Source organism: Podarcis pityusensis (genome assembly GCF_964106645.2).
Source record: "Podarcis pityusensis genome assembly, chromosome: 2".
NCBI lineage: Eukaryota > Metazoa > Chordata > Lepidosauria > Squamata > Lacertidae > Podarcis > Podarcis pityusensis.
The window spans coordinates 109,432,515-109,547,811 of NC_138029.1; the positions used below are offsets into that span (position 1 = coordinate 109,432,515).

The window sequence follows — 115,297 nt, forward strand, 5'->3', positions numbered from 1 at the left end:
CTTCAACACCTGTGCCTCCCACTTGATTGTGGTGTCGCTGTTTTATGGGGCGGCCATTTTCAGTTACCTTCAACCCCCGGTCCAACTATTCTTGTGACTAGGCAATATGGTTTCCCTTTTCTATACATATGTTGTCACCACGCTTAATGCATTAATCTATATCCTGAGGTACAATGGGCTTGCCCCGTTCTTTCCAGGCACATGCCCTTGTTTTAAAACTTTGTGTTTTAGTGCCCCCCCCCCATTTTGCTCCAGTGCATTCACCACAGAAAAAAACTCTTTAAAGTGAAAGGTCATTCAGGCGCAGATTTAAAGCATGGACCATGTCTGGAAAGTGTGGAGGAAAGCTAAAAGTGGATAAGCTCAAAGCGGTTCCTGGCAACTGATATTTAGAGCCTGAATACCATGTTTATTGTAATGTCTACATTCACCTTCAGAGTTCAGGTGCATTCATTTTAAGGTTGAATGGTAACTGCTGGCGCCTATTAGGTACGTTCTCCTTCATCCCTAGCAGTTACATTTGGAGGTGTGCATTGAGAACTAATATCCTTTTTAAAAAGATAAAGATAAAAAAGACTGCCATTAATACGACCGTTGGGTTGATGGGAATAAAATGGAGGATAAAATGTCCTTCCTACAGATCTACTGTAAGGCCAAAGATGGGAGGGGAAGGAAGGTGGGAAAAACAGTGTCAAACTGGTTCTGCAGGATGGAAGTCACCCCCACCAAAGTAGCAATAATGCCACATGGCTGGTTCACTTGACAGAATGACAATCAGCAGCCGTAAAATGCATTAAACAGAAAAGTAGTGTGTTGGTATGGTGTGTGTGTGTGTGTGTGTGTGGGTGTGTGTGTGTGTAGAACTGGCAGACAGCTAAGCCAAAAGATCTTGGATTGGAAAGTCAAATTAAGGGCCCCTGCAGCTGTCCTTTTTAACACACATTCATAGCTCTTTGTGCTCAGGATGCTTTTGGGGTGGTCACATACAATCCAACAACAACAACAATTTTATATGTACCCTGCCCATCTGGCTGGGTTGCCCAAACCATGCTGATTGCACCTGCAGAATTTGGGGGGCAGGGCAGTCACACTGCTGCATTTCCATTCATTGCAAACTTCCTGTTGAAATATTCTATACCACAAATGTTTGTTGTAAGGGGTTTCTCCCACATCTGTTATGCTATAGCCCCAGCAGTTATGTGGTAACACTGAGGAAGCATCACAGAACAACCTGAAGCAAATTTTTTATGCTACTACTAATCAGTGCTTTTTTCCTCGGGGGGCGCAGGGGTACGCATACTCCTAAACATTTTGTGAATCTAAGTTTGGCCTCATTGAGGGGCAGTATTTCAATATGAGTAGGAAATTGAGAGCACCCCTAAACAGTTTTTTAGGAGGGAAAAAGCACTGCCACTAATACACAATGATGGTGTCAAAAACATGTTGCAGAATATCACTGACAGGGCCTTGAATAGCAGTACATCACCACAAGGGGGGGTGAACTGTGTCGTATGCATAGCAAGGAAACAAAACCCAAGTGGGAGAAAAACCAAATGTAGATCAATTCCTAGTGAATTTTGTGGCTGTATGATGATGTGAACCCAGATCCCCCCCTTGGACTAAAACTAGTTCTCTAAATGTGACACCAACACGAGGCGTCCAAAGAGCGTATTGGAGTACTCAGAAATATCAATATGCAATGAAATAAATTTATCCGACCAACAGTTTCCATATAGCTAGTTGATTCAAAGACTTTTGCTCCCTAAGGAGTTAAGTAGTATTTTTCTTTCCAGGTCTTCCCTCATGCAAGTCACAGACTCCAAATGACATTGAGCAAGTGAGGAGGAGGAGAGTCCTTTGAGGCTTCTTTGCTCATGGCTGCAGCGTAAAATTTTCCCCTAATTATTGAGTCTGAGTTCTGTTCCATCTGCGGCTCCATGATGGTTCTTCAGGGAGCTGCTGAAGATGCGGCTGGGGAGGATAGCAACTTGCTCCACCACCTCCCCGCTGGATAACATCATAAAATCTGACAGTAATTTGGTTTAAATGTTGTTGTTTTTTTAAAAAAATACTAGATTACCTTTGGCCCTCCAGATGTTGGTGAACTACAACTCCCATCATCCCAGTATTTGGCCATGCTTGCTGGGGCTGAACAGAATTGTGCTTCAGCAACATCTGGAGGGCTGAATGTTAAGTCATGTAAACATGAGAAGGTTGTTTTGTACACATGGTTCCTGGTTCATATTCATACTGCATAGATTCAGAAGCAGATTGGGGATGGGACATGACTTTTTAAATGGTATCAATGCAATCTATCATGAACAAAAAGCTAAAATTATTGTAAAATAATGTGGTACCGGAGGAAATTAGAATTGAGAAGGGAACCAGGCAAGGGTGCCCACTTTCCCCTCTCCTGTTTATTTCGGTCCTAGAGGTCTTGCTAAGTATGATTAGAAAAGATGAACAAATTAAAGGTATTAAAGTAGAATCCAAACAATATAAATTAAAAGCCTTTGTTGACAATTTAGTACTGACATTACAGGATCCAGACTCCAGTGCAGTGAAAGCACTGGAGTTGATACAGGAATTCGGGCAGGTAGCGGGATTTAAGTTAAATAAGAGTAAAACCAAAGTATTAGAGAAAAATCTGGATAATGATGAAATAAAACTATTACAAGAAAAGACGGGCTTAGATTTTGTGAAAAAAGTCAAGTATTTGGGTGTGAATCTGTCTCGGAAAAACTTGAACTTATATAAAGAGAACTATGAGAAACTATGGAATGAAATTAAGAGAGACCTAGAGATATGGTCAAATTTAAAACTGTTATTAATGGGCCAGATTCCAGTGGTTAAGATGAATGTATTGCCAAAGGTGTTTTTTTTGTTTTGTTTCAAGCCCTCCCAATCATAGACAATGTGAAATGCTTTAAAGAATGGCAGAAAGCTTTATCTAGATTTATCTGGCAGGGGGGAAAACCCAGAATTAAATATAAATTACTTAGGGATTCTAAAGAAAGAGGGGGATTCTCCCTGCCAGATTTGAAAATCTATTTTGAGGCAGCTGCTTTTTGCTGGATTAAAGAATGGATACAACTAGAAGACACTGATGTTTTAGATTTAGAGGGATTCGATAATTTGTTTGGATGGCATGCATATCTATGGTATGATAAAGTAAAGGCCCATAATGCTTTCAAAAATCATGTAATTAGGAAATCTCTGTACAACGTATGGATAAAATATAATGATCTCTTAGAAAGGAAGACACCCAGATGGCTTTCACCAATGGAGGCGAAGGCCCAGAAAAAGTTAAATATAGATATCAAGTGGTTGAGGTATTAAGCTTTATTGTTGGAAGTAGCTGGAGTAGCTGGATGGAGGTGGGGGTCACTGAAAATGGCCATCCCATAAAAGAGTGACACCACAATCAAATGCAAGCAATCCAACATAAAAAAGAAGCTCTGGTTGCCATATAAGTGATCAGTGACGTTTTATTTATTTTTATTAAAATATAACCACAGAGCCTCTGCATGGAGTTGGGAGACATTGGTCTTAAGTTCTCTTCGTCAGTCTTCTTAGAGCTTTGTGTACCTCTTTGTTCCTCAGGGTATAGATTAGGGGATTGAGCATGGTGACAACAAATGTATAGAAAAGGGAAACCATCTTGCCCTGATCGCGGGAGTAGTTGGACGCGGGCTGGACGTAGCTGAAGATGGCCGTCCCATAAAAGAGCGACACCACGATCAAGTGGGAAGCACAGGTGTTGAAGGCCTTCTGCCTGCTCTCTGCTGAGCGGATTCTCAACACAGCAACCACAATATAGCTATAAGAGACCATAATGAGGCCTAGTGGTACTATAAGGAACACTGCGCTAAAAGCAACAAGCAAAGCCTCGTTGAAGGAGGTGTCAACACAGGCCAGTTTGATTAAGGCTGGCACCTCACAGAAAAAATGGTCTATTCGGTTCTCTCCACACCGTGGAAGCTGAACAGTCATCACTGTGTGCACTAGTGAATTGCTGAAGCCAAAAAGCCAGGCGATGGCAGCCATTTTGAAACATAAAGAGTGGCTCATAATGGTAGTGTAGCGCAGTGGATGGCAGACTGCAGCATATCTGTCATAGGCCATGACAGCCAAAAGGACGCATTCTGTAGAGCCCAGAGCAAGGGAGATGTGCAATTCAGCCACACAGCCACCATAGGAGATAGACTTCTTTTTCTTCCAGAAGCTCACCAGCATCTGTGGTCCGAGGCTGGTGGTGAAGCAAAGATCAAGGAAGGAGAGGTTGCTGAGGAATAAATACATAGGGGTGTGGAGATGGGGGTCCAGTCGTGACACCACAATGATGGTTGTGTTTCCCAACAGGGTCATCATGTAGCAGGTCAGGATAATGGCAAAGAGGAACATCTCCAAGCGTGGGCGGTCAGCCACTCCCAGTAAGATGAATTCTCCTTGGTAGCTCTGATTACCTTCTTCCCACAATCCTTCCCTGTACATTATCTAGAAAAGGAAGAAACAAAAATAGGAAAATACCTACTCAAAATGGAGCTGGAATAAACAGTTGACACAAAAGCAATAGTGGCATCTTGGTATGGTTGAGATCACCCATGTACCATGTGTACAATGAGAAAACCTTCTAATTTTTACATGGCTTAATGCAGGGATGGGAAACCCTCCTGATGTTCCTGAACTACAACCCTCTTCGGCCCTGGAAGCATCGCCAAAAGCATGGGATGCTGGGAGTTGTAGTTCAGCTATGTCTGGAGGGCCAAGGGTAATCTGATATTCAAGATTAAAAGGAGTTAAACCAGGTTACAATCAGAAGATTAGGGTGCTCTGATTTAGCACTTAAGTGTGGACTTTCCGGGGGAAGTAGCAGGGCCCTAGAAAGCATGGGACAAGTGGGAAATCACTTGGACCCATGCTTTCTACACACGGGACAAGCAGAAGGGTGGATGGGCATACATTCTTGCTCCAGGTTATTCTAGCACAGGGAAAGCCAACATTGGACTTCAGCTCCCAGAAAGCATGGGAAATGATCAGGAATGTTGGGACGCATAGTGCTAATGGAAGAGAATACGTAACTGATCTTGGATTTTAAGATTGCTCTGCTTTTTTTATTGTATGGTTTTTATTCAGAGCAGTGGGAAACCACTCTGGTATTTTTATGAGTACAGTGGTATCTCGGGTTTCAGACACTTCGGGTTACAGACGCTTCAGCTTACAGACTCCGCTAACCCAGAAATAGTACCTCGGGTTAAGAACTTTGCTTCAGGATGAGAACAGAAATCGTGCAGTGGTGGCGCAGCAGCAGCTGGAGGCCCCATTAGCTAAAGTGGTACCTCAGGTTAAGAACAGTTTCAGGTTAAGAACGGACCTCCAGAACGAATTAAGTTCTTAACCCGAGGTACCACTGTAGTGGCATATCAGTATTTTCAAATAAATATTTAAATGTGCTCTAGATGGTGCTACCTTTAGAACATACCAGAAGAGTTTAGTTCATACAAAATACAGTGGCTTCTGACAGGAACCCACAAACTGGGAGTTAGCCAATTCCTGTTTTAAAAACGGAAAATGTTGTTTGACTCTGAACAAGACATGTAAGGGTTGAGATGCTTAATGAAAACGATAATATTTTGTAGTGATATAAAGAAGGCAAATTAGAGTTGAAAATAATTAGATTGAAATAAAGTACTAGCTACCATATGCTTATATGTAAACCAGTGGTCAGCCACACTTCAAATACTGTGTACTATTCTGGTGGTCAAATCTCAGAAAAATGTAGACTTGCGGTTAAAAATACGTAAATACAATGAGTACACAATAAAATGATCCAGGGTTGGAGACCTCGCTTATAAGGAAGATTTGTTTAGAGAAACTTAACAAAGGTTGAATAACCTAATTATATCAGCTGCAAAGCAAATACAAGTAAAAGAAACACAAAAGCTGCTCCCCCCCCCCCAGTATTTAAAAGAAGAATCAATTTAAGGAGGGAGTAGGAATCCGCGATAAAGATGCTTAATCTGTTTCCCAACTTTAGCTTGAAATATCCTTCCCATACGCTTTCCCCATATACATTTCCAAGCACATGTCTCAAAGCTGTGAAGGAGAGAAACTTTAGGACAAGACAAGAAAATTACTCACCAGCATATTGTTGAAAGTGCCATGTCCCATGAACTGAAAAAGGTGATTCAGTATTTTATCTCTATTCTCTTCATTTCACATCCTTCCATCCTATAATTTATGGTTCCTTTCTTTCTCATATGACACTCCTCACACTACCTCACTAGGGAGTGTCATTTTAGGGTTGAAACTTAGTTTTTGCCAATTTATTCAGTGAGGGGTATTTTTGAGTGTGAGGAATTCAAATCTGCTATTATTTTTGTGACTAGACAACGTTTAGTTTGGTATGTTCACATTTGATGAAGAAGCACATAAACTGCTTTTGGAAAACCAAATAATTCTAATTTTATCATATAAAATATATAACTGCAACTACTTGGCAATCAATTTGAATGATATCTATGCAATCTTACACTCATTTTACTTACCAAGCAAAACAAAATTGTATTAATTTAACCAAAATATCTTTTGAATTTCCAAGTCATAGTAAAACATTTTAGCCACCCTTATTTTTGGATTTAGCTCACCTCTGAATCAGTGAGAAGTAAATTAATTCTGAAAAATGTGTATCCAATATTTTATCTCTTTTCTTCTCTTCATTTCTCTTCCATCCATCCTATAATTTGTGGTCCCTTTCTCAAGATGACACTCCTCACACTACCTCAGAAGGGCGTGTCATTTGAGGGTTGAAACTTAATTATTGCAAGGTATTCTTGAGTGTGAGGAATTCAAATCTGCTATTATTTTTGTGACTGAACAACATTTAGTTTGGTAAGTCGACGTTTGATGAAGAAGCACATAAACTACTTTTGGAAAACCAAATAAGTTTAATATTATCATATAAAATAAATAACTGTAAGCACTTGGCAATCAATTTTAATGATATCTATGCAATTTTACACCCATTTTACTTATCAAGTAAAACGAAATTGTATTACTTTAAACAAAATATCTTTTGAATTCCTGTCATGTTAGAACTTTTAGCACCCTTCATTTCTGGAATTAGCTCACCCCTGACTCTTGGTCTGCTGTGACGGTGTGTGTTGAAGGAGCAGGTGGCTCCACCTTGGGCCAAGGAAACTCTCACAGAGCTCACACTGGATACAGCTCTGTAGTCCAGGTCATCAAGAGGGTAGTGTGGAAAATACCAGGGGTAGCCTGGGCCATCATGAAATTGCCTTATAGCCAATAAGAGCATTAGTCCAGCTATCTCAGTATTACACAGTATTCTCCATGCTTGAGTTGCCGGGTTTTGTTGGACTACTACTCCCATCACCCCTCAGACACCTTAGCCAATGGTGATGGACGATGGGAGTTGTAGTCCAACAGGCAGGGGTGGTGTGGTAGGAAAGGGAAGGCTGCTTCAGAATAAACCTCACACACCCCTGACTATTAATCATGTCAATTGATGGCAGTTGTCATTCAATCCACCTGTCAGGAACAACGCCAGAGAAGGTTGCTTTATACCTTCCTGTTCTATAGTCGAAGCAGGTAGAGAATGAAATCAAATAAGAAGAAATGTTTTTGAGAAAGCAGAGAGAAAGAGCCGTGTGTATGTGTATCTGAAGGGAGAGGGTCAAGGGGGAAAGGGCAGGAGGAGACTGAAAAAGAAAGAAATTCAGATTCTCTTACAACTGGAGGCATCTCCGTAAGGATCAGTGTAAATGATGGTGGGAAAAGAGAAATGCTCCCTGCAACTCTTACTCTGGTCGGCTTGCCTAATTTGGTCCAGCGCCTTGGCTCTTCTGCCTCAGCATTGTTTCCCATACTATCTGTTGGTACCGGCACATCTACATGGCCATAGTAAGATGATCTCTCTGTCTCTAAAGGGGCCTTCAAGAGTCAGGATAAATGATTTTATGATGTTATCCAGGAGGATGGGAGAGGTGGAGGAAATTGCTCTCTCTCCCCTTCTTCAGCAGCTCTCTGAGAAACCATCATGAAGCCCCATAAGGGCCAGAACTCAGACTCAGTAATTAAGGGAAAACTACATGTTACCCTTCAGTCATGAGCAAAGAAGCCCCAAAGGACCTGGCTCCTCTTCCCTTGCACAGCGTCCTCTGGAGGCTGTGACTTGCACCAGGGAAGGGATGAATGCACCATCTCCTTAGGGGGCAAAACTCTTTGAATTAACTACCTTTGCAGAACCTTTCAAAGTTGTTAGGAGAAATTTATTTCATTACATATGGATATTTTCTGGGTATTCCAATTAGCTGTTAGGAGACCTCATGAGGTGTCACATTTAGAGGACTGGATTTAGTTCGAAGGGAGATCAAACTATGGGCATGGAGCCCATAGGCTGGTGACTACTCTGCCTATTTGGTAATCCGGCACTGAGGACTGTGGACCCTCTGCTTTTCAAATGGACTCTTACTTTAAATTTTTAATATCTCTATGGCAGCTTTTGTTGTGTGAATGGTGCCATGGATCCCCTGGGGTCCAAAGTCCACCGATCAGGAGCACTGATTTACAGCATTTTCACCTCACCTTTCTATAAAAATAATGTCATTATTACATTACAATGTTACAACACTGAAATATTCCAAACACCAATAAAACATCTGTAAAATAATCATTAAAAACAAATGAACAGAAGCAACACTGCAAGTCACCATAGAATGAAGGACAATTCATTATTATTAGAGTTGGCAGCCATTCTGTTCCTAATTTGAATCTTTCATTATTAGGCAGAGTGTTGACCATAAAGATTAACGTGTTGCCAAGAATGTTATTTCTGTCTCAATCGATTCCAATGATCGGCAGAATGGATTGTTTTTGGGCATCACAAAAAGATATTTCTAAACATATTTAGCAAGGGAAAAAACCGAGGATAAAATATAAAAATTAATAGATGCAAAAGAAAGAGGAGGTTTTTCCCTGCTGGATCTGAGATTATATTATGAAGCACCCTGTCTTTTTTGGTTGAAGGAATGGATGATGTTAGAGAATTCAAGTATTTTAAGACTTAGAAAGTCATGATAATATTTTTAGCTGGCACACTTATTTATGGTACAAAAAGGTGAATGTTCATAAAGGATTTACAAACCATATAATTAGGAAAAAATTGTATAGAGTGTTGGATAGTTACAAGTATTTACTAGAAGTAAGAACACCATTATGGCTTTCACAGCTGGAAGCTATAGCAGTAAAGAAAAAGAACATGACAGAAGGGTGGACAACTTATAGAAATTTATAAAAACAAGAGGGAGGAGAGTATAAATTAAAAGAATTTAAAGAATTATCTGGGAAATTAACAACATAGTTACAATATCAACATTTGAATGAAGTGTTTAATAAAGTTTGGATATGAGGCTTTGGGGAACAAATATCACAACTGGCGAGAGACCTGCTGGAATGTAATGTAAAAGTGTTGTCTAAAATGTATAAAATATTATTGGAATGGGAGACAAAGGATGAGCAAATAAAATCTTCAGTGATACACTGGGCAATAGATATCAGTCATAATATAGATATGGAAGCATGGGAACGATTGTGGAATTTGAATGTAAAATCTACAGCGTGTTATGGTTTAAGAGAAAATTATATGAAAATGATATATCGTTGGTATCTAACACCAAGAAAATTGGCAAAATCTAAATCTAACAAATGTTGGAAACATAAAGAGAAAGAAGGTTCTTTTTATCATATGTGGTGGTCTTGTAGTAAGGTTAAAGCTTACTGGAAAATGATATATAATGAATTGAAAATGATGTTCAAAATAACATTTACAAAAAAATTTTTATAAAAAATTATTTTGGGAATTATAGGGACACAACTACCAAAATTGTATATAAATTAATTTATGTATGCTACTACAGCAGCAAGAATGTTACTTGCGCCAAAATGGAAAGAAGTAGAAGTCCTAGTAAAGGAAGAATGGACACAAAAACTTATGAAATATGCAGAAATTGCGAAACTTACTGGAAAAATAAGAAATCAAGATAACAAACTCTTTATAAAAGAATGGAAATGGTTTATTGAATAATTACAGACAAATTGTAAACAGATAAAAACATTAGCAGGATTATTGTAATAATCTGCAGTTTTATAAGACTATATGTTCACAGTAGATAATTAAATGAGCAAATTAAATGAATTTGGAAATGCAGAAATGAAAAAAATTAAGGAACCGCAGAAAGAGGGGGAAGGAAGTCAAATTTTGAAATGTTAAATGCATTGTAAAATTAATGAAATGTATCAATTTGAAAAGTATAAATAAAAAACTTTTTTTAAACAAGTGGGCAGCCATTCGACTCAAGTTGTTGATTTCCTCATTATTTTTCCAAGAGCTTTGTGCATGTCTTTTCTTAAGTTGTGGGTAAACATATCAGACGACACAGCGATTCTTCAAACAGCTCTTGTTTATTCACAGGCCAGAACAGAACTGGGCTGAAGGGCTCAGTCAGCCTGCTTATATAGAGCTCAACTACAAAGCAACAGTAACAACTTTCTGTAACTATCCAATCACTGAACTATCCTTATTTGCATATGCGGACCTGAGTGAAAACTATCTACAGTATCCCCCTGCTGGCCCAGGGTGAGAACTTCAGTACATAAGATCTTTGTTGCTCAGAGTGTAGATCAGTGGATTGAGGGTAGTGGTACCAAATGTATAAAAGAGCGACATCATCTTGCCAGGCTCCCTGGAGTAGCTGGATGGAGGCTGGACGTAACTGCAAATGGCTGACCCGTAAAAGAGCGACACCACAATCAAGTGGGAAGCACAGGTGCTGAAGGCCTTCTGCCTGCCTTTGGCTACGCGGATCCTTAACACAGCAGCTGTTATGTAGCTGTAAGAGGTTATAATGACATTCAGTGGTAACAGAAGATAAACCACACTGGAAGAAAGGAGCTCAGTCTCATTGAATGTGGTGTCAACACAAGCCAATTTGATTAAGGCTGGTGCCTATTCGGTTATGTCCACACTGTGGAAGCTGAACAGTCAACACTGTCAAAATAAAAAAAATCCTTCCAGTAGCACCTTTAAGACCAACTAAGTTAGTTCTTGGTATGAGCTTTCGTGTGCAAGCACACTTCTTCAGATACACTGAAACAGAAGTTGCCAGATCCTTCTATATAGTGAGAAGGTGGGGAGGGGTATTACTCAGAAGGGTGGTGGGAATGGGAGATTGGCAGATAGCTGAGATGAGCCTGCTGACGACTCTTAACGACTGTAATAGGTCTTACAGGAAAAGGCAAGGGGTGAGAAGGTGAGAAATGGCTTAGTCATGTATAATGGGATAAGAATCCAATGTCTTTGTTCAAACCAGGTCTCTCCATGGTTTTAAGTTTGGTAATGAGTTGCAATTCAGCAGCTTCTCTTTCCAGTCTATTTCTGAAATTCCTTTGTAGTAAAACAGCTACTTTGAGATCTTGTATAGAATGTCCTGGGAGATTGAAGTGTTCTCCTACTGGTTTCTCTGTTTTGTGATTCTTGATGTCAGATTTATGTCCATTTATTCTTTGGCGTAAGGTTTGGCCTGTTTGTCCAATATAGAGAGCTGAAGGACACTGTTGGCATTTGATGCCATACACAATGTTAGATGATGAGCAATTGAATAGTCCCGAGATGGTATGTGTGATGTTGTTGGGGCCAGTAATGGTGTTGTCCGGGTGTATGTGGCAGCAAAGTTGGCATCTGGGTTTATTGCAGGCTCTGGTGCCAGTGTCCGTGTTAAGTCTGGTTGTAGTATTATTGTGGGTTAGGAGTTGTTTAAGATTGGGTGGCTGTCTGTAGGCAATGAAAGGTCTTCCTCCCAGAGCTTGAGAAAGAGAACTGTCATTGTCCAGGAGAGGTTGTAGATCTCTGATGATGCGTTGTACTGTTTTAACTTGGGAGCTGTATGTGATGACTAGAGGTGTTCTGTTATTTTCTTTTTTGGGTCTGTCTTGCAGCAAGTTCTCTCTGGGTATAAGTCTGGCTCTGTTGATCTGTTGTCTAACTTCATCTGCTGGGTATTTTAGTTCTGAAAAGGTTTGCTGTAGATCTCTTAGGTGAGAGTCTCTGTCTGTAGAATTGGAACAGATGCGGCTGTAACGTAGTGCCTGGCTATATACAATGGACTGTTTGGTATGTTTGGGATGGTAGCTAGAGGCATGTAGATATGTTTGTCGGTCAGTTGGTTTACGGAACACTGTCTGCACTAGTGAATTACTGAAGCCACAAAGCCAGGCAAAGGCAGCCATTTTGAAACATACAGAGCGGCTCATAATGGTGGTGTAACGCAGTGGGTGGCAGACGGCAGCATATCGGTCATAGGCCATGACAGGCAAAAGAACACATTCTGTGGAGCCCAGAGCAAGGGAGATGTACAACTCAGCCACACAGCCACCATAGGAGATGGACTTGTTTTTCTTCCAGAAGCTCACCAGCAGTAGCTGTCTTATTACAAAAGAATTTCAGAAATAGACTGGAAAGAGAAGTTGCTGAATTGCAACTTATTACCAAACTTAAAACCATGGAGAGACCTGGTCTGAATAGAGACATTGGATTCTTATCTCATTATACATTACAAAGCTATTTTTAGCCATCTCACCCCTTGCTTTTTCCTGTAAGACCATTGCAGTCATTAACAGTCGTCAACAGGTTTACCACACCTATCAGCCAATCACCCATTCCCACCACCCTTCTGAGTAATACCCCTCCCCACCCTCTCACTATATATGAGGGTCTGGTGTCTTTGGTTTCAGTGTATCTGAAGAAGTGTGCATGCACACGAAAGCTCGTACCAATAACTAACTTAGTTGGTCTCTAAGGTGCTACTGGAAGGAATTTTTTCATTTTGTTTCAATGAAGGAAAGGTTAATTAAGCCTTGGGAGGAGGGAGGAAGCAGCAACCCTTGTTATACACCCGCCGCCTACACGCTCCTCTTCTGTTATGTACTGAGCTGAATCCTAGAACAATAGGATCCAGAATGCAGAAGTCTGATTGGTCCACAGAAGCCACCCAATCCAGCTCCAGGTGGAAGTGAATTAGCGACCTGATTAGCCTGCAGGAGCAGCCAATCAGGCTCCTGGATGAAGTGAATCCACAACCTGATTGGCATACAGGAGCAGCCCGGAATTAGCCAATCACGCGGGGCCCATTGTGTAAATAATGTATATATAGCTAGACGTTTTGGAGAAAGTTTCATTCATTGCTACTACGAGCTGAATAAAGAGCATGAAATTCACACTCGACTCCGAGTATATTTCATCTTCCTTATAGATTTAAAGCTTCTGCCGCTGTTGCGATACAGCTAGCACAAGAGAAAGGGAAAAGAACCCCTGTTTTGTCCCATGCAAGAGTAAAGGCTGGGAGGTAGGGGAGGCAAAAGGTGGCGGACGCCAAAAGGCTCGGTAACCAAACGCCAAACAAAAGTAAAAATAAAATAAAATAAGGGGGGGGGGAGTTTCATTCATTGCTACTACTATGAGCTAAATAAAGAGCATGAAATTCCCACATGACTCCGAGTATATTTCACACACCATACATTTAAACCACTATAATACCACAGCGGATGGCACTGTGGTTTATACAACAGAGCCTACGGCTTGCAGATCAGAAGGTTGGTGGTTAGAATCCCCACAACAGGGTGAGCTCCCGTTGCTTGGTCCCTGCTCCTGCCAACCTAGCAGTTTGAAAGCACGTCAAAGTGCAAGTAGATAAATAGACACTGCTCCAGTGGGAAGGTAAACAGTGTTTCCGTGCCCTGCTCTTGTTTGCCAGAAGTGGCTTAGTTATGCTGGCCACATGACCTGGAAGCTGTACACCAGCTCCCTTGGCCAATAAAGCCCGATGAGAGTCACAACCCCAGAGTCGTCCGTGACTGGACCTAACAGTCAGGGGTCCCTTTACCTTTAATACCACTTTAAACAGCCCTGGCTTCCCCAAAGAATGCTGGGCGCTGTAGTTTAAGTAGGGTTGCCATATTTCAACACCCCCCCTTTTTTGCCAAATCTTTTAAAAAAATGAAAATCACCAAAATCTACACTACCAACATGGGCTGCCGCAAATCAGATCCACTTTCCCCTTCCCAAAAGCAGCAGCTCAAAGCACCTTATGAACTATGAAAACAAGCATTAAAAATAACAGAAAACATTGTTGTTGTTGTTGTTGTTGTTGTTATTGTTATTATTATTAATAATAATTTTATTTCTACCCTGCCCATCTGGCTGGATTGCCACCAGTAGGCGCCAAACCAAAAAGCAGCATCAAGGAAGAAGAACATAAAGGGTCCAAACGAAGAATCAATAAACTAACAGTTAATAACTTTGCCGAACATGCAACACAAGATTCACAACTTGGGCACAATTATAGCAGTTTGAAGTACTTCTGCAAATGATGAAATAACTCTGATGAAAGTTGCCTTCCCTGAGGATGTCATGTGAGTGACAGTTGGCCTTTGGGACTGCATGTCTTAATAGGGAGCCTGCCTCTAATTGTTCAGCTTGAAGTTTGATTCCCTGAGGCTCCGTGATGTGCAGGAAACTTCCTTGCATTGTCCATTAGATTCTGGAGACGCAGCAACAACAGCCCCTTCTTCAGTAAGATCCCCATAAAGCCAGCTCCCTTCCCCTCCAATGCCCTGCAAGAAGGAGGCTTAAGCTGTGGGAGGTCTCTAGGTACATGTAGTTGGGGTGCAATTCTCAGCCAGAATAGCAACGATGCTGGGGTGAAGTAGACAAGTTGTGGGGAGAGGGAAGATCCAGCTTCTCCCTTTTATTTAATCTTTGAGGCTCTACAGCTATCTTTCCAACCTTTCTGATAGTCTATATTCCTATCTGTTTCCATTCTCCTGATCTTACTCTCTCCCTTTCCCACCACAAACACACACACAAAGAGTGGACGCTTCCTCCCATCTAACTTCTAACTGCATTCAACTCCTTTCTCTCACCTCTATTTTCTATCACAAGTAAACACATCAACATTTAATTCATTATAGTCTATAATCCTTGGACTCTTTCTTGGGAACATAGCATTTCCTTTCTTCACATTCCACATCTATCATCCATCTGCCTGCCTGCCTGCCTCTTTGTACCTCTCCACACCTGTCTGCTTCTCTTTGCTCGACTTTCTCCTTCCATGCTGCCAGCCTCTCCCTCAAGCCAACTTCTGCCACAGCCTGTGATCTCTGGCCATAGCTTCCGGACCATAAAAGCCTAGCCAGAGTGCATCTGTTGATGGGAACGAAGTCCCAAGACAAGCTGACAGCTCTGGTCTCCTACAAGTAGCAGGACAAATTCCAGAGCAACGGATTCATCCCTGGAATAGAAGCAAAAGTTGTATCCTTAGTCCTCACATGAGAAAAGAAGTGGAAGAAGGGAAGACAATTGTTACGAAGACAGAAGTGAGGTTAGGAAGGGGCCGACCCAGCAAAAGAAGAAAAACTTTGTACTAGAGTACCAATATACGTGAGATGAAAAGGAGATCTGAGATTAAGTGGCGTTTAGTTTATGTCTTTCGATCTATGGGAAGCAGCCTTTTCCTTCATGCAGAGGTGAGTACTGTAATTTGCTTTATTTACTTCTGCCGGAAGTTTCCAGTCCTTGTGGTTTTGCAAAATTTTGTGCCAACAGCCCTTTGCATCTGCCTCCCCAGAAACACTCTTTAATGCATATTTGTTCTGATTTGCCTTCTTGGTGCTCTCTGGGCGGTCATACCCAACCCCACTTTTAATACAGTTTGCGCCTGCAGAAGCTTTCGGATGGTCATACTATTTCCAAGCAGTGCACAACCTGAAATATGCTGCTGAAATCCTGTAACTTTTTATACTACAACTGTTCCAGTTTATTTTTGTCCTGCTGCATCTGTACAGCAATAACACACTAACATTGGGGAAGCATCGCAGAACTGAGGGCTCGTCGACACTTCCGCTTGTCCGTTGCCTAGAAAGAGCAGTTTTCCCCAGGAGAGAGCAGCGGAGCAAGAGGAAGTGTGGACAAGCCCTAAAGCAGGATAAATCCATTGCTAATTCACTGTTGGGGGGACGCGGGTGGCACTGTGGGTTAAACCACAGAGCCTAGGACTTGCTGATCAGAAGGTTGGCGGTTCAAATCCCCATGACAGGGTGAGCTCCCGTATCTCGGTCCCTGCTCCTGCCAACCTAGCAGTTCCAAAGCACGTCAAAATGCAAGTAGATAAATAGGTACCGCTCCTGCAGGAAGGTAAACGGTGTTTCCGTGCGCTGCTCTGGTTTGCCAGCAGTGGCTTAGTCATGCTGGCCACATGACCCAGAAGCTGTACGCCGGCTCCCTAGGCCAATAAAGCGAGATGAGCGCCGCAACCCCAGTCGGTCACGACTGGACCTAATGGTCAGGGGTCCCTTTAATTCACTGTTAATGTGTCAATAACATGTTGCAGAAGACACATGCAATAACATACGCATCTAGAAGTGTCCTCTGTTGGTTTTTCTTTCTGAGCACCCCCACCCCACAACTTCCTTATACATTCCTTGTTTGAAGTTGCTCTATCCCTTGACTGTATTGTTTCCAGTTGTCTTTTTCTGCACCTCTTTCAGTTCTACAGAACTGTGGGAGAGTCGGAAACCAAAGCAAAGCACAGTTTTCAGTATTTATTATTATTGTTGTTCGTTGAATTTGTATACTGCCCTTCCTCCAAAGATCCCAGGGCAGTTCACAACATAAGAACACAAAATGAGAATACAAAATGCACAAGAAACCAAAAACACCTACAAAAAAGTCCATGGGTTGAAAACATGGCATATTAATCCATGTCATATTAAATCACTTTGAGATGTTTTATAGGAAGTGATTCGCTAATTAAATCATCATTATCACCATGCTCCTTTATTTTCAGTCCCTTTCCTAATAATTACTGGCACTGAATTGTTTTGTCTCTCTCTTTTTATTCATTACAGCACACTGATATAATAAGTGAGCTTTCTGATATGGCCCCAGGATGTATTGGGAAAACCTTGGGAGCCCACAGCCCCATGCAGACAGCGTTAGCATGTTTCTGAAATTCAGACTTCTTTGCCCTGGTTTGCATCACTTTAGCCTTATGTTGAATTTCACTTGCTCTATTGTTGCCTGTTTAGACAATTTTGGTTTTGGAGCTCTTCAGAATCTGAGATTTTACTATGATGAATAGTTTACTGCCATTATTAGAAAACCTGACTAGTTCAAGTTGCACCCTTGACTTGCTTATGAATCTTTTAAGTAAAACCAGTGTCACACACACATTCTATTTTACATTTTAGAATATTCATTTAAACAATTTTAAAATGTCAATGACATCCCTTCTTCTCTTCCCATGGTTTATTTTACATAACATAAATTCCTGCATATTTTACATAAACTAAACCATTCATTATTCCATTACTACATCCATCAAAACTTATTTACACTGTTGAATTTATCTTAATACTGCCAACATTTTCAAATGTACACAATTTTCACCCATATATTCAATAAACATTTTCCAATCTTCTTTAAACGTATGTTCCTCTTGTTCTCTTATTCTATATGTTAAGTCCGCAGTTTCAATGCAGAACGTGAGGGGGGAAACCAAACCCCACAGCTTTCTTGCCCCCATAAATTGTCAAATTGTGTTGCAGGCAACTAGGTTCTACTCAGAGTAGAGCCACTGAAATTCATCAGTGGGTCTACTTTGAGTAGCACTAGCAATACAGACAGTTGTCTCCCCTTGATCTCTTGGGTTTTTTTAACCAGTAATATAATCCATAAGAACAGAGGATCTCAAACTGTGGTGTGCGGATCACCAGTGATCCGCAAGCTTCATTCAGGTGCTCTGTGGAGTTGTTTGTATTAAATATGAATATTTATTTAATATGAATACATATTTAATACAAACAACTCCACAGAGCACCTGAATGAAGCTTGCGGATCACGAATATAAATATAATATGAATATGAATATGGTATATGGATATACAAATAGATATTGTATACGGATAATTGTATTTTTATTCTATGGACTGCAATTTGTAACACAACAAAATAGAACGCCAGAAATTAAAACAGTGAAAATGCAATTAAAAATCACACAGCATCTACCACAGCACTTTACAATTGTTACAACAGGAAGAAACATAATTAAGGGGCCACCCATACCTTGGCTTAATGTGGAATGTGAACTGCTTGTGCCTCCTTCAATTCCTCTACATCCATGCATTGTTCTCCGCCTGTTGCTGTCCCACACTTTATCCTCCCTAAATCAATGCAGCTCTCGTACTTGGATTTTCAAAGCAGAGGCAATATCCAGTTTTGAGGGCGGGAAAGTGATGGACAACAGCAGTTGGAGGAGAATGCTCTCAGTAGAGCATGAGACTCAATCTCAGGGTTGTGGGTACATTTATTAAAGATCACAACATAAAGATCAATGCATGTGGTCCCTTTCATGTACCCTCCAGCATTTCTCCAATGAAAATAGGGGCGTCCTATTCAACAACAACAACAACAACAACAACAACAACAACAACAACAACAGTTTTACTATTTATATCCTGCTCCTCTGACTGGGTTGACCAAGCCACTTCCAACATATATAAAAACATAATAAAACATTAAACATTTAAAAAAATTCCCTATATAGGACTGCCTTCAGATGTCTTCTAAAGGTTGACACAATCGCCGCTTGGATCCCTAGTATACTCTAGAGCAGAGTGGTCCAACACATGGCCCTCAAGGCCTTTTTGGGTGGCCCTCAGCACCTTATGCTGCCCACCACCTGCAGCCTTCGCACTGCCTTTCCAAAGCCGGATAAGTGAGTTGCTGGGCTTTGCAAAGGAGGAGCGAGGGCTCTGACAGGGTCTTAGGGTCCCCCTGCCTCCTTCCCAAAGCCCAATTAGTGCTTTTCCAGCTTTAGGAAGAAGGTGGGAAGGTTCTAGGATGCCGTCGGAGCATCGTGCCTCCTTCCCAAAGCCCAGCCCTCGCTTCTCTGGCTTTGGGAAAGCAGCAGGAGGGACCCCCTCAAATCTTGGCCTCGCTCCCCTGCCCTGCATGGCAAGGCAGTGTGCAGCTGGTGGATTCTGTGTTGAAATTCTCTTGCGGCCCACTTGGTATGAAAAGTTGGACTGCCCTGCTCTAGAATTAAGGGTGAGGAAACAAGCTGGGAGATGATTCGAACATGCGTGGAGGAAAGCTCTGCTGAATGAAATTGAACACTAGTGAGGGCTCATAGAATCATTGAATTGCAGAGTTGGACCCACAGGACCATCTATTAAAAACCAATAATTTTAAAAGTTGTGTACCCTTGTTTCTCAATTTGATCCTTTCATATGGTTTTCTGGTCTTTCATGCATTGTGAGTTGCCATTATTTTTATTGATTATAGTTTAGTAAATCTTTATTATACAGTGGTACCTCGGGTTACAAACACCTTGGGTTACAAACACTTCGGGTTACAGACTCCACTTACCCAGTAGTACCACCTCAGGTTAAGAACTTTACCTCAGGATGAAAACACAAATCGCGCACCAGCGGCGCAGCACAAGCGGGAGGCTCCATTAGCTAAAGTGGTACCTCAGGTTAAGAATGGTTTCAGGTTAAGAACGGACTTCTGGAACGAATTAAGTTTGTAACCAGAGGTACCACTGTAATTGTTAAGTGTAAACTGATTAATTATTATTTGCTGATATTTAAGTTTGCTGTTTACTTATTGAATATTGCTTTCTTTGATGTATGTTGTTTATTTTAAAATTACGTTTCTATTATGGCTTCTTTGCATTGGATCAGATCATTATTAGGTGTGCGATCTTTTCTGTCTATTTGGTGGTTTCTTCATCTTGTAAACTGCCTTGTGCATAGCAATATGAAAAGGTGGCATGCAAATTAAAAGTGAAATGGAAATGAAATGAAATCTAATCCAAGCCCCTGCAATGCAGGAATATGCAGCTACCCCATATGGGGATGAAACCCACAACCTTGGCATGGTCAGCACCACACTCTAACCTTCTTTGGCAATCACTCGTAGCCAAGTAAGATTGTCTTCCACAAAAACAGTCTTAACAGTGAGTCTGTAAGTGACTGTGGAAGCCAATTCTAGATCCACACGACCTTCAACTGTGGAGACATAGGTTTCTGGGCGGGAGTTGATCATGGTGAAGGTTTGCCATACAAGCCTTCCTCTTAGCCCTGAGTTCATGCTTCTTCAAAGTCCACGGCGCTTTTGGTAAGGGCTGTTCTCCAACTGGAGTGCTCACAGGCCAGTGTTTCCCAGTTGTCAGTGTTTATACTACATTTTTTAGATTTGCCTTGAGTCTTTAAACCTCTTTTGTTGACCACCAGCATTACGCTTTCCATTTTTAAGTTCAGAATAGAGTAGTTGCTTTGGAAGACAATAATCAGGCATCCGTACAACGAAGTTGATATTGAAGTTGATGTTGATGTTGATGTTGAAGAATCATTGCTTCAACACTGGTGATCTTTGCTTCTTCCAGTACACTGATATTAGTTCACCTGTCTTCCTAAGTGATGTGTAAGATTTTTCAGAGAGGTTTTTGAGGAGTTTTGAACTTTTGAGAAGTTGGAGATGGCGTTTGTAAGTGGTCCATGTTTCACAAGCATACAGTAAGGTTGGTAGTACAATAGCTTTGTAAACAAACTAAGTCATCAAGCCTACCTAGAGGCACTGAAGGCTGCCTCCAGTGCATCCCCAGCACAGCTTTTCCGGGTATGGAGATGACAGCAGCCCACTAAGTATAACTTGGACCAAAACTTTAGAGGCCAGAGCTCAAGTGCCAGTCCAAGTATGGAAGTCCTATGAGAGGTGGTGGACCCTCCTTCCTTGGTGGTTCTTAAGCAGAGGTTGGATGGCCATCTGTTGTGGATGCTTTAGTTGAGATTCCTGCACTGCAGGGAGTAGGACTAAATGATCCTCAGGGTCCCGCCTGTGGTTTTTGATGGGTCTCCGCCTCGCCGTGGCGGTCCAGACCCTGATTTCCACGGAGCAGATTCCTCCAGATCAGAGGAAATCCGCCATTGCCGGAGGCGCTAACCCGGAAGTATAACTTGGACAAAAACTTTAGAGGCCGGAGCTCAAATGCCAGTCCAAGTATGGAAGTCTTACGAGAGGTGATGGACCCTCCTTCCTTGGTGGTTCTTAAGCAGAGGTTGGATGGCCATCTGTTGTGGATGCTTTAGTTGAGATTCCTGCACTGCAGGGAGTAGGACTAAATGATCCTCAGGGTCCCATCCAACTCTACAGCTCTATGATTCTTGGAGAAAGCACAATCTCCCAGACAAATAACTGTTGCTTCCATTTGCTGGTTGTCTGTGATTCATTAAGGTCTCCTTGATGTTACAGATGATGTACAGGGAAGCATCACGGGAAGAAGGTAACCAAAGCTACCAAGGAGAATTCATCTTACTGGGAGTGGCTGACCGCCCACGCTTGGAGATGCTGCTCTTTGCCATTATCCTGATCTGCTACGTGATGACCCTGTTGGGAAACACGACCATCATTGTGGTGTCACGACTGGACCCCCATCTCCACACCCCCATGTATTTCTTCCTCTGCAACCTCTCCATCCTTGACCTCTGTTACACTACCAGCCTCGGACCCCGGATGCTGGTGAGCTTCTGGAGGAAAAACAAGTCCATCTCCTATGGCGGCTGTGTGGCTGAATTGTACATCTCCCTTGCTTTGGGCTCCACAGAATGTGTCCTTTTGGCTTTTATGGCCTATGACCGATATGCTGCAGTCTGCCATCCGCTGCGCTACACTACCATTATGAACCATTCTTTATGTTTCACAATGGCTGCCATCTCCTGGGTTAGTGGCTTCAGCAATTCACTAGTGCAGACGGTGTTGACATTTAGGATTCCACGATGCGGAGAGAACCGAATAGACCATTTTTTCTGTGAGGTGCCCGCCTTTATCAAATTGGCCTGTGGGGACACCTCACTCAATGAGGCTGTCCTCTTTTTTGCCAGTGTGGCCATCCTTCTGTTACCAGTGGGCCTGATCACCATCTCTTATGCCTACATTGTGGCAGCTGTGTTAAAGATCCGCTCAGCTGAAGGCAGGCAGAAGGCCTTCAACACTTGTGCTTCCCACTTGATCGTGGTGTCGCTGTTTTACGGGTCAGCCATTTTCAGTTACCTCCAGCCCCGATCCGGCTACTCCCGTGACCAGGAAAAGATGGTCTCCCTTTTCTATACATTTGTCACCACCATGCTAAATCCACTAATCTACACCCTGAGGAACAAAGAGGTACACAAAGCTCTTGGAAGGGTAATGAAGAGGAATTAATCCCAATAGCTCCTTACTTTATTCAGCAGCTCAGTCTTATCTTTTAATAATAAAAAAATCTCTCATTAATTATCTGTATGATTCCCCTTCCTGTGGGAATTTGTCGCTTTTCTAGGTCCTATATTAATGAATGTTTCTTTTGTGAATGTTTTACTGCTGTTATGATTACTCTAATCTTATTAATGCTCTAATATAGTTTTAATGAAATTGTTATAGAAAGGTGGGGTGGAGATGTTGAAAATAAATAAATTTTTCTTTCTTTCTGTTCTGGCCCTTGCTTCTTGACAGAGTACTCAAATTCAGATTTCTGTTTCTACCAAAATATTTTATTCACAGATTACTATGATACATAGGCACCACAGCAGACAGGAGATGGTAGTGCTGCAGCAGGACATTCATCTGATATATAGAGCCAGTGTGGTGTAGTGGTTAAGAGTTGTAGACTCATAATCTGGGGAACCGGGTTCGCCTCCCCGCTCCTCCACATGCAGCTGCTGGGTGACCTTGGGCCAGTCACACTTCTCTGAAGTCTCTCAGCCCCACTCACCTCACAGAGTGTTTGTTGTGGGGGAGGAAGGGAAAGGAGAATGTGAGCTGCTTTGAGACTCCTTAAAGGGAGTGAAAGGCGGGATATCAAATCCAAACTCCTCTTCTTCTTCTTCTTCATATCTAGCTCATGTCCCCTTTTCTCTCTCTCCCATAACGCCAGAACTTGTGGACCTCAAACGAAGTTGGCTGCTCATAAAAAGTTGAATAGTTCTTCCCATTTTTTGAAGTAAACTTTTGCTCACCTTCAGTGGTATATTTGACATCGGTAAATAGGATTTTTGTATGTTCATCTTTATTACTGAATTCCTAGCCATCCCCCACCACCTCTGCACTCCTTCACATGAACCGCATTTCCTTCCCTGCCTCCTAGTCGCTTTCTCTCCCCTCCCTTCCTCCCCAAGCAAGGACGGCGAGACTGCGGCTGAGTGAGCGCGCTTCTCTGCTGCGGCGACGTGGATGGCCTAGCTCGCTTCGCCTGTCCCTGCCTGGATGAGACCCCTGCCTGCCTCCCGTGCCATTCCCATTGTGCCTGGCCCCACACCATGATCCTGCTGCAGGAGCCAGCAGCATGAGGGCAGGAGCAGCTTTTCCTGAAAAAGGTCAACAACTTTGGGGTCCCCTCCCCTTAATAAAGGTTGACAACTCTGGGAAAGGGGGGGCACCGGAGGGATCTTTGCACCACAGCACCAGATATGCTTAAGACGGCCCTGTACACAACTCAGGACGTTGTTCTTCTATGTACCACACAGGTGAGTTGGCAACAGGAAGGCAATTGTGAGCATCCTCAGGAGAGGTGACTATCACTGGCATTGTTTATTCATTTACAGAAGCATTCCCAATTATTCTAACTATTATTGTGCCCAATGTGTTTCAAGTTCAGCAGATATGTTTGTTTGTTTTGGCTCTCTTTATGGACTTGCTCTTGGAGGTTGAGTTTTGTTTGGCAGTTGTGCTTTAATGATGAACATACTGTTATGAGTTTTGGAGGAAGCATCAGTCTGGATGATAACCTGGGTCCCTTCCAAAACCTTTGATCATGTATCTGTCAGGTACAATGGGTAAGGAGTAACCTGCCAAACCGGTTCCTTTGTCAAGGTGGTGGCTTTGGCTTGCTAAGTACTATGATTTAGCATATCCAAAGAAGTTGCTCTGTGAGAAGTGTGCTTGCACACGAAAGCTCATACCAAGAACTAACTTAGTTGGTCTTAAAGGTGCTACTGGAAGGATTTTTTTATTTTGATTATAGGAACAAATGAGTTGCTGAAATATACTCGGAGTCGAGTGTGGATTTCATGCTCTTTATTCAGCTCATAGTAGTGAGGAATGAAAGTTCCCCCCAAATATCTGCTTTATATACATTATTTACACAACGGGCCGCAGATGATTGGCTAATTCTGGGATTCTCCTGTAGGCCAATCAGGTTGCGGATTCACTTCCACCTGGAGCTGGATTGGGTGGCTCCTGCGGACCAATCATACTGCTGCATTCTGAATCCTATTGTTCTAGGACCAATCAGACTGCAGCCTTTTGGATCCTATACGGCCTAGGACCCTCGTACCTACGGGACCGCCTCTCCTGGTATGCCCCACAGAGAAACCTACGATCTGCAAATAATAACATCCTCAAGGTCCCAGGCCTCAGAGAGGTTAGGCTGGCCTCAACTAGAGCCAGGGCCTTCTCGGCTGCAGCTCCAATCTGGTGGAATGCTCTGTCACAAGAGACTAGGGCCCTGCGGGACTTGACATCTTTCCGCAGGGCCTGCAAGACAGAGTTGTTCCGCCAGGCCTTTGATCAGGGCGCAGCCTGACTCCCTCCTCTGGCAACCTGCACAGAACTTTGCTTAATTGGTTGCCATCAATTTGATTTAATTAATTTTTATAATGAAATATTTTTAGATTGTGTGATTATTTGATTTTTTGATTATTTGATTGTTGTTAGCCGCCCTGAGCCCGGCTTCGGCTGGGGAGGGCGGGATATAAATAAAATTTATTATTATTATTATTATTATTATTCAACTCAGTACATAACAGTTGCCTTCCTGTTGCCACCTCACCTGTGTGGTACATAGAACAACATCCTGAGTTGTGTACAGGGCCGTTTTAAGCATATCTGGCGCCGTGGTGCAAAGATCCCTCCAGTGCCCCCCCCCCATTTCCCAGAGTTGTAGACCTTTTTTAAGGAAAGGCTGCTCCTGCCCTTGCGCTACTGCCCCGCGCTGCCCATGCGCGACCGGGCTTCAACTCCTGCGGCGGAATCATGGTGTGGGGCTGGGCAGCCAGGCATGATGGGGATGGCATGGGAGGCAGGCAGGGGCCTCCTCTGGGCAGGGACAGGCGAAGTGAGCTGGGCCATCCATGTCGCCACAGCAGAGAAGCACGCTCACTCAGCTGCAGTCTCCCCATCCTTGCTTGGGGAGAAAGGGGGGGGAGTGTGAATGGGAGGGGATTGGGCAGGGGAAGGAAATGTGGTTCGTGTGAAGGAGTGCAGAGGCGGTGGCGGCAACGGGAGGAGGCAGGCTCCGTGCAAGGCGGTGGAGAAGCAGGGGAAGGAGGGAGGGGCGCTGGGGGCAGTAGTTGCAGCGTGTAACCTCGAGTGTGGGGATCTTTCAAGGTAGAGTAGACCGGGGGAGCGGTGGTAGAGTCACGTTTATTATGCACACAGCGGCGTAGCGTGGGTTGTCAGCACCAGGGGCAAGGCAAGTAATTTGCGCCCCCTAACCCGGGGCAAGGCAAGTAATTTGCGCCCCCTAACCCGGGGCAAAGCAAGTAATTTGTGCCCCCTAACCCCTAACCTGCCGCCGCTGCCAGCTTCTTCTTGCTGCTGCCTGGGCTGGTCTGGTGTGGTTCTCTCCCGCGCTCAGCGCTGCGCTGGGCGGCCGCTGCACTGTCCCTCCCCCAGATAGTCCCTCGCTCTCTCTCCGCACCGCACGCCTGGCACCCACCCCCTCCACAGTGAGCGGCGACCCAGCGGCTCGGATCGGATTCGCACAGCCAGCACCGCAGTGAGAGAGAGTGAGTGAGCCAGGTAGGGGCAGAGAGCTGCGAGTGCGAGCGCCCCCCCAGATGTTGCGCCCGGTGCGGCCAGCCCCCCCTGCACCCCCCACGCTACGCCACTGTATGCACAGGGTGCAAGCACACACCACGCAGCCGAGGAGGTGGTGTTTCGCGGAGCTAGCGGAGAGAGCTCCGGACTGCAGGAAAGCATCTGGAGCCTTCCTGCCTCCGATGAGTGCTGGAGGCATGCAGACACCAAGCCCCCGCTCCGACTCGCTTACCTCCGCACTCCCCCCTCCCTGGACTCTCCACCTAGTGCTGTCCACTGTTTGGCGCCCTGGCTCGCTGCGCCACTACACCCAATGGTAAAGACGTCCCTGGTTGTGTAAACTGGAGAGAGAGACATGTTTTGCTCTGTGTGTTGAACTTTGGGGTTCCTCTGGAAACTAAATGAGGAAGCAAGATTTAGTGGTATTAGTGCTGTGAGGTCCTCCATCCTGTGCTCACGTTATATATATGTGTAAATAAAACCATATATTCTAAAGATCCCAGTGTCTGCTGACCTTCAACTGGAGGTCTGGGTAAAGGCAGGAACCACTGGAATCTCTCACCGCTCAAAGACTGTGCATAACATTGCATATATAAGAACATAAGAAGAGTTTTCTGGATCATGGCAACGACCAGTGCAGCATCCTTCTCTCACAGTGGCCATCCAGACAGGTTATTGTTTATCTTTGTGATCCCACCTTCAATGCTGTTTATACCTGCAAATATTTGGGGTAGACATGCTGCTTTGTTTCTGTGCATGTCATATTTCAGTGCACACCATGTAGCTCCTGCTGAAATCTTGTAACTTTTCATACCGTAAACCTTCCAGTTTAATTTCTGTTTTTGTTCTGTGGTGTAGTGGTTAAGAGCGGTGGACTTGTTATCTGGTGAACCAGATTCGCTTCCCAGCTCCTCCACATGCAGCTGCTGGGTGACCTTGCGCTAGTCACACTTCTCTGAAGTCTCTCACGCCCACTCACCTCACAGAGTGTTTGTTGTGGGGGAGGAAGGGAAAGGAGAATGTTAGCCGCTTTGAGACTCCTTAGGGTAGTGATATAGCGGGATATCAATTCCAAACTCTTCTCTTCTACCCCTCTAGATGCCAATACTGCAGTGTCACTGGGGAAACATTCTAAGACATCAAATGTGTGCGGATGCCCGGGTATAAATCCACCACTAATCTGGAATATGTAGTAATGTTTAATCATAACAAATAAATTAAAGAAAGAAGTAAACATCTAACAATTGGGGAAATGTGAAACTTTTTGGATGGCTAGGAATTCAGTAATAAAGATGAACATACACAAATCCTATTTACTGATGTCAAATATACCACTGAAGGTGAGCGAAACTTTACTTCAAAAAATGGGAAGAACTATTCAACTTTTTATGAGCTGGTAAGAAGCCCAGAGTAGCAGCGAAAACACTCCACCAATAGGGGTTTAGCATTTCCTAATGGAAAACGTTTTTAACCATGCTGCAATCTAAAATATTGGTTTACAAATCATAGTGTGTCAAAAATGGAAGAAGATGGCCTACCCTCTGCAGTTAGAGAAAACCCACCCCTTAGTGTACTGTGGCGGTGAAAACCTCTTGACAATAAACAGAAATGCAATCTCTAAAAATATCCATTCAATATAGAGAAAATTTAGGAGCACATCAAGAATGTGAGAGGCTACTGGAACAGGTCAGAGGCCCCTCTAGTCGTCTCACAGATGCCTGCAGAAAACTAGCAAGTACAAGAGCACTCTATCCTCCTGCATCTTCTAGAAACTGGTATTGACAGAGGATGTAGAAAATAGTCATTGTGACTAGTAGCCAATGACAGCTTTTAAAAGAGGGTTGGAGAAAAGCATGGAAGACAAGGCTTTATAGGTTGGTGGCCATCACTGCTTCCTGTGGGAGCAAGCGCCAAAATTTATATATGCGCTTTGAGGAGAAATAATTTCTTTTATCTTTCGACAGTCAGCTTCGTTTGAGGTCCACCAGTTTTGGCGTTATGGGAGAGAGAGAATAGGGGACATGAGCTAGATATCAGATGAATGTTTCAACATCTCCACCCCACCTTTCTGTAACAATTTCAATAAAACAATATTACAGCATCATAAGATTGCAGTAATCATAACAGCAATAAAACATTCACAAAACAAACATTCATTAATATAGGACCTAGAAAAGCAACAGATTCCTACAGGAAGGGGAATCATACAGATAATTAATGAGAGATTTTTTTATTATTAAAAGTTTGGAGCTATTGGGATTCTCTTCATTACCCTTCCAAGAGCTTTGTGTACCTCTTTGTTCCTCAGGGTGTAGATTAGTGGATTTAGCATGGTGGTGACAAATGTATAGAAAAGGGAGGCCATCTTTTCCTGGTCACGGGAGTAGCCGGATCGGGGCTGGAGGTAACTGAAAATGGCTGACCCGTAAAACAGCGACACCACGATCAAGTGGGAAGCACAGGTGTTGAAGGCCTTCTGCCTGCCTTTGGCTGAGCGGATCCGTAACACAGCTGCCACAATGTAGGCATAAGAGATGGTGATCAGGCCCACTGGTAACAGAAGGATGGCCACAGTGCCAAAAAAAAGGACAACCTCATTGAGTGAGGTGTCCCCACAGGCCAATTTGATAAAGGCGGGCACCTCACAGAAAAAATGGTCTATTCGGTTCTCTCCGCATCGTGGAATCCTAAATGTCATCACGGTCTGCACTAGTGAATTGCTGAAGCCACTAACCCAGGAGATGGCAGCCATTGTGAAACATACAGAATGGTTCATAATGGTAGTGTAGCGCAGCGGATGGCAGACTGCAGCATATCGGTCATAGGCCATAAAAGCCAAAAGGACACATTCCGTGGAGCCCAGAGCAAGGAAGATGTAGAGCTGGGCCACACAGGCACCATAACTGATGGTCTTGCTTTTCCTCCAGAAGTTCACCAGCATCAGTGGGGCCGCACTGGTGGTGAAGCAAAGGTCAAGGATGGAGAGGTTGCAGAGGAAGAAATACATGGGGGTGTGGAGATGGGGGTCCAGCCGCGACACCACAATAATGGTCGTGTTTCCCAACAGGGTCATCACGTAGCAGATCAGGATAATGGCAAAGAGCAGCATCTCCAAGCGTGGGCGGTCAGCCACTCCCAGTAAGATGAATTCTCCTTGGTAGCTTTGGTTACCTTCTTCCCGTGATGCTTCCCTGTACATCATCTGTAACATCAAGGAGACCTTAATGAATCACAGACAACCAGCAAATGGAAGCAACAGTTATTTGTCTGGGAGATTGTGCTTTCTCCAAGAATCATAGAGCTGTAGAGTTGGGTGGGACCCTGAGGATCATTTAGTCCTACTCCCTGCAGTGCAGGAATCTCAACTAAAGCATCCACAACAGATGGCCATCCAACCTCTGCTTAAGAACCACCAAGGAAGGAGGGTCCACCACTTCTCATAGGACTTCCATACTTGGACTGGCACTTGAGCTCTGGCCTCTAAAGTTTTGGTCCAAGTTATACTTAGTGGGCTGCTGTCATCTCCATACCCGGAAAAGCTGTGCTGGGGATGCAATGGAGGCAGCCTTCAGTGCCTCTAGGTAGGCTTGATGACTTAGTTTGTTTACAAAGCTATTGTACTACCAACCTTACTGTATGCTTGTGAAACATGGACCACTTACAAACGCCATCTCCAACTTCTCAAAAGTTCAAAACTCCTCAAAAACCTCTCTGAAAAATCTTACACATCACTTAGGAAGACAGGTGAACTAATATCAGTGTACTGGAAGAAGCAAAGATCACCAGTGTTGAAGCAATGATTCTTCAACATCAACATCAACTTCAATATCAACTTCGTTGTTGGATGGGACCCTGAGGATCATTTAGTCCTACTCCCTGCAGTGCAGGAATCTCAACTAAAGCATCCACAACAGATGGCCATCCAACCTCTGCTTAAGAACCACCAAGGAAGGAGGGTCCACCACCTCTCATAGGACTTCCATACTTGGACTGGCATTTGAGCTCCGGCCTCTAAAGTTTTGGTCCAAGTTATACTTCCGCGTTAGCGCCTCCGGCAATGGTGGATTTCCTCTGATCTGGAGTAATCAGCTCCATGGATATCAGGGTCTGGACCAGCATGGCGAGGTGGAGACCCATCAAAAACCACAGGCAGGAGAAGCCTGTGGACGTGGGATTCGGCTGGCACCTTTTGTGCCTCCCCTACTCACGGGGAAACCTGGTTTTGGGGATCCGGAGCGACGTGGGGTGAGCGGCGCGGTGCTTCGAATCGACTGCTTCTTTCATGGAGTGAAGCCGCATTGCTGTTGCTGGAGAGCACTGACTATTTCCTGTGGACAATTGGACTCTAAACAACAACCCTTGAGTAGAACAGAAAATTGGATCTTTAAACTTCTTAATTTGGCATCGAAACGGGAAGGCTTCAAACAGGAAGTCCGCCTTCCTCTTTCGTAAATAGATTGAAAGCAAAGACGTTGCAAGCTAAAGCCTGGAAAGTCTTTTGTAAAGGATTAAATCTCCATCGGTTGAAACTACTAAACCCCCCTTGGAAGCAGGAGAAGAGGGGGGAAATTCTAGATTGTTTAAGCCTGCAGGAGAGAGAGTGAAGAAAGATAAATCACCACCGTTTCGAACCTGGGAACTGGCTGCCAGTAAGATTGACGTTTTGGGAAAGTTCATTGACTGTGAATAAAACGTATGTTGACAGATAGTTAAATAAGATAAATATATTGTTTCCATTGTTTCCTTTTGCATTTAAAAAGGAGAAAAAAAAGTAACTGAAAATCGAAACTAACTCTGTCGCTGGATCTGCGTTTAAAAGGATGGATACAAATAGAAATTGTTTCCCCTAGAGGGAGCTTTTGAAACTGTTGCAGGAGTGGAGCTGGGGAATTTTCCAGCTGCATAGATTAAAGAGCGTGAGAATCAGAGTCTGACCTTGGACAAAAATGTTGACAGAAGAAGCCTTAGTGATTGCATTTTGCAAGACAAGTGCTCTATTGGAACAGCTTCATGAGAAGATGGATGTGAGGATTATTAAAATTGACAATTTGGGACAAAAAATGTCTGAGTCGGGACAAAAAGGGAATACCTATACAGAAATTACTCAGGAATTGACCCAGGAATCTGTTTTGACATGGCAAGCTGTGGAGAAGATGAAGGAGAATGTTGTTGTTGAACCTCAAGTAATTCAAGTGGAGAGAGCCCCGGCCTCGCAGAGGCAATTTGATGAACATAAGCTGTTGCCCTTTATGATCGAATCTAGAGAAAGCCAGACTTGGTGGGATGGAGCCCTGCTTGGATTGGAGAAGGAAAGTTGGATAGATCCCCCTATGCAGGGATGCTCTGGCCTTTGGGAACTGGATTTGGGTCAGGGGGAGAGCGGCGCTCTGAAATATCTTTTGGACTTTAGTTCTGACTATGGAGAATGGGCTGACCTGTCGAGAAGGAATAAAGACATTGTTAGGTTGGAGTTTCCCCGAGATCTACTCCTCAGTGCTAAAGGAAGGAAATTAAGAACAAGATCAGCAGAAGATAAAGTAAAGTGCATGTATAAACATGAAGAAGATCTGCAGAAGGGACATGGAAGAGAGTTAAGAGCCTCGGACAGAAGGTCACCAGGTTGATGGACTATATGGTATTGATAGAAAGGACTGACAGAATCCGAGACCAGGGAGAAGAGACGGTGGAGGAAGATTGGGAAAAAAAAGTTAAAAAAAAATTTATTTAGAGAAATGTTGCAAAATTAATGAGTGTTAGAAAAATGTTGGAATGAAATTATATGGCTTTAGTAGAAATGTTATAAGGAGCTAAGTATAAATAAGTTTTAGGGTTTTAATGGTAAGATAAGGTTAAAATAAATTAAGATAATTAAATGACAGAAAATAGTGAAAGATGGAAAGGATTTGCTGGAATAATTAATAACTAGAACACAAAAAGGGAGGTGTGAGGAGGTCGATGAAACAAGTTAATGAAAGATAAAGATATGGAAATATTGGATCTGTTTTTAACTGTTTTTGATTTTGTTTTTGTTTTGATGTATTGTGTCTTTTGCTTTTTTATATGCATTGTAATGTATTGATTTGTATTGTTTATTTTTTCTCTTTCTTTTTTATTTTTCTCTTTTATTCTTAAACCTTTAATAAATATTATTTAAAAAATAATAATAAAGTTTTGGTCCAAGTTATAGTTAGCGGGCTGCTGTCATCTCCATACGCGTTAAAGCTGTGCTGGGGATGCAATGGAGGCAGTCTTCAGTGCCTCTAGGTAGGCTTGATGACTCAGTTTGTTTACAAAGCTATTGTACTACCAACCTTACTGTAGGCTTGTGAAACATGGACCACTTACAAACGCCATCTCCAACTTCTCAAAAGATTCTCTGAAAAATCTTACACATCACTTAGGAAGACAGGTGAACTAATATCAGTGTACTGGATGAAGCAAAGATCACCAGTGTTGAAGCAATGATTCTTCAACATCAACATCAACTTCGTTGTAAGGATGCCTGATTATTGTCTTCCAAAGCAACTACTCTATTCTGAACTTAAAAATGGAAAGCGTAATGCTGGTGGTCAACAAAAGAGGTTTAAAGACTGTCTCAAGGCAAATCTAAAAAAATGTAGTATAAACACTGACAACTGGGAAACACTGGCCTGTGAGCACTCCAGTTAGAGAACAGTCCTTACCAAAAGTGCCGTGGACTTTGAAGAAGCATGAACTCAGGGCTAAGAGGAAGGCATGTATGGCAAACCTTCACCATGATCAACTCCCGCCCAGAAACCTATGTCTCCACAGCTGAAGGTCATGTGGATCTAGAATTGGCTTCCACAGTCACTTACAGACTCACTGTTAAGACTGTTTTTGTGGAAGACAATCTTACTTGGCTACGAGTGATTGCCAAAGAAGGTTAGAGTGTGGTGCTGACCATGCCAAAGTTGTGGGTTTGATCCCCATATGGGACAGCTGCATATGCCTGCATTGCAGGGGCTTGGATTAGATTTCATTTCTATTTCACTTTTAATTTTAATTTGCATGCCACCTTTCTATATTGCTATGCACAAGGCAGTTTACAAGCTGAAGAAACCACCAAATAGACAGCAAATTTCACACCTAATAATGATCTGACCCAATGCAAAGAAGCCATAATAAAAACGTAACTTTAAAATAAACAACTTGCATCAAATAAAGCAATATTCAATAAGTAAATGGCAAACTTTACTCATTACTCTGCTTTCCCAAAGCCAGAGAAGTGAGGGCTGGGCTTTGGGAAGGAGGCACGATGCTCCGACGGCATCCTAGAACCTTCCCACCTTCTTCCTAAAGCTGGAAAAGCACTAATTGGGCTTTGGGAAGGAGGCAGGGGGACCCCAAGACCCTGTCAGAGCCCTCGCTCCTCCTTTGCAAAGCCCAGCAACTCACTTGTCCGGCTTTGGGAAGGCAGTGCGAAGGCTGCAGGTGGTGGGCAGCATATGGTGCTGAGGGCCGCCCAAAAAGGCCTTGAGGGCCACGTGTTGGACCACTCTGCTCTAGAGTATACTAGGGATCCAAGCGGCGATTGTGTCAACCTTTAGAAGACATCTGAAGGCAGTCCTATATAGGGAAGTTTTTTAAATGTTTAATGTTTTATTATGTTTTTATATATGTTGGAAGTGGCTTGATCAACCCAGTCAGAGGAGCAGGATATTAATAGTAAAACTGTTGTTACGACGCCCCTATTTTCACTGGAGAAATGCTGGAGGGTACATGAAAGGGACCACATGCATTGATCTTTATGTTGTGATCTTTAATAAATGTACCCACAACCCTGAGATTGCATCTCATGCTCTACTGAGAGCATTCTCCTCCAGCTGCTGCTGTCCACCACTTTCCCGCCCTCAAAACTGGATATTGCCTATGCTTTGAAAATCCAAGTACGAGAGCTGCATTGATTTAGGGAGGATATAGTGTGGGACAGCAACAGGTGGAGAACAATGCAAATATGTAGGGGAATTGAAGGAGGCACAAGCAGTTCACATTCCACATTAAACCAAGGTTTGGGTGGACCCTTAATTATGTTTCTGCTTGTTGTAACAAATTGTAAAGTGCTGTAGTAGATGCTGTGTGATTTTTAATTGGATTTTCATTGTTTTAATTTCTGGTGTTCTATTTTGTTGTATTACAAATTGCATTCCGTAGAATAAAAGTACAATTATTCATATACAATATCTATATGTATATCAATATACCATATTCATACTCATTTATATCTATGCAATATTCATATTTAATACGAACAACACCACAGAGCACCTGAATGAAGCTTGCAGATCTCACTGGTGGAGATTCACTGTTCTTATGGATTATGTTACTGGTTAAAAAAACCCAAGAGACCAAGGGGAGACAACTGTCTGTATTGCTATTCCTACTCAAAGTAGACCCACTGATGAATTTCATTGGCTCTACTCTGAGTAGAACTTAGTTGTCTGCAATCCAATTTGACAGTTTGTGGGGGCAAGAAAGCTGTGGGGTTTTGCTTTTCCCCTCACATACGTTTAAATAAGATTGGAAAATGTTTATTGAATATATGGGTGAAAATTGTGTACATTTGAAAATGTTGGCAGTATTAAGATATTAAGTATTAAGGGAAGTCATTTAAAATATCAATGACTTCCCTTAAAATATCAAAGTTGTTTAAATGAATATTCTAAAATATGAAATTGTGTGTGTGTGTGTGTGAGAGAGAGAGAGAGAGAGAGAGAGAGAGAGAGAGAGACTACTTTTACTTAAATGATTCATAAGCAAGTCAAGGGTGCAACTTGAACTAGTCAGGTTTTCTAATAATGACAGTAAACTATTCATCATAGTCTCAGATTCTGAAGAGCTCCGAAACCAAAATTGTCTAAACAGGCAACAGCAGAGCAAGTGAAATTCAGGCTAAGGCTAAAGTGATGCATACCAGGGCAAAAGGGGTCTGAATTTCTCAAACATGTTAACACTGTCTGAATGGGGCTGTGGGCTCCCAAGGTTTTCCCAATACATCCTGGGGCCATATCAGAAAGCTCACTTATTATATCAGTGTGCTGTAATGAATAAAAAGAGAGACAAAACAATTCAGTGCCAGTAATTATTAGGAAAGGGACTGAAAATAAAGGAGCATGGTGATGGTGACGATTTAATTAGTGAATCACTTCCTATAAAACATCTCAAAGTGATTTAATATGACATGGATTAATATGCCAAGCTTTCAACCCGTGGACTTCCTATGGGCTTATTTGGGTTTTGTTATGGCTTTTTAAATGTGTTTTTTTGTGGGTGTTATTGGTTTGTCTTTGGTTTATTATGTACTGGTATTTTGTATTCTCATTTTGTGTTCTTATGTTGTGAACTGCCCCAGGATCTTTGGATGAAGGGCAGTATACAAATTCAACGAACAACAATAGTAATAAATACTGAAAACTGTGTTTTGCTTTGGTTTCCGACTCTCCCACAGTTCTGTAGAACTGAACGAGGTGCAGAAAAAGACAAATGGAAACAATACAGTCAAGGGATAGAGCAACTTCAAACAAGGAATGTATAAGGAAGTTGTGGGGTGGGGGAGCCCAGAAAGAAAAATCAACAGAGGACACTTCTAGAAGGGTGTGTTATTGCATGTGTCTTCTGCAACGTGTTATTGACACAGTAACAGTGATTTAAAGCGTCCCCTGACCATTAGGTCCAGTCGTGACCGACTCTGGGGTTGCGGCGCACATCTCGCTTTATTGGCCGAGGGAGCCGGTGTACAGCTTCTGGGTCATGTGGCCAGCATGACTAAGCCGCTTCTGGCGAACCAGAGCAGCACACGGAAACGCCGTTTACCTTCCCGCTGGAGCGGTACCTATTTATCTACTTGCGCTTTGAACTGCTTTCGAACTGGTAGGTTGGCAGGAGCAGGGACCGAGCAACGGGAGCTCACCCTGTCATGGGGATTTGAACCGCCGACCTTCTGATTGGCAAGTCCTAGGCTCTGTGGTTTAACCCACAGAGCCACCCGCGTCCCCCCAACAGTGAATTAGTAATGGATTTATCCTGCTTTAGGGCTTCTCCACACTTCCTCTTGCTCCGCTGCTTTCTCCTGGGGAAAACTGCTCTTTCTAGGCAACGGACAAGCGGAAGTGTCGATGAGCCCTCAGTTCTGTGATACTTCCCCAACGCTAGTGTGTTATTGCTGTCCACATGCAGCAGGACAAAAGTAAACTGGAAAAGCTGTGGTATAAAAAGTTACAGGGTTTCAGCAGCATGTTACAGGTTGTGCTCTGTTTGGGAATCATATGACCATCTGAAAACTTCTGCAGGCACAAACTGTATTAAAAGTGGGGTTGGGTATGACCGCTCAGAGAGCACCATGAGGGCAAATCAGAACAAATATGCATTAAAGAGTTTTTCTGAGGAGGCAGATGCAAAAGCCTATTGGCACAAAAATTTGCAAAACCACAAGGACTAGAAACTTCCGGCAGGAGTAAATAAAGCAAATTACAGTACTCACCTCTGCATGAAGGAAAAGGCTGCTTCCCATAGATCGAAAGACATAAACTAAACGCCGCTTAATCTCAGATCTCCTTTTCATCTCACGTATATTGGTACAAAGTTTTTTTTCTTTTGCTGGGTCGGCCCCTTCCTAACCTCACTTCTGTCTTCGTAACAATAGCCTTCCCTTCTTCCACTTCTTTTCTTGTGTGATGACTAAGGATACAACTTTTGCTTCTATTCCAGGGATGAATCCGTTGCTCTGGTTTTTGTTCTGCTACTTGTTGGAGACCAGAGCAGTCAGCTTGTCTCGGGGCTTCACTCCCATCAACAGATGCACTCTGGATAGGCTTTTATGGTCCAGAAGCTATGGCCAGAGATCACAGGCTGTGGCAGAAGTTGGCTTGAGGGAGAGGCTGGCAGCATGGAAGGAGAAAGTCGAGCAAAGAGAAGCAGACAGGTGTGGAGAGGTACAAAGAGGCAGGCAGGCAGGCAGGCAGGCAGATGGATGATAGATGTGGAATGTGAAGAAAGGAAATGCTATGTTCCCAGGAAAGAGATTATAGACTATAATGAATTAAATGTCGATGTGTTTACTTGTGATAGAAAATAGAGGTGAGAGAAAGGAGTTGAATGCAGTTAGAAGTTAGATGGGAGGAAGCGTCCACTCTTTGTGTGTGTGTTTGTGGTGGGAAAGGGAGAGAGTAAGATCAGGAGAATGGAAACAGATAGGAATATAGACTATCAGAAAGGTTGGAAAGATAGCTGTAGAGCCTCAAAGATTAAATAAAAGGGAGAAGCTGGATCTTCCCTCTCCCCACAACTCCAGCATCTTTGCTATTCTGGCTGAGAATTGCACCCCAACTACATGTACCTAGAGACCTCCCACAGCTTAAGCCTCCTTCTTGCAGGGCATTGGAGGGGAGGGGAGCTGGCTTTATGGGGATCTTACTGAAGAAGGGGCTGTTGTTGCTGCGTCTCCAGAATCTAATGGACAATGCAAGGAAGTTTCCTGCACATCACGGAGCCTCAGGGAATCAAACTTCAAGATGAACAATTAGAGGCAGGCTCCCTATTAAGACATGCAGTCCCAAAGGCCAGCTGCCACTCGCATGGCATCCTCAGGGAAGGCAACTTTCATCAGAGTTATTTCATCATTTGCAGAAGTACTTCAAACTGCTATAATTGTGCCCAAGTTGTGGAACTTGTGTTGCAAGTTCAGCAAATTTATTAACTGTTAGTTTATTGATTCTTCACTTGGACCCTTTATGTTCTTCTTCCTTGATGCTGCTTTTTGGTTTGGTGACTATTGGTGGCAATCCAGCCAGATGGGCGGGGTAGAAATAAAATAACAACAACAACAACGTTTTCTGTTATTTTTAATGCTTGTTTTCATTGTTCATAAGGTGCTTTGAGCTGCTGCTTTTGGGAAGGGGAAAGTGGATCTGATTTGCTCCTGTGGTCTATACAGTAGATTACTAATTTTTTAAAATCCTGTCTGATTCTGTAGGAAACTGTAGGTCTGTGAGGAGAACAGGGGTCTTCTAATAACTTTCAGCACCATAAACTTAGGGTTGCCATACGTCCAAAATTTCCTGGACACAGTCAGTATTCAGCCCTTGTAAACAGCGTCTGGGCAGAAAATCACTAAAATGTCTTGGAAAATCCGGATGTGCGGCAGCCCACGTTGGTAGTGTAGATTTTGGCGATTTTCATTTTTTTTAAGATTTGGCAAAAAAAGGGGGGTGTTGAAATATGGCAACCCTACGTAAACTACAGCACCCAGCATTCTTTGAGTAAGCCATGGCTGTTTAAAGTGGTATTAAAGGTAAAGGGACTCCTGACTGTTAGGTCCAGTTGCGGACGACTCTGGGGCTGCGGCTCCTGCTGCGCTCCGGAAGCTTCGCGTTGCTTTCGCTGAAGCCATGGAGCCTGCATTCGCTCCATAAGATGCACACACATTTCCCCTTACTTTTTAGGAGGGGAAAAGTGTGTCTTATAGAGTGAAAAATACGGTACTAAAGAACAGTTTACATGGACTTGAATTTGGACTTGGACTTTTAATTTAGAAGTACATCTTGGATTTATACAAAGTTGGACTAACTCTTACTTCCCACCACCTTTGGGAAAAGGAAAGGACAGGACTGAAGAGAAGTATATGCTTTTATATTAATTTTATATGTCGGCTGGATTGGGAATGGTCTTGTTTGATTGATCTGATTTGATCTGGAATTGTTTTGCATTTTCTGTTTTTTAAGGGCCTGGGTGTGGGAACTGTTATTTTTGTATTTTATAGATTTAGTGGGATATCATTTTATGCCTTTTCCTTTGTCTGTTTTTGGATTATTTTATGCTTTTCTTTTGTCTGTTTTTGGTTTACTGCCTTGAGGGATTGCTAGGAGACGGTAGGTTGTTTAAAGGGAAATTAAAATTTCATGGTTCATTCTGGGAGTGGGGAAATATCTACACTTCTGGGCTGAGCCAGGAAATGCAGAGTTCAAAACAAGAGTGCCGAACTGTGGGAAATACTGCTGGCCAAGATATGGTGGGTAAGCAAGATGCAGGAACGGTTACTAGGAAATCTGCTATGGACAAAAGACGTGCAAGTGTGCAAGAGGAGACATTAGAAAAAGTAGGGAAAGCAGAACACACTAATTTCCTTACACAACAGTTTATGGAATTTAGGAAAGAGATGGTTCAGTCAATGAAAAGTTTTACTCAACAAGTGCATATGGATATGGAGAAATCTAACCAATTGTTGACAGAACAAGTGCATAGGAATATGGAAAATTCCAACAAGTTGTTGACAGAACAATTTGGAAAATTAGGCAAAAAGGTCAATAATTTAGAAACTAAAAAGTTGACAAACTGGGGTGGGGGACTAGTGAGGAGTTAGGGCACTTGAAGGAGGAACAAAAAGCAGAAGGTGATTTTGGTAGGAATTTATGCCCCCAATGAGAAAAAAGCAGTGGTTTTTTGTTTTGTTTTTAATGGAAACAGAACTACTTGAATTTGCAGATCAGAAGATGATGTTAATGGGAGATTTAAATGGAGTTTCATCATTAGAAAAAGACAGATCAGCCAGGAAAAAAGAGACAAAAGAAGGGAGATTACCAAAGACTTTTTTTGATTTGGCTCAAATTTTGAACTTGATTGATATATGCAGAACAAGACATTTGTTTGACAAAAAGTTCACTTATTATAGCCAAGTTCATGATAGCAGTTCAAGAACAGACTCTTTATGGATTTCCAAAGAGTTGGAACCTTGAGTTAAAAAAATTGAAATTAACCCCAGGAATTTTTCAGATCATAATTCCTTGAAAATGGAAATACAAAAAGAAAGACATCTTTCATTTAGATGGAGATTGAATGAAGTTTTATTGATGATCAAAATTTTATGGAAAAAGTTAAAAAGGCCTTGAATGATTATTTTGAAATAAACATTCAAGGACAGACAAAATTGCGGATGGTCTGGGATGCATGTAAGGCAGTAATGAGGGAGTTGTTTATACAACAAAATTCATTTAAAAAGAAACTGAAAGAAAAAAGGGAAAAAGATTTTAGTTGAAATTGCAGATAAGGAGAAACAACTGTCAAAGAAAGCAAATAAAGAGTCAGTTAAAGGGGATCAGAATATTACAAACTCAATATTCTATGATAGTTAATGAATAAATTAGTTGGAAAATAAATTAGTTTAGAGATGAAGAAGTGCTTAAGAAGGCCCAAAAAACCTTGAGAGACTATTTTGAGATAAATATGAGCACCAATGTGGAAAAAAGAGTAATCTGGGACGCAAGTAAAGCGGTTATGAGAGGGTTCTTGATACAACAGAATGCATTAAAGAAGAGAATTCAAAATGAGAAGAAGGATAAAATATTGGAGAAAATAAAGGAAAGTGAAAAAAGATTGAGAACAAAACCAAAGTCTCAAGAGATTTTGAGAGAAATAAAGTTATATCAAGTGCAATATATGAAAATGATGAATCAGGAGATAGAATGGAAAATTAAACAAATGAGACAAAAGACATTCGAGTCGGCTAATAAATGTGGGAAACTGTTGGCTTGGCAAATGAAAAAAAGACAAAAATTAAATACAGTTACAAATTTAGAAGTGGAAGGAAGGAATATACAGAACCCAGCTGAGATTAGAAATTGTTTCCAGAGGTACTTTAAACAATTATATACACAAGGGCCACTGAAAGAAACTGATGTAGATCAGTTTTTGAAAACAAACGGATTACAAAAAGTCTCTCAAGAAAATAAATTAATGTTGAATTATAAAATAACTGAACAGGAGATAGAAGGTGCCATTCAAAATATGCAATTGGGTAAATCTCCAGGACCGGATGGACTGACTTCTAGATATTACAGATCCTTGAAAGAATGGCTAGTACAACCCTTGAAAGAGGTCTGTAATGAAATAATGGAGGGGAAAAGGGCACCAGAGTCGTGGAAAGAAGCTTATATTACACTTGTACCGAAAACAGAGACTGAAAAGACGCAGCTTAAGAACTACCGCCCCATATCATTACTTAATGTGGATTACAAAATCTTTGCAGACATTTTGGCTAAGAGACTGAAAAAAGTGTTGATGGAAGGGATTCATAAAGATCAAGCGGGCTTTCTCCCGGGTAGACACTTGTCTGACAATATGAGGAACATAATTGACATTTTGGAGAAACTAGAAGTGAACATAAACACTAAAGCAGTTTTGATATTTGTGGATGCGGAGAAAGCTTTTGACAACATTTCTTGGAGTTTTATGAAGAAGAATCTACAGGGTATGGGGGTAGGCCAAGGCTTTGAAAATGGTATAAGTGCAATTTATTCAGAACAAAAGGCTAAATTAATTGTAAATAATGTGGTGACGGAAGAATTTAAGATAGAAAAAGGGACACGACAAGGTTGCCCAATTTCCCCACTGCTTTTTATTTCGGTCCTGGAGGTTTTGCTGAACATGATTAGAAGGGACCAGTTGGTTAAAGGTATACAGGTCGGAGCCAAACAGTACAAATTGAGAGCATTTGCAGATGACTTAGTACTGACGTTACAGGAGCCAGAATCTAGTACCAAAAGGGTTTTAGAATTGATTCAAGAATTTCGTCAAGTCGCAGGATTCAAATTGAATAAGGTAAAAACTAAGGTTTTAGAGAAAAATTTAACACCAATAGAGAGAGAGAGGTTTCAGAATGAGGCAGGTTTAACAGTGGTTAAGAAAGTTAAATACTTGGGGATCAACTTGACAGCAAAAAATGGGAACTTATTTAAAGATAGCTATGAAAAATGTTGGGCTGAAGTGAAAAAAGATTTAGAAATTTGGTCAAATTTGAAGCTTTCACTGCTGGGCCGTATTGCTGCGGTTAAAATGAATGTATTGCCTAGAATGTTGTTTTTGTTTCAAACATTGCAAATTGTGGACAAAATGGACTGTTTCAAGAGGTGGCAGAGAGATATTTCTAGATTTGTCTGGCAGGGCAAGAAGCCCAGAATAAAATTTAAAATACTAACAGATGCAAAGGAAAGAGGTGGATTTGCCCTGCCAGACCTCAAACTTTATTATGAATCAGCAGCTTTTTGCTGGTTGAAAGAATGGCTGCTTCTTGAAAACACTGACATTTTGGATTTAGAAGGTTTTAACAATGTATTTGGATGGCATGCATATCTGTGGTATGATAAGGTCAAAGCACATAAAGCATTTAAAAATCACATTGTCAGGAAAGCATTGTTCAGTGTTTGGATAAGATATAAGGACTTATTGGAAAATAAAACCCCAAGGTGGCTGTCACCGATGGAAGCGAAAGCCCTGAAAAAGCTCAATATGGAGGTCAAATGGCCGAAATATTGGGAAATTTTGGAACAAGATGGAGATAGATTGAAACTGCAGAGTTTTGAAAAACTAAAAAACAAAGTGCGAGACTGGCTTCATTATTATCAGATAATGGAGGCATACAATTTGGATAAGAAAATCGGCTTCCAGGTGGAAAAATCAAAATTAGAAACAGAATTGTTAGAACCCAAAACTAAGATTTTGTCAAAGATGTATAACTTGCTGTTGAAATGGAATACTCAGGATGAAACGGTGAAATCTGCTATGATTAAATGGGCACAAAATGTTGGACATAATATTATGTTTGCTGACTGGGAACAGTTATGGACCACAGGTGTCAGAGTTGCTTCCAGATCCTAGCTCACAGAGGATCACGCTAGCCAGCGATCATTAAATAAAAGTCTTTATTGAGTTACAGTTTCCATTCTCAAGCTGCTGCGTGCAACCCTACGTCTAATGGTTAGATCGGCGAAGCTCCATCTGAGTCTCCGCCCCTTGTACACCAACTTAATATCCTAGCCTTGCTCCACCTTTTCCGCCTGACTGTTCTTCTCTGGGTCCCTCTGCCCCCCGGGGTCTCTTCCTTCCGGGATTCCTCTGACGCTGACGCTGACCCCCCTGACTCTTCTCCCTCCTTTCGGCGGGCTTTAGGACCTGGCTCCCTTTCCGGGCTGCCTACTGCGCCACTTTCCTGTGCATTTGAACTTGGCGCGCGCGCCCAACCTTCCACCTTCCGTCTGACCGTTTCTTCGCTCCCCGATGGAGGTGTGGCCACTCCTGACTCGTGCCCTCCCCCCTGTTGTGAGCTGCCAGCGCTTGATCCTTGGCGCCCTTCCTCTTCCCTGCTCTCTGGCGGTGACGCTGGTCCCGATTTCCAACTGCTCCCCTCTGAGTCCCCTCTGGCTCTATCTTCCTGGGGTGTCCCCCTAGGCTCCCCCCTTGCCCTGGCCACTGGTGCTCCTTTCTGTGAATCTTCTGATTCACTGGAAAGACTCGGAGATCTCGGGTCGTCGTCATCACTCATCTTTTCTTCTGCCTCCTCCCCCTCGCTCTCTGTTTCCTCCCTTGCCCTTGCCTCTGCTCCTGAACCCCTGACATCCATCCCCCCCTCGAAGCCCCCTCTTCCCCCCTCCCCTCCTTCCGGTGCGGGATCTGGGTGCTGCCGTGTCAGGGGGACGAATGTCGGATACAGTTCGCTTCCCGTGGCGGGCCGCCATCCGAAGTCTTCCGGTTCTTCCTCCCTGCTCTCGTTGACGACGGTCACCTCCGCTTCCATCTCTGTGCCGCCGTGCTCGAAACCCGGGTCGTCCCCGAAAACGTCCATGTCCGTCTCTCCCTCGCTTCCTTCTGGAGACGTTGCTCGTCCTGGACCCTCCAGCCACCTTCTGCGGAACTGCTCCTCTGGTCGATCATCCCACCAATACGAGGGTTCTGAAGCAGATCCCGAGGGTGACCCCTCCGGGGAACGGGCGTCTCGTGTCGGTTCCTCGTCCGAGTCGAACCCCCGGAACGTGCTGGCTGAAAGCGTGGGCGTGAAAAGCCAGTCGTCGAAAAAGTCTGCTGGCATTGGCCTATGTGGGAAGAGGGCATGAAACTCTTCTTTGAGCAGAGGTTCGTCTAAAGCGTAGCCCGGCACCCAGCTGTTGGCACTGGCCGGGGTGCCCTCCTTGGCGAGAAGGTATTCTACCCCCTCTTCCCCCCATCTGGAGTCCAAAATCTCCGTGACTTCGTTGATGCGCTCCTCCTGTGCCACTCCCCCTTGCCCGGTTCTCTCTCGGAGCGGACCCGGTGCCGTTCCTGGTTCCTGAAACCTGTGAGGTGCCTTGTAGGGAGTGAGCACCGATCTGTGGAACACCGGATGCATTCTGGAACCCTCCGGAAGAGCCAGCCTGAAAGCCACCGGGTTGACCTGTTCTTCGACTTGGTAGGGCCCCAGTTGTTTATGCCCTAGTTTCTTCTTCGCCAACGACCTGGCCGGCACTGCGTGGGCTGCTAACCAGACCCAGTCTCCCACATGGATCTCTTCGCCAACCCTTCTGTGTTTGTCCGCTTGTACCTTGTATGCGTGTTTAGCCAGCTCCAGGTGCCGCCGCAGCTGATCGTGGACCTCCTGCAACTCCGACGCGAACGCATCTGCTGTCTGCGGCTCCCCCTCCCCCATTCTTTCCAGTCCCGGGAAGGTTCTAGGGTGCCTCCCGTTGTTGGCGAAGAACGGCGTGACCCCCGTGGACACGTGCTTCATGTTGTTGTAGGCGAACTCGGCGAGAGGCAGGTAATCCACCCACGTCGCAGGCTGTTGATTCGCATAACATCTCAGGTACTGCTGCATGATGGCATTGACCCACTCCGCTTGCCCGTTGGTCTGCGGGTGTCTAGCCGACGCCAGGTTGATCTTGACGTTCAGGAAGCCCATCAGCCTCTGCCAGAAGTTCGAGATGAACTGTCGCCCTCGGTCGGACAGAATAGACTGCGGCAGACCGTGAACCTTGAACACGTGGTCTATGAACAGTTTGGCGGTTTGTTCCGCCGTGGCCACCTTCGCACACGGAATGAAATGTGCCATCTTGGAGAACAAATCCACCACCACCAGCACAGCCGTCTTGCCCCTCGAGCTGGGCAGATCCGTGACAAAGTCCAGGGCCACTCTCTCCCATGGTTCGAACGGAGTTTGCAGCGGTTCCAGCAGTCCGGCCGGCGGTCTGTGCACTGGTTTGGACCTCTGGCAGGTGTCACACCTCGCCACGTAGTCCGCGACTTCCCCTCTCATTCCGGGCCACCAGAAGTCTCTGGCTACTAATTCCACCGTCTTCTCCTTGCCAAAGTGCCCGGCAGCGGGCGCGTCGTGCAGCTGCTGCAGTACCTTGGCGCGAAGTTCGTCTCCCGGCACGTAGATGGCCCCTTTACGGATGAGCAAACCATCTCGCAGCTGGAACTCGTCGGTCGCTGCCGTGCCCCTGTGCACCTCTGCCATCTTTGCTTGCGCGAAGGAGTCATCCTGCAACGCTCGTCGCACCGCATCCAGGTCAACTGTCGCCGCCGCGCACGCCCACACTGTCGGTGCGAAGATGTGCATGGCGGCCGCTGGCGTTGCCTCCTCCAGATACTGTGGCTTACGGGAGAGAGCATCCGCCATGATGTTGGTGTCCCCCGGGACATACTCTATTCGGAAGTCGAAATTCGCAAAGAACTCAGCCCAACGTATCTGCCTCTGGTTCAGGAACTGTGCCGTGCGCCAGTGCTCTAGATTCTTGTGGTCCGTGCAGACCTGCACCGTGTGCTTGGCGCCGATCAGGAAGTGCCTCCACGCTTTGAACGCTGCATGAATGGCCAGCAACTCCCTGTCCCAGATGGTGTAGTTCTGTTCGGACTTGCTGAGCTTCCTTGAGTAAAACGCTCCCGGCCTCCAAACCCCCTGCGGGTCTTTCTGCAGCAGGACTGCTCCCACGGCTCTGTCCGAAGCGTCTGTCTCCACCCTCATCGGCCTGCTGGGGTTGACATGAAGCAGCTGCTCTTCCGACGCGAAGAGACGCTTGAGTGCCTGAAAGGACTGCTCCGCCTGCTCTGTCCAGATGAACTTCTTTTTCTTGGAGCTGAGCGTGTCTGTGATGGCCGCTGTCTGCATCGCAAAGCCTTTGATAAACTTGCGATAGAAGTTCGCGAAGCCGACAAACCGTTGGACCTCCTTCCGGTTGCGTGGGCTTTTCCAATCCAACACTGCTCGGACCTTGGCGCTGTCCATGGCGAGCCCTTTATCAGACAACTTGTAGCCCAGGAAATCCACCTCCGTCACGTCGAATTGGCACTTCTCCAGCTTGGCGTAAAGCCTATGTTGCTGTAGCCTGCTCAGCACTTCCTTGACGTGTCTGTCATGCTCCTGCTGCGATTCCGAAAAGATCAGGATGTCATCCAAGAAACAGACGCACGTCTTGTAGAGGAGCCCCGCCAACACGTGATGCATGAAAGCTTGAAAAACGTGGGAGCCATTTTGCAATCCAAAAGGCATAACTCTATATTCGTAGGTGCCCAGGGGCGTGAACATGGCTGTCTTCCACTCATCTCCTTCCCGCATGCGAATGAGGTTGTATGCCCCTCGCAGGTCCAACTTGGTGAACACTCTGCCCTTCCGTACCTTTGCGAGGAGGTCGTCGATTCGGGGCATGGGGAAGTCCGATGGCTTGGTCACACTGTTCAAGATGCGAAAGTCCACTACAAGTCTTTTTTGGGGCGTGTCCCGCTTCTTAACAAAGAATACCGGACTGCCCCCCGCTGCCTTGGACTCTCGGATGAAACCGCGCTCCAAATTATGATCTATGAACTCTTTGAGTTCCTGCAGTTCGTCCTCAGACATGGAATACAGCTTCCCTTTGGGCAGCGCCGCCCCCGGCAGCAGGTCAATTTTGCAGTCATATGGTCTGTGGGGGGGTAGCCTGTCTGCCTCCTTCTCGCAGAAAACCTCCAAAAATTCTGCGTACTTGTGGGGAACCGCTTGCAGCGTGCCTAGCTGCAGCTGTGACTCCTCTTCCCCTCCTTCCTGCCTGGGCACGATGCAGTGTTCAGCGCAAAAGGAAGAGCCGAAGGTCAGCTGCCTCTGGTACCAAGCCAGCGTCGGGCTGTGCTTGTCCAGCCAACTCATGCCCAATACAATGGGCGTGTCCGATAGTTGAGTGACATTGAAGCTGATGATTTCCCTGTGATTCCCAAGTCGCATCACCATTGGTGGCGTCTGCTTCACCACTTGCCCCCCTAGCAGCTCCCTGCCATCCACCGTGACAACCTGCAGGGGCAGCGCGGCAGGCAGCAACTGTATAGCGTGCCGGTCGACAAAGTCCTGCCCTATAAAGTCCGCATTGCTTCCGGAGTCAATGGTGATTGGCACGTCCATGGTGATTCCATTGGGCAGCTGGAGCGACGCGGTGAGCCTCACTACCGGTTTGGGCGGGAGGGGGTCCATGGGCTGTAAAATCTCTGGGGACTGCTTCACTGACACGTCTGGCTGGGCCCCAGTGCCTCTTCCTCCAACCAGACTCCGTCGTTTCCCTGCTGTGGTTGTCCTTGCTGCGTTGCTGCAGTTACCATTGCTGAGGCTGCAGTGTGCTTGTGGAGCCTCTGGGGACACTCTTTCGCCATATGCTGTGGATCATCACAGATGTAACACTTCCTGTTCCCTCTAGGAGGCTTCGCTTTCACTGCTGCCGGTGCTAGGGCTCTGGCTGCTGACTGAGCCCTTGCACCTCCAACCTCCATAGGTTCCGCTCCTCCTCCTGGCGGAGGCGTGGATTGCGCGCGCGCTGCTTCTCTGGGAAGGAAGGAGGAGCCCCTGGCTGGTTCGCGCCCTCCACGCCCTTCGCCACTGCTCCACGGACGTCCTTCCAGCCGCACCCCCACCGCCAGCGCCCTCTGAACGATCTCCTGCGTGGTCCGGGGTCTCTCCCCTCTCGCAATTTCATCTTTAACCGAGCCGTGCAATCCCTCCCAAAACAGGTCTCTTACAGGAGCCGAATCTCTGTCCCATTCCAGAGCACTGACCAAAGCGAAAAAGCGGGCATGGTACTGCCTTACGCTGGCCCTCCCTTGCTTCAGTCCATGTATCTGCTGCCGAGCAAGATCCACGTCAATGCTTGATAAAAAGCACCCATCCATCGCTTTAATAAAGGCATCCGCATTTGGGAGCGCCGGATCCTTATCTCTCCACAAATTGCGCAGCCATGCTTTAGCATCTCCATGCAAATGGGACATGATGAATCCCACCTTCTCTTGCTCATCTCTAAAGTCTTTGTTCAGCAGTTGCAGTGCACACATTACATCTGCTCTAAAGTTGGGGTACTGTTGCAAATTCCCATCGAAGTGAGAGACCAGACCGCCTGTTCGTCTCCCCAACCCAATCCCCTCCGGTTTGGGTGTCAGTTGCCCTTGCTTCGTAAGCACTTCCAACCTGACCTGGAGATCCCTGTAGGCGGCAGCTGCGTCCTCCTCTCTCTTCCTGGATGCAAGAGCCTCGGCATTCAGTCGCGACACTGCTTCTCTGAGTTCCGCTATCTGCTGTTCGGCCGTCATGTTGTCTGCCGTTCGTGAGCTCGCTAGTAGGCACCCGCTTTCTCTCCTCTCCGCGAGGCTGTAGATGCCCACAATTTACTGAGATGGAGCTTACTGTCAGAGTTGCTTCCAGATCCTAGCTCACAGAGGATCACGCTAGCCAGCGATCATTAAATAAAAGTCTTTATTGAGTTACAGTTTCCATTCTCAAGCTGCTGCGTGCAACCCTACGTCTAATGGTTAGATCGGCGAAGCTCCATCTGAGTCTCCGCCCCTTGTACACCAACTTAATATCCTAGCCTTGCTCCACCTTTTCCGCCTGACTGTTCTTCTCTGGGTCCCTCTGCCCCCCGGGGTCTCTTCCTTCCGGGATTCCTCTGACGCTGACGCTGACCCCCCTGACTCTTCTCCCTCCTTTCGGCGGGCTTTAGGACCTGGCTCCCTTTCCGGGCTGCCTACTGCGCCACTTTCCTGTGCATTTGAACTTGGCGCGCGCGCCCAACCTTCCACCTTCCGTCTGACCGTTTCTTCGCTCCCCGATGGAGGTGTGGCCACTCCTGACTCGTGCCCTCCCCCCTGTTGTGAGCTGCCAGCGCTTGATCCTTGGCGCCCTTCCTCTTCCCTGCTCTCTGGCGGTGACGCTGGTCCCGATTTCCAACTGCTCCCCTCTGAGTCCCCTCTGGCTCTATCTTCCTGGGGTGTCCCCCTAGGCTCCCCCCTTGCCCTGGCCACTGGTGCTCCTTTCTGTGAATCTTCTGATTCACTGGAAAGACTCGGAGATCTCGGGTCGTCGTCATCACTCATCTTTTCTTCTGCCTCCTCCCCCTCGCTCTCTGTTTCCTCCCTTGCCCTTGCCTCTGCTCCTGAACCCCTGACAACAGGTATGAAGTTTACGGCATGTAATGCCCTAAGAGAGAATATTATGAAAATGATATACAGGTGGTACATGACCCTAGTCAAGCTTGCAAAAATCTATCATTTGCCCGATAATAAATGTTGGAAATGTAAAGAAACTGAAGGTACATTCTTTCACCTTTGGTGGACGTGCCCAAGGATTAAGGCTTTCTGGGAAATGATATATAATGAACTGAAAAAGGCATTTAAATATACCTTCCTGAAGAAACCAGGGGCCTTTCTTCTGGGCATTGTCGGCCAATTGGTGTTAAAGAAGGACAGAACTTTTTTTATGTATGCTACAACAGCAGCAAGAATACTAATTGCAAAGTATTGGAAGACACAAGATCTACCCACTTTGGAAGAATGGCAGATGAAGGTGATGGACTATATGGAATTGGCAGAAATGACTGGCAGAATCCGAGACCAGGGGGAAGAGTCGGTGGAAGAAGATTGGAAGAAATTTAAAGACTACTTGCAGAAATACTGTAAAATTAATGAATGTTAGAATGATGTTGGATTGAAGTTAAGTGGTTTCTAGCGGTATAGGTACAAAAGAATATGGAAAAATTGGTTTTTAATATGTAAAAATTTAATGTTATAATATATCAAGATTAAAGATTAGGATTAAAAAGGAGGGAAATGAATTGTTGGATTAACAAATTGAATTGGAATACAAAAGAGGGAGGTATGAGGAGGTCCGGGAAACAAGTAAACGTAAAAGAAGTGAAGAAAAGATGGAATTGTTTTTAACTGTTTTTTCTTTTTTCTACTTTGTATTTTTCCTTTTTATTGTTAATTTTTTTTATTAATGCGATTTTTCTTCTTTTGAAACTTTAATAAATATTATTTTTTTAAAAAAAGGAAAATAAAAAGAATGAAACATAAATACTTTGTTTTGTTTTTTTTTTTTTTGTAAGATTTTTTATTGGTTTTACAGAATAATTTTAAACAATACAAACAAATAAAAAAAGACATACAAACATGTAAAATTTCATAACCTTTTTTTCATGTCCCTCTCTTCTCGGACTCCCCCAAACCTCCCCTTCCTACATCCCAATTTCCAAAATTTATTTCAGCAAATTCTAATTAATTTTATCAAATATATTTTTTCTTATTCTTTTCTTCAACTTAATCTTATGTCACTGTAATCTCCTTTTCTTTCTCTAAACCTCGACATTTTAACATTCCTCAATTTTATAATAGTTCTTAAGGTAAATTTTAAATTTCTTCCAATCTTCTTCCGCCGTCTCTTTCCCCTGCTCACGGATTCTGCCAGTCATCTCAGCCAGTGTCATATAGTCTATTACCTTCATCTGCCACTCTTCCAAGGTGGGTAATTCTTCTGTCTTCCAATACTTTGCGATGAGTATTCTTGCTGCTGTCGTAGCATACATAAAGAAATTTCTATCTTTCTTTGACACCAATTGGCCGACAATGCCCAAGAGAAAGGCCTCTGGTTTCTTAGGAAAAGTACATTTAAGTACCTTTTTCATTTCATTATATATCATTTCCCAGAAAGCCTTAATCTTCGGGCACGTCCACCAAAGATGATAAAAAGTACCTTCCGTTTCTTTACACTTCCAACACTTATTATCAGGCAAATGATAAATTTTTGCTAGCTTGACTGGGGTCATGTACCACCTATAGATCATTTTCATAATATTTTCCTTTAAGGCATTACATGCCGTAAATTTTATACCAGTGTTCCACAACCATTCCCAGTCAGCAAACATAATGTTATGACCAATGTCCTGTGCCCACTTAATCATAGCTGATTTAACTATTTCATCTTGTGTATTCCATTTCAGCAGCAGATTATACATTTTTGACAAATTCTTAGTATTGGATTCTAACAGTTCAATTTCTAATTTTGATTTCTCCACCTGGAATCCAATTTTCCTGTCTTGTTTATGTACCTCCATTATTTGATAATAATGGAGCCAATCTCGAACCTTGGGTTTCAATTTCTCATAGCTCTGTAACTTCTTTTTTTTTTTTTTTTGGCATGAAAGTTTTATTGAAACAGATTACGCTTGGATGTTGCTCTTGGCACTGAAAGCCATGTAATACACAAGGAGACCAATGAATGCTGCCAGTACCTCAGCGGAGACCCACGGTCCGCTCCAGGCACCTCGATGATCCACATTGACCGAAAAGAGGGCTTTGAGCATGCCAACAAATCAGGAAAACTGCTAGCGTGGCAGTTGAAGAAAAGTGAACAAAGAAACTCCATAAACAAAATTAACATAAATGGAAAGATCACAGATAAGATGAAGGAAATAAGAGCAGCATTTGTAAAATATTTTTCAGAATTGTATAGGAAAGGGAAGGAAAAAATTTCCAAAATAGAGGAATATATTAAAAGCAGTAACTTGCAGAAAATAAGAGGAACAAATGGTGATCTTAAACACCCAAATAAGAGCTCAAGAAGTGTTGGAGGCAATAAAGTGGACAAAAAACGGCAAGTCTTCAGGTCCAGATGGATTAACTGCAAAGTATTATAAAAAATTAAGTGAACAATTGGTAAACCCATTGAAAGTTGTTATGAATGAGATTTTAAATACAGGTGAAATCCCAGAAACATGGAAAGAGGCTTATATTACAGTAATCCCAAAACATGATTCAGATTTGCTGCAAATTAAAAATTATAGGCCTATCTCATTGTTAAACAATGATTATAAATTATTTGCAAACATTTTAGCTAGCAAAAAATATTAAATGAGTATGTACATCAAAATCAGGCAGGATTTCTTCCAGGTAGACAAATAAAAGAGAATATAAGAAATATCCTGAATGAAATAGAATATCTGAATGTCAAAAATGAAAAGAAAGCAACAATGATGTTTATAGATGCCGAAAAAGCCTTTGACAATGTTTCTTGGAATTTTATGACAAAATTACTTGAAGAAATTAATTGTGGATCCATATTTTTAAAAGGAATACAAGCAATATATTCAGAACAAAAAGCTAAATTAATTGTAAATCAGGTGATAATGGATGACTGTAAGATACAAAAAGGAACTAGACAAGGATGTCACTGCTGTTATTCATTCTGGTTCTGGAGGTACTTACTAGAAACATAAGAGCAGATAAAGAGATCACTGGGATAATAACTGGGAAAAGTGAGTTTAAATTGAAAGCATATGCTGATGATTTAGTGATTACAGTGGAAGATCCAAAAGTCCATAAAAAAGTAAAATATCTAGGGATATGGCTAACTGCAAAAAATATAAACATTTATAAAGATAATTATGAAAAAGTGTGGCTTGAGATAAAAAGAAATTTAGAAATATGGAGTAGAATGAACCTCTCCCTACTAGGAAAAATTGAAGCGGTAAAAATGAATGTTTTGCCAAATATGTTCTTTCTTTTTCAGACAGTCCCAGTAATGGTGAAAGATGATTGCCTCAAAAGATGGTAGAAGGAAATTTCCAAGTTTATTGGGGGGGGGGGCGCGCAAAAGGCCAAGGATTAAACATAAAATACTTACAGACACAAAAGTAAGAGGCAGTTTTGCCCTCCCAGACCTTAAATTGTATTATGAGGCTGCATGTTTGGTATGGATAAAACTGGAAAAGTAAGAAGCATTGGACTTAGAAGGCCATGATAACAGATTTGGATGGCATGCATACTTATGGTATGGGAAAGGAAAAGTACATAAAGGATTCTACAATCATATAATTAGGAAATCATTAATGAGGGTCTGGGAGATATATAAAGACTTAATAGAACAAAAGTCACCTTGGTGGCTCTCACCAATTGAAGCTTTGCTGCTCAAGCCACTTGGCAAAAAAGGAAAGTGGCTTACATACAGTGATTTATTAAAAGATCAAGAAGGAAAATGGAAACTAAAAGAGTATGAGGAAATAAGCATCATTTTCAGAGTTGGTTACATTACAGGCAATTACATGTGATGTACAAAGAAGACATCAAGAAAGGATTTAGTTACACCACTTCTAGATTTCAAAAGGAAGTCATAGAAGGGAAAGTGAAGTTGCTGAAGGGTGCATATAGTATTCTGTTAGAATGGGAAACAAAAGATGAGGAGGTGAAATTGGTCATGATCAAATGGGCCCAAGATATAGGACATAATATACAATTTGAAGATTGGGAAAAACTGTGGAAAATAGATTTAAAATTTACAGACTGTTCTCTTTTGAAAGAAAACTATATGAAAATGATGTATAGATGGTATATAACACCAGTGCAGATAGCAAAAATGTACAAAACTGGGTCAAACATATGTTGGAAATGTAAAGAAAAGGAAGGAACCTTTTATCATATGTGGTGGGAATGTAGAGAAATTAAAGAAAATTGGGAAATGATATACAATGAATTGAAGAAAATGTTTAAAATGACATTTGTAAAAAAAACCAGAAGCATTTGTTAGGGATTGTAGGACAAGACCTGCCAAGGAAAATAAAGAATTTATTCATGTATGCTACAACAGCGGCAAGAGTCTTGATAGCACAAGGATGGGAGAATGAGGAAACCCCGACAAAGGAACAGTGGCAAGAGAAATTGATGAACTATGCAGAATTGGCTAAACTGACATACAAACTGCGAGATAAGGACAACTGTGACTTTAAAGAAGAATGGGAACTTTTTACAAAGTATTTAAAAAGACAACAAAATGAATTGGACTCCTTGGCAGGTTTTGAATAAATATACACAAATTTATTGATTGATAACATGGTAGATAGATAATATAAGGACTGATATAATTTTATAATATGCAGAGAATAACATGTGTTGAGAAATCAGAGAGAGGCGCTGAGGGAAATCTTGGGGGGGGACGGAGGGTTTGATGGGGAGTGGGGGGAAAAGGGGGAAATAATGAATATTATATGTTTTAATATATTGTTATGTTGAAATTGTTAATTTTTTTTTAAAAAAAGAAATTTAATTTTAAAAACAAAATGTTCAAAAAAATGGTCTTATATTGAAGCAGAGTTTCACTCCTTGCCACCAATCCAGTGAGGAGCTTTTACATTCACCACAATCACTTTTCACACCATCTTTGCAATGGCGGTGAATATGGTAGCTTTGGAAAACTGTATTTTTTCTGTTGACTATTTATTCTCAGTATACGTAAAATAAATAGCTAGCTGAGAGTAAGCCAGTCCGCCACTAAAATCTGGGACACGGTCACTGTATATTTCCTTTTCCAACCCCATCCATTTTCTTTCTGTGTCACGTTTTTCCAAGACTGAGTTTGCCAGGGACAATCTTGTTTTTTAAATTTTTCTTATCGATCTGACAGGTGCTCTGGGATGCATTTTTGGCGGGTGTGTTGAAAGCTGTGAGAAACAAAGCGACAAACAAATAAATAAGCGTTTTTATTGTTTTTGTCATGCATATTTGTGTTTTTTTTTATTGTACACCGCCCCGTGATTCTCGGATGAAGGGCGGCATTGTAATCTAATAAACACACAAGCAAACAAATAAACCCCAGTTCGGAAAATCCCATCTAGTCTGATCCTATGTGCATTTACTGGAAACCAAAGTGCGCTTGTCGAAGAGCCTTTAATCCTAATGCGCGCGATTCCAGCGGCGAAATTCGAAGACCTCCGTGGATGGAGACGCTCTAGGGGTTTCCCTCTGCATCTTTCTTTTTTCACCTCTCTAGACGCACCGGCGCTCTAGGCTCCCGCGCTTGTCTCTCCAGGAAATGAAGTGAGTGTTCCATGCCAGCACGTGCGGAATCAGCTGCCCGTGGAACCAGCCGCTCCATCAAACCCAATAAGAGGACGTGGGAGGGAGCCTGGGGAGAATCGGGCTGCCTGGCGTCTGCCTGATTTGATTTGCAGAGCTCCGGTTCTGTTCCTGTAGGTCTGCTGCTGTAGCCTTAGCAGCTTTAGCGGGGAGTAAGTTCTGACCCAATAGATTTATTTATATACATGGTGATATAAAAGAAGTCAGAAAGGAAACTGCTCATTTTGGGGGTTTGAGGACTTTCTCATCTTATTTATTTATTTAACCGCAAGAATACCCGGGATGGGTTTATCCTAGCTGTAACTCCTTATAAGTTTGCTACAATGGCTTCTTGGAGGAATCCGTTTTCAGTTTGCACGATGTACAGTGGTAACTCGGGTTACATACGCTTCAGGTTACAGACTCCGCTAACTCAGAAATAGTGCTTCAGGTTAAGAACTTTGCTTCAGGATGAGAACAGAAATCGTGCTCCAGCAGCGCGGCGGCAGCAGGAGGCCCCATTAGCTAAAGTGGTGCTTCAGGTTAAGAACAGTTTCAGGTTAAGAATGGACCTCTGGAACGAATTAAGTACTTAACCCGAGGTACCACTGTATGTGATACAGTGAACGATTGTCCAGATAAATGGAGGACGGGACTATATTTAGCTTGGCAGTCACGCAAGGGATACGAGTTACCACAAGCAGCTCCCAAAGCCTTCCTTTCCTAAAGCATTGACATGTGTTTTCACTTGGACTAGCTGATGTTTTCATGACCACGTGTGTGTTTTTCTCCCCGCAGAGTTTCCACTTACTTTGGTCATTATGATACAAGGCAGCTCCTGCTTTGAATCTGAACTCGATTTCTGTCCCGAGTGCGGTACTGTCCTGCCTTTGCCGGGGATTCAGGACAAGGTGACATGCCCCTGTTGCTCTTACTCCATTGATGTGCGAGGTAAGGGCTTTGGTCTCTTCCTGACACATTCTGGGGAAGCCCCAGGCAGACACGTTAGAAATTCCTGAAGGCTGGTGTGGTCATTCAAGAGGTGGGCATAAGTATAATTGTGGGCTCCATCTCTACGCTCACCCAACTTCAGATGTGGAGCTGCTATGTAAATACTTATAACACTTTTAGGAATCTTGTCATTAAAAGAGGAGTAGCAATTATGCACCCCTCTTGAAAAGTTTTGGGGGAGGGGTCACCAGTTTTTCTTCCACAAAATTTTGAGTATTTTGAGGTGCCTGCAACAGATTTTGGAGCCAAAAAGAATGGGGACGCTTTCTGTGCTCTCAGATTGGTGAAAGTGTAGAATGGCCTTGTAAATAAACCCACAACAGTTGCTATCCTGCTATTTTAGGGTTGTTCTTTTTACTTCTCTGCTAAGAGGCTGATAGGCTGCATTTCTGTGCTGACTGTGGATGAAGGATTGCCTTCTCCTCTCCACCACTAGCAGTCTAGCATGGAAACCAAATGAACTGTTGGAAGAGGGGCCAGGTGTGTATGAATTGCTGCACCCCTCCTTCATCAGCCTGTTGTCTTGATGCCAGATATTGAGAACATGAACCCACTCCTTAAGCAGCCAGCATAAGAATGCAGCAGGCTAACACAGGAGGGATGGAGCCACCTGTCCCTCAGCTTCTGCCTTTCTCAGTTGCCTGTATGGAAGTCCGTACACATGCCTGTTTGGATTTCCTTGACACTTGTGGCTGCCAGGTGAGATATTAAATAGAAGGCTGTTGTAAAGAGTATTAGGAGGGACTTTTAAGCTTGCATTTTTGAGTTCTGTTCTCTGTTGTTCCTCATACGTTTGTTCTCTACACAGTTTTTGAGATGCGAATTGTGCATACATCCGTCACATTCAACAGTGCAGATTCCACCTCTTTGAAGACGGAGGATGAAGGAAGCGCGGTCAAGGGACCATTGGTAAGTGGATGGGGAAATGAAAGTAGGTGTTATACTGGAATGATTCATTTGTCTGTAGCAAAGGCATCCCAAGATCCTTGTTCCTTTAACTCAAATGAGGTAGCTCAGAACTGGTGGGGTGGTATGCAAGTTGTTGTCAAGACAGTGTTGCTGTTCCATGCCTGCAGGTACACTTGTTTACAGTGGACTATATAAAAGAGTACAGAATTTATAATTTGACCCTGCCAACATTAAACTTTTAGATGCACACTTTTAAAATATGAATTGAGGAGTGTGTGCACAATTTTCTCTTTGAGTTTTGGATTTTCAGTGTGGAACTTAAACAACAGCAACATACTTTGAATCCTGCCCGTGAAATCTGGCTGACATGGTTCCCACATCAGGAAGAAAATGTTGGGGGCAGAATTGTAATTCCCAGATTTGCAATTTAGGTCCTGAGCATGGAATTTTAGATGTCTTTATATTCTTTTTCTGAAGCGGGTTCTCTGAATGAAATTCCAAATGGGGAAACCCACCTCCCGGTCTGAATGTATCCTATGTTTCTCCTCTCAGATTGACAGGAAGTGTCCCCAGTGCGGGAACGAGGGCATGGCATACCATACGCGGCAGATGAGGTCTGCGGATGAAGGGCAGACGGTCTTCTACACCTGCGTTCGATGCAAGTAAGGATAGGCTACTAACAGCTTGTTCACGCCTCTCTTGGACACTCTGTTCGCTTTGTCCATGCTTTACAAAATGTGTTTGTTTGTCCCTTATTGTATTATTAGCACCATGAGCAACCCCATCCACCCTAACTGATTTGCCAAGAAACATGTGCTACAAACTTTTATTAAGATTGCATCATCCAGCCTGGTTTTGAGACAAAGAACTTGGGTTGCCTTGATGAATAGTCTCCATTGGGACCTAGATAGATGCATCCCTGTTGGTTCTGCTGGGCTTTGCAGTAGGTTTCAACTCTTCTGAGCTGCCTACAAAGGCGAGGAAGTTGCATTTTCCTGTGTCAGAACATTGGTTCATTTAGTTCAGTTTTGCCTACACCAGGTGTAAGGAACCTCCCCCCCCCCATCCGTGGCCATTGACCATGCTTGCTAGGGCTGATGGGAGTTGTAGTTCAGCAATGTATGGAGACGAAAGGTTACCCATGCATGGTCTACATTGACTGGTGGCAGCTGTCCAGTGTTTCAGACAGGATATTTGCAGCCCTACCTGGAGAAGTCAGGGATTGAACCTGGACCTTCTCTCTGAGCTATGGCCCTTCTGATCCAGCAGGTATCACTTTCCATTCAGCACCAGCTGGTCTGCAGTGACTGGCATCAGCTCCCCAGAGTCTTTCCCTACCCTACATAGATGTGCAGTGGGTTGAACCTAAGACCTTATGCATGCAGAACGGTCATTCTTGTCGCCATGCCACTGTCCTTCCCTAGGATGAATGCTGGAGATACCGCTTTATGATGGTTCTCATGTTTCTAGGAGAGTAGGTCTCATAAGATGGTATTGAGGGAAGATCTGCATACCTCCATGGCTGTTGCCTTTTGAGGGCCTGTGAGAATCCATCTCACCCCTGACTTTCCTCAGTACTGTAGCTACATGGACACTACTGGGAGAGGTTGCTCAAGAGTTTTGGAGTGCAAAACTCCAAAACTCAAAACTACAAAACTGCATAACTACATTCTCTTTGTCATCCAGTCACTGTTCTCTGGGAGTTGCTTCCGTTGGCAAGTTCCATTGGGGAATGGCCTTACAAATACAGTGGTACCACGGGGTTAAGAACTTAATTCGTTCTGGAGGTCCGTTCTTAACCTGAAGCAGCACTTTAGCTAATGGGGCCTCCCGCTGCCACCGTGCTGCTGCCGCCGCGCGATTTCTGTTCTCATCCTGAAGCAAAGTTCTTAACCCAAGGTAATATTTCTGGGTTAGCGGAGTCTGTAACCTGAAGCGTCTGTAACCTGAAGTGTATGTAACCTGAGGTACCACTGTACATATGTATTTGTTTTTCACTTCCAGGTTCCAGGAAAAGGAAGATTCTTGATCGGCTTTACCCAAATGTGTGGGGGACACTGTGTCTGAGGAACTTCACTTCTGAGGGTCATTTTTGTCTAGTTACTATGGCCGTGGAGTCCTTTTTGGGTTCCATGGAAACATTCTGTTACTTGAGATGGGGGATTTCGTGCTTAGTGCCTGTAGCTCCCCTTGTAACTCTGCAGAATAAAGCACTTTATGGTTTTCTTTGCATATGCATCCTATTGTTGGTTTGGTGGTCAATGAGGGAGAAGGGGCTGGGTTCTCATGTGGATTATTTCCTGCCTTCTGTACTTTAACTAACTTTTCAGAATACTCTTGGTATTTTATTGGAAACCACCCAGATAGGTGGGGTATAAGAATTAATATTATTATTACTACTACTACTACTACTAAAAATCAAAGTGGTGAAGAGCGGCTTTCCCTCATTGAAAGTTTTCTTCTTGGTTATCATGATTCGCATCAGCAGATTGTTACTGAAAGTGCAGAAGCAATGGGCTGCATCTATCGTCTTTTCAGCAGATCCCCAGCCTTTGTCACACTTCATTGCGACCGAGGAAACAGAAGTCAAGGCAGGGTTCTGAAGATGGAAGTATAAGGCTACACAGCTAGAGGTGGGCTCTGGTCAAAATGGCTCCCGCCAAGTTTAGTGGGAGAACGTAATGTGGATCTAATTTGATATACTCGGTTAGTCTCAAGTTCTACTAAAAGTAGAGCTATTGAAATTAATGGATCTGGTCTAGCCTTGTTAATCAGTTTCAATGAGTCATAGAATCAGAGAATCGAAGAGTTGGAAGGGAACCTGAGTGCCATCTAGTCCAACCTCCTGCAATGCAGGAATCTCAACTAGATCATACATGACAGATGGCCATCCAACCTTTGCTTTAAAATCTCCCAAGGAAGGAGAGCCCACCAGCTCCCTAGGGAGTCTGTTGCACTGTCAACTGTCCACTGAATCTACTCTGAGTAAAAATTAGTTGAATACTACCTACCGGTATATATTTAGCCCCATACCAAAAGTGAACACCTTTGTCTTACGTGATACAATAGGAGGTTTAATGAACTGAAGGATTTCGTCCTCATTCTATGCTCTTCTCGATGGAAACATGCAGATGGGGAGAGATATACCCCTGCTTTAAGTCATTTACATACTGTCTTCTCTTGTATATTATTTACTACAAAGCTTGATATCTAAGCTCTTTAGCCATGAAACATTGGATTACTGGAACGATGTCTGAGCACTGAACCACTGCTCTGTCACAAGTGCACTAATTATTACTGCGTTTGCAATTGTTCAAGATAAAATCAAATTTGGGAAGAGAAGAAATGAGCACTGAACCACTGGCATGTGACCTCTTTATTTACTGTGTTTGCTATTGTTTCAGATAAAACCTATTTGGGAAAGAAACTACTGTTGCCATTTTTATGGACGTTTCTTGTTTATTTACAGATGGTTGCCTTGGTGATATGATGGTGTACACACAGGCAGTAGTCCTTGTAATAGTTTGCAGAATATGGCAGTTTGATGTTTTCTACTTTGATAATGACAAGGTTCTTTGGCTCTTGTGTGCCTTGGAGAGCAGTGGGCGGGGGTTGGCTGAGGCAAGCCACTTAACATCCCTATTGAGAGGTTTATTTGAAATAGCTAAATTGTTGTAGAAATTAAGGTAGGCATTACTAACAGGAGGGATGAGAGAGGTGGGATATCTATTTGAATTCCAAGTCAGCAATTTGCCCAGAGTTGCTTACTGTCTCACAGCTGTTGTTAAAATGAGAATGATGGTGCCCAGCTTCACTATTGAAAAGTAAATGATACCAGTCTTAAGCCTGAGCCATAAATGTAACACATATATTATAAACTAATAAATGAGTAAAAAGCACCCGACCTTTGAGGCAAAACTGAAAGCAGTCACCTAAAAAAATTTAAAAATTGTCCAGTAGCACCTTAAAAGGTAAAGGTACCCCTGCCCATACGGGCCAATCGTGTCCGACTCTAGGGTTGTGCGCCCATCTCACTTAAAGAGGCCGGGGGCCAGTACTGTCCGGAGACACGGTCACGTGGCCAGCGTGACGAAGCTCCTCTGGCGAGCCAGCACCAGCGCAGCACACGGAAACGCCATTTACCTTCCCACTATAAAGCGGTACCTATTTATCTACTTGCACTTAGGGGTGCTTTCGAACTGCTAGGTGGGCAGGAGCTGGGACCGAAAGACGGGAGCTCACCCCGCCGCGGGGATTCGAACCGCCGACGATGCGATCGGCAAGTCCTAGGCACTGAGGTTTTACCCACAGCGCCACCTGCGTCCCTGAGTAGCACCTTAGAGACCAACTAAGTTTGTTCTGGGTAAAAGCTTATACCCAGAACAAACTTAGTTGGTCTCTAAGGTGCTACGGGACAATTTTTAAATTTTATTTCGACTGTGTCAGACCAACATGGCTACCTACCTGAATCTAGTCACCTAAAGATATATTTGACTGATAATATTCTACACACTTGCAGCTGAGTTGCTGCTATCTAATCTTAAATATATTTTTTAAATGGGCCTTTGTACCTTGCCATGAATCTTCCCACTCACCCTTCAAAACAATCTGAAAATGTCCCTTGTGTTGTTTCAGTACCCTACACAAGTCTGGTAGCTTATATTCCCACTGTGCAATTTTAGGAAACAATTCTGGAAGGAGCTGTGGTTTGCTGGTGTTTTGTGAGCAAAAGGTTCAAAAGTAAATCATCCCCAACATGTCTCATTTAGGCTAAGAAAGGCTCCTGCCAGTCATAGACAATACTTAGCTAGACGGACGAACGGTCTGATTCCAGACAAAACAGCTTCTTATGTTCCTAATACACAGCTGTAAGTTCCATTGTGCATAATGTGGCTTATTCCCTTAGAAGTGCGCTTAGACTTGCAGCCTTAGACTCCTCTACCCGCTCTCTTTCACAGCCCCTACCTTTCTTTCTTCGCCCCTGGCACTTCCAGATGTTATGAAGTACCCTAACTTCCCAATGCTGCATTCCAAATGAAGAAGATAGTTTTTCTAGGCTCCTCTCTACCCCCAAGGCTGAAAATTATTTGCATAACATATTTTTTATTTAAAAAACCCACAATAATTTATTGTAGATTGATTTTCCACAAAAAATGTCCTTGAGGCAGCATCTGCAAAGTTTTAAATGCAAGCATTTAAACAAATCCAATTAAAATTCCATAAAACAAAAAATAGTCATGATATCTACAGGAGCTGTTGACACTATGACCGTTTCAATGCAGAAACAAAGGAGACTTATTGTGGCGTGAGCTTCTATGGTCTAGTAAAGATTTTTGAATCCATGGAGGCTTAAACCACGATAATCTTAGGGCTTGGTCATGTACACAGAATGCAAGATGGCAGGATCCCCAAGGCACCAGGTTTTTGGGAGCCATGGAGGAGCACAACATTGGGTGTGAAGTCAAACCACTGGAGAGTTACAGCGCCTGCTGCGGCTGTAGAGAATGATAAGGGAGAGGCCTGTTTTGTTGCAGCTGGGGCAAATGAAGGCTGCAGACAGATGGACTGTGCACTGCTGCAGATGCATCATGGCATTTCTTCTCTCTGCGCTCCTCCCAGCGGTCATTTCTCCTCAGATCACTGCTATGGGTACACAACCTGCCTGTCTCCAGGTGCTGTGGTCCTTCACAAACGGTTCCCACAGGCCAGAGTTGATGTTGTCAGCCTTCATGCCACAACTGCAGACATATCTGTAGCGCAGAGTTGGTTTGCCGATGGGCCTGGTGCCCAAAGCCAGCTCCTCGTGGAGCACACCCTTAGGGATCGTGCCATCTTCCATTCTGTGGACATGGCCGAGACAGGAGTGCGATCATGTTGGGAGTTTGGGAGAGCACATCTTTGCCAGAGACTATGTGATGCCCAAAATCTTCCTGACGCAGCACATGTGGAAGGCGGTGATCCCTAATGCAGCTATTACAGAGATGTCTCCAAAGCGTGCCTGTAGTAATAATAATAATTTATTTATATCCTGCCCATCTGGCTGGGTTTCCCCAGCCACTCTGAGCAGCTTCCAACAGAATATTAAAATACAATAGTCTATTAAACATTAAACGCTTCCCTAAACAGGGCTGCCTTCAGATGTCTTCTAAAAGTCTGGTAGTTGTTTTTCTCTTTGACATCTGGTGGGAGGGCGTTCCACAGGGCGGGCGCCACTACCAAGAAGGCCCTCTGCCTGGTTCCCTGTAACTTGGCTTCTCGCAGCGAGGGAACCGCCAGAAGGCCCTCGGCACTGGACCTCAGCGTCCGGGCAGAACGATGGGGGTGGAGATGCTCCTTCCGGAATACTGGACCGAGGCCCTTTAGGGCTTTAAAGGTCAGCACCAACAATTTGAATTGTGCTCGGAATAATAATAATATATTTACTTATTTATCCCCCACCCATTTGGCTGGGTTTCCCCAGCCACTCTGGACGGCTCCCAACAAAATATGAAAAATAATGCCTGGCAAAAGCGGAGAGCCAATGCCGAATGACTTCTGCGACCATACAAGCGCAAGCAGACTTTGCTGAGCAAAGGGCAGGCCTCTCTCGAAACAACGCGAGCCCCGAGCCTTCTTTTACTACGCGCGCGCCGGTGCCTCCTGTTGGTTTTCTTGGTTTTTTTTTGTTCCTCCTCTTCCTCCTGCCGCGTACGGCGGAAATGACTCTGGGGCCCAGCCGGGGGACCGTTTAACGCGACGGACTCCTGAGCGGAAGTAGGAAGTGGCGGGGCCGGAAGTCGGCTGAGGGAGAGGCTGCTGCACCTGCAGGAGGAGGAGGTGGAGGAAGGGAAAGAACGAAAGAGGGAGAGGAGCTGCGGCGCGTCCGAACAGCTGCCGGCAGGTTCCCCCGAGGCTGCGAAGGCTCCGGGCGAGGTTTGGCTCCGGGCCCCTCCGAATCCCCGTCCCCCCTGCAACTGGCGCCACGGCGGACAGGGCCGCAGGCAGCCGCGCCATGGCGGAGTCCACGACCGCCGTGGGAGCCTCTTCGACGGTCACCGAGACGGAGGTGACGGAGCCGGTGAGGACGGGGAGCCGAGGGAGCGGAGGGGGGGGGAGCGGGTGGGCTGGGAGGGGGGCTGCGTTCGGCGCCATGGCAACCGCGGTGATGGAGGTGGGGGGGAGAGGAGGAGGAGCAGCGCCCCCGGTGTCTGGGTCCGGGTCCCCCTCGGTTGCCGTAGCAACCGCGAATGCCTCTGGAAGGGGGGTGAGGCAGATTCACGGAGGGAGTCAGGTGCATCTGTGGGCGTTCGTCAGAGCCAGAGGTGGGATGCTCCTTTGAGCGTGCGAGGGTGGGGCATCCAAAGGCTTTGCGCTTTCCTTTCATCGTTTTCTCTTGTGGGAAGCAGGACGCTGGACCTCTGGTCTGACCATGCAACAGGGCTCTTTTTTATATATATAGGGATCCGCACCCTGCGCTTATTTCATCGTGCACCAAGGAGCTCCCTGCACCCATTTTATCCTCACGGCCAGCCCTGTCATGTAAAGTACAGCTGGGAGGCCCAAGGTCACGCCGTGAGCTTTGGTCGGAGTGGGGGTTTGAGCCCACATGCTCTTGGTTTGAAGGCTCGTAAGCTACTGCACCATGCCGACTCTCCTGTGCAAAAAGGATGGCTGCTGCTGCTGCAGGTTTGTGTGAGTCAGCCAGCCTGCTTTTTGCAGAAGTGAAGCCTTTGGCAGCCCTTCCGCTGTAATGCATTTGAATACCAGTTGCTGGGTGTCACAGTCAAGGTTTTGTGAGCCAGAGAGAGAGCCTGCACAACTTAACCAGTATTGCACGGTTATGGGCCACATAGAAAATAATAGATTGCCAAACCACTCAGGTCTCCTGGTCCGCCACCATTATCAGTTGTTTTCTCATTCCCATCAGCCTTGCTTGACCCATCTCCTGTGCATTTGCAATGGCAGCAGCATCCAAATATATTCAGTGCAGTTAATAAGCAAAGTGATTTAGGCTGCAAAGGCAACAGCAAATGGATAAGCAGAAGGCGCTTAAGTGGATAAGTGGGGACAGGCTGTAGCTCAGTGGTAGAGCATCTGCTTTGCATGCAGAAGGTCCCAGATTCAATCCCTGGCATGTCCAGATAGGACTGGAGAAATAACCCTGTCTGAAGCCCCAGAGAGCTGCTGCCAGTCAGTGCAGATGGTATTGAGCTGGATAGACCAATGGTCTGACTCGTGATAAGGCAGCTCCCTGTGTTCCAGCTACAGTAAGAAAGAATCAAATATGCTTTTATAGCTTCTTGGTTGTAAGCACTGTGACAGCTTGGTTCAGAGGAAGGCAGCATGGATCGTTAGCAGTACTGAAAGACTGGGAGTTGGAAAAGCATGGTAGCATTCTTCCAAGTACCTGAAGGGCTGTCACACAGAAGATGTCAAAGGCTTCTTCTCTGATTCCCCAGACGGCAGAGCTAGATCTAATGGTTTTGTTACAGATTTTCATTAAACGTTAGGAGAAACAATAGGAGAGCAGTTCAGCAGTGGAGCCAATTGTCTATGTCGTGATGGGTGCTCTCTATCTCAGAAAGTAAACAGCTCTGTATATTCTGTATTAAGCAAGGGGTTGGGCTGGACTGCCTGCAAGGTTTGCTCCAGCTTTAATTCTATGGAACAGTTTAGAAAAGCTAAGTAGGCCGCAATGCAAAGCCCACTGAATCTGCTGGGTATCAGAGTCACTTTTCACAGATTTTGGAAAACAAACCAGCTGTAGAAGGGAAACTGGCAACCTAAGGAGTGGGAATGGAAAGCAAGGAAGGTTCAGAGGGATTAAATAAAACACATTTTAAATTTCAGCACAAAACAAGCAGGTTGATAAACAATTGCATGTCCCACTATGTGTAGATCCTGTGTGGCATTGTGGTCTTCCTCCCCATTGTTTCTAAAATATTCCCAGCTGTTGATGGAATATTTATTGCATGCCCATAATTGCTTAGCTGGTGACCTCCTTCGTCCAGTCTTCTGCCATCTGCCTAGTTCAAGAAGTAGTAGCTCTCTCTCTCTCTTTCCTGACAAGCTCCATCCACTCTGTACTATGGTGCCATCATGCCTCACAACAATGTGAGTGCAGCCACTACAATATCTGTTTCAGCCTACTCTACCTACCTCTATCGGGAAATTTCACAGACTTGTAAAAACAGAACAAAAATGCAGAACCAGTTTATGGGTTTGGTGCAAGTTCTTTTTCCTTCTCACCAGAGCTGAAGTGAGAGCTGCCCATAGGAATCAGTGAAGAAATCCAGGATTTAGCTTACCTGTGATTAGACGTTTGTGTGTTTCTTTACTTCTTGCTGCCCCTCCAAAAGATGGCAGCAAAGACACAGTACAGTGGATTTGCCAATACTGTAAAAGTAATCGATTCATCCTTTAACACTCCTTAATAAAAGCACTGAACTTGATATACGCTGACGATGCAGCATGAGACACAAATTAAGATAGGGAGCATTCCTAACCTTTTCAAAATTCAGAATTATGGCTGATTTTGAAAGTAGTTGGGGATTAGAAATGGATTCTGCAGATCTGACTGGCATTTCCTTTACAGCAAAGTGTCAGTGGTTTCCCTTGCCTTTCACTGGTTTCATGGCAAATTTTACTACTGGTCTTCAGGGTGCTGCAAGACTATTGCTTTTGCTACAACGGACTGGCATGGCTGTGCTTTTGAAAACGGTTACATATAAATATACTGAAAAGTAATGTGCTGCTTTACAGTACTGTACTGCTGCATGTTAAATTGCTGGCTGGCTGGTGCTTTTTACGGTGGTGCAAAGAAAATGCAAATCTGATCCCTAGAACCTGAGTTCATATTACTTATAGCTGCAGTTAAATCTTGGGTTTCTCAATTGATTTCTTTGGGCAGCCTCCCATTTCTGCCCCAGGGGATATTTAAAAATGGCTGGAAACAGTCTGCACAGGCAGAGAGGCATGCCTCTGCAGGCCTTTTTCTTATTTCTGTGGGAAGGCCTGTGACATGAGGATATTGTCATATTGGCTTGATGAGAGGAGGAGGAGGAGCCGCTAAGACTTCAGAATCCTCTGCAATTGTACATGGATTTACTATTGGCAGAGGCCAAGAGTTCCTAGGCAGACACGCTGATGCGGAAAGCGTTCCTGGAGGACTCGAGTTTTTGACAATCAGGTACTCATGTATTGAATGGGGGAATTGCCATACCATTTTCTGTTACGCAATTTTCTCCCTGTTTCTCACCATTACGTTCACAGGAGAATCGCAGCCTCACCATCAAACTGAGGAAACGGAAACCGGCCAAGAAAGTGGAATGGTCAAGTGACACGGTGGACAATGAGCACTTGGGACGCAGATCTTCCAAATGTGAGCCACACTTCCACCTATCTCGGGCTACTTTGAGAGACCGTCTCCTCACTATACAGTGGTACCTCGAGTTACAAATGCCTCAGGTTACAAACGCTTCAGGTTACAAACTCCGCTAACCTGGAAGAGTTACCTCGAGTTGAAAACTTTGCCCCAGGATGAGAACGGAAATTGTGTGTCAGCAGCGCAGCGGCAGCAAGAGGCTTCATTAGCAAAAGCACGCCTCTAGTTAAGAACAGTTTCAGGTTAAGAGTGGACCTCCAGTACGAATTAACCCCAGCTCCCATCATTTCTTATGTCCTTTGGTGTGCACAGCAGCCCAGTGTGGCACGTAAACTTAGTAACCTGGAACAGCCAGGAAGCTGGGTGCCCAATGCTCCCAATCCAATAGGCTCAGCAAGCCAGATGCCGTTTGTGGACCACCTGTTGAGGGATGTATTTGGCTAGTTTAGCCACCATTTTATTATTGTTCCATTTTTATTCCGTACTTTCCCAAAGCATCTAGGACAGTGTATATGGTTCCTCTCTTCTCCCCCCTCCTTCTAAAACCTGGCCACACCCATTTAATTCTTTTATCCTTACAAACAACTTTGTGAGGTGGGTTAGGCTGAGAGACGGTAATTGGCCTGAGACAAAGATTCATGGCCAAGTTCTGATCTGAGCCCAGATTTCCTCGGTCCCTGTCCATCACTCTAAGCTTCACTATTAGCTCTCAACTTTATAGCAATTGTGGTAGTAGAAATGCTTGGGGGGGGGCATTTATTTGTCTGCTGATGTTTGGGAGCAGTTTTGCACAGGGATGACCAGCTGATGGTTCTAGGCAAGATCTGAGGCTGGGGCAACTTTATTCCCTCCCTCCCTTTATTCTAGCTCTCTTTCCAACCCATATCCACTGGCAGCTCTCCCTAATTTTAATCAAGGTGTATAAAGGTTTTCCTACTGGAAAAGGGAAGCAAAAGCTTTAAGAAGCAAAATATGCCATATCTCAATGCACTGACATGTATATATGCATAGATGTTTGTATTTGCTGCCAAGTCTGCAAAGCCCTTTCTGCTAGATGCACCAGCTCTACTATAGCACCTGTCTACTCATGAGCAGTTGCTTTTGATTGGCAAGGCACCCTTGTGGCCCTGACTCTACTGTCTGGAGGGCTTCATGGACCATGAGAAGACCACAGTTCGTCATCCCTGGTCTAGTGTATGGGAATGGCAGTATCAGTTGTGATTTGTGTGTGAGGAGGCCTGTAGACTAGTGCAGATGAGATTTAAAATCCTTGGTATGTTTACTTGCGGGTAAACCCCTGTGTGATTTTGTATCCCGGCCCAGCCACAATAATCTCATCCCACATTAGCCAGCATCCCCTGAAAATGGCTGATTGCTGTCTTCTAATAATATGCTTATTGAATATGAGTCAGCAATAGGCTCGTGGGTGGCCACTTTGAAAACAGGATGCCGGGCTAGAGGGGCCTTTGTTTCATAGGAGCAGGGCTCCTCTTACCTTCCCATGACAGAGCTTGGATTAGAAGTGATAGGCATTGGAGACCAAAGGCTGCTTACGCCCTGCTGGACAGAGATGTTCCTGCTGTGGTTGGCAGCCAGTTGCCAGCAGGAATCCCAGAGGCTCAGCGCTTCTACAGTGGTACCTCTGGTTACGTACTTAATTCGTTCTGGAGGTCCGTTCTTAACCTGAAGCACCACTTTAGCTAATGGGGCCTCCTGCTGCTGCTGCGCCGCCGGAGCACGATTTCTATTCTCATCCTGAAGCAAAGTTCTTAACCCGAGGTACCACTGTATCTAGGTATCTATGAAGGTGGACGTAGAAAGCTTTAAGGCTGCTTGACTCAGCTATAGCCTTCCTTCCTGGGGGGATACCTCCGGCTGCAGTAGGCCTTATGCTAGGAGAGAATCCTTCCTTCCTTCCTCTGTCTTCACATGCGAGGAGTGGAGAAGCCTGACAGTAGGTTTTCTCATCCTTTTGGCCTCTGCTTCTGTGCCTGTCCACTGGCTCCCTGGCCACACCTGAAGGAGAGAGAGTTGAATTGCTCACTCTGACAACGCAGGTTCAACACCTGCAGCCGACATTGCACAGGAGATAAATCTTCTGAGGCTGTCTGAAAGATGTCCACGTGGGTGAATTACTGGTAGATGAGAGGGGCACGTAGCTGGGACTCCTCCCAAAGGATATTGATCATTGGCAGGCTGTTGTCTGATTCTCTCCCCTTCTTCCTCTGCCCCTCTTTTCCTTCCCTCCTTGTGCCCTTCCCTTTACACTCTTCTCCCTAATGCTCTACTACCCTGTAATTGCTGTTTCCTCTCTTCCATCATGATGCACTTTTTCTTTTTCCTCTCTTCCTACATATTCTCTTTATCCCTGTTTCCCCTCCTGCTTAATGTTTCTCCTCCATCCCATTTTCCCACCCTGTCTCTTCTTAAACCCCATCCTTCTTTCCACATCATGATCCTCCACACACTGGATGATGACCCATATTCTTAAACCTTCCCTCCCTCCCTCCCTCCCTCCCTCCCTCCCTCCCTCTCTCTCCCATCTTCCTTACCTTGACGTCTCTCACCATCTTGCTTCTGAACGCTCTCTGTCCCGACGCAGGCTGCTGCATCTACGAGAAGCCGCGGGCGTTTGGCGAGAGCTCCACAGAGAGCGAAGACGAGGATGACGAAGGTTGCGGCAATGCCCACTGCATCCGGGGCCACAAGAAAGGCCAGCACGGGAAGGGGCGGGGCAAAGCGGGAGACCCCAGCCCGTCGGAGAGCAGCCCCCAGAAGTCGGAGCCGCCTGACCAGAACCACGCGGGGGCGATGCAGCACTGAACCCCTCCCTGCCGCGGGGCGGGGGAGGGCAGCCCCAGCTTCCGCCCTAAAGAGGGACTGACGCTGCCCCAACTCAGGGGCAAGGGGGAGGGAGGGGAGGGCCCGCACAATCAGCTACCCGTCCGTCTTGTGCCGGCGCTGGTGCTGCCTCGGTCCCAGGGCGAGGGGAGGGGGAGGGAGGAGAGGGGAGGGCGCGTGCATCCATCTCCCCACCTGCCTTGTGCCAGAGCTGCTACTGTTGTCTATCTGTCCATCCGTGGCTGGTGAGTCCGTCTGGTGACACCCATCCTCACTCCACCCAACGTGGAATGTAGAAAGAGAGAGAGAGAGCCCGCTGGGTTTCTTGGCTGAATTTCTGCCCCCCATGCTTCTTCATTAAATATTTGCATCAGTGATAAACAAGGTGGGAAACGGGTGCTGCTTCAGAAAAGGGCAGCGATGGAGCTGTGCCCGAGCTCCTGTCGGACATGCATGCCCTCTTGCTCCCTGTTCCCAGCTTTGAGCACCCCTCCGTTTTCTGCCTGTACACCTCCTCCCCTTGTCCTTCCCCAGTAATTTCCTTCCCTAATCAGCCCAGTTCTAACCCTCAATGAAGTTCATTCTCACTCTCACCCTGCCCTCTCTGATCCCTGATTGTCCCACCCCCACTTCTCCTCTCCCCCCCCGTACCCCACTCTTGGCCTCCCCACCGCTGCAGGGCCACTGCTTCTGACACACGGCTGCCTCGAGGGTGCAGCTATGGGGTTTCCCCACCATCCTAAACTTTTCCAGGAGCCCTCGGTTCCTCCTCCGCACTGCTACAACAACTGTGAGTGGTTGTCTTCAGTTGTGTCTTTCTAAGAGGGCACCCTTCCCTTCCACGGTTCCTTTTTTTAAAAAAAACCAAAACAAAACCCAACAATGCTTGTTTTTCATTATGTTATGGAACGCTGTGATATATTTTCTTTTAAGTGGGGCTGGGGAGAAAAGGAAGGAAATCAGGGTGGGTGCACCTAACTCGTGAGGTGGTCGGTGGGGGTTCAGAAACTGGTGCTGGAGTTGGGGAAGAGGCGTTGTGGATGTGGAAGGCGGCTGAGAATTATGTGCTGTGGTAGACTCTGGCATCTGCCCAGGGTGCAGGGTTGGTCCTCATTTGGAGAAGGTCCACGACTGAATAAAACAGATCCTGATCAGCTTTCACGGTGAAGTGGAACGTCAGCAGAAGGTGGACTTCATGACCTTGCGTGAAGAATACCAGCCTTCTGTTGACTTTCCATCCTTTGGCTGCAGAATCATACTGAACAAGCTCCCCCCTCCCCTCCTGAAATCTTGCATGACCACAAAGGGATCGTGGCATTGCAATGTGGGACAGGGGCACCTTCCCTTGCATGACTCACAGATCACTCTGTCACTCTCCCTGCCCGTGGTTTCAGGAAAAAAGTCCTGGGCTGAATTTTTCAGTTCTCTGTTTTGTACAGCCTCGAACTCTCTCTGGCCCCTGTGCGCCAATGTCGGCTTGCTTCTAATTAAACGTCGCACTACCCCAGAGAACCACATGGCAAATCATTTCCCACAAGGTTTCGAGCAAGTTAGGGGACCTCTGCCTGGTTTGGAGAAATCAGCAGCACTTCTCCAGCTTCCGATGTCTGAGGCATAGGCCTGTCTGAATTAAAACAGGCACACGTCACACTCTGATCTGAAAAGATTCTCTATCAGGGAGTGAACGCAAGTGGTGCACGGTTGCTCTCAAAGCTTACCCCCTCCATTTCTGCATCAGTCACTCTTTTGAGCAAGAACACATTGCAGAGCAGGAGATGGGAGGTGCAATGGGCTGCTGCCGCCACCTCCTCTCTCAGCAAGTGCTTTGGGTTCAGGGAAGCCTCTTGATGAATTTCTTTTGTGCAGCACGCTTTCATTCCCGTAGCACGGTGTTCAGATTGCCTGATGGGTAAAGTGGGCCTAACCATCCTCTTTTGTGATAGCCTTCCATAGCAGGCACAATTTGGCCCAGATCAAGGGAAAGTCGGGGGTGTGGGGCTTGAGGATTTCATCACTTGGGGTCCTACGTTCCTCCAATAAGTTGAACACAGTTTTGGAGCAACTACGCTAGGGTAAGCCACAGATTTCTGTACACAGGCAGGGTGAGGAACTTCATAGGGGAGTCATGACTCTGGTGTTATTATTGGTCTGTCTTGTTTGGATGAAGGAAATGTGACATGTTTAGCTGGTCCATTTTGGGCACTTCCTCTGTTGGCCTTGGAAGTGCCTATTGGCCACAATACGGGAGGCTGAGCAAGTGGGACCGCTGAGCTTGTAGCCGCACGTAGTTGCTCTACAAATAATAAGCATCCCCATTTACCAAAGAAAGGAAAGAAAAAAGGGGGCCAATGCTCCTTAGTGAAGCTGCTTTCTCTCCTGCCTTGCCCTAGGAAGAAAATTAGATGCAACACCTTAAGAAGGTGCCTCTGGAGTTTAAAACAGAAATGCCTGCAGGTTTGGACAGAAATCTTTGCTTCCTTGGTCACTCCAGTAGCCCTAAGTCCTGTGCTGCTCAACTGGCTTATAAGATACGCACCCATCTCAAATGTATTGCAACCCCAAATGCCAAATTTTGTCAAGCTCATTACAAATGGCATACATTACGCAAGTGTTGTGATTATTTGATACACCAATTAAATTCTGGTTCGTTTAAACACAGTTGCTGTTTAGCAGATGCGCTGAGGGACGAGTCGAGACCTTGCTGCCTCCGGCATGCTGGGGGGGGGGGGGAGAGTTCCTAGCGCGGTAACAAGCAATGGGCCATATGGACAACTGGCAGACAGAGAGGGTGACAAGAGAGGAAACTGAATAATATCGTTCAGCCTAGCCACTTGTAATTCCTCTTACCCAGCCTCAGCAGCCAATGTGTTCACTTTTAAAGCTTATTTCTGCAACACAGAGGACTAGGACCATGCTTTTATTTTAATTTTTTTAAAAATAAAACTAGATCTCACGTCTCTGACGGGTGCCTTTTCATTTTGCAAGCTGCATTATATAAATTCACAGTGAAACAGAGGCAGCCTGTGTTATGGTTTGAAGGCATATGCTGTAACAGTTCTGGTGGTGGTGTTTTCTGCACGGAAAACCAAATTTATTTAATCTGAACCACTTGTATGGTTCACAGTGCTGGGAACTACATGTGTGCTCTCTTGAGTTCCACAGAGGAAATGAGTTCAAGGAATAAAACTTCAAATCACGAATGAGGCAATGCTGTTAAATGAACTGACCACTAGAGGGCAGGTAAAGGTGTTTAAAGTACCTGCTTCTGTTTTATTAGGCCATGCTAATCCTTTAGCTTCCTTCAGTGGTGGTTTGTTAAAACAAGAACCTGAGAAGAACCATGCTGGATCAGGCCCAATGGCCTGTCAAGTCCAGCCCCCTTTACCCAAAGTGGCATGGGGAAGCCCACAAGCAAGATCTGAGCAAAAGGGCCTTCTGCAGTTTCCAGCTACATGCCTCCAACCATGGATGGGTAGTAGCCAACTTGTCACATGGGTCTAAAACACGCATTTCCTAAGGCGATACAAGAGTACCTTATGGGATATATACGAGACCTTCCTAGTCTTTCTTGCTGCATTTGATTTAGAAGGGACAACAGTGCGCCCGCCCACAAACATAAAAGCTGTAGCTTCGTAAAAGAGCTCAGATCTTGCATGAGGAAAGACCTAGGCTTGAGATTAAAAGATCTGAAGGGGCAGGGCTGGTAAAGATGCGATATGGACTTGCTCTTGCTCACCATAATAAAGCCGTTTGATATCTACACCAAAACAATTGCAGAAGGCTTTTGGGGAAAAGGTCTTGAAGGGCATCCTTTTATTCCCTGGTCTGGGGGTGGGTGGTTTATGAACAGATCTGTGCATATCCTGCACTTAGGCTGGGGGGCCCTAGAAATTCTACACCAAGGTCAAATGTGTCTGGTTCCCATATTTTGCAACATTTATTCTGCAGTTACTATTTTGCATAAACACTTGGCTAGTCATATTTTAAGCAGCGCCTCTGGCTTCTGATAGGCACACCCAATTCCAAGTATGTCATAAGGGCTAGAAACATGGTTTAAAATTAGGGTTGTTTCTGAGGAATGTCCTGCTTCCATGTCATATATTCCCCAGGAGCTGTACAAACCAGGAAAGGGAAGTTTCATTCAGAAGAAAGTGTGGTTATATCGTGCCTTAAAAGTAGGCTGCGGTAAAAATGCCCAGCATTCTTCCAGTGTCTACATATGTGTGCTAGGCTGCTGGTAAAGATAATAGGAGCAAGAACATTAAAAAGTGGGAGAGGCAGTAAAAAGGAAAGAAGCAAGCCTTCCGTCCCATCCATTACTTTTCCTGATAGGTTTGTGTGCTGCAAAAAGCTTGGGTAACAGTATTTCCCCCCTGCCTGTCCCTTTTCCATTCACGCTGTCTGCCAGATCTCCCATTGTAGATGAGTTGCATTTTCTCATTCTCTCCCCTATCCCCAATTTGTTACAGGCCCAATTAACGACATCATGGATGGGCAGAAAGTAGACTGGGATCCATCAGTAATCTCTGGTGATTTTCTACAGATCTGCAAGAGTTTCTAGTTTCCAATTGTTTAGCAACAGTGAGAACAAAACTACTTGCCCCCCACACACCTGAATTGGGCTGCTCAAATGAAGAAAGTCAGCTGAGAGTGGACTTTATGGGGAAACACTGTGAGCATAGTTCAATTCTGTCACTGAGAATAAATTCCTAGGCTCAGGATGAGATTCTCACAGGCATCCTCTAAGTCTAACAGTAAGCTCCTTCCATCTTGACTGCTTTAAATCTTAGGGTCCTGAATTCAGGCTGGGCGACATCTGGTTTTCAACACTGATATATCAGCAGCTAAACATTGTGATATACTGATATATCATGATGTCTGAAATAAGGATGTAACTATGTAAAGGCATTGGCTGGCTTCAGGGATTTTCCTGCATGGTGATTTTTGCATAGTGCAAGCGCGCGCACACACACACACACACACACACACACACGTGCTGGGCAAGGTATCAATACATGGTCAGAAATAGGTTTGAAGTCCATATTGTGGTAACAGTTTCATAATATTCAACATGGCTATATATATGTGGAACACCCTCACTTCAAATGTCAAGGAGTTAAAGAATCACACAACTTTTAGAAGACACCTGAAGGCAGCCCTGTAGCGGGAGGTTTTTAATGCTTGATACTTTTATCATGTTTTTAGGTATGCTGTAAGCCACCCAGAGTGGATGAGGAAACACTGCCAGATGGGTGGGGTATAAATAAAATTATTATTATTATTATTATTATTATTATTATTATTATTATTATTAAATCACAATGTGTGGGGGTTCTATGTAAAAAATGGTGATGTGGGAAAAACCGTGAAACCAATCATCACTTCTCTCACAATTCCATCTGCTCCTGCCCTCTATGTAGTTATATCCTTATTGCAGACATTGTGATATATTGTTATATCGTGATATTTAGCTGGTGATATATCACAGTGTTGAAAGCCAGACATCTCTCAGCCCTAACACACATCATGATTGCCAGGTCAAAAATTATGAAACCGATATCACAATTTACACTTCAAACCAGTTTTGGATGATGTATCGATATATCCCCCAGCCCTAGTCCTGATTTAAAAAACAAAGTAGGTTCAACAAGCCTGAAATTGACTCACTCCTGAAGTGTGTGGCCAAAAGGCCGAGGAATCTTTAAACTGCCCTGCTAATGCAAGGTGTGTGTTGCAGTTTTATCTGTCAAAGTTATGCCTGCAGCGCCATCATTAAAAGGCACAGGAGGCTTTGGGGCAGGACGGGGGAGAGGGAAACCTAGTTGTTAGAAATCATTCCTCAATACGCACAAATGATTCTTACGCAAACAAACATCCGTTAAAAGGTATAACCTTGCTTGGCTCCAAACCTGGCTGTATCCCCAACACCACCTGTAAAGGAGGTTGTTTTTCCTCCCTCTGCTGTGGACATGCCAAGGCAGGAGGCTGCGCTAATGTAGGAAGAATCCAGGTGGGGTTTGTGAACGGGGGCCCCAGCCTCTGGGACAAATTCAAGGCTGGGTTTTCAACAGTTCTGACAAGAGAAGGGTGTTTAATTAGCTTGGCAAGAGCTGGCCTGAAGGGGCTTGGAGCGATGCATCATATTTGGACGGGAAATGTATTTTTAGTACGGGAGCTGAGAGATGTCACGTGGTTTCCCACATCCAACAGGGATGAGGAGGGAGGCTCTGCCTTCGCTAATCTCCGGGCAAGTTTATACATTCCACAAAATGCTTAAGCTTTTCCTAGAATGTTACCACTTTAGGATGCAAAGGGTGTGTGTTTGGGGGAGGGAAGAGGCAACTGGTTCGTAGAAAAATAAGTGTCTTAGGTTGGTGGGACCTTGTTTATGACATGTTGCTTCTCTAGCTAGAGAGGTCCCCCTTCCACCAGCAGCTATAATAATAATAATAATAATAATAATAATAATAATAATAATAATAATAAATTATTTATACCCCGCCCTCCCCAGCCAGAGCCGGGCACAGGGCGGCTAACACCAATAAAATCACAGTAAAAACATAATGGGGGGTGGGGGGAACCAATTTAAAATACTGGTTAAAATGCAATTTAAAATGCAGCCTCATTTTAAAAGTAGCCGATAGATCAAGACCATAAAGGGAGGGCAACATAAGGGTCAGACTGAGTCCAAACCAAAGGTCAGGCGGAACAGCTCTGTCTTGCAGGCCCTGCGGAAAGATATCAAGTCCCGCAGGGCCCTAGTCTCTTGTGACAGAGCATTCCACCAAGTCGGGGCCAGTACTGTAAAGGCCCTGGCCCTAGTTGGGACCAATCTAACCACCTTGCGGCCTGGGACCTCCAAAGTGTTGTCATTTGTGGACCTTAAGGTGGGGCATACCAGGAGGCATGAAGTGGCCTACTGATCAGGAATGGGAACCAATGGTGCTCGGACTCCAACTCTCATCTGCCCCAGCCAACATTGTCAGTGGTCAGGAATGATGGGAGTTGTGGTCCAGCAACATCTGCAGGCCCACAGCGTCCTCATCCCTGCTTCAGAAGATAGCCTCTGTTGCCAGTGGACAGGGATGATGGGAGATATTGGCCACCGACATTTGGAGGGATGATGGGAGTTGTAGTTCAACAACATCTGGAGGGCCAAAGGTCTCTCACTCCCACACCAGAACCATCCCTTACACTTAGAATCATAACCCCCTCAGCTAAAACATCAGTGACAGACGGCCACCCAACCTCTGCTTAAAAACCTTCAAGGAAGGAGAGTCCACAACTTCCCAAGGGAGACTGTTCCCCTTATGACTGTCGTGCCACTGTTAAAGACATGAAAATCCTGCTGTAGGGCAGCAAATCAAGACTCTGGGTTTCAAATCTACGAAATTAACCATGAATTTTGCTGCGTATTAGTTCTCCACATTACTGGGGGAAAGGAGAAGAAAATTGCTTATGTGATGTTATGCTAGGCCTTTGGGGAAATTTCCATTGGCTGTTCACTCAAACTTTCCAAGCCAACTCCTCATCAAAGAAAACAACCACAACCACAGATTTCCTTTGGGATAATGCCTTTTTTTTTAATTACTTGCCCGTTGATTTACAGTTAAAAGTCCATTCCACGGAAGGACTCAAATAACTCGAGACACACAAAAATTAAAATAATTATATATAGTACACGAAACAAACACAACGTTATTTGTGGTATAATACATTTTCTTCCTTATCAGCAGTACAATATATTGTGGAAAGGGGAGTGGACTTTGGGGAAATAAGGTATGTACATTGAACTTCAAATTTCTCCCCTCAGATGGTACCTGGGTCAAGTTTAGAAGCTGGTTAGAATCACTGACAGATTTTTTTTAAGCTAGCCAGAAAGATAAATGACCACACAGCACCACCCACTGGTCATTTATGAAATAACTGCATTGGGAACTTCAGATCACTTTAATGCCTTTCAGTAAATACCAGTTCATGTCAAACAATTATTCCTTCTGCCATTTAACACGGTGTCAGCAGTGTGTACTAGACCCTGTAAAGAACAGAGAAACTGGGGAGTTTTGCCTAGAAGGTTTATACTTCCCAGACAAGGCAGACAGGAAATTAGCAGAGGAAGATGGCAGAGATGGATAAACTAAAAGAAAACCAATCGTTCTTCTCCAAGATCTCGTCTTCTCCCACATCAAGTGACACTTGGAGGTACCAGAACTTCTGAAGACTTAGTCAAATGTAGAACCAGTCACTCCTCGCAGATTTAGCCTGTTCTGCTCAGTTATGGGGCAGGGCTTAATCTGAACTAGGGGATGACGGAAGCCTGAAATCTGATTCCAAACTCTAAACCCTAACAAAGTAAAGGGGGTTCTGCCATGTATGGAGCACTTTTCCCGCCCGCCCCACTCACCAAGCCAATGCATCTTGTAGTTTCTGAGACAGCTTGATATCTCTCTCTAGAAAATAACCTAAGCCCTGCAGCACGAGAGTCTCCCTAACTCTTGCAGGTCCATTCGTAAATCCAGAGCTTCATGCTTGGCTGAAATCTCAGTTTCTCCACCACCAGCAGCCCTCCCCAAATTTAGCTGCCCCCATGCCGTAGCCTGAGCCATTTGGAGGTGGCTTGTTTGGCCATCTTGTTGAGGGTCTTCAAATCTTGGGAAGCAGGGATTGCCACTTTGAAGGGCTCCAGGTAGGTTGTTCTGCAGGTTCAGGTGAATATGGGTGTCTGGGAGCATCCAAACCACATTAGCTGTGGAGAGAAAAATGAAGATACACAAACAATAAATATCAAGACTAGGATGGAGGGCAGCGCTTGCATTTCAGGGTCCCAGTTGCTCAGTGGAGGAACCTCAAGGGTGTTTCTGTATGGGAGGTGTCAGACATCTTATTTTTATTTTATTCCATGAAATTTGTAAACCACTTGATTGCAAATAGAATCTCCAAGCGGTTTATAAAAAAGAAAGCAAACATTTAAATTATCAATAAAAAGGAGTTAAAAACAGCCATTTTTTAAAATGCAGAAAATAATTAAAATATAAAATAAGCTAAAAACATATTTAAAATACTTGCTGGCTTCTACATCTGGATAGGCTTGTCTGAACAAAAAATGTTTTTAGCAGGCGCTTCCAGGCACAATTAAGATTGTGATGACATTTAATGGTCCTCAACAGTTCAGAGCCAATATATTAAACGACCGTCTACGTCAGGGAAGAGAAAACAGTGGCATTGATGGACTACAACTCCCATGACTCAGTGGGTTTCTCCAGACTATAGTCATGATGAGGGAAGCCACAGTGTATGATTGGTTGAGAGATCAGGAGCTACTTCTGGCAAGCAAAAACACTTTGTCCTTTGAGCCGGAATTGAACCAGCGACCTAAGGATGGCTTGGACGACAATCTACAGTCCTCCGCTCTACCGGCTGAGCTACCGAAGGAACAAACCTGAAGCTTTGCCTTGTTCTTTTCAACTTTGGATGTGGCTTCCTTTTTAAAAATAGATAGCAATTAGCCTACAGGGCATGGAAGTGGAATTTCAGTGAAAGCTTCCATATATTCCTGGAGAAATCTTGGCACAGAGTCATGACGCTGCTGAGGCAGCAGTGGCAGCTCTGGTACCTGTGTGGATCACAGCATCACCAAAAGATGATGAACTGTGAAATATACTCAGAGTCGCAAAGTGATTTCATGCTCTTTATTCAGCTCATAGTGGTGAGGAGGAATGAATGAAAGTCCCCTCAAAGTATCTGCTTTATATACATTATTTACACAATGGGCTGCACATGATTGGCTAATTCTGGAATTCTACTGTAAGCCAATCAGGTTGTGGATTCACTTATATCTGGAGCATGATTGGGTGGTTCCTGCCAACCAATCATACTGCTGCATTGTTCTAGGACCAATCAGACTGCTGCATTCTGAATCCTATTGTTCTAGGACCAATCAGACTGCTGCAGTTTGGATCCTATTCAACTCAGTACATAACAAACTGAGATGTGGGGAACCCATTGGGGCAGAAATGGGAGTGTTCAGCCCTCCAAATGGTGCTGGGGCTGGTGGGATTTGGAGTTCATGACCCACTGAAAAGCCCCAGGGTTGCCCCCTCATCCTAAAATTTCCCTGGCCTGCAATTTGATACTTAAGCAGCTATCTCCTACAAACATGTTTAGGGCCATCTATAGTACTGTTTGAGGGGCGCGGATGGTGCTGTGGGTTAAACTACAGAGCCTAGGACTTGCTGATCAGAAGGTTGGCGGTTCGAATCCCCGCAACAGGGTGAGCTCCCGTTGCTCGGTCCCTGCTCCTGCCAACCTAGCAGTTCTAAAGCACGTCAAAGTGCAAGTAGATCAATAGGTACCGCTCTGGCGGGAAGGTACACGGCGTTTCCGTGCACTGCCCTGGTTTGCCAGAAGCGGCTTAGTCATGCTGGCCACATGACCCAGGAGCTGTACGCCGGCTCCCTCGGCCAATAAAGCGAGATGAGCGCCGCAACCCCAGAGTCGGCCACGACTGGAGCTAATGGTCAGGGATCCCTTTACCCTTATAGTACTGTTTGAGCCCATGTTTGCAAGGCTGGATTTAGGGTTTGATGAGGCCCTAAGCTACTGAAGATAATGGGGCCCTTTATATGCCCAGCTGTCCTTTGTCAACAACAAATTGTTGCTGTTTTTTGTGTTGAACAAATGCTATATGGTAATTTATGGACCTAATAGGTATCTAAAGCCATTTGCACATAACAAAATATGTATTTTACCAAAGTAATTGTTGAACTGAAATACAATTAAGAAGAAGTATATTAACAGTGAAAGTGATATTTTAGGGAGCAGGCTAGCAGGCGGGGCCCATTACTTACATCATAGGAGCCTACACAACACAAAACACTGTTGCTGTATGTAGGTTTTATTTTATTTGTTTTTTATCTTATATTTTGGAAATGTACATCCAGTTTTTTCCCCTTTAAATTTTTTGGAGGCCCCCAAGAGAGTGGGGCCCTAAGCTATAGCTTGTTTAGGTGATACGTAAATCTGGCACTGTGTGTTTGGCTTGCATAAAGCTGCCAGATTCAATGCCTGGCAAGGTTAGTTTTCAAGTATCTGGAAATCGAGAAGGTGGAGTAGACTCACCATCTGCAGACTTCTCTGATGACTTCCTGGAAAAAAGAGAGAGAAGGTGATATTAGATGGACTTCCGGGGGCGGCGCGAACGGCAATGGCGGTCCTCTTCTGAACGGGAGAGGAGGCTCCGCAGGCAACGGGTCGTCCGCTACGGCGAAGCGGAGACCCACTTCGGAAAACCCCAGGCGGCAAGAGCCTGGGGTCCTGAGGCTCGGTGGGCGCCAAGAGCGACCCTCCAAGTGTAGAAGGAACCCCGTAAGGGGCTCCGGAACACGGAGGGGGGTTGCGGCGCTGTGAGCTGTTTCACAGCCTGAGGAGCGAAGCCGCGCTGCTACTGTCGGTGAGCGCTGATCCCTTTTCCTGCTAAATTACGGATCCGGACGAAAAAGCAACTAATTTGTGAGTAAAAGACTGAATCACTTGAAATTTGAGATTTTAAAAGGGAAACTTGAATTGGCTTGAACTTGGCTGTGAGCGGAGAGACGTGGAAGCAGGAAGTCCGTCTTCCGCAGCCATTGAACTTGGGAAAAAAAGCAATCAGCTGGAGGAGTGGAGGCTGAAAGAAAGAGACTTTAAGTTTTACAGATCTAAGCATCTATTTGAACTTGCATTTTAAAGTAAAGACTTTAAGTTAAAGATTTGGGATTTCTATTTGCACTTGACTTTCCTCCTCTTATTGGATTACAAATTAAAAGGTGAAACCCAGAGTCAGGAGCTGCCTGAGTACTAAGGGAGCTGTCAGTACTGCAGATTTGGATACTGTATATTGGAACTTGAAACAATCTGAGGGTATTGAGACCTTTTAAATTTGAAACATTCTTTTTGAAGATAAATAAGCACTGTCTGCAACAAGGTGACTATTTATAAACTCTGCTAAACATTTGTATTTGAAGGTTCTTGGACATTAAATTAGACTCTGAAAGACAGACTAAGCTCCCTCTAGAGGATTGGATTATAACAGTGATTTTACATACACTTTTTACTTTCGATTCCTTTGCTGTTTGCTTGCTCTGGACCTTTCCATTCCCATGGGAACAACTCAGTGTGACCTTGACTGACAGATAACGTTGGAATGAGTGGCACAAGAAAAAGAGGGAGAGCTAAACAAACAACTCTAACAACTCTAACCTCAGCTTCACAGACACGCAGATCATCTGTGCCTACTTTGCCCTCAGAAGTGGAGGGTGAGGGCGAAGCAGAGCAGTTACAACTGGAAGATATGGCCTCAGGAGCATCTGCTTCTGTACTAGACAAAATTTTTGAAAAATTGGAAGCTTTGGACAAGAAAGCAGATGCGCAATCAGCAAAGATTGATAAAAATACAGAATGTCTAAATAAATTAACCACACAAGTGGCACAGAATGCACAAGCAATTGGACAGCTAACGGAGGCCTCAGCAGAAAATCGGAAATTGACTGAGGACACCAGACAAAGATTTGAAAATTTAGAGCAAGAGGTAAGACCACTCACTAAACAAGTTGGGGAACACCAGATTTATCTCTCGATGATAGAACTGCGAAACCGGGAGAACAACTTAAGGATTAGATCACTACAAGAGGCAGAAGAAGGAAATCTAACTGAGTTTTTGACCAAAGAATTCTCCAAGTTCTGAAACTTGGAAGAAAAGGACTTTAAAATTGTGTCAGCTTTCAGACTTGGAAGATTCATAAAGAAGGAGAGGCCCAGAGACTGTTTGATAACATTGAGATCAAAGGAGGAAAGGGATAAGATTTTGGGACTACACTTTGTAAAATCACTGGAGGTGTTGGATAGAAGAATCGAAATTTATAAAGATATCCCAAGACTACTGCTTGACCTTAGAACCGCCTATTCTGAACTTGTTAAACTATTAAGGAGCAACGCAATCCCATTCAGGTGGGAATTTCCTCAAGGATTATCTTTTACCTTTAGAGGGAGAAAGGCCAAAGTGAGAACACTGGAAGAGAGAGACAAATTCCTGTCTACACACGGAGAGGACCTTCAAAAAAGAATTGAACTACCTTCTGGGCCTGAGGCAACGCCAATACCAACATCAGCATCTGTGGAACCTGAAGACCCTGAGAAGATACCACCCCTTGAAAAATAACCAGATAGTTCAGGATGTCTCTGCAACTGTTGAGCTGGAATATTAATGGTTGTAACATTCCGGAAAAAAGGAAGAAAATATTTCATATATTAAAAAAAGAACAATTGGACATTATTTGTTTACAAGAAACACATGTGACGAGGCTCCACAGAAAAGTGTTAATAAATAAAAGATTGGGCCAGGAATTTGTATCGTCGGACAAAGTTAAGAAGAGAGGCGTGGTGATATATGCAAAAGAGAGCCTGTCACCTAAATTCCTATTTAAAGATGAACATGGAAGAATTTTGGCTATTGAGATACAATATCAAGGAGAGAAACTGCTGATATTAGGAATCTATGCACCCAATGAAGGGAAATCGGAATTCTACAAGAAGTTGCAGGAGACAATGCTGGACTATCTAGACTACAACAACATCATAATGATGGGAGATATGAATGGGGTCGTATCAACTAACATGGACAAGTCACAAAGTCAAAATGTGACAAAAGACGGCAGACTACCTAAAACCTTTTTTGAAATGACTGACAATATGGACTTGATTGATATTTGGAGGACAAAGAACCCACTAGGAAGAGAGGGAACATTCTTTTCTGAAGCCCAACTGACCTGGACAAGAATCGACCAAATATGGATTTCTAGAGGCCTGGCACCTAAGGTCAGAAAAGTGGAAATCTGCCCAAAGACCTGCTCCGACCATAATGCAGTAAAGATGGATATGACACTATTACCAACTGGATCCTTTAGATGGAAGATGAATGACAATTTGTTCAGAGATCAGGAAATTACCAAGAAGGCCCAAAAAGTTTTGAAGGACTATTTTGAGATAAACATGAATAATATGGTGGAAAAAAGAATAATCTGGGACGCAAGCAAAGCTGTAATGAGGGGATTCTTGATACAACAGAATGCAGTGAAGAAAAGAACACAAAATGAGAAAAAAGATAAGATCTTGGATAAAATAAAAGAATTAGAGAAGAAACTAAGAGTGAATCCGAAGTCACAGCCAACTCTGAGAGAAATTAAACTCTATCAAACACAATATTCTAAATTGATAAATCAGGAAATTGAATGGAAGGTTAAATTAATGAAACAAAAAACGTTTGAGTCGGCGAATAAATGTGGAAAACTGCTAGCTTGGCAGTTGAAGAGAAGACAAAGATTAAATACTGTTACAAACTTAGAGGTTGATGGAAAAAACATTCAGAATCCAGTGGACATTAGAAAGTGTTTCCAGAGATACTTCAAAAAACTATACACTCAAGGGCCGCAAGATGATGTTGAGATTAAACAATTTTTGGCAAAAAATGGATTATCTAAATTGTCACAAGAAAATAGGACAATCCTGAATTCTAAAATAACACGACAGGAGATCGAACAAGCTATCCAGAACATGCAACTTGGCAAATCTCCAGGACCAGATGGGCTGACCTCCAAGTACTATAAGACATTGAAAGACTACTTGATACAACCTTTGATGGAGGTCAGCAATGAAATTATGGAGGGGAGGAGGGCACCGGAGTCGTGGAAGGAAGCGTTTATCACATTAATACCAAAGTCGGAAGCTGAAAAGACACAACTTAAGAACTACCGTCCCATCTCTCTCTTAAATGTGGATTACAAAATATTTGCAGACATTTTGGCAAATAGATTTAAAAAAGTTTTAAATGAAGTAATTCATAAGGACCAGGCTGGCTTTCTCCCAGGAAGACATCTGTTTGCTAATACAAGGAACATTATTGACATTTTGGAACTTTTGCAAACAGATATAAATACAAAAGCAGTTTTAATTTTTATAGATGCGGAGAAGGCCTTTGACAATATTTCCTGGAAATTTATGATGGGAAATTTAAAAGAGATGGGAGTGGGACGGGGTTTTGAGAATGGGATTGAGGCGATATATTCAGAACAGAAAGCTAAACTGATAGTTAATAATGTGGTTACGGAAGAGTTTAAAATTGAAAAAGGGACACGACAAGGTTGCCCTATCTCCCCTTTGTTATTTATTTCGGTTCTGGAAGTGCTATTGAACATGATTAGAAGGGATCAGTTGGTGGAAGGAATTCAGGTCGGTCAGAAACAATATAAATTAAAAGCTTTTGCAGATGACCTGGTTTTGACCTTGCAGAAGCCAGAGCCCAGTACGAAAAGAGTATTACAACTGATTAATGACTTTGGTCGGGTGGCTGGATTTAAATTAAATAAACAGAAAACTAAGGTTTTGGGGAAAAACTTGACTAATACAGAGTCAGAACGGTTTCAGAATGAGATGGAACTTAATGTGGTGAAAAAAGTAAAATACCTAGGGGTAAACATAACAACAAAAAATCTAAGTCTATTTAAGGATAATTATGAAAAATGTTGGACAGAAATTAAGAGAGACTTAGATAGTTGGTCAAAATTGAAACTTTCTTTGTTAGGCCGAATTGCTGCTATCAAGATGAATGTATTGCCAAGGATGTTGTTTTTATTTCAAACACTTCAGGTTTTGGACAAAACGGAGTGCTTTCAGAAGTGGCAGAGAGATATTTCCAAGTTTGTCTGGCAGGGCAAAAAGCCCAGAATTAAGTTTAAGATATTAACCGATGCAAAACAAAGAGGGGGCTTTGCCCTGCCAGACTTAAAGTTGTATTATGAAGCCGCAGCGTTTTGCTGGCTAAAAGACTGGCTACTTCTTGAGGACACTGATGTGTTAGATCTGGAAGGGTTTAACAATACCTTTGGATGGCATGCATATTTATGGTATGACAAGGTTAAAGCAAACAAGGCCTTTAAGAACCATATTGTCAGAAAATCATTGTTTAATGTCTGGTCAAAATATAAAGACTTGCTGGAAAATAAAACACCAAGGTGGCTTTCACCTTTGGAAGCCAAGGCCCGAAAAAGACCCAATATGGAGGCCAAATGGCCAAAATATTGGGAAATATTAGAAAAGGATGGAGACAAATGGAAATTGCAGAGTCTAGAGAAAATGAAAGACAAAGTGCGAGACTGGTTACATTACGCTCAGATCAAAGAAGTTTTTAAAAATGATAAGAAATTAGGGTTCCAGGTGGAGAAATCGAAACTAGAAACAGAATTGTTAGAACCAAAGATTAAGGTACTTTCAAGGATGTATAACTTGCTGCTGAAATGGAATACACAAGACGAAACGGTTAAATCGGCTATGATAAGGTGGGCACAGGACATTGGGCATAATATCATGTTTGAGGACTGGGAGAGGCTGTGGAGTTATGGATTGAAATTTACTGCATGTAACGCCCTGAAAGAAAATGTAATGAAAATGATTTATAGATGGTATATGACCCCAGTCAAACTTGCTAAAATTTACCACCTGTCTGATAATAAGTGTTGGAAATGTAAAGAGTGCGAGGGAACGTTCTTCCACCTCTGGTGGACTTGCCCTAAAGTGAAGGCGTTCTGGGAAATGATATATAATGAACTGAAAAAGGTATTTAAATATACCTTCACTAAGAAACCAGAGGCTTTCCTTTTGGGTATTGTCGGCCAAGGGGTGGCAAAGAAGGACCAGACATTTTTTATGTATGCAACAACAGCAGCAAGGATACTTCTCGCAAAACACTGGAAAACTCAAGATCTACCCACACTGGAAGAATGGCAGATACAACTGATAGACTACATGGAACTGGCTGAAATGACTGGCAGAATCCGTGACCTGGGAGAAGAGAGGATTGAGGAGGACTGGAAGAAATTTAAGAACTATTTACAAAAGCATTGTAATTTGAGCGAATGCTGAATAAGATGCTAGACTAAAACAACTGAGCACCACTAAATTTTAGAAGTTTTTCTTTTTAAGAAAATAAGTAAGACTGTGAAAACTTAGCTCCTTTTGAGAATTATATGATTTTGAAATATAGAAGGGATATAAGATTTTAAATAAGATGATAAATTGCTGAAAAAATGTTTCAACGATGAAAATGGGAGCGGGAGATGTGAGGAAGTCCAAAGAAAATGTGAAAATATGTTAAGAATGATGTTACATTGTTTATTATGTCTATTTTTATTGTAAAATTTAATAAATTGCTTTAAAAAAAAAAAAAAGAGAAGGTGATATTAGATGGATAGGTCAAGGTGGTAATCTTGTCTATATCGATGGAGCAGGAGCAAACGGAAAATGTGTTGAGTCAGATTCATATTGATTGGCAGTAGGTTCAGCAAAGCCAGAATTTATTCTATATTGTTTATTTATGATGGTGTTTATATACTGCACTCTCATAAAATACCAGGGCAGTGTACAGCAATATTCAAACTTTTTTTTTTTTTAAAAAAGACCATTAAAAGCCTTACAGATCAATCATGAAAATGACCAGCTACTCAATAAAATTTTAAACAGCTGCATAGGCCCGTCGACATAGAAAACAAAGTAGAATGTTTCTTTGCACAAGCGTGATTTAATTGGAATTCAATGCCAAAAGATATACGGTGATGACCATTGACTTTGATGGCTCGTAAATGGAAGCAGTCACATCCACAGAGGATTATTTATTTATTTGCAATGTTGATAAGGGCCCTGTTGGATCAGGCCAGTGGCTCATCTAGTTGAGCATCTTTTATCACGGCAGCCAACCAGATGCTTATGTGAAGCCCCCAAGGAAGAGACGAGTGCCTCAAAAATCAATTGCTCCTATCTGCGCATTATGCTTATTTATTCCACATTATCCCAGTCAAGGCAGAGCTCTTATGAATGCAAACTAGACGATGCAAGTGTCCAAGATGAAGGTCAGCAGAGGACTTGAAGGCAAGTGTTCCCAAGCCCAGATGAAGACATATCTTCCAGCATCTCACAAGTTAAATCAAGCCAGGCCATGCTTGTGTCACCCCAGTTCTCATGCCAAAGATTGCTGTCTGAATGGTGTCCCCTCCTGAACCAGGTACGCATTTTGTGCTGTATTTGTCCCTCCTGCCGTAGCCTGCTCTCCAGTCTCCGCAGGCAAGAGGTTATTTGGGTTAAAGGAAAATGAAACTGTCCTGCAGCAATAGGGATGGAAGAATCTGTGGTTCTCCAGATGTTATTGTGAGCTCCCATGAGCCTCAGTCAGCACAGCCAGGGGCCAAGGATAATGGGAGTTTAGTCCAAGTGCATCTAGATGTTTACAAGTTCCTCCCTGCAACTCTGGCCTGATGGTAGGGCAGCTCCTGGTTGCTCCTCCAGAATAGTGAAGAAGAAGAAGAAGAAGAAGAAGAAGAAGAAGAAGAAGAAGAAGAGTAGTTTGGATTTGATATCCCACTTTATCACTCCCCTTCAGGAGTCTCAAAGCGGCTAACATTCTCCTTTCCCTTCCTCCCCCACAACAAACACTCTGTGAGGTGAGTGGGGCTGAGAGACTTCAGAGAAGTGTGACTGGCCCAAAGGTCACCCAGCAGCTGCATGTGGAGGAGCGGAGACGCGAACCCGGTTCCCCAGATTACAAGACTACCGCTTTTAACCACTACACCACACTGGCTCTCTAGTGAAGGGGAGCTAAAAGAGATGGGTGGAGAACTAGCAGAAGGAAAAGAACTCTGGCTCCTCCTAATGGTTACTGGTCTCTTGCTATTATTATAATTCCAGGCTTTGCAAGGAAATAAACTATGGTGTTGTGTTTGCTATGTCAGGGTAGCTAGCATGATGTTGCTGGACTCCCATCATCCCTTGCCAGCATGGCCAGTGGTGAGGGATGATGGCAGCTGGGGTTACAACCACATTTGGTGGGTGGGACATTGACTCCTTCCATGTGCTTATTATTTAAAGGGGCAGGCCCACTATTTTGGACAAGCAGCCCCAGATCAAGGTACGAAATGAATTGCTAAATTGAAGGGTGCATGTGCATGTCTGAAAAGCAAGGCAATGAGCTGCGAAAGGACAGGGCTCACAATGACACAGTTTCGACTCCTTAACCGAATTACAAATTTCAGTAAGTGCAATTTTGTCTGTCCCTATGGGGCAGGCATGTTTGCCTAATTTCCCTCCTCTACACAACTAACACTGGTCCACCAGTGTGCCTTATGTGGTCACCCTAGTGAAAAATCTGCAGTTTTCAGGGAGAACGCTGCTATGGGATTCGCTATCCTCCCAAGAACTTGTGTGCTCCTAAAATCTCTCCTTTCCCCAATAACACTTAAGTAGGCTATCCCACCCACAGAAGATCTGTACCTTTAACAGTTGTACAGTTGCCTGAAATTCAACAGACGCAATCATGGTCACCTTTGTGTTGGGAAAAGCTGTGCCTGTTTAATTTCTGCCATGCAGCTGTTAACGATGGTGAGACTGGCTTTGGTGGGGAAAGAGTTGGAGCCCCTTCCATGTACACATTTGGGCACACATGTATAAACACCGACAAGTGGGAAACACTAGCCTGCAAGCGCTCCAATTGGAGAACAGCCTTTACCAAATTTGTCATGGGCTCTGAAGATGCTCGAACTCAGGACAAAAGGGAGAAACGTGCCAAGAGGAAGACATGCTTGGCAAACCCTCACCGTGATCAACTCCCACCTGGAAACCTATGTCCCCACTGTGGAAGGACATGTGGATCCAGAACAGGCCTCCACAGTCACTTACAGACTCACTTTTAAAACCGTGTTCATGGAAGAAGAAGAAGAAGACTCTGTGTGCCACCTGCTCACCTGGGAGTCCACGTGCTGTTCATGCCTGATAATCAGGAGTGGTTGGCTACGACCCAGGCCAAGGCATGGAGCAATATAAACACACCATTGTCTTGGGCTGCCTTACCAAATGGTTGGCCTACGAGTGATTGAGTCATGAGGGAGGGTGGTGTCCTTGAAATCCTTCCCATCAGTTATGTGCCTTGAGCCTCAGTAGTGCCAATTAAAGTTTGCAACCTTCGCTCTGCTCCGCAGCATGCTCCAGCCACTCGATGCACATGAGGTCACCCACAACCACCTCAGCCTCCAGGAATTTATGAGCTGCCTGTGTCTGGGGCAGAGGTGTCAGGCACGAGTTTTCCTCCAGCACCACGGGCTCATCCGTCCACAAGGATGCCATGATAGTCTCCCGTATCTACAGCAGTGTATGAAGCTCCCTTATCCAGAGTTGAATCCTTGGTCCTTCTAGTTCAGTATTGTCTACACTGACTGGAAGAAGCTCTCCAGCCTTTCAGGGAGGCTTCTCTCCCAGCCCTGGAGAAACCAGGGATGGAACCTGGGACCTTCTGGACGCAAAGCAGATAATCAACACCTGAGCCAAAATATAGGAACATAGGAAGTTGCCCTCTACTGAGAACCAGACCCTCCAGCTCAGTATTGTCTACACCAGGGTTTCCCAAAGTTGGTTCTCCAGCTGTTTTTTGGACTACAAATCCCACAATCCCTAGCTAACAGGACCAGTGGAAAGGGATGATGGGAGTTGTAGTCCAAAAACAGCTGGAGGTCCAAGTTTGGGAAACCCTGGTCCACACTCGACCCTGCAGCAAAACAGGGTTCCAGATCAGGATCCTCCCCAGGCTTACCTGGATTGAACCTGGAACCTCCTGTATTCAAAGCAGATGCTCTAACCACTGTGATATGGCTGAGAATTGTAGCTCCGCGAAGGGAATAGGGATCTCCTAACAACTCTCAACACTTTTAACAAGCTGCAGATCCCAGGAGTCTTTGGGGGAAGCCATGACTGTTTAAGGCGGTATGATAGTGCTTTAAATGTGTAGTGCGGATGGAGTTAGAGTGGTTGCAAGAGCAGAATACCTTTCACTCGTACAAGACAAGAGAACTTATTGTGCACATGCACACACCCCAAATCTGCTCTAGAGGTTCCCCCACCCCTCTGGAGAAGATCTGGGTTGGGAGCAGAAGGAGGGGGAGCTCTGTCTAGTTGGATTCAACCAAAACTGATGGGAGCAGCTCAGTGCCCCAGGTGCCAACATGTCAGGCACCTCGAGTGAAAGTAGAAGCATAAGAACCACCAGAAGATGCCACTATTTAGAAATCTCAACCTGCCCAAGTGATTGTGCGAGAGCAAAAGATGGATATGGTGTCAGCAATCCACAACTCACCAGTGCACAGCAGGTGTGTCCTTTTGTGGCATGACTACGTATGCCTTATATTTACATAGTTAAATATAATGACTGTTTTCTCACTGTGTGGCCTGGTTCGCCCCTGTTTCCTGCGATGTGCGCTGCTTGACATTATTAGACGGGAGCATCTTTTCCCAAAAGTACTTATTTGACTAGGTACGTTCTGCCATGCATTAGTGACTCATCCAGCTTTGCCAGCTTCTAATGAGCAACTTTATGGATTCCAGGTGCGATGCTGCTGGCAAAAAGAGATGTCTTGCGTTGGTGCAGCTCGACATGACTGCTCCTTCGCAGATAGCTATCAGGTTTTGCAGCAGAGCCGCCCACCACAGACTACAGGAGCTGCCTTCCAGGTGAAGAGGAAGAAACGGTGGCCTGGAGTTCCTCCATGTCGTCTTCCATTGAGGTTCTGAACTGTTCCCTGCAGCTGTGCCAGATCAGCATCAATGGGCTGATGTTAACAGTGAATGGGTAGTGGAAGAGCTGTAGCTTAGTGGTAGAACCTCTGCCTTGCAAGCACAAGGTCCCTGGTTTGATCCCTGGCATCTCCACTTAGGGCTGGGAGAAAATCTTGGATAGCCATTGAGGACAATAATGCTGAGCTGGACAGCCCAATGGTCAGCGCTATGCATCTGCCTCAAGTTTATCACCGCGGAGTAAAATTTTCACCAGCTCATTTCTGAAGGCCAAGCTGCTTTTAAAGAGCTGATGCGGGTGGCGCTGTGGGTTAAACCACAGAGACTAGAACTTGCTGACCAGAAGGTCGGCGGTTCGAATCCCCGCAACAGGGTGAGCTCCTGTTGCTTGGTCCTTGCTCCTGCCAACCTAGCAGTTCAAAAGCACATCAAAGTGCAAGTAGATAAATAGGTACCGCTCTGGCGGGAAGGTAAATGCCATTTCCATGCGCTGCTCTGGTTCACCAGAAGTGGCTTAGTCATGCTGGCCACATGACCTGGAAGCTGTACGCCGGCTCCCTCGGCCAATAAAGTGAGATGAGTGCCGCAACCCCAGTTGGCCATGACTGGACCTAATGGTCAGGGGTCCTTTACCTTTACCTTTAGGCAAGGTTGTGGTTAGCTCTGTCTCCCGCCCATGATTTTTATGGTACTGGCTGTCCACCCCACTGTATCGCCTGCTGCATATATGTGGCACACCTGAAGTCCTAATTGCCCCAGCAGGTGGGGCAAGCAAGGGGAATGACAAAGTCAGAGAGGGAGGAATGAGCAGAGAAGCATGGCGGAGCCATGGCTGTTACCTTTCCTCCTCCTCCAGCAAGGGATCCAAAGGGCAATGTCCCGTGTCAGAGGTAAGAGGCAGAAAACCTAAACTCCAGGTGTGCCAAACAGCAGAGAAGCGGGAGCAGGGACTAAGCAACAGGCAATTGACCTGAGGCTGCTGTGCCATCCATTGCATCAACACATTTAAAAGCACAGGTCTCCAGGTTGCTGCCAGGATGGTGTAGTGGTTAGAGTGTTGGACTAGGATCCAGGAGACCAGGGTTCAAATCCCCTCTTGGCCACGAAGCTCACAAAGGGTGACTTTGGGCCAATCACTGCCTCTCGGCCTAACCCACCTCACAGGGTTGTTGTGGAGATTAAAGGAGGAGAACCCTGTACGCCAGCTTGAGCTCTTCGGAGAAAAAGGCAGGATATAAGTGTGATAGATAAATAAATAAAAATAAAATAAACCTGTCAACCTTTGATGCCAAGCACCGAACCGATGGCCTCTTGAGCCGCACGCTATAATTATCTGTAATTTTCGACAAGCAATAGTTGAGCTTAATTGGTGGATGTCGTTCGGAGTCATCAGCACACGACAGGTGGCGTTCAGGATGCAGACACAAGTGACAATGTCCCTGCCCTGAGAGCATTGGGTTTGTTTGTGAGGTCAGGGCTGAGACGATGCCAACTTTTCTTTCCCCTGGAACTCTCAGGTGGAGTTTCTGATTGCTTCCCAGTGATGTTTCATACAGCCAAGGACAGGAAGTCTCCCTGCCATTTCCTCATGCCTGGAATACTAGAAGTCTCTGACATGGTGCACTCCTTGCTGTACACATCGTTGCTGCTCTGTGTCCTGGTGCTTGGTCACTGTTCTGCAGAGTGGATTGCATCACCGTGGTGTTGGATCTGGGATCTGGGAGACCAGAGTGCAAATGCCCATTCAGTCGTGAAGCTCACCATTTCTCAGCTTAAAGTACCTCACAGAGTTGTTGGAAGCTGTACAGAGTGGGCTACCCCAACCCAGTCAGATGGGTGGCATATAAGTCATTTATTATTATTATTATTATTATTAGAGGGGAGGGAGCAGAATTTAAAACCTTAACATCCTTTTAACCCTGATGGGTCCAAAGTGAGCATAAGAACACCTCATAGCCAGCATAAGACACTTGTGAATGACACTAATATGGTGTGTCTTGTACTAGAAGCAGGAGTTGCCAATCTATGGGCACATCTGGATTTTTAAGTGAGTGCCATGGGTGCCACACTCTCTGGCCTCTTACAGTAGAACTAATCGGAGTGTCTGAAGCTACATAGAGCTAAAGGAAGAAGTGGAAAAGTGGGTCACTTGTCCAACACCCTCTGTCAGCTCCATGGACTTTACAAGGGAGAAAAAACGAACCGCCCTCATCACCTCCTAAGTTTTGTGGTGACCAGCAGACGACCTCAAGGGCACCACGTTGGCAACCTCAACTAGAGACAGGAAATATGCTGCTCAGGTGGAAGATGATTGTGCCATCTTTTGATCCTTAAGGTAAAGGTAAAGGGACCCCTGACCATTAGGTCCAGTCATGACCGACTCTGGGCTTGCGGTGCTCATCTCGCTTTATTGGCTGAGGGAGCTGGCGTACAGCATGACTAAGCCACTTATGGCGAACCAGAGCAGTGCACGGAAATGCCGTTTACCTTCCCGCCAGAGTGATACCTATTTATCTACTTGCACTTTGACGTGCTTTTGAACTGCTAGGTTGGCAGGAGCTGGGACCGAGCAACGGGAGCTCACCCCGTCCCGGGGATTCGAACCGCCAACCTTCTGATCGGCAAGTCCTAGGCTCTGTAGTTTAACTCACAGCGCCACCCGCATCCCATGTTTATACGGAGCTACAGTTCATCTGCCACAGTTTAAGTCAGAGACTTATTTTAGTTTTAGGATCTGGCTGGAAGGTAGCTTTGTATCTGCATGTTTTGATCATCTGTGAACAGGCACAATCCTGAGCAGGCACTTTTCACTGAAAAATTCAAGCAGTCAGTCTTCCTTCCCAGGGATGTGGCCTCTCCTCATCCAAGAGATCGTAGAGGCTGGGACCTGAGGCACCCTGAGTACTTTTCATGCATTGTGTCCATTGTAAAATGGTTCACCTTCCCACTTCACCAATGGACTTATTGCTCAGGTAGAAGTGCCATCTGTTGTCTAATTCATTACCGAAGTCCCAAATCCCATGTTGATATGGAGCCATTTTCCATCTGCCACAATTTCAGTTACATTTACTTAAATAAATAAAAAATCTGCTCATATATCTGTCTCCTTTGTAATAGGAGAGGCCATTCTACCTGTCATCATATGATGACATCTCTTTCCAAAACCATCCTTTCCCAAGGGCCTGATAATCATTAGGGCTGCGGCATGTTCTCTGGACAGGCTCGACCAGATTGAGAAATTAGCCTTAATCAAAGGGATCCTGATCCCATCAGAATCCTCACCCCTCCTACGGATCTGTCATTTTGCCAGGTGCGTTTCCTGCCTCCTCTCTCCACTTTCTCTCTTCGCTGCTGTGTTCGGTCGCCATTATTAGAATGCTCTTCTGTCCTGCTAGACCCACCATGGCGATGATGAGCCAAATCTCTTGAACAAATGAAGTAGGCTTCTGTTGCCAATGTCAAAGGACACTAGGGAGGGGTCTTGGCTCAGTGCTACAGCATCCCATGGAGACAACCTGGGACTCTCTGCTTGCAGAGCAGGTGCTTTATCATAGAGCTGCTGACAGGTGTGCATGTTTTAGCAGTGATGATCTTTTCTGGTTTGTGTGTCCAATGAGCAGGCTGGCCCAGAGCTGTTGTCCCAGGAAGTGTCAGTCTTGGTGCTTCGCAGCTGTGTAACTACGGCCAGTTAAGGCTCCTAATCCTTCGAAATGGGATGATCATAGGTTGTAAATTAAGGGATGAGCAAGCGGGAGCAGTCACATGGACACCCTGCATTTCAGACCCTTTGTGCTTACACCTACCTCTTGGGCCAGCTTGTTGGCTTAATATTCTGGGGTGACAATTAAAACTGTCTAGGCATGTACACACCAAAGCAAACACCTCTTTGCTTTTATTGAGTGGTTAGTGATATTGCTGCAGGTCTTACAAGGTATGAGCAATACCAATTTAATGCAGTTGGATAAAGCCCTGAGTGACTGGGCCCCTAATATAGTGGTACCTTAGTACTCAAACGCTTTGGTTCTCAAACTCCGAAAACCTGGACGTGTTTTGGTTTTTGAACATTTTTCGGAAGCCGAACATCCAATGCGGCTGTTGGCTATTGTTTCTGGGGCACCTGCACCAATCAGAAGCTGTGCCTTGGCTTTTGAACATTTCGGAAGTCAAATGGACTTCCAGAACTGATTAAGTCTGGCGCTTTTGTTTTTTCTATTTATTTTGTGTTTTTGTTTTTGAGGATTTTTTTGATTAATTTGTTTTTGTGACTGTGTGGAATCCAGTTCAAGCACTGATTCATTGATTGATTATGTGTCTGCAGAAGTGGATAAAAGCCCCCCATCCAAACAGTGACTATCATCAGTGCAGGTAAGAAAATAATAATAATTTTAATTTTTATCATCTACAATACTGTCTTATTTATTTTATAGTACAGTGCATTGATTATTGCTTTCATTTTATGGATCAGTGGTCTCTTTAGATAGTAAAATTCACATTAAATTGCTGTTTTAGGAGTTGTTTTTAAAAGTCTGGAACGGATTAATTCATTTTGCATTACTTTCTATGGGAAAGCGCACCTTGGTTTTGGAATGCTTTGGTTTTGGAATGGACTTCCGGAATGGATTAAGTTTGAGAACCAAGGTACCACTGTACCTGAAGGAGCATCTCCACCTGCCTGGGTGCTGAGATCCAAAGGTGTGTCTGTGCATGCATGCTATGCCTTTAAAACACATTTCCCCCTTCAAAGAAGGGCAGTTCCCTTCCAACTCTACAGCTCCACAGTCACAATGGAAATTATTCAACCCCCCCCCCTTGCACATCAGGTTTATTATCAGAATTTCCAGACTTTCAGCTGTTTGCAATGGGCAAATCAAACAAAAGCAATTGAAATAGCTCAGCACAATGGAAGTTTCATAGTTCCCCCAAATTCAGCTGAAAATGCAACTTAAACTGGTTTCTCCAGGCTCACTGATGTTCAACCCCCTGAATAGAATTGCTCACAACAGCACAAGTACAACAGGTGTTTTCTCACGCACACCTGATGCAACTAATAAAGGGCTCCATTAGTTGTACCAGGTGTGCTTGAGCTGGAACACATAGACTACCTGAATTGGGTAGGGGTTTGCTGAATTTGGCTGCATGTTAGAAATATGGCTAAGTCAGGTGACCCAAAAAAGCGGTTTCTTTCGATCTCACACAGCCCTGAAAAATCACTTTTTTTCATTATTTACGTATGTAACGACAGCAGCTAGGATTCTTTATGCACAGAAATGGAAAGATGAAGAAATTCCCACCAAAGAAGAATGCATCAGCGAAGTGATGGACTACACTGAATCAGCAAAGCTAAGAGCTAAAATAAGAGAATGGAAGCCCTTTCTGGACAATTTAACAAAATATTTTAATATGATAAATTCGCAATCAGGATTTGAACTGTGAGCAACAGAAATAATTAGAGATTATTGTATTATGGTTTTGATATTAAAGAGTGAAGAGAGCAATGAGATAGAATTTAAAAAAGAAACCATGGGAAATGGGATGAGAAGTCGATAAAGCAAAAGAAGAATTTATTATGTATTGGAATTTTATGTGAAATTTGTGGAAATTTAATAAAGTACGGTATATTATTTTAAAAAGGTGCGTTTTTCAGGGCCAGATTGCGTCGCCAGAGTGCACGAGACAGCGGCACCCAAAATGGCCACCGAGATCTCGTGTGAAAAAAGGAGATGTCCCCTTTTTTCCGGGACACGTGGTGGGGATGTTCTTATCCGTGGCTTATTTGAATCCAGGTGTCTTCAGTCCTAGTCAGACACAGAGGAGCCCATTCCTAGGCCAGCGGATCTCATAAACAAGACAGAGCATTGATCCATGTAGCTCAGCCAGTGTCTTCACTAGGGGTGGGCTGCCTTTTGTCTCCGTTGTTGTTGAACTACAACTCCCATCAGCCCCAGCCAGTGTGGTCAATGGTCAGGGATGATGGGAGCTGGAGTCCAACAATGGCCAAGAGTGAAAACTTTTTGACCTCACTTTGCCTGAAAGACTCAAAAAAATATATGCCCTGTTTCAGCAATGTCATCACTCATTGGCATGTGCTGCCATCCGGCTGCCCCACCAGTATTGCTGTGTATCTTGCCTGTCGAGAACAGCAAGGCCACTCTATCTGATCTCCACCTTAGCTATGTAGGAGATGCTGAAGCAACAGAAGGCGAAGGATTTGTGGGATGAGCCCGATAAATTGTGGCTGGTGCAATCCGGGAAGGCAAGGCAGATCAGGCGCATGAAATTTCCACTGCACGAGGTTCTTCCACTAAATTCCAAATTCCGTATTATGCTTTGCCCTATTCTGTTTTGAGTAGGCATTATGTAAGGAAGGCTGGATCTTATCAGATTATCGTCTTGTCGCAGCAGCAAGAAGGCACAAGTTTTAAGACTTCCAGGAGAACGAAAATTCAGCGTTAAAAAACACAAGAGGGATGTTGTAACTCAAATCTGGGCTTGCGAACAGACTAAATTCATTACCGATGGAAATGGATTGGATTACCCTCAGGATAGTGTCTGATAAGAGCAGCAAGCTTTGCATACACACACAAACATAAAACCTTGCTAGGCTCTTATATATGCATATTTGCAAGAAGAGAAGCCACTATTTTAAAAACACCCGTATGACTATCATCCTCATGCAATATGTAATTATTACATAATACATAGTTGTCCATTTTTGCGGCTTTTCTTTCCGTCTTCTGATTCTCCTCTTTGCTTTTTCCTGTAGTATCAAGTTTCTTTCTCTATCTCCTCCTTCCATGAAGATTCTAGTTAAGGTTGCCAACTTCTTTCCCAGCCCACGCACCTCTGCCTTTCATATAGCAGCTTGCTCTGCAGACCTTAGCAAGTGATTATGCATATTTCCATGTCTTAAGAAAGATTCACTGGCTGATATAGGCAGCTCAAGCTGTAGTCGAAAGAGACCATGCCTCTTTCCCAACTGCCCCTGGTTAGTTGGCAGCTGTAATTCGAGTCCAAAATCTGAATCAAATATCTGAGATTCCTGCTCCATTAAGTGTTCACCCTACTCCTTTCTCTTGCAATGCGTTTGGAAATCCCCCTTCCAGAATGGAGGTCACTAGGTTTGCCAACTTTTTTCCTGCCTCTATGAAAGCTATCCCCTTACTTTTTTTGATTTTATTCATTATTTTTCACCACCCCACCCTCATCAGCCCCAGCCAGAACAGCTAATGGTCAGGGAGTTGTAATCCAGCAAAATCTGCATAGCTTCCAATATGAAAATAGGGGTGTCCTAAGTGGGTGGCGCTGTGCAGTGGCGTAGCGTGGGTTGTCAGCACCCGGGGCAAGGCAAGTAATTTGCGCCCCCTAACCCGTGGATTTGCGCCCCCTAACCCGTGGATTTGCACCCCCTAACCCTAACCCCCAGATGTTGCGCCCGGTGCGGCCGGCCCCCCCTGCACCCCCCACGCTACGCCACTGGCGCTGTGGGTTAAACCACAGAGCCTAGGACTTGCCGATCAGAAGGTTGGCGGTTTGAATCCCCATGACGGGGTGAGCTCCCGTTGTTCGGTCCCTGCTCCTGCCAACCTAGCAGTTTGAAAGCACGTCAAAGTGCAAGTAGATAAATAGGTACAGCTCTGGCGGGAAGGTAAACGGTGTTTCCGTGTGCTGCTCTGGTTTGCCAGAAGTCCCTTAGTCATGCTGGCCACATGACCCAGAAGCTGTACGCCGGCTCCCTCGGCCAATAAAGCGAGATGAGCACCACAACCCCAGAGTTGGCCACGACTGTACCTAATGGTCAGGGGTCCCTTTACCTTTAAGGAAAAGCAGGACATTCTGGGATCAAATCAGAAACCGGGACGGCTTCTATCATTCCAGGACTGTCCCTGGAAAATAGGGACAATTGTAGGCTCTGCATCTGAAGGGCAAAAACTTCCCTGTCCCTCCAGATAATACAAAGCGGTTTTGCTCTCCTTCCTCTTTCTATCTGCCGCTCTGAGATCCAGGCTACCTGTAATGCTAATGTCAACGGCATACCAGATGAGCCTGTTTTCCGTTTCGGTTGAGGCATTTTTTGCGCGTGTGTGTGCGCGCATGTTATTTTAAATGTGGAGATCCTGGGGACTGGCTGTCTGACGGTGCAATCCTAGACATGTCTGTTCAGTTCCGCTGAGTTCTGCGGGGCTTCTTTCCGTGCAAGTGGGTATAAGGTTGGAGCCTCAGGCTGGACAAATGCAAGACAATGAGGAACATTTCACTGTTTGGTCAAAGGAACGGAGCCTTGCTCGGATTTTGAGGAGGGTGAGGTTTCGGGATCTGCAGAGATCCTTCTCTCCCCCTGCTCCTTCTGTAAAATGCATCCCCCTTAAAGGTGATATACAAATAATAAGAGTTCTTCATGGGCATCATGCCCTGCTTTGTGTTTATAGAATAACAGAGCTGCAGAGCTGGAAGTCCAGCCCCACGCAGTGCAGGAATCACAGCTCAAGAACCCCTAACCATCCTACCTCTGCTTTAAAACCTCCAGTCCCTAGAGCGTTTCTCCTGGGGAGCCTCCAAACTGACAGGCCTGCCTTCCCACATAACTCGAGTGTTCCTGTTGTCTTGCCATGGCTGCCTAAGTCTGCAGGAGGGAAGGGAAAACCTTGGGTCTCCCAGATAACAAATTGGACCGTTCACCCATCTAGCCCTGACCGCAGTGGCTCACCAGAGTCTCCAACTCTCAGAGTCCTTCCCAGCCTTCCCTGGAGGTGCTGAGAATTACCAGCGTGCAGAGAGCATTCTCTGCCACTAAGCACCGGCCTCTCCCGTAGCTCAGAGGAGACAAATTTGCTCTGCTTGAGAAAATGTACGAACACGGCTGGAGGGGAATTTCCCTAGGGAAACAGCACATGGTGACAGGGTAAGGGAAAAAAGGCCTATCGTATTGATCCATGTGGCTCCCTCACCCTGTGGTTGCTATACACCCAAATTGAAAGAGGTCCAGTGTCAGCTCTTCATCATCTTATCATACCAACGTTTCTCCCATGAAAATAGGGACGTCCTAAGGAAAAGTGGGACATTCCAGGGTCAAATCAGAAACTGGGATGGCTTCTGTAAATCTGGGGCTGTCCCTGGAAAATAGAGACACTTGGAGGTTCTTTCTTATGAAGTCTGCTCCTGATGTTCTAGGCCAGGCTACTGAGGTTCTAGAGCAGGGATGGGTAGCCTGTTGTCCTCCATATGTTGTTGGATTTCAGCTCCCATCAGCCCAAGCCAATGGTCAAAGATGGCAGAAGGACCATGTGTTTCCCCATCCCTCTTCTAGGCAGAGATGTTTTGGACTACAATTTGGACTACAGTTGTAGTCCAAAACTTATTGAAGGCACCAAGCTGGCAAAGGCTGACATACAAGGAGGGGGAAAGGAGGGATATCTCTTGCTGCTGGTTAAGTCTCTGGTTTTCAGTTATTGATGCTCTCCAACTGTAAGAAAACATCCCTGTGCTCTTCAGTATCTACTCTGTTTTCTTGGCTTTAATTGCTGGAGTAACAGTCAGAAATTTAATAGGAACTGTTTTGTGCATCCCAGTGCTGAGGAAAAGCTTCACTGACTGAATTTCTGCCTGTCCTCTTAAAAGCAGAAGTGGACTGCGACTTTCTTTCCACACTCAGTCTTGTGCTGCTCATTGTTTATATTCAGTTAAAGGGAAAGGTTTGAAACGGACCTTATACAGTGGTACCTCAGGTTACATATGCTTCAGGTTACATACGCTTCAGGTTACAGACTCCACTAACCCAGAAATAGTGCTTCAGGTTAAGAACTTTGCTTCAGGATGAGAACAGAAAGTGTGCTCTGGCGGTGTGGCAGTAGTGGGAGGCCCCATTAGCTAAAGTGGTGCTTCAGGTTAAGAACAGACCTCCAGAACGAATTAAGTACTTAACCCGAGGTACCACTGTATAGCAATAGATCTTCCTGGTGAAGGAATTTGTTTAAAAATGTGAAAGAAAGAAAAAACACAGGACCCTGGATTCCTGCAAATTTATCTCAGATTCTGCGACAAAAGCCTTTCCATGAAAGGTGGTAGCTTAATTGGAATTCATGCTTTCTTCATGGAAAGCCCTTCTCCCGAGACCTTTAGGGGCCGGTTGCAGTTGTTCCTTGGGGAAGAAGGGCCAGATGCAAATGCAATAATACCAAACAAATCAATTCAGCGATGAGAGGCACTCTGCACATACTCAGAGACCTTCTATCCTCTTTTTTTGCAATTTCTAGAACTGAGTCCTGACATTGACCCTTGGTGAGCCCCAACTCCCCTTACTCTCGTGTCATACCTTTTCCTCCTGGATGCCGGTTGCAGGAATCCATCCCCCACGGCGCCTCCTGGGCTTGGGTGCGAGGGGCACGTGAGCCGTCTTGGCGTTGAGATGCTGGGTGATCTTGACCTCCACCGCCAGCTTGACGTTGGTCCGCAGGTTCTTCCTCTCGAAAACTGCCTTGCACTGGGGGCAAGAGAGTACCCTGGGGCCCTTCCCAGTGGCGGCCGCCTCTTCCCAGTAGCGGGTAATGCAAGCCCGGCAGTAGCTGTGATCGCAGTCCAAGATCACCGGGTCCTTGAAGTGCCCCCTGCAGGCGGGGCAGATAGCTGCCTTCTGCAGCTGAGCCACGAGCCCTTTGCCTTCCATGCTGCCTGTGTGCGTCTCTGTCGGTCTGTGTGTTCTGTGGTTTGATGCCGCCAGCCAAGTGCTTGGCTCTTTATAGAAGGGGTGGGGCCACCGGGGAGGTCTGGGGCGGAGCACCTCCCAGCTCCAGCTGCAGGTAAACAACTCTTGCACAACCAGCCTCTTCGCTCCGCGGCGAGCTCAGCTTTCTCTGCCAAGATGTGGCAGGAACTGCCTCTAGGATGGAAGACGAGCTCGTTTTTGGCTCTCGGGGAGATTCTGCCGTCTGATAAGCCATAGCTGTTAATGCTGGCGGGGGCAAGGGAGGAGGTGCAGCTGGGGTTTTATCTGCAGTGCTAGGGCTGGGATCCTGATGCCCATCTTTCCTTCAGCTTGGCAGATCTGCCCCAAAGCAGGAATGGATCTCGGGCCAGCCGAAGACATTTTGCTGCCTGAGGCAGAGGACAAGGTGGTGCTCTTCTCCACCGCATCTGGGGGCAAGGGACAGAGGTCAGCAGTGGGGCATCTTCTTTGAATGCAGAAGGTCCTAGGTTCAATTCTCCATAGCAACTCCAAGTAATAATAATAATAATAATAATATATAATAATTTATTATTTATACCCCGCCCATCTGGCTGGGTTTCCCCAGCCACTCTGGGCAGCTTCCAACAGAGCACTAAAATACAATAACCTATTAAACATTAAATGCTTCCCTAAACAAGGCTGCCTTCAGATGTCTTCTAAAAGTTTGGTAGTTATTTTTCTCTTTGACATCTGGTGGGAGGGCGTTCCACAGGGCGGGTGCCACTACCGAGAAGGCGCTCTGCCTGGTTCCCTGTAACTTGGCTTCTCATAGTGAGGGAACCGCCAGAAGGCCCTCGGCGCTGGACCTCAGCATCTGGGCTGAACGATGGGGTGGAGACGCTCCTTCAAGTATACTGGACTGAGGCCGTTTAGGGCTTTAAAGGTCAGCACCAACACTTTGAATTGTGCTCGGAAACGTACTGGGAGCCAGTGTAGGTCTTTCAAGACCGGTGTTATATGGTCTCGGCAGCCGCTCCCAGTCACCAGTCTAGCTGCCGCATTCTGGATTAGTTGTAGTTTCTGGGTCACCTTCAAAGGTAGCCCCACACAGAGTGCATTGCAGTAGTCCAAGCAAGAGATAACCAGAGCATGCATCACTCTGGTGAGACAGTCTGCGGGCAGGTAGGGTCTCAGCCTGCGTACCAGTTGGAGCTGATAAACAGCTGCTCTGGACACAGAATTGACCTGCGCCTCCATGGACAGCTGTGAGTCCAAAATGACTTCCAGGCTGCGCACCTGGTCCTTCAGGGGCACAGTTACCCCATTCAGGACCAGGGAGTCCTCCACACCCGCCCGCCTCCTTTCCCCCCAAAACAGTACTTCTGTCTTGTCAGGATTCAACCTCAATCTGTTAGCCGCCATCCATCCTCCAACTGCCTCCAGACACTCACACAGGACATTCACCTCCGTCACTGGTTCTGATCTGAAAGAGAGGTAGAGTGCGCCATCCATACGGACATCAATATGGGCTGCCGCTTGCATGGCGACCATACAGGCCGCCATGTGAGCGGCATCCTGTATAGACTGTGCATATGCGACAGCCAGTATGGACTGCACATGCGTAGCAGCCCGTATGGTTGCTGTGCGAAACGCAGCCTGTACGGACGCCCGTCTGGATGGCGCGAGAGAGCGGCAGCCCGTATGGAAGCTGCGCAAGTGGCGCCCATACTGACTGCGCATGCTCTCGGCTGCTCTACAGCTGGGGGGAGGCAGGGGGCCATCTTGTCACACACACCCCAGAGTGGCACCCGGGGCGACCCGCCCCCCACTTCGTACACCCCTGCTGGTAGCGATGGGGTGAGATCTTCTACCACACAGGCTACATTAAGGAGCGCAAGGCAGGCTGTGGGAAACAGACAGCTCTTCCTTCCAGCTCCTTACCTTCAGTCCTTTGCTGCCAGCATCTGCTGCCTGAGGTGTCCGCTTCACTCTGCCGAATGGCAGGGCCAGCTCTGAATGGTTCTAAAGAGCTCTGGTAAATTCATGCACATGAACACCGAGAATCATGTACACCCTGATGTTTCACGTGCTACAGCTGACCTCATCTATTTTAAAGTTTTGATAAACCAGGCAATTTCACATTTTTCTAGTATAACTCTGGACTTTTTAAGATCTTTGGAACCGGGACAGGACTATTGCAGAGTTAAGTCAATCCAGAATCATAGAAATGTAGATTTGGAAGGGACCACGAGAAGCCAGCAAAGAGGCTTTCATGATGTACCGTATTGGCTCAAATATAAGCCACACCCACAGATAAGCCTCACCTTTAAAATTCGGGGGGGGGGGGAGGAAAAAAGACAATACCCAAATATAAGCCGCTCCCTTAAAATTCCACAGGCACTCACAGCCGTAAATGGCAAATGTAGAAGAAAATCCTACAGCGTTATCGTAAAAGCCAAATTTTGTAAGGCTGCGAATATAAGCCGCACTTTAACTTCTCACAGTCGGAATTTGGGGGGGGGGGGAAGAGTGCGACTTATATTCGGGCCAATATGGTATTAATATATCACAAAAAGTAACAATCCACACAACATGTCAGCATGCCATGGGGCCAACAGCAGCGGGGCAGGCTGACTTCATGCAAGCAACCTGCAAGATGTGCTTGCATGGCATGCTGACATTGTGTGGCCCCTGGCCCCCTCAATCGTGGGGGGAGGTGACCCACGGGGCCCACTGAGGGATCCTTGGTTTGCAAGAATAAGGGCGTATGTACCTATTTTTGTTTGTGAAATGCTGGAGGTTGTGGCATGGAGAACACGGGTGGTGGGAGGCAGTTATTCCTGGTTAGGGAAGCCAGAGTACAAGGTGTGTGGATCCCGATAAAGATGTCTCAGTCATGGGCAGAAAAAAAGAAATGTACCTGATTTGCCCAGAAAGGAAAACAGCTGTGACCGAGGCCTACTGTGCCACCTGAAACCAAACACCACTTTAGAAATATTTGACAGCAACAGCAGGCAAACAAACCCCACCCAAGGTTGGGTCTTTTCTCTTGTCAAATTCTCGTGTTTCCTCTGAGCTATTTTGGCAGTGGTGTGTGCTGTTTGTTCTGCCAATAGTATGTTTTGAATGCAACAGAATGGATTTTTCTGTTGGGAAGGGGAATAGTTGGACGCTCGCCAGAGCTGCGCTCCACCTTTTCTTTCTTGCTGAAGTTCACGTCGCCCTTCTCTTTCCCAGGAGCCAAAAAAATGCAAAGCAGCCCAAGCTCTGAGAGCCTGGGAAAGGATCGCAGGGCTGTGAGTGGGAACAGATATCATACTTATTTGTTTATGGTACAGGTATTGGTTGGCACCCGCCTGCCTCCGGAGACAATGGAAAAGTCAAACGATTGGAGAATTATAGTGCCTATTGTAGCTGCTGAGACTGATACAGGAGAGACATGTTTTGTTGCATCTGGGGCAAATGAAGGCGTCCGGTTGTGCTACTGCAGATGCACCATGGTTCATCTTCTCTTTGTGCTCCTCCTCCTCCTGGCAGTCATTCCTCCTCTGATCATTGCTGACTGTCTCCAATCAGATAAACCATCCAGCCCAATGGATGAGTTGGTCAAGCTGAGAGAGGCGGAGAAGTTAAGGACATAATGCAAGCCCCTGCAGGATCAGGCCAGTTGCCCATCTGGAACAGCATCTTGTTCTCACAGTGGCCGGCCAGTTGCCTATGGGAGGCTTGCAAGCTGGACATGAGAGCGACAGCACTCTGCCCACTTGTAATTGCCAGTCACTGGCATTCAGAGGCCTACTGCCTCTCTGACAGTGGAGAAGAAGAAGAAGAAGAGTTTGGATTTGATATCCCGCCTTTCACTCCCTTTAAGGAGTCTCAAAGCGGCTAACATTCTCCTTTCCCTTCCTCCCCCACAACAAACACTCTGTGAGGTGAGTGGGGCTGAGAGACTTCAGAGAAGTGTGACTAGCCCAAGGTCACCCAGCAGCTGCATGTGGAGGAGCGGAGACGCGAACCCAGTTCACCAGATTACGAGTCTACCACTCTTAACCACTACACCACACTGGCTCTCAGAACATACTGGAGGCAGAACATAGCAGCTGGTTGGTAGCCACTGTTAGCCATGCTCACCAGCTTCAACAGATGTTCATGAGTTTGGCGGACAAAGTCTTTTAGGGATGTTACAGCTGTGTCCCGCTCCCAGGATGATAGCCATCCTGCTGCCATGGAGAAGAAGGAGGGTCTCAGAGAAGGAGGGTGTGCCCCTGAGGACGAGGGACACAATCCATTAGAAGGGACCCATTCCTTGGGGGATAAGCAACTATTCTGTTTTGCTGAGGACATTTCTCTGGCCTGGGATCCTGGTAGCGGGCGATCTGATCCATCAGGAACATAGCTGTGTGTGTGAGATGGGTGAGACACAAATATTCTTGAACCTCAAGGGTTTTGAGCAGACAGGGAATAAACCTTGCCATTTCCCCCATCAGTCAGGAAATACATTTTCTACACCTTAGATCCAACCTAAACATTGTGTGTGTGTGTGTGTGGATTCTGACAGTAAGGGCTGTTTGATAGTAGAACAGTCTGCTTCCGGAGGTTGTGGACTCTCCTTCCTCGGAGGTTTTTAAGCAGAGGTTGGGTGGCCGTCTGTCATGGATGCTTTGGCTGTGATTCCTTCATTGCAGGGGTTGTACTAGATGACCCTTGGCTCCTTCCAATTCTATGATTCTGTTTGGGGGACTGTTGTTTTCCTTGTTTTCCCCCTTTCTCACTCTCAGTGTTTTCTTGATAGGTTTTATTTATTGTGATGGTGGTTTAAATGTATGGCACCACAAACTTTTCACCCAAGGAGCTTAAGGAGGTGTACACAATTTCATCCTCCCTTTGTTCGCCTCACAACAATCCTGTGAGGTAGGTTAGGCTGAGAGACGGTGACTGGCCCAGGGCCACCCACTGAGCTTCATGGCCAAGTAAGGATTCGAACCCTGGTCTCCTAGGCCCCAGTCTGACTCTCTAACCACTATGCTGCACTGACTCAATTGATGAGGCATCATTGATTGCTCCGCACAGCTCGCCCTATCCCCAAAGCCACTGCTTGTTTCAGTTGCGCTTGCTGAGCCTTGTTACGTGTTATTCACACACACACACAGGCTGGATGAACTGCCAGTTCCAACGAAACAACTCAAGTGGAGTTCAATGAGATCACTTTGGGTCAGGATTTCACCCACTGGGAGCTAGAACTTCAGCAATTCATGGAACAGCCCTATATGGTTATATAGTGGCTGAAGAAAGGATTTGCATGGGAGCTGAGCCAGGCTCTGAAAGCCTGGGAGCAGGCAGTGGCTCAGGAATCTTGGAAGATTCCTGCCTGCTGAGTATTCTCAGATTATGCTCTTGTAATGTGAGTGAGCTGGCATTTCTCTCCCTTGAATGACGCAGACATCCAGAGGCATGTCCATCCTTCTTTCAGCAGGGGAGCGGTGCTCACACTTTGACTTCCTCCAGCTAGACGTGTTTTGAAAATTTGGGGCCGGCCCTGCAATTAGGTAGAGGGAGGCAGCTGCCTCAGGCGGCAGGTCCCAGGGGGCAGGGAGAGGCAGTGAGGTGTTGGAGGACAGAGCCACGTGTGTTTGCTGATTGGCCTGCCCTGTGGCCCCTAAGCTAGCCTCCTTCCCTCTGGTACAATGGAGGATGCTGCCCCAGATACAGTGCTGAATTAAGCTTCACTGTATATTTAAAGCATGTTGCTTCCCCTAAAGAAGCTTGGGGACTGCAGTTTGTGATGAGCACTGGGGAATTTTAGGTCCAGCAGTTCTCAGGGTTCTTTGGGGGAAGATGGTGACAGCAGTCGTGAAATTAAAAGACGCCTGCTTCTTGGGAGAAAAGCAATGACAAACCTAGACAGCATCTTAAAAAGCAGAGACATCACCTTGCCAACAAAGGTCCGTATAGTTAAAGCTATGGTTTTCCCAGTAGTGATGTATGGAAGTGAGAGCTGGACCATAGAGAAGGCTGATCGCCGAAGAATTGATGCTTTTGAATTATGGTGCTGGAGGAGACACTTGAGAGTCCCATGGACTGCAAGAAGATCAAACCTATCCATTCCGAAGGAGATCAGCCCTGAGTACTCACTGGAAGGACAGATCCTGAAGCTGAGGCTCCAATACTTTGGCCACCTCATGAGAAGAGAAGACTCCCTGGAGAAGACCCTGATGTTGGGAAAGATGGAGGGCACAAGGAGAAGGGGACGACAGAGGACGAGATGGTTGGACAGTGTTCTCGAAGCTACCAGCATGAGTTGACCAAACTGCGGGAGGCAGTGGAAGACAGGAGTGCCTGGTGTGCTCTGGTCCATGGGGCCACGAAGAGTCAGACACAACTAAATGACTAAACAACAACAAGCCTAAGATTCAGTTGGCAATAGGGTGAACTTCTGTATTGGAATTGGGGGAGATGGGGGCCTCAGGCAGCAAAAGGCCTGGGTTCAAAAGGGGGCTGTAGGGAGAAAATGCATTTGATATTCTGGCTCATGTTACTGAAAAGGACATCTGATGCCAATGGATTGAAAGGGGACTGTTGTCCCCATCCCTTGCTTTGCATTGCATCTACCAGCAGATGTCAACACAGAGATGGAACATTGACTCATACCCTTTAGGGTTTGGAGACGGGATATAGCTCAGTGGTAGAGCATCTGCTTGAGTCCATCCCCAGCATCTCCAGGTACGACTTGAAGGAACCCTCACCTGAAAGCAATATGGAGCTAGATGGACCAATGATCTCGCTCAGATGTTTACAATGCAAAGTGTCCTCCTAACTTGGCACTCCACACCTGAATTAGTTATTAGAAGGAGTAGGTTGTATCGAGTGCTAGTCCTGCTCAGACGAGACCCACTGAAGATAATAAGCATGACCAGTGCTATTTTTCTAGAAAAAGAGGTTCTGGAACTCACCATGAATGCCTCCCTTGTTCTCTTATCATGGCAATGGCACCTACCTGGCAGGTGCCAGAACTCAGTTCCTGTGATTTCTGGCTGAAAAAAAGCCCTGGGCATGACTAATTTAGCTTCACTGGACCGGATTCAACATCACTTGGGAGGATGGGCGAACTAATACCAGTGTGCTAGAAGAAGCAAAGATCACCAGTGTCGAAGCAATGATTCTTCAACATCAACTTCGCTGAACCGGTCATGTTGTTCGGACGCCTGATGATCGTCTTCCAAAGCAACTACTCTATTCCAAACTTAAGAATGGAAAGCGTAATGCTGGTGGTCAACAAAAGAAGTTGAAAGACTCAAGGCAAATCTAAAAGAAAAAATAGCATAAACACCAACAACTGGGAAACACTGGCCTGAGAGAGCTCCAGTTGGAGAACAGCCTTTACCCAAGGTGTTGTGGTCTCTTGGGGGCCAAAAGAAAAAGTAAAGGGGAAAAAAACTAGATGTAGATTTCCAAAATACTTTGATAAAACACATGTTTTGTTATGTGCAAATGGCTTTAGATACCTATTAGGTCCACAAATTACCATATAGCATACATTCAACACAAAAAACAGTGACAATTTGTTGTTGACAAAGAACAGCTGGGCATATAAAGCGCCCCATTACCTTCTGTAGCTTAGGGCCTCATCAAACCCAAAATCCAGCCCTGATTCCACCCACTCCTTTTAATGGGTTTACTCTGAGTAGAGCTCCTTTGGCAACAATCCAGTGATGCTAAGGTTCGAAAGCTTCCTTATTTGGCCAAAGAATTAATGCAATCACCCAACGGAGGAAAGTACCGTTGGTTCCCTGCTTACAGAGTTTCCTAATTACGTGTGCTGTTGTGCTCATTATGGGAAGCAAAAGGTTGTCTCAGCCCAAATATGTGTAATCCTAGAAAATTGCCCTTTCCAGCAGATTAGCAGAAGGTGCAGGCTGGGAGTAATTAAGCGCTTTGCTGGGAGGTAAGCAAATTGCAACCATTAATTGCTGTGCTCAGCCCACCTTTTCCCCCAAGGCATCACTTGTCCTGATCTTTCTCACAGCTCTTAATTTTTTTAAAAAATACATTTTTTATAGATTTTCCAGTATCGCTCCAATAACAGCCTCATTATAGCAATGCCCACCTTAATTTGCTGGTGCGGAAAGATCGGTGCTTGGTGCTGGGAGCTTAACACCGTTTTCCAGGTCAAAAGTTGGTCGCGATTTCGTAGAGCTTAATTATGGCCAAGGCCGATCCAACAATGAAACAAGGTGAGGCAACTGCTTCAGGTGGCAGGATCCATAGGGGCAACAGATTCAGCCTCCAAGGAGCACATCGCCCACTGGTGACAGCAACAGCTGCGGTGCACTCCTTGGAGACCAGATCTGCCCCCTCCCCAATGCCACCTCTACAGTGGTTTCTTGGCCAATAGGAGGCGCTGTTGGTCTCCTCCCATCCTTGTTCCTGATGTACCGTATTTTTCATCCTATAGGGCGCACCGGCCCATAGGACGCACCTCGTTTTTTTGGGGGGGGGAAATGAATAAAAAAAAATTATTTCCTCCCCCAGCCGTGGCTGCCGCCCCAAGCCTTGCACACACCTGCCCGAAGCACGGGGCACCCTCCGGAGGGCGCCCCGTGCTTTGGGCTGCAGGCTGCCGCCCCAAGGCTCGTGCGCCCGGCGGGACCTCCCGCCGGGCGCGCAAGGCTTGTGGACACCTGCCCGGAGGGCGCCCCATGCTCCGGGCTGCAGGCTGCTGCCCGCAAGCCTTGTGAGCCCGCGGGAACTCCCGCCGGGCTTGCAAGGCTTGCGGATAGCTTCCTGAAGCCTGGAGAGCGAGAGGGGTCGGTGCGCACCGATGCCTCTCGCTCTCCAGGCTTCAGCGAAAGCCTGCATTCACCCCATAGGATGCACACACATTTCCCCTTCATTTTTGGAGGGGAAAAAGTGCGTCCTATGGGGCGAAAAATACGGTAGATCTTTATTTCCCCCTTCTTCCTGATGTAGATCTTCACTCACCCCTTCTCCTTGGCAAAGGAGGTGGGCCCACACCATTTTGTGGTTCATCTCAGGTGCTAAAATGTAGCCCTGGTTATTGCAAAGAGCCTGGTTCACATTTTACATACAGAATCATAGAATTGTAGAGTCGGAAGGGACCCCGCCCCCCTCAAGGTTCATCTAGTCCAACCCCCTGCAATGAGGAATTTCAGCTAGAGCATCCATAACTGAAACAATTTAGGGCTCAGGAACCCCCTGACCTCGGTTCAAACAGCAGTGTGGCTATTGCAGATCCACGAGAAGCAATGCAGAATCGGCCCGGCAGTCCACTGCCTTGGGCTTGTCTCAGCAGCCCTGTGTAATCAAGACCTGGAGGGCTGACCTTGATTCTGTAACATGATAATATAATCAAAGAGCATCATGTTGCAACGTGGGCTGGAGGAGGACGTGCAGTTCAAGACATCTGCATTTTTATCAGGAGGAGGACCTGAATAGATCTCTATGTTGGCCAACCCCAAGTTGATGGACAGTTGCCATAGACTAGAAGAGAGACTGACCCAGAGGGCAAGGCTAGTCACAGAGACGAAAGAGAGGTTGGATGTGCCATCAGCCAGGGGTTCTTCAGCTGTGAGTCCTGCATAGCAAGGGGTTGGACCCTTGAGATCCCTTTCCAGCTGTGCAAGTCTATGATTCTATGTCCAGCAGGAACAGGATGGGTTTTGCAGGATGGTCTGGGCTGGCAGGGGATATTGTCCAGCAGAATCCAGAACTGGATCAGCAAAGCCAAGCAAGGAGCATCTTCCCAGAGTTGTTGCACCAACGCCGGTCCTGCACTTTGGAAGTTAACAGTTGGCCAACGGCGGAGGGCCCTGATGGTGGTCCCTGCAGTTCTGCAACAAGAAGTCCAAGCCTTCGTTTGTCTGGTGAATTGCTGGCCTTAATGTCTTATCACTATTTGAAAAGGTGTCTTATCGATGACAACCCCCTGGTAATCTGTATGTGGACATACAGACCGCATATGCAGACCTACATGTGCAAAGATGCTAGAGGATAACTTTGGATTCAGAGACCATGAACCATGACGCAATTTTGGATCTCCTTCCTTTCTCCATTCCTTTTTTGGATGAAGGTATGCTTTTATTACTATATAAATTAATAATAATAATAATAATAATGCAATAATGTTAATAAGTATAATACTGAGGAGTTTCATAGTGGGATTGACTGCCCCACCACATTAGGGGACAAAGGAGGGGTGCCAGTCTGAAGGCTAATAATAATAATAATAATAATAATAATTTATTTATCTGGTTCCCAACAAAATATTAAAATCACTATAAACATCAAACATTAAAAATTTCCCTAAACAGGGCTGCCCTGTCAGATAGCTGCTTATTTCCTTGACATCTGATGGGAGGGCGTTCCACAGGGTGGGCGCTACTACCAAGAAGGCCCTCTGCCTGGTTCCCTGTAACTTGGCTTCTCACAGTGAGGGAACCGCCAGAAGGCCCTCGGCGCTGGACCTCAGTGTCCGGGCAGAACGATGGGGGTGGAGACACTCCTTGAGGTATACTGGGCTGAGGCCGTTTAGGGATTTAAAGGTCAGCACCAACACTTTGAATTGTGCTAGGAAACATACTGGGAGCCACTGACCTTTCCCCAGTTGCCCACTGGTCACTGACCCGATTTTCTGTTGGGGGAGGAGTTGCCAGTGGAAAAACAAACAATAATGCAGAGGCAAGTGGAGACACCACACTTTTCATTCCCATTGTGGTGCTGAGCTGAGCAGAGACGGTTAAACCTCATTTCCCCAGCCCATCACTATGGGGGCGGGGATCACACCTCTCCACTCACCATATTGATAGTCTGAAGAATTGGGGGCCTCTACCCTTCTTCCTCAGCTGATGAGGTGAGGAAGGGGGCTGTGTTTGCATTTGTGTGTGTGTACATGCCTGGGATCATGTGTGACCTGTTATTAGCATGGCCAGAAACAAAACCTTACACGCAAGACAACAGCGAAACCTTGGGGCAATTCCTTTTTTCTTTTCGTAATGGAAGCTGTTGATTAACATGGAATTCTAAAGGAAATGAGTCAAGGCCAGATTATTAAACTGAAGAGCTACATGTGCTGTAAGTGTTAGGCAAACCACAAACTGGAAGGGAAAAGGAATGACTCAGAGAGTGTTCCCATCACCCCTTCGATAGCTCAGCTGGTAGAGCGGAGGACTGTAGAGTACTACTGTAGTCATCCTTAGGTCGCTGGTTCGATTCCGGCTCGAAGGAGGAATTATTTTCCTTCTTCTTGGGACAAAGGCTGAGGATGCCTTTGAGGGGGCGGTGAAGCAAAACTGCAGCCTGATGTTGCAGAGGCAAAATCTGTTGAACATGCTGTGTGTCGTTTGATTATATTTGTAAGGTGAGTTGGGCATTGGCAGTTTTTACCATCCAAAACAGAGGGCGTAAACTGCAAGGTGCATATTCTGCTAGGCTTAGAAATGTGTTGTGTGATAGCCGGACCAGAATTTGACATCCTGGAAATTGTTCAGGGACAGTAAAACAACCACCACCTTTATAAGTAGCAATCACACCTTATTGCTGTGGCATGTGAGCTTTCAGATGACACAGAACTCTTCCTCGTTCTTTTTTAAAGGCAGAAAAATATGTTTACAATAGAGAACATGGTATGAAGCCAGGGAACAGAAATCTGTGTTTGAGATGCAGGACAATTACTAAATTAATAAGCCCTGGCTGCAGTTTGCTTCAGTATTAAGAGGAGAATGGAGGAAGCTCATTGCAGATGAATTAAGGCAATTTCTCCTCATTTCTTGGCACAAAATGTGTGCAGATGTTATATGGTGATTATCGTCATGATGATTATCTCCAGTGGGCGTGCAGTGAATTTTTTTGTAGGGGAACAGTTGGGGCCAGAGGTGTTTTTACATGAGTAGAATGTAAAAGATTGAGGTTGAACTCTGACAAGACAGAAGTACTGTTTTGGGAGGAGAAGGGGCGGGCAGGTGTGGGGGACTCCCTGGTTCTGAATGGGTAATGAAGGTGTGCTTTATTGCATGAAGGACATCTCCCAGCATCTACCTGAATGGATGAGATCTGAACAAAAAATGATGACAGTCTGGAAGGAACCTAAGACAGGGCTTAGGATAGGAGTAGCCAATGCAGTGGTGTCCAGATGTTGTTGGACTCCAACTCCCATAATCCCCAACCAGCATAGCCATAGGATGATAGGGATTTGAGTCCAGGAGTCATCTTCTATATGAACCTTTAATTTAAAAAAGCATTGTTGTTGTTGTTGTTTAGTCGTGTCCGACTCTTCGTGACCCCATGGACCAGAGCATGCCAGGCACTCCTGTCTTCCACTGCCTCCCACAGTTTGGTCAAACTCATGCTGGTAGCTTCGAGAACACTGTCCAGCCATCTCGTCCTCTGTCGTCCCCTTCTCCTTGTGCCCTCCATCTTTCCCAGCATTAGGGTCTTTTCCAGGGAGTCTTCTCTTCTCATGAGGTGGCCAAAGTATTGGAGCCACAGCTTCAGGATCTGTCCTTCCAGTGGGCACTCAGGGCTGATTTCCTTCAGAATGGATAGGTTTGATCTTCTTGCAGTTCATACATTTGATTAAAGCTTTTTTATGATCAGAAGGTCGGCAGTTCAAATCCCCGTGACGGGGTGAGCTCCCGTTGCTCGGTCCCTGCTCCTGCCCACCTAGCAGTTCAAAAGCACGTCAAAGTGCAAGTAGATAAATAGGTACCGCTCCGGCGGGAAGGTAAACAGCATTTCCGTGCGCTGCTCTGGTTTGCCAGAAGCTGCTTAGGCATGCTGGCCACATGACCCGGAAGCTGTACGCCGGCTCCCTTGGCCTATAGAGCGAGATGAGTGCCGCAACCCCAGAGTCAGCCATGACTGGACCTAATGGTCAGGAGTCCCTTTGCCTTTACCTATGATACAAGAAGATATTACCCAGAGATCTCTCCATCTCTCCTGTGACCCCCCTCTTCAAACACCTTCACTGGCTTCATTAGAATTCGTGTTCCTTATTGTTTATGTGCGG

At 45.1% G+C, this 115,297-nt stretch overlaps 6 protein-coding genes and 1 pseudogene across 10 annotated transcripts; 3 read left to right on the top strand and 4 right to left on the bottom strand.

Annotated features, from left to right (window-relative positions):
• Positions 1–3,526: 3,526 nt before the first annotated feature.
• On the bottom strand, positions 3,527–7,651 carry LOC308472075 (olfactory receptor 2G3-like). Of its 2 annotated transcripts, none has more exons than XM_080996562.1 (2): positions 7,132–7,651; positions 3,527–4,497 (listed from the first exon to the last, which is right to left on the bottom strand). In XM_080996562.1, the coding sequence occupies exon 2, from the start codon at positions 4,492–4,494 to the stop codon at positions 3,550–3,552; it is 945 nt and encodes a 314-aa protein (XP_080852688.1). In that variant the 5' UTR covers positions 4,495–4,497; positions 7,132–7,651; the 3' UTR covers positions 3,527–3,549. The 2 variants fall into 2 exon arrangements, with proteins under 2 accessions (XP_080852688.1, XP_080852687.1); XM_080996561.1 differs by lacking the exon at positions 7,132–7,651 and adding an exon at positions 6,142–6,362.
• A 3,015-nt stretch (positions 7,652–10,666) lies between these two features.
• On the bottom strand, positions 10,667–15,187 carry LOC308465092 (olfactory receptor 2G6-like; annotated as a pseudogene). The gene is made up of 3 exons: positions 15,152–15,187; positions 12,249–12,498; positions 10,667–11,068 (listed from the first exon to the last, which is right to left on the bottom strand). The product of its transcript is annotated as an olfactory receptor 2G6-like (transcript).
• Positions 15,188–15,321: 134 nt separating this feature from the next.
• Positions 15,322–22,449, top strand: LOC308469269 (putative olfactory receptor 2B8). Its single transcript, XM_080991451.1, has 2 exons — positions 15,322–15,600; positions 21,389–22,449. Exons 1-2 carry the CDS (start codon positions 15,520–15,522, stop codon positions 22,334–22,336), a joined length of 1,029 nt encoding a protein of 342 aa, XP_080847577.1. The 5' UTR covers positions 15,322–15,519; the 3' UTR covers positions 22,337–22,449.
• Positions 22,450–28,163: 5,714 nt separating this feature from the next.
• On the bottom strand, positions 28,164–29,129 carry LOC308465100 (olfactory receptor 2G3-like; the record flags this gene model as incomplete). The annotated part of the gene is made up of 1 exon (XM_080984945.1): positions 28,164–29,129. One exon carries the CDS (start codon positions 29,127–29,129, stop codon positions 28,164–28,166), a length of 966 nt encoding a protein of 321 aa, XP_080841071.1.
• Positions 29,130–54,824: 25,695 nt separating this feature from the next.
• On the top strand, positions 54,825–59,008 carry POLR1H (RNA polymerase I subunit H). Of its 3 annotated transcripts, none has more exons than XM_080993410.1 (5): positions 54,825–54,904; positions 55,655–55,807; positions 56,676–56,776; positions 57,329–57,438; positions 58,781–59,008. In XM_080993410.1, exons 1-5 carry the CDS (start codon positions 54,850–54,852, stop codon positions 58,803–58,805), a joined length of 444 nt encoding a protein of 147 aa, XP_080849536.1. In that variant the 5' UTR covers positions 54,825–54,849; the 3' UTR covers positions 58,806–59,008. The 3 variants fall into 3 exon arrangements, with proteins under 3 accessions (XP_080849536.1, XP_080849538.1, XP_080849537.1); XM_080993412.1 differs by having other exon boundaries at positions 54,851–54,990; XM_080993411.1 differs by having other exon boundaries at positions 54,856–55,029.
• Positions 59,009–63,579: 4,571 nt separating this feature from the next.
• On the top strand, positions 63,580–72,936 carry PPP1R11 (protein phosphatase 1 regulatory inhibitor subunit 11). Its single transcript, XM_080993417.1, has 3 exons — positions 63,580–63,833; positions 67,028–67,136; positions 69,742–72,936. Exons 1-3 carry the CDS (start codon positions 63,768–63,770, stop codon positions 69,960–69,962), a joined length of 396 nt encoding a protein of 131 aa, XP_080849543.1. The 5' UTR covers positions 63,580–63,767; the 3' UTR covers positions 69,963–72,936.
• A 4,601-nt stretch (positions 72,937–77,537) lies between these two features.
• Positions 77,538–102,338, bottom strand: RNF39 (ring finger protein 39). Its single transcript, XM_080993420.1, has 3 exons — positions 101,926–102,338; positions 81,099–81,124; positions 77,538–78,726 (listed from the first exon to the last, which is right to left on the bottom strand). Exons 1-3 carry the CDS (start codon positions 102,274–102,276, stop codon positions 78,723–78,725), a joined length of 381 nt encoding a protein of 126 aa, XP_080849546.1. The 5' UTR covers positions 102,277–102,338; the 3' UTR covers positions 77,538–78,722.
• Positions 102,339–115,297: the final 12,959 nt, after the last annotated feature.

What these genes read in the sequence shown, in the direction of transcription:
- LOC308472075 (XM_080996561.1), bottom strand. Translation starts at nt 6,171, where the DNA reads ATGGGACATGGCACTTTCAACAATATGCTG. An exon ending in GCACTTTCAACAATATGCTG is followed by an intron (nt 4,498 to 6,141) that starts GTGAGTAATTTT and finishes TTCCTTTTCTAG; the next exon opens with ATAATGTACAGGGAAGGATT.
- POLR1H (XM_080993410.1), top strand. Translation starts at nt 54,850, where the DNA reads ATGCCAGCACGTGCGGAATCAGCTGCCCGTGGAACCAGCCGCTCCATC. An exon ending in CAGCCGCTCCATCAAACCCA is followed by an intron (nt 54,905 to 55,654) that starts ATAAGAGGACGT and finishes TTCTCCCCGCAG; the next exon opens with AGTTTCCACTTACTTTGGTC. An exon ending in GCGCGGTCAAGGGACCATTG is followed by an intron (nt 56,777 to 57,328) that starts GTAAGTGGATGG and finishes TTCTCCTCTCAG; the next exon opens with ATTGACAGGAAGTGTCCCCA.
- LOC308469269 (XM_080991451.1), top strand. Translation starts at nt 15,520, where the DNA reads ATGAAAAGGAGATCTGAGATTAAGTGGCGTTTAGTTTATGTCTTTCGA. An exon ending in GCCTTTTCCTTCATGCAGAG is followed by an intron (nt 15,601 to 21,388) that starts GTGAGTACTGTA and finishes TTGATGTTACAG; the next exon opens with ATGATGTACAGGGAAGCATC.
- RNF39 (XM_080993420.1), bottom strand. Translation starts at nt 102,276, where the DNA reads ATGGAAGGCAAAGGGCTCGTGGCTCAGCTGCAGAAGGCAGCTATCTGC. An exon ending in CCGGCATCCAGGAGGAAAAG is followed by an intron (nt 81,125 to 101,925) that starts GTATGACACGAG and finishes TCTTTTTTCCAG; the next exon opens with GAAGTCATCAGAGAAGTCTG.
- PPP1R11 (XM_080993417.1), top strand. Translation starts at nt 63,768, where the DNA reads ATGGCGGAGTCCACGACCGCCGTGGGAGCCTCTTCGACGGTCACCGAG. An exon ending in AGACGGAGGTGACGGAGCCG is followed by an intron (nt 63,834 to 67,027) that starts GTGAGGACGGGG and finishes TTACGTTCACAG; the next exon opens with GAGAATCGCAGCCTCACCAT. An exon ending in GGGACGCAGATCTTCCAAAT is followed by an intron (nt 67,137 to 69,741) that starts GTGAGCCACACT and finishes GTCCCGACGCAG; the next exon opens with GCTGCTGCATCTACGAGAAG.